Genomic DNA, 144,179 nt, shown 5'->3' with positions numbered 1-144,179 from the left:
CATCCGAATAAATTTGCGGCAAATTTTTATTAGTCATGTATTTTAATAATGTGTTTAATAAAGTGTCTGTGTTTTACTTTTTTTCTAAATTTTTTAAATTTTTTAGGTAGTAGTACCTGTGCTAATAGACAGATCGCCCCGGGTGTCACTCCTGACACACGCTGCGATCGTCCTGTATAATGTATAGATGCGGGCGGCTTTCTCACACCGCTGCAATAGATAGGACGATCGTATCGGGTGTCAGGAGTGATCTGTCCTCAACTGTGGGTACTACTGCTCCCAACTTGGAGCACACTCTGCTCCATGCAGGGAGCTGTAGTACCTGCATTAATAGACAGATTGCAGCAGGTGTCACTTCTGACACCTGTTGCGATCTGTCTATTAATGCAGGTACTACAGCTCCTAGCATGGAGCAGATTGTGCTCCATGTTGGGGGCAGTAGTACCTGCAGGTAAGGAAAGATCACAGCGGGTGTCACTCCTGATAATCCTGTATAATGTATAGATGCGAATAGCCTGCCGCTCTTCTCTGGTCCCACTGTAGTATGAGTATATGCCGTATATATATATATATATATATATATATATATATATACACACACCTTTTATTCACATTTCCCGCAGAGAGCTGTGATTGGCTGGAACCATCTGGCCAATCACAGCTCTCTGCAAGAACTATGATTAAGTGATGTGAATACTTTTCACATCACTGGCCGGACCAAAGTAGCGAGCAGAGATGCGAGCGCAGGAGAAAGCTGCTCCATCTCTGCAATAGATAGGATGATCGCATCGGGTGTCAGGAGTGACACCCGGGGCGATCTGTCTTATAGTACAGGTACTACAGCTCCCATGATGGAACAATTTGTTCCATGCTGGGAGTAGTAGTGCTACCTAAAAAATGTAAAAATAAAGAAAAAATTTGAAACACACACACTTTATTAAATACAATATTAAAATACATTACTAATAAAACATAAAAAAAAATTATTATAAAAAAGATATAATTTTTACGTTTAAATGGCCCCTTTCTACATTTTTATTATTATCGGCTACATTTTTAGGTCCAATCCCGACCACATAAATGGATCCCTGTTTAAAAATTAACATTAACATTTTTTTTTTGTCTTTCAATTGTCGGGAGTAGGCAGCAACGAGAACATTCAGCGATCAATATTAAATATGAATGAGGAGTGCATTTCATAATTTTTTTCTAGTTTTTGTTCTAAATCATATTTTTTTATTTATTTTTATCTTACTTTTTTAGCCCCATGTATAAAATTTTTTTTCAGGCATTTAGATGTGTTGCCATGAATAATTGTGGGGGTCAGAGACAAGCCGAGGACAGGGACATCAGTAATATGTATGATACAGTAGGCAAAAAAACACTAAGATAACACATCCTAGATCTGAATGAATGAACTAATCATATGAAATACTTTCATGTTTACATCAAACAAAATCACACAAAAATGATCAATGAAAGTCATATTTATCAACCCATGGAGGTCTGGATATGGAGTCACACTCAAAATCAATGTGGAAAACCACACTACAGGCTGATCCAACTTTATGTAATGTCCTTAAAACAAGTCAAAATGGGTCTCAGTAGTGTGTGTGGCCTCCACGTGCTAGTATGACCTCCCTACAATGCCTGGATATGCTCCTGATGAGGTGGCGGATGGTCTCCTGAGGGATGTCCTCCCAGACCTAGACTAAAGCATCCACCAACTCCTGGACAGTCTGTGGTGCAACGTGGCATTAGTGGATGGAGCGAGACATGATGTCCCAGATGTGCTTAATATGATTCAGGTCTGGGGAACGGGCGGGCCAGTCCATAGCATCAATGCTCTTGCAGGAACTGCTGACACACTCCAGGCACATGAGGTCTAGCATTGTATTGCATTAGGAGGAACCCAGGGCCAACCACACCAGCATATGGTCTCACAAGGGGTCTGAGGATGTCATCTCGGTACCTAATGGCAGTCAGGCTACCTCTGGCAAGCACATAGAGGGCTGTGCGGCCCCCCAAAGAAATGCCACTCCACACCATTAATGACCCACCGCCAAACCGGTCATGCTGGAGAATGGTGCAGGCAGCAGAACATTCTCCACGGTGTCTCCAGACCCTGTCACGTTTGTCACATGAGCTCAGAGTGAACCTGCTTTCATCTGTGAAGAGCACAGGGAGCCAGTGGCAAATTTGCCAATCTTGGTGTTCTCTGGCAAATGTCAAACGTCCTGCACGGTGTTGGGCTGTAAGCACAACTCCCACTTGTGGACGTCGGGTCCTCATGCCACCCTCATGGAGTCTGTTGCTGACCGTTTGAGTGAACAAATGCACATTTGTGGCCTGCTGGAGGTCATTTTGCAGGGCTCTGGCAGTGCTCCGCCTGCTCATCCTTGCACAAAGGCGGAGGTAGCGGTCCTGCTGCTGGGTTCTTGTCCTCCTACGGCCTCCTCCACGTCTCCTGGTAGCGCCTCCATGCTCTGGACACTACGCTGACAGACACAGCAAACCTTCTTGCCACAGCTCACATTGATGTGCCATCCTGGATGAGCTGCACTACCTGAGCCACTTGTGTGGGTTATAGACTCTGTCTCATGCTACCACTAGACTGAAAGCACTTTTGACCTGGATAACCTCTTTAATTTTTAAATAGGGATCAATTTATGTGGGTGGGCAAGGACCTAAAAATGTAGCCAACAATTATAAAAATGTAGAAAAGGGCCATTTAAATGTAAAAATAATAAATTTTTTATAATAATCTTGTTTTATTTTTATTAGTAATGTATTTTAATATTGTATTTAATAAAGTGTGTGTGTTTCACTTTTTTTCTCTATTTTTTTTATTTTTATTTAGGTAGTACTACTACTGCCAGCATGGAACAGACTGTTCCATGATGGGAGCTGTAGTACCTGTACTAATAGACTGATCGCCCCCGGTGTCACTCCTGACACCTGATGCGCTCATCCTATCTATTGCAGAGATGGAGCGGCTTTCTCCTGCGCTCGCATCACTGCACTATATTCCGGCTGGCCAGTGATGTGAAAACAATTTACATCACTTATTCATATTTCCCACAGAGAGCTGTGATTGGTCAGATGGTTCCAGCCAATCACACCTCTCTGCAGGAAATAGGAATAATAGGTATATATACAGCATATAATCATAGTAAAGTGTGACCAGAGAAGAGCGTCCACCGGCCCGCATCTATACATTATAGAGGATGATTGCAGCGGGTGTAAGGAGTGACACACGTTGTGATCTGTCCTTACCTGCAGGTTCTACTGCTCCCAACATGGAGCACACTCTGCTCCATTCTGGGAGCTGTAGTACCTGCATTAATAGACAATTTGCTACAGGTGTCAGAAGTAACACCTGCATCTGTCTATTAACTCCTTCAGGATGAAGGGCGTACACCGTGACCCCGTGTCACACCGGGTCGGTCCCGGCTGCTAACGATAGCCGGGACCCTGGGCTAATGGCGTGCAGCACTGATCGCCGTGTCTAAAAATGAAAGTAAATGCTTCCCGGCAGTTCAGTTGGGCTGATCGGGACATTGCGATAAATTTGCGATGTCCCGATCAGCTAGGACCCAAGCGGAGACCCCCTTACCTTGCTCCGTCGCATCCGATCGGCTTTTGATTGCTCCAAGCCTGAGCTTTAGTCTTGAGCAACTCGAGCCCCTATCTCGCTGATCCATGCAAAGCTATGGCTTTGCAGGGATCAGGGTAAGAGATCAATGTGTGCAGTGTTATAGCCCCCTATGGGAGCTATAACACTGCAAAAAAAAGTGGAAAAAAAAATTAACAAAGGTCATTTAACCCCCCTTTTCCCATTAAAAAAAAACCTGTGTAAATAAAAATAAACATATGTGGTATCGCAGAGTGCGGAAATGTCCGAACTATAAAAATATATAATTAATTAAACCCCACGGTCAATGGCGTACGCGCAAAAAAATTCCAAAGTCCAACATAGCGTCACTTTTTATATCATGATAAAATGAATAAAAAGCGATCAAAAAGTCAGATCAATACGAAAATTAAAAACTTCAGAACACGGCACAAAAAATGAGTCCTCATACAAGCCCGTACGCGGAAAAATAAAAAAGTAATAGGGGTTCATTTTCCTGCATGTAGTTATTTTTTTCCGAAGTACGACAATATCCAACCTATATAAGTAGGATATTATTTTAACCATATGGACCTACAGAATAAAGATAAGGTGTCATTTTTACTGAAAAAGCACTGCGTAGATACGGAAGCCCCCAAAATTTACAAAATTACATTTTGTCTTCAATTTTTTCACGCAATGGATTTTTTTTCCATTTCACTGTGGATTTTTTGGTAAAATGACTAATATCACTGCAAAGTAGAGTTGGTGGTGCAAAAAATAAGCCATCATATGGAATTTTATGTGCAAAATTGAAAGCGTTATGATTTTTAGAAGGTGAGGAGGAAAAAATGAAAATGCAAAAACGGAAAAACCCTGCGTCCTTAAGGGGTTAATCCAGAGTGTGCTCCATGTTGGGAGCAGTAGTACCTGCAGTTAAGGACACTCGCTGCGATCGTCCTATCTATTGCAGAGATGCGAGCGCAGAAGAAAGCTGCTTGCATCTATAAAGGACAATCGCAGCGAGTGTCGCTAATGAAGAAATTTGTTATTTCAAATAGAGTCGAAGTTCGGATTCGGTCTGAATCTAATTTTTCATTAAATTCTGAATGAATTCGATTTTGTCCGATTCGCTCATCTCTAATTTCCAACTTTGGCGATATTACAAGTCCGGATGTAGCCTCTGTCCTGCATTTACAAATCTCAATTCAGAGCTGAAATCACTCAACTTTATACCAGGTACTGTACAAGTAAAATGACATAGGAAAAACTAAATTACAGGAGTTTCAAGAGATCACCTAAGTTGTTTTATGTGTGTGTAGGGTTGGACTGGCCCATCAGAGTACCAGGGGATCTCACGGTGGGCCCTAGCTGACATACTGTAATGGGTTTTAATTATCCAGAAAAGGTCAATCCCATTTGCACCTGACTTTGGAGCCAACCACTTGCCACTAGGGTGGCAATGGTAGCAACAACTATTACATGTAATAAAAGGTAGACATGTTTTGTAAAGATAGAGGTGGGACCTCAAATTATCTTTTCTGATGGGCTCGAGGAACACCTGTCTGACACTGGCTGTGTCTGTTAGGCTGCACTCCACTTGGCAGTTTTTTGGAATACTTGGGGATTCATAAAGAACAGGGAATATAAAGGAATATAAAGGAAGGAATTATACTTCTCCTTCTTAATGGACCCACTTTTAGCTTTGGCTCAAAAACTGCAGTGGTAGTACCCAAAAACGTGAAAATCCATGTGAATATGTTTCTGAAGTGGAAATCCTGATTTGAGCATCCGCAGAAAGAATGGACAGGTCTATTCTTTCTGCGGATTTCATTGGGGAATGCACTGTGGTCATTATTAATGGTTGTAGTAGTAAGTTATAATCGAGTACTGTGATTCTGTCCATAACTTGGTTGGCATATATTTGTATTTTTTGAAACACTTTGTGTCTGAGTATAAAACAAGTTGTGTTGGCACTGCTAGCCCTGCTTTCCGTGACTCCCTCTCTCACTTTTTGCGTTTCCTTTTATTTGTGATTTTCCTAGCCAATTTTCCTTTCATTTTCTCTGTGAATTTGCTTCTGACTAGTATGTCTTTTAAGGTTTGGGTTCGTTTGAAGGTTACCAAATTTTTGGTTTCCTAGAACCAGATTCCTCTCTATTATTCCCCAATGGGAAAAAATAGATATTTTTATTACTTTATGCATTGGACAGTATTTAAGTATTTAAGTTTACATTACATGTTATTTTGCCTTTTATTTATGTATTTAGTGTGTTTTCTGCATCTTTTTTTTCAAAAGAGTATTCCGATCTATTCTTTTAACTCTTTCTAATCTTTGTTTTAATTTTTCATGGGGATACACTCTGGCTAGGAGGCGATTGATTAAGTCATTAGCTTGGATGTCAAATGTTTCCTCTGTACTATTAATACATCTGAGGCACAACAGTTGTCCATAAAGAATCGCTTCTCAAGTGTGAATAGGGTGATAGCTGGAATGGAGTATGAGTGTGTTGGTTGCAGTTTGTTTTCTAAACCCTTCAGTTACTATTTTATCTTTTTGGATTTTTACTTGTACATCCAGGAATTCTAATTTTGTTGTATTCCATTTAGAAGTGAATACCATATTCATATTATTATTTAGATATGTCAAAAAAATTGTAAAATCGGCTGGAGACCCACTCCAGAGGATGAAAATGTCCTCCACAAAAGGAAAGTAACATTCTACAAATCTCAGGAATGGGTTTTTGGCCAAAAAGACATATCTTTTTTCAAAACATGCGAGGAACAAATTAGCTAGCGTACATGCTACGGGCATCCCCATCGTGGTGCCACCCCTTTGGGCTTACCATTGATCCCCAAATTGAAATATGTTGTTATTCAAAATAAATTCTAAGGCTTCACAAACAAAATTAATGAATGCTGTACTTTTATCTGTCCATGTTAGGATTTTCCTAATGTCTTATGGACAACTGTTGCGCCTTTAAACAAAGATTAGAAAGAGTTAAAAGAATAGATCGGAATACTCTTTTGAAAAAAAGACAGAAAACACACTAAATACAAAAATAAAAGTCAAAATAACGAAAGGTTTACATTTACATTTAAATACAGTGCAATGCATATAATGCAATGCAAGTAATAAAAAAATCTATTTATTCCCATTGGGGAATAATAGAGAGGGATCCGGTTCTAGGAAACCATAAATGGCAGAAACCAATGGTAACCTTCAAACGAACTAAAAACCTAAAAAGACATACTAGTCAGAAGCAAATTCACAGAGAAAAGAAAACAAAACGAAAATCACAGATAAAAGGAAACGCTAAATGTGGCCATTGTAATTGGTGTGAACACTAACTAATAGGGAAAAGTGTAACACTAGGAGGAATAAAAAGAGATCTTACTGAGCTGATGTGCTGTCTATCAAAGAACTTAGTATACACAATAATTTGCAAATGTACAAGACTCTACATTGGAAGTACCATCAGACCCATGAATGTAAGATTCAGGGAACACGTACGATCCATCCATACAAAAAAGGCATCGCCCCGTTTGATCGAGCACATAAACACAGAAAACGGAGGTAATACTAGCCGAAGTAAATTCATGGGTTTACAATAAGTAGAAATAAGAGACGGGCTGAACGTAGTGAAAAAAACTAAGAGATATAGAAAGAAAAACAAAACAACGTTGTCTCAAGGTGATAACAGGTGCTCAACCCCAAGTGCAATTGTGCACTCATACAATGGGGTAGAGGACCCGCACCTATGGACAAAAGTGGGGTTTCAATCCTGTGGTAAATATATACAATGATATTAGCTAATCCTCAAAACTGATGTAAAAATGAGACATTAGCCAGTATATCCTTATATGAAGGACATACCTGAGCCCGCACACCACGCCAAGGTTTCTCATGTGATGCGGGACCTAACCACTAACCTTTTTTACCTGGCCAGATGCATAGAACCAGGAACCAGATATACAGCAGCCTAAGGTCCAACTTGCAGACTGCTCCCCAGTCGTCTCCAGTGTGAACTCAGCACACATACAATGGGAGGGGGGAGACAGTTTACAAGCCCCACCCTTGCTGGTCTAGATATAACAGGCCTCACAGGTGAAACCCCCAACGCTACCCAATAAGATAAAAGGGCGCATTGGTATAAGCCTTAAAAGACGCTTTCTGGCTTATATTTGCATGGACATTGCTATAGCAGGAAACTCAACCCCAAGTGCAATTGTGCACCTTCGCTGGGGTGGAGGCCCTGCACTTGTCAACCGTTGCTAAAGGCGATGTCCCCAGCAAAAATTGCATACAATGGAGAATGCCTGCAGACGGTCACAAGTACCACAATCACATCCTGACACCTGATAAACGTGTATATGGATGTGAACAACATGACTAACTTTAAACAGAAAAACAAAACAACGTAGTCTCAAGGTGATAACAGGTGCTCAACCCCACCTATGGACAAAAGTGGGGTTTCAATCCTGTGGTAAATATATACAATGATATTAGCTAATCCTCAAAACTGATGTATAAAAGAGATATAGAAACCAGATGGATTCTATGGACAGGGGCACAAGAAACAAAGGGGTTAAATGACCGAATAGATACGGCTGTGTTTCTCTAGCTTGGAGTAAGAGATAAGAAATATTCCTATGATTGCAACTATTCAATTTTAATTGTTTTAACCCTGTCTTATTAGATATTGCACTATTTGTTAGATCCTTTTTAGAGATGAGCGAAGTTACAGTGATTCAATTCGTCACGAACTTCTCGGCTCGGCTTTTACTGACTTTATCCTGTATAAATTAGTTCAGCTTTGAGGTGCTCCGGTGGGCTGGAGACTCTCTCCTAAGACTGTATCCACTTTTTACAGCCCACCGGAGCACCTGAAAGCTGAACTAATTTATGCAGGGTAAAGTCAGCAAAGCCGAGAAGTTCGTGACGAATCGAATCACTAACTTCGCTCATCTCTAATCCTTTTTCTACTCACCTATTCACGAGGTCACAAGAGGAGGAGTGCATTTAAGTCACGTGCACAGAACAGCAGAAATGAACGGAAAGAAACAGCTGTAATCAGTAACGCACTAGCGTCAAGCTAACCGGTGCGGTGTGGAGCCGCTTTACCTGCATGAACCTAAGAATAAAGATGAAGCATTGAAGAGCCAGTGAGTCGCCTGTGATTTTTCTTTGTTTTGACATTGTTTATGTATTTTTTGTATTGTTATTTTTGTAAAGTGATTAAAAAAAAAAAAGATGAGGACCCGAAACTGTAGGCCCCCTTTATTAATTCAAAATTTTGCAATAGGGTATGTGAAAATGTACTTTCTAAACTGGACTACTTCTTTTATATAGAACCCCTTTAAGGTCTACATCTTGGTTACACAGCATTTCCAATTTATAATTATTTTCAACCAAGTTAGTTACAGTAAATCTGGGTGACAACCATCATTTCTACCATTGCTGATTTTCCATGAGTTCCCCGTTATGTCTCCGAACAAGTTTGAATTTGCATGAAGCTGTCATTCAGCAAATACATGAGGCCTGAAGTATTTACCATTTTCATATTTGTTCATTCCAAGCAGAGATTGTTTTGGCACTGAACTTCAGGAGGCCCCATAAGTAGCCTTCTAACTTTTTCTGGGAATTAAAGTTTTCACAGCCCACACAGCACGTTCTGCCCCGTTCACACAGTTATCTGTAATCCTCTGGTATCAGTTTAGATCTTCCCCAATCAATACTACAGATTTCATTTTTAATAAGAAATATATTTACAATGGTGCAGTCAGAATAAATCTTCTGGAATCAATACGGCAGAAAATAATGAAATGAAACAATAATTATAGTGTTTGGTTTTATGGTTTTAAGCTAGACTATGTATGAACAAGTTGATGAAAGTTGAAGTTTTCATATTCAGTAGGTTAACTGCTTCAGGACTGACCAACACTTTGTTTTAGGATGGTTAAATTATAATATGCCCAAAATGTTTTAATTTTTTTATCAAAAACTTAAAGGTTTTTCTTTGTTTTGTTTTCTTAATCATCTGCTGCCAGAAAGATTTGTAAATTGCTCCCATATAAAAAACCTTAAAGGCGTATTCTGAATTTTTATTTTTATTTGACTTTGCTACAGGGGCTGTAAAGTTATTGTATTTCATAATATAGTGTCTGTACCTGTGTTTGATGGCTGGTCTCGCAATGCTAATGTAATCTTTGCCCCGATGTTCATTTTTAATAGCATAAAAAATGAGTGTCGTCTCTTTTTCTTTCCCCCTGCAGTACCCTTTTAACATAAAAAAAAATGCAAAGAATAAACCAGGAAAGAAAGTGCTGGTAGCAAGTGTGCTATGAAATTGCCAAAAATAGATCTCCAAGACCAACCATAGATTTCAGTAGTTTGTGTCACCCATACCTCAACAGCAGCCTGGCTAAAATCACATGACCAACAAACGTTAAAGATTAAAGGTGTTGTCATTATCGCTCCTGAAAAGTAAGTTGGAGCGTTGGTGCTGTTGCTGCAGGGGTGCCAGTTTGCCAGATGCCAATTTAGTTTTATTTTTTATTTTAAACCTCTCAGATTGTCCCATCAAATGGGTTATCTGGCCTTTTAAAATTGACGTCTTATCCTCTTTTAGGGGAATACATCAAACTGGCTACCCCGGTTTTCTTTATTAAGTCGCATAAATTGTCACATCCCGGTTCTGTAGGACTTTTCTGCCAGTTTTCATTTAGAGCATTACAGTATTACATCCACATTGTGGACTGCTTTAGAAGAGTTTTGGCAGTGGTTAGCAATTTATCAAGTGCAGCATTTTGGAAACAGTTGCATATTTGTTGCACAATACCTTTTAAATGCCAACTCAGACTAACTCCCACCAGCCCTACAAAAGCATCTAAAATGGCACCATGCTGAGGTGATGTGGCCATGCGACAAATTAATCAAGTGCCATGCGACATTGATGAATTTGTTCAGAGCACATCAAGATCTCTGCAAAATTTGTCTTTTAAATCTGCATGCAGAGTAGACCATAAATGATAAATTGTCCCCCATGTGTATATATTGATAATGACAATTTTGCAGAAATTTAGTTTATCTTGTAGAATATCTCAAATAACAACCTTATATGCAATTTATTTTATACTATGCAAAAACTGAATACCCCCTAAACATATATATATATATATATATATATATATATATATATATATATATATATATGTGTTTTTAAGGGACTCATTTACAAAGAAAATTGCCCTTAAAGGGGTACCCCAGTGCTCCATTGTTCTAAACATTTTGTTCAGAGCACTTGGAGCAGGAAGCCTTGATCGTCACGTCACGGCCATGCCCCCTCATGACATCACACCACGTCCCCTCCATTCATGTCAATGGGATGGGGCATGTTGGTCGACATGCCCCCTCCCATAAACATTAACTCCTTAATGACGAAGGCCGTATATTTACGACCTCCGACGGCTCCCCCGACATGCCGTGGGGTCACGCGGTGATCCCGCATCATATCGCGGCGGTCCCGGCTGCCATCAACGGCCGGGACCCGCGGCTAATACAGGACATCACCGATCGCGGTGATGCCCTGTATTAACCCTTCAGATGCGGCAATCAAAGCTGACCGCCGCGTCTGAAGCTAAAGTAAAACTATCCCGGCTGCCCAATCGGGCTGTTCGGGACCGCCGCGGGGAGGGACCCTACCTGCCTCCTTGGTGTCCGATCGGTGAATGACTGCTCCGTGCCTGAGATCCAGGCAGAAGCAGTCAAGCGTCGATAACACTGATCACAGGAGTGTTAATACATGCCAGTGATCTGTGTAAAAGATCAGTGTATGTAATGTCATAGGCCCCTATGGGGGCTATAACATTGCAAAAAAAATTGTAAAAAAAGTGTTAATAAACATCATTTAACCCCTTCCCTAATAAAAGTTTGAATTACCCCCCTTTTCCTATTAAAAAAATAAAACAGTGTAAATAAAAATAAACATATGTGATATCGCCGCATGCGTAAATGTCCGAACTATAAAAATATATCATTTATTAAACCATACATTCAATGGTGTACACATAAAAAATTCCAAAATCCAAAAAAGCTTATTTTTGGTCCCTTTTTATACCATTAAAAAAAGGAATAAAAAGTGATCAAAAAGTCTGATCAAAACAAAAATGGTACCGATAAAAACTTCAGATTTCCGTTTCGCCTTGGATTTTTGGGTAAAATGACTAATATCACTGCAAAGTTGAATTGGTGATGCAAAAAATAAGCCATAATATGGATTGTTAGGTGGAAAATTGAAAGGGTTATGATTTTTAAAAGGTAAGAAGGAAAAAACGAAAATGCAAAAACTGAAAAACTCTGCGTACTTAAGGGGTTAATGGAGGGGGCGTGGCATGAAATCATGAGGGGTGTTGCCGTGACGTAACGACCACTGCCGCAGGAACCCAATATTTGTTTAGGACGCCGGGTGTTGCAGGATTTCCCGGGGGACCCCAGCAGTGGGACCCAAGCGATCAGACATTTTATCCTTTGGATAATGGATAAGATGTCTAGCAGCGTAGTACCCCTTTAATAATCCTGTTTACAGGATAATTAAATAGACTCTGGCTGACTTCAAGGTATTCACTTTCTCCATTCTATTCATAAATTTACTATTCCTTATGCACCTTCTCAGATTTTATTACCTCTTTGCAGACCAATATATATTTCATTGTATATCAGAACTGCTGTAGCCTAACTCTTCTTTGGCAGCTTAATGCAGCAATTAGATAGAATGATAGCAATCTTTCTGTACTTCCTCAACCGGTCCAAGAATTTTTTTTAGGTAAACCTACGCTAGAATATGGTTGAAATATTTATCTTTAGAATGGAACTTCATAAATTTATCTTTGGTAAGGTAAAAGTTTTATTACTTTCAGAAACCTCCAGTTATTTTGGTCATATTTTTAAAAGCCTGATACATTGATGTACTCAGTGAATATAGAGATTTACTTTATATTCCTATAATTTAGCATTGATGGGTCAAATCTAGAGAGGTTATATTATCGAATAATCTGGACTTTGAAATGGTGATAAAATTGTGTTATTACCTTGTTTATTAATAATTTAAAACTCCTGCTTGGTAAGAAATGCAATGTATATACTATGTCTAGGTAGCATAGTATTACTGTATACAGTAAAGTAAAAAAGTATTTGATCCCCTGCTAATACTGTACATGTTCCCACTGACTAAGAAAGGATTAGTGATTGTTCAGTTCATTGACAAACATTGACAAACTTCACACGGGCCTGTACATGGGATTTCTTGAGCAGGGGGACCTTCCAGTCGTTGCAGTATTTCAAGGTAATATTCAAAATGTGTGACCCATAATCCGGGACACAGAAAATGGGGATTTGATTCCAAAGCGCTTCTCCTCCGGTTAGTAAATGGTAAATCCAGGCAGGAAGATTCCTTATTTACCTAAGAATCTTCCTGCCTGGACTTACCATTTACTAACCGGAGGAGAAGCGCTTTGGAATCAAATCCCCATTTTCTGTGTCCCGGATTATGGGTCACACATTTTGAATCTTACCTTGATACTGAGCGTTTAGGACACTCAGAGGGGATCCTGGAGCAGCTGACCTCACGTCCATTGAGTGATTCTACATGCCTGCATAGGTGTTGTGCCCTCAGCACAACGCCCTCCGGTAAGCCTTACACTTGGTTTCCTAAGGGGCTCACCTATTCTGACATATTACACTAGGAGCGCATCTCTTTCCTTTTTTTCATACACGTTGCAGTATTTCAGTCCTTCATGGCGTAGTCTGTTCTCAATTGTTTTCTTGGTGATTATGGTCCCAGTTGCCTTGAGATCATTGACAAGATCCACCAGTTTAGTTCTAAGCTGATTCTTCACCTTACCTCATGATCATTGAAACTCCACGAGATGAGATCTTACATGGAGCCCCCGACCGATAGAGATTGACAATTATTTTGTGTTTCTTCCATTTGCGCATAATCCCACCAACTGTTGTAAACTTCTAACCAGGCTCCTTGGCCAAGGTCATGTAGCCCATTCCAGCCTTGTGTCTGTCTACAATTTTGTTCCAGACATCCTTGGATAGCTCTTTGGTCTTGGCCATGATGGAGAGTTTGGAATCTGATGGCTTTGCTTCTGTGGACAGGTGTCTTTAATACAGGTAACAAGCTAATAATTAGGAGCACTGCCTTTAAGAGAGTTCTCTTAATCTCAGCTCATTATTTGTATAAAAGAAATTTGGGAGCCAGAAATCTTGGTGATTGATAGAGATCAAATGCTTATTTAAAATGTGTTTTACTTGATATTTTAGTTTTTATTCTGTATTTCACTGTTCATGTAAACCGACCATTAAATTATAGTCTGATGTCTGATCGTTTTCATAATAAAATGGCTAATAAGGGGTTGTGTGTTTTTTGTAATATATATTTTTTAAATAAGTATTTTTTTATTTTTATTTAATCTACACGCTTATGAGTGGAAATCATCTGATAGGCTGCATCCGTTAATAGGCCAGGGCTCCTGTAAAGTATGTTTGTTCTGTATTTCTGCCTCTAGTGACTATGATGTCATTAGAGACAGAGCTGGTGCTACAGAAACATGAAGACAGTGTACAGGAACCTGGGTGGGTAAGTATACAGGTCCTTATAATATACAATATGCAGTCATCTATATAGATGTTTGTATACTGTATAGCCCAGAAGGGGTTAACTAGTGAGGAGTGATATCACTCCTTTACCCTTTAGTGACTGGGCAGGAGGTATACAATGGCCTCGGGGTCATCACACTGCACACTCTGAGCCTCCAGAGCTGCGCAGGGCTTGCAAAGATGGGTTCTGAATGACAGATTGCGGGGGTCCCCAGCTGCGGGACCTCCACGATCAGACATCTTATCCCCTTTGGATAGGGGATAAGATAGATTAGGGTAGGAGTACCCCTTTTACTCTTGTGGGAAAAATTCTTTACAAATCAACTGGTGCCAGAAAGTTAAACAGATTTGTAAATGACACCTATTTAAAAAAAAATCTTAATCCTTCCAGTACTTAAAATCACAACAAAGTGGGTAAACGCTATCTGGCACCCTAAGCCAGTTTGATAGTTATGTCCCTTGGTGAGAAACATAAAATGTATAATAGCATTAAAACTGGATTTTACTCAAAAATGGTAGTGCACAAAACAGTGCTAAGATGGGGGAAAAGGGGTACAGGTGAGTGCCTACACTGGAGTCCTGACCTATCTAGGTGGGAATCTCCTGATTCTAAGTGTGGATGGGGTCGGGAGAAAAACATAAATAATACAATTATACACAGGTTAGCGGACCTCTCTTACCAACGCGTTTCACCCATAAATTATTAGGGCTCATCAGGGAGTGAGAGGAGACCACAATAGGGTACAAAAAACATTGATATTACAGAGATATTACAAAACATAAGTAATATAGGACCATAGAGAATGATAATGTTAATGATGTTAGTACAGCGTCAGTCAGTTAGTGGGTGTCAGCCGGTCTTTTGAGATAGAAGCAGTAATCACTGTCAGTATATGATGTGTCAGGAACCGGACTGGTATGCAGGTAGTGGATCCTCTGTGCTAGTGAAGCGATGATGTGGGCCGTACCAGGGGACCGGTTCTAAGAAGTTACTGGTTTTCACCAGAGCCCGCCGCAAAGCGGGATGGACTTGCTGCGGCGGTAACTCCCAGGTCGTATCCCCCGATAGCGACTCAACCTCACTAACAGCTGAGATAGGCGTAGTACACAAGGACAAGACGGAGGCAAGGTCGGACATAGCAAGAGGTCAAGGCAGGCGGCAAAGGTTCGTAGTCAGGGGCAACGGCAAGGGTCTGGATACACAGGCTATGGATACACAAAACGCTTTCTCAGGGCACTAGGGCAACAAGATCCGGCAAGGACAGGAAGGGGAAGTGGGTTTTTATGTTTTGAACTGATTGGACCAGGCACCAATTAGTGGTGCACTGGCCCTTTAAATTTCATAGAGCCGTCGCGCTCGCGCCCTAGAGAGCGGGGCCACGCGCGCCGGGAGGGCAGTGAAGGAGGACGTGGTGGGTAAGAGACCTGGGATGCGGTCCGTGAGCGGGCACATCCCATCCCACAGATCACATCCCCACCGGTGGGAGTGGAGCAGCGCCCGCGGTCAGCGGTGCTGACCGGAGCGCTGGAAGCAGGGAGACGCCGTGAGCGCTCCGGGGATGCAGCGGGACCCGGAGCGCTCAGCGTTACATGATGGAGGTATGTCATTGGAAGACAAGACTAGAGTATGGTTGTTTACATAGGGACATAAAGGTAAATGAGACGAGTAGGCAAATATCTAGACAAAGAATGCTAAAGTTGTTTCAATCAGTCCCTTGGGATGTATTCATGCTCACTGTTAAAAAAATAAATAAATGACTGTCACAAACTGAGCTGGTGAGTAAAGAACCAATGTGATAAGAGATAAGAGATACATTGCTTACCAATTAAGGTGAATTGTTACAGATATGCCAACCAAGACTCATTCCTTAAAGTGCCAACCGAGTGAAACTACAAAATCCAATATAAGGGACATGTAGTCCAAGGACCATCCACTGGCCAGATGGAAGTGGTCATAATTGATGAATAGGCAGCCAGACAGATGCTAAACACGTCAGTAGTGGAGACTAGAAACAAAGTCACCATAGTTACAAGGCTGCTGGCCAATAAGTGACGAAAAAAGTCACAATCAGGATAGAAATACAGCCTCAGATTACATACCGTGGGTCGTCAGAAGCAGGTGATGACTACCATTGAGCCCTGAGAAGCCGCTGCTCCGAGCCACATGGCTGGCGCTTAAGAAGCCCAGAGCGGTTGAGTCCTAATAACCTATGGGCGAAACGCGTTGGTAAGAGAGGTCCGCTAACCTGTGTATAATTGTATTATTTATGTTTTTCTCCCAACCCCATCCACACTTAGAATCAGGAGATTCCTACCTAGATAGGTAGGGACTCCAGTGCAGGCACTCACCTGTACCCCTATTCCCCCATCCTAGCACTGTTTTGTACACTACTATTTTTGTAAAATCCAGTTTTAATGCTATCTGAGCCTTATTGGTGATTTTCTATGATGATATCCTTTCAGTACTTATCAGCTGCTGTATACTACAGAGGAAGTTGTGAATTTCTTTTCAATCTGACCACAGTGCTCTCTGCTGACACCTCTACCCATGTCAGGAACTGTCCCGAGCAGGAGAGGTTTGCTATAGGGACTAGTTTGTACTCTGGACAGTTCCTGACATGAAATGAGGTGTCAGCAGAGAACAATGTGGCCAGACAGAAAAGAAAAATTCAACTTCCTCTGTTGCATACAGCAGCTGATAAGTACTGGAAGGATTGAGATTGTTTTAATAGAAGTAATTTACAACTCTGTTTAACTTTCTGGAGCCAGTTTATATGAAAAAAAGAATAAAAATAGTTTTCAACTGGTGTACCCCTTTAACTTTACCATGGTTGGCCACATGTCAACTGCTTACAAGGGGTATGATGGGAATCATTTTCATTCTATTGTTTGCACAAATGATGTAATGATAATGGGTGTTTTCTCATTTATCAGCCGAGGAATTGCTTTTTACATGACTCAATTAATGGGAATGCCCATTCAACCGACAGCTGTCACGCCCCCTCTCAGAGACTTGCATTGAGGGGGTGGGGCTATGACATCACAAGCTCCCGGCGCCGGCTCCATCATTCGGAACAGTTTGTTCCAAACGCTGAGCAGCGGAATGCCCCTTTAAGTATGAAACCACAGTGTTGATGGGATATGTTTACTTATGTTTACTCTACCTTCTCTTGATGTGTGCCTCTGAGAGGAGTTTTTGGAACTGTTGATATATGTGCTTTTGTAATTTTTTTTTATTATTGTCTGTATTTTTCAACAAAGTATTACATGTTGTGATTTTGATGGTTGAAACTGGTTGTAGTGTTATTACTTGGAGCTATTGATTTCAAATACACTACACAGATTTGTGTTGGTTTATGCTCTTATCAGTGTATCCATTGGGTAAAAAGAAAGCTAAAGAACTTGACCGGAGAAAAAGGAATTAGATTTAGAAATGCAGAAGGTGGCAGTAGACAATGTAAAAAAATGTAGTCACCAGCAGCTGATCCCCTGTTGGTGCCGTCCCAACGATGCCAGTCCTGCTGCTAAGAGCTTCCTATTTTCTATCCTGACATAAAGCAAATGACCACTCATCCAACCACTGGCTGAAGTAATCGCTGTGGCCAATGATTGGCCAATGCTTTGGAAAACAAAAAAGTCAGAGCAGTGTTACAAACACCAACAAAATGGCACAGACGGAATGGGTCACAGGTGAACATATGCTTTGTATGTTTTAGCGCCACCCTGAATACTTTGAAACGTAAACATTTTTCCTCAAATGAACTATTTTAATTGCAATAAGGAATGTTGTTAAAATCATCATGCACAAGACTTTTCTGAGCCGTTTCTAAACCAATAACGCATGATAATTGCAGAGATTTATAAAAGTTTCCAAATTTTAAATAACACCTTTAGAAAAAAACAAGTCTTGTTTTCTTGTATACACAGATGTTTTGCTAAGCAAGGATTGCTTCTTTTCAGGATAAACTGTTGTGTGGGACATGATTCTACTTTTATATGATATTTTTTCAGCAGATTTCTCCTCGAGCTTTTCTAGTTTCCAAAAGAGATAATCTCGCCGGATACCATAAGGGTCTACTTACATGGCAGAATTTCCGCTTGTTGAATTCCACCTCAAATTGAAGCCCATAGACTTTTATGGGATTCCGCACTCCCAATCACACTCCTGAATTTCCGCTTGCGGAATTCCGCAAGTGGAAATTCTGAAGCGTGAATGGGAATGCGGAATCCCATAGAAGTCTATGGGCTTTAATTTGTGGCGGAATTCTGGAAGCAGAAATTCTGCCATGTGAATAGACCCTAAGGCTGGATTCACACTGCGGAATCTATGAACAGAATTTCCACCATAGATTCCCGCAGGCGGCGCTAGGACCGCACGGACTGCATTGCCGTCCTCATAGATGGGAAATCATTTCCGAGTGGGTCTGCCGACAGATCTGCTCAGTAATGCATTGCCGTCTCTGGGGGTGGCCATTCAGTCTGTGGGGTCCTAATGCTGCCTGCAGGATTTCCAGTGGAAATCCATCCAGAGATTCCGCAGTGTGAACCCAGCATAAGTCTACAACATAACAGCCGCTCCTCAGATCTACTACAGGAAAATCTGCTACATGTAAATGGAGTGTAAAAACCTCGGCCACATTTTTTGTAGAATATTTCCTTGTGGGTTTTGGGTGTGGAATCTCTTTTTAGATATACTCTACCTAACTGGTTTTCAAAGTTTGAATATGGCCAAAATGATAGCAGAACCATTAGCCTACTTCTCTTGACTACCGATGATGTAATGCGGCTCCTGTGGAAACAATAAACCTTTGTGAGGTATACAGCACACCTGTGAACTGAGATAGCATTTTTTTCTTCTAGAGTTCTCCTTAAAACAACTCTATTCTCTTTAATAAAAAAGTAACACTATCATGCCAAACTGCTTATTATTCATATATCAGATCAGATCGGTGGCTTATCTCACTTGTTTTATTGTCAGCTTCCTACCCTTTAGATACAAAGCAGCATTGTAATCTTTTTCACTGTGAAAGGAAAGACATTTTTCATCTTTATTGATACCCAGGCAATAGTTAGAAAGTATTTTTTTCTCCCTTGTAATATTGCAGATACTGATAGTCATCTATGTCTATATATAATTAGGAACATTCCATCTCTGAGCAAGTACAATCCATTCATTGACTGTGTTTCGCTATCAAAGCCCGTAAAGTTTCTTTAAACTGTGTTGCTATATTACGGCGGCGTGCTTTCTAGATGGATACAGCGGTGGCTGCGAGAATTAATTTCATTTGTAATGTAGGAATGCGACGCAGATAAAGAACCATGATTGCTGATAATGGAAACCGCGGCACAGTAATTGCTCCAGACTCATATATGTCTTCCAGTGCCAATCCCTATACTTCCCTGGCAGAAATCAACATTCATTGGAAGGAAGCGGAAACATGAAACGTGTACTAAACAGTAAATATGCTGCGGAAATAATGCTGAATAATTAAATATTGCATTGTTGCCTCGGGCAACTTATCTCAGCATTTTATTTGGATTATCATGACCCGTTTGTGTGCCAAGGTGTCTTAAAAACTTCTCTTTACTGGCAGGGAACTGCAGGAATTTATTGGAATTTTTTTTTTCTCTTCTCCAAATGTTGTGCAAGTTGTTTCTGTAGTTTTATACAAGTATATATAATTTAACTAGAGTCGTTAAGGCAAAAATGAATAAGAAACCAGTTAAAATGCGCAGTCAACAGCATGTGAACTTCATCAACTTCAATGTAAGTAAAATGTTAGACGAAAAATATGAGGAAAGTTACAAAGTCTAAATGTTTCTTATAGTTTATATGAAAAAAAATTAAGATGGAAACATATCCACTGGTTTCTAAGTAGATTATGGATTTTACAAATAGCCTTGAGCGACAGACGAGCGCTATACTTGGCTATCTCCAGCAGCTACCATAGAGAATAAATGTAGAGGTGGCCCTCCATTAGAGTCACTGTTCTCAATATTGTGGGACCATCTACTCCTCCCCCCCCCTTTGATTAGATTCTCAATCATGTGGATTGTGGATAACTTTGCCAGTTGGGAAAACCTCTTTAAAGGGGTACTCCACTGCTAGGCATCTTATACCCTATTGAAAGGATAAGGGATAAGATGTCTGATCGCGGAGGCCTGCTGCTGGAGCTCCACACGATCTCCTGCAGCACCTGGCATTCTAAACAAATGCCAGGTTCCTGCGTCCCTAAACGTGACAACACAGCCACACCCCTTGTGACATCACGGCCCTATACATTCATGTCTATGGGAGGGGGCATGGCCATAATGTCACGATCACGGCCTTCAGCTCCAAGCATTCTGAACAAAATGTTCAGAATGCTGGAGCACCGGAGTACCCCTTTAATATCACTGCCTGAGTAGCTGAAAAATATGTTTGGATGGACATGGTAGATGATATTGTTTTTCTGTATTGCATGAAGGTGAAGTGGCTGCCTCCATCTTGGTCGTGCACTCCACCCATCCCCCAAGGTGGTTTTAAGCAGGGAATAGCTGAATTTTACATGCCCAGAATTTGTTGGCTTAGTGCTAGACCAAGATTCGTAAGGTCCCTCCCGTTGAAGTATCTTTCCCCTGGTGGGTTGGATATACCCACCAGGGTGATCTAATGTTATGTTAAGTACCTCTAATTTTCTTTAGCAGGAACACAATTTGAAATGATTTACAATATACAGTTTTGGTGCTGCAATTTCTATGTGTGCAGATTGTGTATTGTGACCGCGTGTTTTGATGTCACAATGGGGGACATTATGATGGCACAGTTGGGCACTTTGATGTGACATGCAGAATTTCGGATGTCACAGAGCATTGTGGGGGAGTGGCTGGCTTCCTCTTGGTTGTACACTCCTCCCATTCCCCCAGGTTCATTTTAACCAAAGAATCCAGGGGTCCATCCAAATTAGGTCACCTTACAGTGGTGGGATGCCACATGCTTTGATCAAATGTATACTGTGACGACTTGCTCTTGCAAATAGGTGCGGTTGCAGTATAGAGGCAAGGAAACAGTACTTTTCAAATCAAAGTTCAATATTTTATTCACACTTGGCACACAGCAAAATCAGTCTTTAAATGCAGAACCAAAGAAAACGTAACAAAAGTCCACCTGTATTCCTTCGGTGTTTGTTCACACCTGGTTCCATGCCATGCGGCATCAAGCAAGTCTTTTCCAGGCCTCCAGCCAGACTGTTCACCAGCTTCCAACCTTGGAGCAAACACAGGGAAGAACTCCACACACAGCTCTCTCTGGCAGTGTGAGCTGCAACTATCAAATCCCTCTCAGCTGGTGAAACAGGTTGCCTTTAAGGACAACAAAAGGCGGCCTGAATTTAGTCATTCCAAGTAAGAGCCGTCCCGGATTGGCCTTCCAGCCATACTACGGCCATAGTGCCAATCTGCATCGCAGCACTAAATACCGGCTCTTTCTTCACCAAGGCCAGGAGCCTTGGTGACACATATCGCCCATCCACCACGATGCCTTTCACCTTCTCACAATACTTAGAACCTCAGTTTTTTGTAATAAAATGCCACAGCGGGACATTGGGCTGTCATAGGTTGGCACAGTGATAATAATATGGGGAATTGTGATTTTCCTTAAGGGCATTTTGATGTCCCAGTAGAGCTTTATGATATCACATTTGGGCATTGTAATGTCTTAGTGGGACATTGTTATGTTCCAGTGGGGCACTCTGTTGTGTAATATGGGCATTGTTATGTCACAGTATGACATTTTGATGTAACAATGGATCATTGTTATGTCACAGCGAGGCATTGTGCTGTAACATTCGGATATTGTGATGCATAGTGGTTTTATTCAGTACAGTATGGCGGTATTATCCAGTTATTGTGTGGTGGTATATATTTTCTCCTTGTATACCAGTATTATTGGTCATGAAAATTTACCTATGTTAAAGAGTTTCTTACATATATAAATGTTAGTTTATTGTGTGTGGGATTTGGGTGGAATAGGAGCGTGCCAGAAGATTGACGAGCTGCAGAGCCTAGCAGGGGCCCTTGCCTTTTTTGGGTCCGGGGGCCCCGAGTGTTGTCAGTCCGCCCCTATTACTGTCTGGCTCCATCTGGCTAATTGAAATGAATGGTGTACGGCACGAGTAAGGCAGGAATATGGCAGTAGCTGGTTTTCAAATGTTCCCACTGGATCCAGCTGCCATAAGCCCAAAACATGATATAAGCTATGTTTACTATATACACAGCATAACATTTAAAGTACAAACAAAGAGTACTCACAGTCATATCACTTACTCAAAATGTATTTAAAAACAAAAACAAACAACATAAGAAGTATTTTGAAAGTCAGTGAATTGAAAACTTCCAGAATGGAGTCTTTCCAGATTCATAAAATTTGAGTGAAAAACGTCCTTCAGTTGTTTTGTTGTCTTCAAGAGTTCTAGAACCTTTGAAGGGAGATCTGATAGAAGATATTTCAAAAGGCACTCACAGCAGTAGTGTTTGTAGGTCAACATTCAGCTGGGTGCAAGAAACACATCCCTTGGCAAATCTCACTAATGACCACGTTCAAAGGGAAGCCATAACGGAAAAATGTTCAGAAACCCAGAGCTATTAAGGGTGGAGATATCTGTAATGTTTCACAGATCTTACGAAGTGTTCATTAGATAAGACATTAAATATGTTAGTACAACATTAAGATATCAAGGTTTATCTTTTTTAAATGTGATTCATTGTCTTATGGATTGGAGGGTCCCAAAAATGGAAAACTTCTGCCGTTTTTTCTTTATTTTGACTAGTCTTATGTTAGTAATAAAAATATACTTTCTAGCAGCATACTGTATGTAAAAGCACAAATAAATAAAAGTAAATCATAAACATAAGACCATTATACACAACAAACACAAAAACCTGAATCGGCTCTCCCCCTCTTTCTGGTAGGCGTCTGCACAAATGAACAGCAGAAATGGCCTGAAGTAGATCAATATCGTAGCAACAGAAAATTCAGCTAAGTGGTTACAGGTCAAACCATCTACTTTATTAGAAAAGTATAATCCACATGGCACGTAGACCTTAACGAAGAAGTCCCATGCCTGATAAGTACAGAAAAACTTATATAAGATAAGTTATATAAGATAGGTTTTAGATCGCGGGGGAGGGGTCTGAGCGCTGTGGCCCCCCTGCGATCGTCTGTACAAAGCCCCAGCTCTCCGACAGAGTGGCCCGTCATGCGCCCAAAGCGGGAACAGCCACGCCCCTTCCATATATCTCTATGGGAGAGCCGGAGATAGCAGAACGGCTCTCCAATAGAGATATATGGAGGGGGCGTGGTGCCCCCCGATTTGGCCAGGAGACATGACGTGCCACTCTGTGGGAGAGACGGGGTTACCTACAGGAGATTGCGGGGGCCCCCCGTGATCTAAAACTTTTCCCTGATCCTGCGGATAGGGGATACGTTTTTCTGTACTGATCGGGGATGGGACTTTTGTAGTTAGGCTTCCCATCACCTGGGCAAGGATTGTGTTCACTGCCCCAGCCTTTGGTTGTCTGGCATGCTGGGAGTGGTAGTTTTGCAACAGCTAGAGGCACCCTGGTTGGGAAACACTAATCTAGGCACGTTCCTTATAAGTACCTACTACATTGCTGTTAAATTTGTAAGCCTTGAGATGCAACAAGAATAGTTAGGGAGGGTTCACACTCCAGTTATGTCCCCATTTCACTACATTAATTTTATTTTTGCTGTATGCAAAAATGTAGTCAACTGCGCAATTGTTTACTTATAAATATAAAATATATACATTTGGAAACAAAAAAGTAACGTGAAGCCAGCCTAATAGACTATAGTAGTTACAATTCAAAGACTACAAATAAAAGTTTCTACCATTCAATCTCATGTTTTCAATTATTTCTAAATATCATATTTTAAATTATTTAGCATGATTATAATATTTATACAGAATTTTGACTCCATTTTAGTATACAGATTGTGTGTGATTTTGGCTTTGGATAAGGAGTAGGCTCAGATAATTGAGGAAAAAAAAATTATGAAAAGATCCTACAAAATAAATAATACTTGTGAAGGCTAAGGGAGTCCATGTTGCATTAAAGGGGTACTCCAGTGGAAAAAAATGTTTTAAATCAACTGGTGCCAGAAAGTTAAACAGATTTGTAAATTACTTCTATTTAAGAATCTTAATTCTTTCAGTACTTATTAGCAGCTGTATGCCACAGAGGAAATTCTTTTCTTTTTGAATTTCTTTTTTGTCTTGTCCACAGTGCTCTCTGTTGACACCTGATGCCCGTATCAGGAACTGTCCAGAGCAGGAGAAAATCCCCATAGCAAACCTATGCTGCTCTGGACAGTTTCTGACATGGACAGAGGTGTCAGTAGAGAGCACTGTGGACAAGACAAAAAAGAATTCAAAAATAATAGAATTTCCTCTGTAGCATACAGCTGCTAATAAGTACTGAAGGGATTAAGATTTTTAAACAGAAGCAATTTATAAATCTGTTTAACTTCCTGTTGATTTTTTAAAAAAAAGTTTTCCATCGGAGTACCCCTTTAATAAAAATGGAGAGTTTAAAATCTTTTTAGCTCTTTATAGCTTTGACAGGAGTCACAAAATATAATTTTTTTTACATAATATAATTCTCAGGTATTGATCCAAGGTAACTATGTGTGTAATTGTTACAGCAACCCTTAAAGGGGTACTCCACTGCCCCAGCGTTAGGAACAAAGGATAAGGAATAAGATGTTAGACCCCTGTGATCCCCGGGCTTGCAGCTTCCGCGTTTGTGACGTCACGTCACACCTCTTCCATTCATGTCTATGGGAGGGGCCGTGACAGCTAGTACATAGGCCATAGACGTAAATGGAGGGGGGGTGTCGGCCGGCATCGCCAGTCATCGGGCACAGAGCGAAGTTTGCTCCACGCACCAAATGAATGGAGTGCCACAGTGGAGATCGCAAGGGTCTATCGCTCGCTCTGACTCTCCGCTATCTAAAACTTATCCCCTATAAGTTTTTTTGTATGAGACTTCTTTAAACCATAAACTGCTAATACTTGTAGTAAATGATACACACCAAGCCTCTAAAACGTCTTCATAAAGTTCAAATAAAAAGTTTGAATCTTCAGTGAAGGCTTCTTTTGTCTCGCTTCTCTTAAATGGCGGTTCTTAAAGAGATTTAATTTACTTTTTTCCTCCCTGGTATTGTTTAGAAGTTACATAGCTTTGACAGGATAAGCCATGATTAATTCATTATTGACGTGTCTGACATTTACTACATAATAAAGCTGCATGTAACCTTTTTAGTGGTCAATTCTTTTCAAGCCATGCCGTAATGAAGAGATTAAAGTTACTTGAAACGTCTGAAAATGTATGGAATTCCATACAATAGTACTCTGATTTTCTTAATGTATAAGATAAAGAACCCCCTGTTGGATGCAAGGCTTTAGGAAAGATTTTTTTTCTTTGCTCGCGCAGTGTGGTACTATAAAACAGCTTTTCTTAAAATAAAGTATTGTCACCTGGCCTTGTTAAAAGTATTCCGCTTTCTACTGCAATATTTTAACTTTGGAGCCAAGAAAGAGAACATTTCTGAATAGTTTTTTTTTTTTAAGAAGTTGACGAAGTTTTGTAAAAATTTAGATAAATATTGTCATCATAATTCAATTGTATTCTGATTGGATGATGATAAAAATAAAGGATAGGAAAGGCAGACCTTCCCACAAAACTTCAGCAGATTTGACACATGGCAAAAACTACTATGACTGAGAACAGGCTTCCTGCTGCCTTATCTAATAAGTCATAAATCAAATGAGCAGTAAAATCAGCTCCCCCCTTCAAATCACTGGTCTCTGCATGTAGTGCCTGTGATGTGACGTCACAGCTTACAAGGGAAAGAGCACAACTGATATGGAGATTTTTGTGCCCTATAGGACATTGTATAAGTAAGTTTCTTTGTTCTACTTTTTGTCAACATGCACAGACTTTTTCTTGTGCTGGACAATAGATATTGATAGCCCAAATGTGAGACTCGGTGAAGTTGACTGGAACTTGGGAGGTAGTAGATTTGCTGTACCACAGTAGTCTGGAGCAAGAGACGTAGTAGATCTGTTGGACCTGTGTGGCAGATGACGTGGACTGTGCCAGGGAGCGGAGTCTAAGGTGCCGCTGGTTTTCACCAGTGCACACCGCAAAGCGGGATGGACGTGCTGCGGCATGCAGCACCCAGGTCGCTACCCCTGGCATGACTCAACCACACAGGCAGCTGAGGTGAAGCTAGGCACAGAAGGGATGAGACAGGACGTAGTCAGGATAGCACGAGGTCAGGGCAGGCGGCACAGGAGCCTAGTCAGGAAGGTAGCAGAAGGTCAACAGACAGGTGGCAAGGAGCACGGTCAAGTCACGGAATACAAGGTCTGGTACACTGCAAGGATTTCTCTAAGGCACTGGGGCAACAAAGATCCGGCAGGGCTGTGAGGGAGGTGCTAGATTTTATAACAGAGGTGCAGGTGTGGAGACTAATTACGGGTGCACTGACCCTATAAATTTCAGAGCTCCGCCGCACATGCGTCCTAGGAAGCAGGGGCACACACACCGGAGCTGAGGAACAGAGGCAGAGGACAGAGGTGAGTGACAGGCTGGGACTTGCATGCGGGCAGGTCCGGTGACGTGAATCCCAGCCCTATCAGCTGGTGATATGAAGGAGGAGATGCGCTCACGGCCGGCGTGTCCGACTGGAGCGCACTGTATAACACCATATACACAACATTGTACTGTAACTCTATAGTGCTCAATTTGTTCTTTTGAAACACATTACTTTATCAAGAGTGCAAATACACCCGTAAAGCTCTGCATGGACTCCCCATAGGGTGGTTTAAAGACATGTAGACATTTTGTGTGCTACCAAAAGGAGTCTCTGTGAGGCACAAACTTTTTTTTTTTAATCAACTGGTGCCAGAAAGTTAAACAGATTTGTAAATTACTTCTATTAAAAAAATCTTAATCCTTCCAGTACTTATTAGCTGCTGAATACTACAGAGGAAATTATTTTCTTTTTGGAACACAGAGCTCTCTGCTGACATCATGACCACAGTGATCTGCTGACATCTCTGTCCATTTTAACAACTGTCCAGAGTAGGAGAAAACACGTCACAGAGTGACGTCACACGCCGCCCGCTCTGTGATCGCCCGTAATCAGACCCGGAGCGAACACGCTCCGGGGACTGATTACAAACGGGGTGCCGCGTGCAAGATCACAGGGGTCCCCAGCGGCGAGACTCCCGCGGCCAGGCATCTTATCCCCTATCCTTTGTATAGGGGATAAGATGTCTAAGCACCGGAGAACCCCTTTAAGGCAGCCCTTAGCAATCGAGCGCCTAAAACATAGATCAATATTAAAGACATACAATCGAGTACCAGAAGCATACATCAATACAACCCCCCCCCCCCCCCCTAAAAAAAAGCGAAAAACTTTTTGGTCACATCTTACTGCATTTTTTTCTGGGACATAATTGGACACATCACCAAACATCAACATCAACATGACCAAAAAGTCATAGACATGCAAAAGTGGTATTGTTAAAAACTTTAAACTGATGGCACAAAAAATAAACCCTAACACAGCTCTGCAGTTGGAAGAATAAAAAGTTATAGGGGACAGAACATGGCATTGAAAAGATTTTTTTACTTTTCTTTTTTAAGTTTTCTATTTTTTTTTTACCTTAAAATGAAACAAAAAATATCAAAGTTTGAAATAATTGGAATCGTACTGATTTTTTTTTTTTTGAGGAAGGGGGGAGGGGCAGCATTTCACCCTTGGACCCAGGCAGCACAATATCTTGGGCCGGCCCTGCTTACCACACAGTGTACAGGAGCAGGGACCTACTGCACAGGAATCCCTTCTCCTGTACAACTATTGGTGTGGTCACATTAGTGTGGTGTGCCAAGGAAAGTACATGCAGAGGCAGGGACTCCTGTCAGAGGCAGGAGTCCCTGCCCCTGTATACTGTGTACAAAAGCAGGGACTTCTGTATTCAATTTGCCCTAAAATTAATCCCCCCCCCCCCAAAAAAAAAAATAGTTTTCAAACAAATTCAAACTTTTGGGAAAATTCAGAGTAGAATTCTATATAAATGCTCCCCTGATTCTAAATAAAATGTGTTCACTCTTCTCTAGTAGGAACACAAGCATAAAAAGGGACCCCATCAAATTATGGGGGCTGCATTACAGCTCTGCACCACATATATGCATTACATTACATTACATTATATATGCATTACAGCTCTGCACCACATATATCCACAATAAGATCATGTAGATGAGGCCTAATTTTGATGAATTATTCTGGATTCTTTCGTTTTTAGCCGACAATTATATTTAACATACAATGCCGAGAGTCTGGTGCTTGTCCATGGATGCCGTGTTGGTTGAGTTATTTTTAGCACCTAAATCCCTGCAGACCTCTCCCTGCTGAACATCCCAGGAGCTCTGCTTTCCACCGACACCATGTGAAGCGCGGCAGGTGTGAGCACTTATGCAAATGCCTAATTGTCCTGTGTGACACCGGTTAATCTATATACCGTGCATTATTTACATCACCACATATTTAGGTGCACGAGAAGATCTTGGCTTTTGAATAGTTGAAAGACAACACTAAGTCATAAAACTACAGGGATCCTGAGAAGTCAATACTCCAAATGGCTGATTTAAATATTGTGTTTTTTAACTCGACTAGTAGAACTGAATGCGAAATCCAGATGAATATTTACAGCATCTAAGAATAAAACCTGATTATCTTCCGAGTGCCTCTAAAATAAATTGTACTAGCTGTTGTTGCCGAGCAACTGGCCTACTGTTTTTGTCCTATGTCTGTGGAATTGTAAAAAAAAGATAAAAAAAAAAAAAAAAAAAGTGTACCAATTATAGATAAGAGGCAATTTTTAATCCTCTCTCCTTACTTGTTTGCTCATCCTAGGCAGTACTTTCCTTTTTTTCATGTTTTGAAGCTTGTCAACCATTTATGGGCCCCTTATATGGAGTGACTTTTCTCGGCCCAATTGGCTATCACAGAATTAAGGATATTGCTAAACGATGTTCGCACCGACTGTTAGACTGTTAGTTAGTTACTTAGATAGTTTTTGACATTATTTTACTGCAGTCTCCAAATGTCTTTGTGACCTGGATTTTCCGTCATTTTAAGGGGGTAAGGCAGTGGTCTGAAACTGTGGCCCTCCCAGATGTTGCAAAACTTGCATGCATGCTGGGAGTTGAAGTTTTGCAACATCTGGTGGGCCACAATTTGAGACAACTGGTGTAAGGGGTGGTAGGATGTAGCAAAAGTCAAGGGGCATGCAGATTACTACCCCCAAGGAGGATATGGCACAACAAAGGACGCACACTCAACCTCCAATATGACTTGGGGCTCAGGAATATTTAAGTTCTCAGCAAAATATACAGTGGACAAAAGCAAGATTCTCAGTTACACAGTTGAACAGATGGGCGGTTATAACAATGAGGTACACTCACACATCCTGTTCATCCAGCTCTGTCTATAGGCAAAATAGGTAGCAGCCTAGAGCGCCCTCTTGATGGGGGTGTGGTGTCCTGGTACCGTATCCTATCCGATACCTTCTATTGTGGGTCCCCATAGCCAGAGTCCCTAGGACGTCGGGGTCCCAATTGTGTAGTTCACCCCTATTCACCTCTCATCCAGTTGGTAACTGTCCAGTAACCACTTAACATTTGGACGTATCAGATTGTATAAATGTAAATAAATAGTTAATTACCTGGCCATAGCGTAGCAGGACCTGCGGGTCACATGGTTAGGGGAACTCTATGGTATTTCTGCTTGAGGACCTTTGGAGGTCCCTGTGACGTAGTCAATCCCATCACACTGTATAACAGTGAGTGACAGGTGTTCGGATCAATCAGATTAGCCCTGCCCCCTGCCCATATAAGGGAGCGGCAGCCATGTTCTCACTCTCTTGTTCCTGCGCAGCCAAGCAGTAAGCATCTCTCTTGTTCCTGTGCAAGCAAGCAAGAAGCATATGCGCCGCTGAGATCAGTGAGTCTAGGCCTGAACCTTGCGGCGACGGCCGATAACTTCTCATTTCTGAGTGTATCAATCCCCACGCACTCTGCAGGATTACCGGACCTTATCTATCCCCTAAATCCGGACGAATCTGCAATAACTACCCTAAATTCAGAGACTTTTAATATCATTCAATTGTCAGTCATTGAGATATATAAAGACTGTTTGCCTGAGACTGTCATTGTTCATTGGATGTATCGCAAGCACTTAAGCAAAGTTTGTTCAAGTTCAAGTACCTTGTGGACCTTCAGTCATTTTATTACATGCACCTATCGTTTCTGGGAAGGGCGGCGATAGGCCGGAGAATTACCTCAGCATACTAGCTCTCTGCCTGGCGTCACGAACTCTAGGGTTAACATTAACCCCTTATCTACTACAACATCCCAACTACCCTACACCCCCCAGGGCTACCACTCTGCATGCTGCAATAAAGTTAGCTAGCATCCAAAGCACCAGCTTATTCGAAGCACCTGCCCATCAAACAAAACCCAGCCACGCTACCCCCACTCGTATTATAATAATCAGCATTTTTCAGCCTGCTGGAGGAGCACAGCGCCACCTCCAAGGCAAACAGGGGCAATCCCTAAGGTCAGGTCCGTCAAACATCGTGACATCGTGCGCGGCTCCAGACATCAGGAAGAGCCAATGGGCGGGGTCAAGGGAAGGAAAAATTTACTTTCGACCAGGGTGGCAAAAATCATTTCACCAGGCCTGCCTGTCTTTACCTTGTTTTTCTGCCTTTTACTTACATCCCGACCTGTCAATTGGTTCATGGAAAGGCTCCACTCTACTCGCTTCAGTCACTATCCATCTGCCACAGGTCCACAAGTTTAAAACACTGTCAACCAGTCTTTTTTGTTCAGAGGTGGCCCTGGCCCAGGTAGAGGCTCCTGCCTTGGGAACACATTGTGCCCTACTTGCATTCATGGCCCAGCAGGAATAGAGGTCCCAGCACCTCAGCAGCCCTGAGCTCCCAATAATAATAAATACATAGTTGCACAAGCTTTCCGAAAGTTTGGATTACCAGGCTTTGGAAAGACCGGTAATGTGATGTAACGGATCACGGCAGGTGGTGGATCCTCTGGGCCTGTGTGGATGATGACGTGAGCCTTGCCAGGGAGCTGAGTCTAAGGTGCCGCTGATTTTCACCAGATCCTGCCACAAAGCGGAATGGTCTTGCTGCAGCAGGTGGCACCCAGGTTGCTAACCCTGGCATGACTCGTCCACATAGGTAGCTGGGAGGTGGCGTGGCACAGAAGGAGACTGGCAGAACATGGCAAGATGGCAGAAGGTCAGGGCAGGTAACACAGGTGCAGGGTAGGTAAGGTAGCAAGGAACAGGTACACGGTAACAGGGACACAGGACTTTCACTATGGCACTAGGCAACCAAAGATCCACCAGGGAAACAAGGGAGGAGCTGATATTTAAGGACAGGGGACAGGTGCAGACACTTGATTAATATAGCACTGTCCCTTTAAGTGAAAGAGCTCCAGCGCGTGCGTGCCCTAGAAGGCGGGGGTGCGCTCGCCTCGGCTGCGAGGACATGGAAAGGTGGAAGATGAGGGAGGTGAGTGATGGGCTGGTATTCGCATGCGAGCTCGTCTCGCGATGTGAATCATAGCCCCGCCGGCAGCGGGGACATAAGCAGAGAACGCTCAAGGCCGGCGTGTCCAGCCGGAGCACAGGTGTTACATGCAATAACCCTTAATACCTGTATAACACTGCCTAAGGGCTCTAAATCTCTGTCTAACACTGCCAGGAATGTATTCAAGAAGTATGACAAATGGTTATAGGGCTTAGTTAATGTCAACATTGCAGCGTTAATGCGGTAACCCATGGTGACTAACAGCTTGTATAAAACACACTGTGCTTGCTGATTTTGTATACTTTTTAGCACTAAAAAAAGTGGTGGTCAGTAGATGCCTGTGGGTGTTTGGTTGTCAGTAGATGCCTGTGGGTGTTTAAATGCACACGGTGGTATCAGGAGATATATTTTTTTTTTCCAAGTATTTAAATTTTTTTTCCTTTTGGTGTCCCAAAACAGTAAAGAAATAATAATAGCTTTTGTATGAAAAGCCAAACAATGATATCTTTTTTGGGGATCATGGATTGTGTATCTGAAGGTCTGACTAGTAGTATCAGCAGCAAGGGTGGTGGACTGCTGGGAGTTCTAGTCAGTTGACAGCAGGCAGTTGTGGGTGGACTAGTTGTAGCCAGCGTAAAGCAGGCAATGATGGACTAGTGATAGTTGCAGTGGACAGCAGGCAGAAGTGGACTTGTAGTTGTTGTAACCTGTGGACAGGACAGCAAGCAGTGGTAGACTATTGGTAGTCGTAGTAGCCAGCACACAGCAAGCAGTGGGGAATGGTCTAGTGACAGTCGTATACAGCGGACATTCAGCAGTGTTGGGTTGGCTAGTGATACTTGTAGTAGCCACCGGACAGCAGGCAGAGGTGGACTGGTGGTATATGTAGTTAGCAGCAGACAGCAGGCAGTGGTGAATGGACTAGTGATGGTTGTGGTAGCTGGCAGACAGCAGGCAGCAATGCTTGAAATGTGCATTTATTAGAGAGGAGGGAATCGAAGTTGACGAACCCGAATTCCTTACGAATTTCATGAAAAATTTGATTTGCAACAAATACGAATATCGCCGCGATTCTATTGCGCAAATCGCTTCATTAAACTCAATTTTACAGCGTTCCAGGCTATTGGAGACCTAAGATGGCGAATCCACATGTGATTACATGGGGCAGGGGATTATGGGAGGGCAGGAAACAGCGGCGGGAATGAAGGTAGGCGGGCTGACCCTGAATCACATGTGAGATGCAGCCTATCAGTGTTCACTGACCCCTGTGATGTGACAGCCCCTATATAATCGGCGGCCATCTTGCCTCTCTTCATTTCATCTATGCACTCAGATAGAGAGGACGAGACTGCGTGTGTGTGAATAGCTCATGCCACAGCGTTACACTGCAACTGCTAGTCACATCAGCATTAGGGAAAGGCAGGAGTGCAGAGTGCTCTGCTGTTACACTGAGAAGGATCATTGATTGCTAAACCTCCTATTCACGTTATTGAGCATTGCAGCAGAGAGGGGCAGATAGCTGTCAGCTGCCTCATACAGATCTTCAAGCTGCCTGAACTTTCTGAAGCATCTTATCTCCTCATTTTTCAGCCCAACTGAGTTTTTTTTTTTGCTCCACAAATCTTCTGCTGCTCAGAATTGTGTGACAGAGTGCAATTTAGGGTTTAATCCCTGGATTTTTTTTTTCGTGGTTCTGTACTGTTGAGTCCTGCTGCTGTTCAGAAAAGAGTGATTGTCCAGTGGACTGTAGTGCATTTGTACCATTTTGTACCTGTTAATCTGTCAAGGGGCTACATACTGTGCAAGTCCAAACAATAGTATTCACTGGCTGTTTTTTTTTTAAATAGAGTTTTTTCTGCACATAGTTGCGCATATTACTGCCCTCCTCCAAGTATTGTACCATTTAGTACCTGTTAAGCTGTCAAGGTGCTCCATACCGCCAAAGTCCAAACAATAGCATTCACGGGCTGGTGTTTTACAAAAATACAGATTTTTTTCTGCGTATAGATAGGCATGTTACTGCCCTCACCAGTGCATACTGCATAGGTACATCAAAGTATTGTACCATATAGTACCTGTTAAGCTGTCAAGGTGCTCCAAACCGTCAAAGTCCAAACAATAGTATCCACCGGCTGGTGTTTTACAAAAATACAGAGTTTTTTCTGCGTATAGTTCGGCATATTACTGCCCTCATCAGTGCATACCGCATAGGTAAATCCAAGTATTGTACCATTTAGTACCTGTTAAGCTGTCAAGGTGCTCCATACCGTCAAAGTCCAAACAATAGTATCCACCGGCTGGTGTTTTACAAAAATACAGATTTTTTTCTGCGTATAGTTAGGCATATTACTGCCCTCATCAGTGCATACCACATAGTTACATCCAAGTATTGTACCATTTAGTACCTGTTACTCTGTCAGGGCCTACATACTGTGAAAGGACAGCTGTAAGTAATCACCTGCTGTTCTAGACAAATATTGTTTAAAGAGTAGTGTAGCGTATTGTAATACCCTCATAAATGAACTAAGTATGTAAGGCAGAGAAGAGCCAGGACGTGCACAGAGGAGTGGCAGAGGCCTAAATAGTTCAGGCAGAGTTGGCAGCAGACTTGGGGCGAGTGGCAGCAGGAGTTGCAGCAAGAGGCCTGAGCTCCCATTATCAGCCAGCGGTCGTGTCTCGACCAGCAACCCATCTGCCGTCGTCGATTGGTTAACAATCTCATCCACATCATCACAAGTGACATCTGACACCCCCAGTCAACAGTCGGTGGGTTCTTCAGACACAACCCTCAGTTGGCATGGCCCGGGAGCAGTCCCTGTCCTCCTATGCTGTTCCCTCTCCTAAAGAAGTATCTTATGCTGTGGGTTCAGCTCCACTATTTACTGAGGACGATCTAATAGAGGACAGTCAGCAGCTACTGGACAGCCAAGAAGGGGAGGAGACATGCGTCGCTTGCTCGGCTAGGCGGCCAAGTAGTGATGCGGAGAGTGACGTGGGTGGCAGTGTTGCAAGGGTTCAGAGTCCTGAAGCAGACACTGTTGGGGAACCTGAGGAGCACATCAGTGATGTGCACACACCTGTTGATGATGATGAAGCTGATCGCAATTGGACACCGGGTGCAGAAGGGGCTTCATCATCATCAGGAGAAGAGAGTTGCAGGTTTCCCTTGAGACAGCAAGGCGGTAGCACGGTTGGCAGTCAGCGTGGTGGCAGTACTGGAAATTTAGGAGTCAAAGGTGCCCGGTGGAGACCACCTGCTTCGCGGCAGCCTACCTTTCCGGGAGGTAGTGGAACAGGGGTTCCTGGAGACGGCGCCAGTAGCAGTCAATTAGTGCGGACTGCGGGTGGGAAAATCAGCTACTCGGCGGTGTGGAAGTTTTTCATAAGGCATCCGGAGGAGGTTCACGTAGCCACATGCAAGATCTGTCGGCAGAAGGTGAAGCATGGCCAGGGTCCCAATGTCGGCGCCATGGCCCTGCATCAACACATGCTTCGCCACCAAAAAGCACATTTCCCCCAGGTGAACTAGCATCTCCACCTTCCTCTGCTGGGGCTTTCAAGTCACACAGCTTGCCCCTTGCATCACCATCCTCCCTTCCTTTTAAAGCTGCAGCCCTGGCATGCTGCTGACGCGTTACCACTGCCACCATTGGTATGCCTCCCTCGGGTTTACCTTCCTCCCCCTCAGTTCCAGACATAACAATACAGGCATCATACACAGGGCTATCACTCCTTCCCTCCTCCTCCTTAGGCTCACAGGATTGGGACATATCACTCACTGCTGGTCCCTCATCCTTACATGTCACCAGGGGCACACTAACCCCTCCCCCTAGTCCATCTCCACTAGGTTTTGGCACTGGCAATGCATTGTCACCACATTTTACAATACACCCCATTCCACTTTTGGAAAACATTACTGGTTCAGTCACAGGTAAACAATTATCAATCCCCTGCACTCCCTCCCAGTTACCACAGTTCACAGTGTCTCCCAAAGTCTCGCACAGTACCTCAGAATGAACAGGGCTCTCTCCTAGCCCATCCCGTGTGCAGGTAGTGTCCTCTGGAGCATAATGACCCGACCCAAATCATTCCCCAGCAGAACATTAACAGGGATGTCCTCAGAGATCCCCACCTCCCGCAAACCTTTGCCTGTACCCCAATCCAGGTGCACACGGGCCATGGGCACAGCAGGCCGCACACCTCCAATTCATTTTAAAGCCATGGTTCTTCCAGGGATGATGTCCTCTGTATCCACCACTTTAGGCCGCACCAAGGTAAAGGAGGCTCCAGATTCTCGCAAACCCACTGTCACCTGGTCACCCACAGTTACACTCTGCAGGTTATCCGCTCTTTTCTCCACCGCTCCGGACATCAGAAGAACGGCTGTGTGTCCTCCAGCTACTGGTGGAGAATTCTTTTTGTTGGGGCAAGTGGCACTCAGGTGCCCAATATTGTTGCATCTGTTACATCGGTGGGTGTCCCCCTGACCCAATGTGGCTCGTGTTGCTTTTGGTGCTGATGGCAAGAATTTTCTGGCTGGCTTGGTGCTGCTGGTGGTGCTCTGTGGGTGTGTGGCTCCCCTCCAGGTACTTGCTCCGGCTTGTGCAGATCCACGCTTTGCTGTTGGTGCCCGGTTGTTGGCAAAGTCATCTCTAAGTTCTGCTGCTTCCGTTGCTGTCTTGGGCTTGCGGTCCAATATCCACTCTCTGGCTTCAAAGCTCCGTGTTTGGAGAAACTGATCCAGGACCATCAAGTCCTCCAGGGCCTCATAGGTAGTGACTTGTAGGCCCCCAGTCCATAGCCTGAATGCAGTCCTTAGCTGACCTGCATGTTGAGTGCAGCTTTCTGTGGCGCTTTGTTGCAAAGTCCGAAACTTTTTCCGTCTTTTTAAGTCTCTGGAGTCAGATTAAAACTTTTTAGCAGGGCAGATTTTATTGCCTCATAGTCCTGGTCACTCTCAGAGGAAAGAGAAGCAAACACCTCCAGAGCTTTCCCTCGCAACCGTGGGGTTAGATATCGTCCTCACTGTTCCTTAGGTAGATGGAACTGCCGGCAAACCTTTTCAAATCTCCTCAGGAACACATCCAGATCACCATCTTTCTCCAACATGGGGAAATGTTCCAAGCAGGGTTTGTGGTCTCCTTGATCCTGCACATCACTCCGTGTGGATGAAGCATCCCCTCTCAGCCTCAGAATCTCCAGTTCATGCCTTCGCTGGGCCTCTCTGTATGCGGCTCGTGCCTGGCCCTCTCTCTCTGCCGCTCGTGCCTCTCTCTCAGCAGTCTGGTACTGGAGAAACAGTTGGAGTTTCATATTGGCATCCACATTCCCAAGGTGTTGTAAGGCAGAGTCCAAGGCATCATGTGGAGTATGGTCCTGATCGGGAGTAATGTTGTATTCCCCAGGAGATATCAGTCCTTGGATGGCAGTTCCAGCTGTAGGACTTTGTCTCATGTCACTCAGCTCTTCTGCACGGGCATCATACGCCACAAGATCAGCAAGTCGTTCCTTGTTCTTTCGTGCAGTAGGGATGTCCTTTTCTTGGCATATTAGCTCCTGTGCAGGCTTGGACTGCTTGCGATATACCTCCGTATTTTTGAGATAAGACAGAGGAGGTAAAACAGGAGATGGGGAGGACAGAACTGTCTTGCACTCTTTTTGTATGTCTTTTAAACCAGCACTGAGCTCTGTCTTTGGAATTTACACACAAGAAGATGTATGCAATTTTTTTTTTTGTGCTAAGATTTCCTTACAGGTAAAATCCAGCAAACACTAAAAATCTCTAAATATATCCCGACGCTGCCACCAGTTGTCACGATCACACCCTATCGGTCCAGGCAAGAGATTAGAGAGAGTGTGATGGTGCAAGGGTTAAGGCCACCAGACCTCTGGGTATCCACTACTAGTCCCAGCAAGTCACCAAATTAACCCTGAGATAAACGTGTTTCCACCAGAGCTGCCTTCAGAAAGGTGAGCTCATATATTTAGAGATCAAAGACCAGAGCTGATTAATTAAACATTTAATCTGATAAAAGGTATCACAGTGCTATATATGTAAAAATAAACAAATGACATACAGGTACAAAAATATATAAAAGAGTTTAGCAAGGCAAGTTCAGAAAACAAAAGATGAAGTTCTTACAGCATGATGGTATAGTAGTCCTTCAGTGAGAGTGCTGTTCTTAGGATGGTCTTGTCAGCTTGTTGCACAGCATTGAACACCCTGAGTCTAGCATTGTTAAATATTATATATCTGCCTTTTTGGAGGGAGACTCCATTCCCCATCCCCTCTGATCCCACCAGGGGAGCATCTCTGTTGCTTCAAAGGGCCTCTGACTTCAAAGGAGATACAAACAAACAGCCAGGCCCCCAATAAAATGCAATACACAAAAGGACACACCGTCCGAATGACCTCTCATCCATGTCCTGGACAATCCATCACACACAGTCATAACTTATAATACACATATAGGATTTTAATAATCAGGCCTTGGGCCTGACACCGTCCCAAAATGGTGTCCTTTTTTACACCCACTGAAAGGGAGGACAAACTGACCTACTACAGAGAGATTCTATGTAGTCAGTTGGCTGATGCCTATCGGCCACATGGTCCATCCACACGCAGGTCTGACTCTGGGGGCCCTCTGCACTCACCTTCCACTGCCATGGCTGCTGGGGAGGGGAGGGGTGGCAGGAGCAGTACCAGCTCAATCAGCAGCAGCCTGAGTCTACAGTCGCTGATGAGTAGCTTTCTTCACCTGCATAGTGAAGCAACTCATCAGCAGCATGTAGACATGGAGCAGGACCTGAACCAGCAGGTGGTGGCATACCTTGACATGGCCATGCCAACAACCATTGAAGATCCGCTGGACTTCTGGGCATCCAAACTTGATTTATGGCCGCAACTAGCAGAGTTTGCCCTGGAAAAGCTGTCCTGCCCAGTCAGTAATGTGCCATCAGAGCGGGTGTTTAGTGCGGCCGGGGCCATAGTCACCCCAAGGCGAACTCGTCTGTCCACTAAAAATGTGGAGAGACTGACGTTTGTGAAGATTAATCAGGGATGTTTCAGCCAGGATTTCCAGCCACCAATGCCAGATGCCTCAGAGTAGATTGACCATGCTGCTACACCAACATTTCCCAATTATGGTTGATAATAAAACCCTCTTGTGTTATCAATTACGGTTATGAAACCCTCTTTGGTACTGCCATTGCCTGCTGATGGCTCATCCTGTGTCTTTCAGGAACTACTTGCCTCACTGATGCTTCTTGCATTGGGCCTTTAATTTTTGGATGTTTAGTAGTAGCTAAATATATGCTTAATGCAAATGTCAACATTGATCTTTAAATGTAAGGGGTTATGAAACCCTCTTGGGTACTGCGAATGCCTGCTCCTGACTCATTCTGTGTCTTTCAGGAACTACTTGCCTCACGGGTGCTTCTGGCCTTGGGCCTTTAATTCTTGGATGTTTAGCCGTAGATAAATACATGCTTAATGCAAATTTCAACATTGATCTTTAAATGTAAGGGGTTGATTATGAAACCCTCTTGGGTACTGCAAATGCCTGCTCCTGACTCATTCTGTGTCTTTCAGGAACTACTTGCCTCCCTGATGCCTCAGGCCTTGGGCCTTCAATTTTTGGATGTTTAGCAGTAGCTAAATACATGCTTAATGCAAATTTCAACATTGATCTTTAAATGTAAGGGGTTGGTTATGAAACCCTCTTGGGTACTGCGAATGACTGCTCCTGAATCATTCTGTGTCTTTCAGGAAATAATTGCCTCCCTGATGCCTCAGACCTTGGGCCTTCAATTTTTGGAAGCTTAGCAGTAGTTAATAAATGCTTAATGCAAATTTCAACAATGATCTTTAAATTCTCGGCGCTCTGCCAGGGCCTTCTCCTACCCCGCCGGGGCTGATCCGAGGACCTCACTAAACCATCCAATCGGTAGTAGAGACATGCATGCGGTGTGTACAAAGGGCAGGGACTTAATGAACCCGAGCTTATGACCTGCACTTAGTTGTGATTCTTCTTTCCTGGCAAATAAGTGCAATCCCTGATCCCTATCGCGAACGGGGTTCAGCGGGTTACCCGCACCTGCCGGTGAAAGATAGACACACGCTGGTCCGTTTAGTGTAGCGCGCGTGCAGCCCCGGACATCTGAGGGCATAACACACCTGTTATTGCTCGATCTAGCGAGTGATCGTGCAATGTAAGGGGTTATTAAAGCTATATGGAAAAAATGCCCTAGGGTAGTAAGGGGCCAAAATCAGACTCAATAACTAAACCCCAAGGCCGAAGCCCGGGGTGTAAACCCCTATTGCTTACCCCTTAAAAATTAACTTTTATTGATATTTATTAAAATATAATTCCCACAACAAAAACGATTAAAACTGACAACCATGTGATCCAAATATGTCAGTGGGTGCATCCATAGGATCAATGTCCTCTCAGGTACTAGGTAGCCCTGCAGTGGCTGCCTGTTAAGGGGATCACTCTGGTGTCGCTTAAAACATAAACACAATTGCCGCCTCTACATGTTTCGCCGCCTCCGCGGCTTTCTCAAGAGGCAATGGTGGCAATGGCAGGTGCCAAAATGGCGGAGGGGGTATATATAACCCATCCCTCTGATGTCATCAATATGGGCCCAGTCATGTTCTCCAATGTAGTCCATTGTAACACACATTGCCGCTCGGGCAACCAATAAAATGTAACTTGTAATCAACGCCATCTGTGTGCGAAAATAATTCACCAATGCGGGACCTGAATTACCTGATCCGACGGTCCCACGTCATACTCCGTCATCAATTGATGTCAGCACTTACTACCGACATCATCAGGATGCGCGGCGCATGTCAGAAGCCGTCTACGGAGAACTTCAAACATCCGCCGGTCTGCTGGGATCAGCTGCGCCTGCGCTAATGTCTCCCCAGATATTCGCCGCGCATGCGCTAAAACTTAGAAAAGAACAGTGACTTGATGCTCTCTCATAGTTAGCAAAAACATGATTCTAAGTGCCCTAAATCAGACCCCTGCCTAGTATATAAGATACATACGACCAGCTCTTAAAAGTACCAATATATAGCTGTCAAGAGGGCAAAAGGAGAGAAGGGGGAGGAGGGGGAACATATAATCATTTATCTCATCGTTTAGTCACCTTGTTACAATATAGTCATTTGTCTCATCATTTAGTAACCTTGTTACAATGTTCCCATTCAAGAGGTGAATTAACAGAATACAGCGGGGTTGGTGAAAAGAAGGGAGAAATAGAGGAGTGGGGTATATAGTCATTTCACATTAGGCATATAACCTCCTTCTAATGTGCCAACTTGGAACACAATAAGTAGCGCAATCAGAATTACAACTATTCCTCAAAGAATATGGACTGACATTAACCCCTTAAGGACGCAGGACGTAAATGTACGTCCTGGTGAGGTGGTACTTAACGCACCAGGACGAACATTTACGTCCTAAGCATAACCGCGGGCATCGGAGCGATGCCCGTGTCATGCGCGGCTGATCCCGGCTGCTGTTCGCAGCCAGGGACCCGCCGGCAATGGCCGACGCCCGCGATCTCGCGGGCGTCCGCCATTAACCCCTCAGGTGCCGGGATCAATACAGATCCCAGCATCTGCGGCAGTTCGCGATTAAAATGAACGATCGGATCGCCCGCAGCGCTGCTGCGGGGATCCGATCATTCATAACGCCGCACGGAGGTCCCCTCACCTTCCTCCGTGCGGCTCCCGGCGTCTCCTGCTCTGGTCTGTGATCGAGCAGACCAGAGCAGGAGATGACCGATAATACTGATCTGTTCTATGTCCTATACATAGAACAGATCAGTATTAGCAATCATGGTATTGCTATGAATAGTCCCCTATGGGGACTATTCAAATGTAAAAAAAAATGTAAAAAAATTTAAAAGTAAAAGTAAAAAAAAAGTGAAAAATCCCCTCCCCCAATAAAAAAGTAAAACGTCCGTTTTTTCCTATTTTACCCCCAAAAAGCGTAAAAAACATTTTTTATAGACATATTTGGTATCGCCGCGTGCGTAAATGTCCGAACTATTAAAATCAAATGTTAATGATCCCGTACGGTGAACGGCGTGAACGAAAAAAAATTAAAAAAGTCCAAAATTCCTACTTTTTAAATACATTTTATTAAAAAAAATTATAAAAAATGTATTAAAAGTTTTTTATATACAAATGTGGTATCAAAAAAAAGTACAGATCATGGCGCAAAAAATGAGCCCCCATACCGCCGCTTATACGGAAAAATAAAAAAGTTATAGGTCATCAAAATAAAGGGATTATAAACGTACTAATTTGGTTAAAAAGTTTGTGATTTTTTTTAAGCGCAACAATAATATAAAAGTATATAATAATTTGTATCATTTTAATCGTATTGACCCTCAGAATAAAGAACACATGTCATTTTTACCAGAAATTGTACGGCGTGAAAACAAAACCTTCCAAAATTAGCAAAATTGCGTTTTTCGTTTTAATTTCCCCACAAAAATAGTGTTTTTTGGTTGCGCCATACATTTTATGATATAATGAGTGATGTCATTACAAAGGACAACTGGTCGCGCAAAAAACAAGCCCTCATACTAGTCTGTGGATGAAAATATAAAAGAGTTATGATTTTTAGAAGGCGAGGAGGAAAAAATGAAAACGTAAAAATTAAATTGTCTGAGTCCTTAAGGCCAAAATGGGCTGAGTCCTTAAGGGGTTAAACAAGAAGGGGAGGGTTTATGACGGGACTACCGATGCGAAATAAAATAGAATTATTTTTATTTTTATTAGGTCAGTTGCCAGCCGGCTGCTACCAAAAATTAGTAAATATAATTTGGGGAAATTGATAATATGCACTTGTTTGAAAAAAAAAAAAAAAAAAAATTTTATAAAAAAGCTGCGAAAGAAAAACCTTCATTCAGGCCCAACGGTGACTGACTACGTAGTCGCCAAATCCATCTCGCCTCTTCTTGTAAGAGGCGAGTGTCTATGTTACCTTTCCGGGGTCCTAATTTTAATTGGCAAAGACCAGCAAATTTAAGATCCTCCAATCTCCCATTATGTGTTGCGAGCATGTGCCTCGCCAAGGGGGTATCCTTACCCGTTCTAATATTGCTTAAGTGTTGTGAGATCCTCTTCCTTAGTTCTTGGGTTGTTTTTCCCACATAGATTTTGGGACATGTGCATTTGGCCACATAGATGACATTATGTGAGCTACAGTTGATGAACTGCCTAATTTGATAGGTTCGCTCATCTACCGGATTAATTATTTCTTTAGTCTTATGAACATGACGACATAGGTTACAGTGGCCACAGGTATACATACCCACTGTCCTAGTTTGTAGCCAACTTTCCTTATTGGCTGTAGTTCTGAGATGACTATGTACCAATTGATCTTTGAGGTTAGGGCCTTTGCGGAATGTCACGCTCGGAGTCTTGCTCGGAGATCCATGTCTCTTGCCAGTAAATGCCAATGTCGTTTAAGGACAGCCATAACTTGATCTGTATGGCCATCGTAAGTGCCAATGCATCTGACTTTTTTAGAGGTATCGACTACCCTTGTTTCTGTTAGTAGTCGATTCCTTTCTGAGTGACAAGCTCTGTAATAGGCTCTCTTCAGATGCTTACGGGGATAACCCCTCTGTCTGAATCGTTTAAACAGGTTCGAGCTCTCCTGTTGGAAACTGGTTTCTTCAGAACAGTTCCTCCTTGCTCTGAGATACTGACCAACCGGGATACTCTTTTTAAGAGACCCCGGGTGCCAGCTATCCCAGTGCAGGAGAGAATTAGTAGAGGTGGGCTTGCGATAGATATCCGTCTGGATATGGTTCTCCTCATCGATGTAGATTCTCAAATCCAAGAAATTGATGCTTCTACCTCCGATCTCCGAAGTGAAGGTCATGCCAATATCATTGATATTTAATTTGTTGGTGAACTCCTGAAAGAGCTCAATCGGTCCGTCCCACAGTATCAGGACGTCATCTATATATCGTCCAAAAAATAAAATGTGCTCTGTGTATAAACTCAACTCATCAGAAAAAACAAACGTGCTCTCCCACCACCCTAAAAAAAGATTTGCATAATTTGGTGCATAATTTTCAAACAAGTGCATATTATCAATTTCCCCAAATTATATTTACTAATTTTTGGTAGCAGCCGGCTGGCAACTGACCTAATAAAAATAAAAATAATTCTATTTTATTTCGCATCGGTAGTCCCGTCATAAACCCTCCCCTTCTTGTTTAATGTCAGTCCATATTCTTTGAGGAATAGTTGTAATTCTGATTGCGCTACTTATTGTGTTCCAAGTTGGCACATTAGAAGGAGGTTATATGCCTAATGTGAAATGACTATATACCCCACTCCTCTATTTCTCCCTTCTTTTCACCAACCCCGCTGTATTCTGTTAATTCACCTCTTGAATGGGAACATTGTAACAAGGTTACTAAATGATGAGACAAATGACTATATTGTAACAAGGTGACTAAACGATGAGATAAATGATTATATGTTCCCCCTCCTCCCCCTTCTCTCCTTTTGCCCTCTTGACAGCTATATATTAGAACTTTTAAGAGCTGGTCGTATGTATCTTATATACTAGGCAGGGGTCTGATTTAGGGCACTTAGAATCATGTTTTTGCTAACTATGAGAGAGCATCAAGTCACTGTTCTTTTCTAAGTTTTAGCGCATGCGCGGCGAATATCTGGGGAGACATTAGCGCAGGCGCAGCTGATCCCAGCAGACCGGCGGATGTTTGAAGTTCTCCGTAGTCGGCTTCTGACATGCGCCGCGCATCCTGATGATGTCGGTAGTAAGTGCTGACATCAATTGATGACGGAGTATGACGTGGGACCGTCGGATCAGGTAATTCAGGTCCCGCATTGGTGAATTATTTTTCGCACACAGATAGCGTTGATTACAAGTTACATTTTATTGGTTGCCCGAGCGGCAATGTGTGTTACAATGGACTACATTGGAGAACATGACTGGGCCCATATTGATGACATCAGAGGGATGGGTTATATATACCCCCTCCGCCATTTTGGCAGCTGCCATTGCCACCATTGCCTCTTGAGAAAGCCGCGGAGGCGGCGAAACATGTAGAGGCAGCAATTGTGTTTATGTTTTAAGCGACACCAGAGTGATCCCCTTAACAGGCAGCCACTGCAGGGCTACCTAGTACCTGAGAGGACATTGATCCTATGGATGCACCCACTGACATATTTGGATCACATGGTTGTCAGTTTTAATCGTTTTTGTTGTGGGAATTATATTTTAATAAATATCAATAAAAGTTAATTTTTAAGGGGTAAGCAATAGGGGTTTACACCCCGGGCTTCGGCCTTGGGGTTTAGTTATTGAGTCTGATTTTGGCCCCTTACTACCCTAGGGCATTTTTTCCATATAGTTGTTAGTCGGAGATTTAATTCTCATCTTTTTGCCCATTTATCCTTTACTGGAATGGCAGGTTTTCTGTCACAACAAATTAATGTAGACAGTTTAGCTGCGGAAGCCCAACAAGTATTTTCAACGGGCAATCTACCACCAGAGCAAAATAATATCCAGCAAGCTTTTAGGAATCTTTCTAAAACCTATAAGAACTATATCAGGTCCTGGTGGGAAGTTAGAAGCTTGGACACCTACTTCCAACAAAGGATTGTTTATAGGGGATTACGTATCCGTATTACACCTAGCTCCCACCGAGAGGATCAGGACTTTATTAAAGGCTGGGAACAGGTCCTCACAGAGAACTCGCTCCGTATGATTAATTATCTGTTGGAGTATGAAAAAGTACATCTAAACAAAGTTGGTCAGGATCTTGATACCCAGCTGAAGGCAATTCAGGGATTCAGTGCTCACCCTGAGTACAGTGCATTAGAATCCAAGTTACAAAATCATCTTGAACAGTTTAAGAACGAAATTAAAGATAAGAAACATAAGAAGTATATTAGAGACTATACTGACTTTGCTCAGGATCAAGTCTATACCTATCGTGGTTATAAGACTTCTTTTCCACAGTCTAGAAACCAACAACAAACACAACTGTACAATAGAGGGACTGACGTCTCAGAATCTGAGACGTCAGGTACAGAAGGTCCTTTATCGGACACTAATAGCACACAACGTCCCTATCAGAAAAGAAAGACCAAATATCATAGATCTAAACAATCTCAAGCCAAACGTACTCCTCCTTCGTACACCACCATACAATCTAGAGGAACTTTCCAAAACAGTTCAAGATGTCCCACGACTGGTATGCAGATGACAAATGCACCAAGCGGACCATCTGGTCCGCAAGTGACAAATGCACCCAACTCGGGCTTCTCCTCTGCCTCTGTGCCCTCATTTATGGGGGGCACATCCGGGCAAGGCAATATAATGACATCTGGGACAGAACAGGTGGGCAACATCCCGCAGGGTGCACGAGGCGGCCCGATACATACAGTGGGCAATCCAATTACATCTATTTCCCAGGGGCTATCATCCCAGATAAACACTGTACCAAATACTTCTTTTTTAGGGACACTCCCTTCACTTTTTCCACCTCCGACACTTTTCTAATCAATGCAGGTGAAAACAAAGAAACATCCCACCCTAAAGATACACTTCAAATCTTTAATATCTCCAAATACGCCCTAAATGAGGCGGAGAAATCTCTATTGGGTAAGGGGCTGTCCTTCACTCCAGTACCGAGATTCGATCATTTCACTTGGGTGAAGGACGTCAACCTGTTTGCACGCAAATTGGCGTTGCATAAATGGCATACACAAAGAGAACGAGACTCTAGATCACAGCTGCAACAAGATGAAATGGTTAGACATACTTTACACGAATTATTGTTGGAAAGTGAAGGGAATGACCCAGGTTTTGAAGCACCCATAACGGGACTCAAACCCAAATCCAAATTGACTCCTTGCTTCTCCCAGTATCCAAACATTGACATTTTTGTTGACATTGTCACTCAAGAGATAAGTAAGATCCGACCAGAAGGGAGAAGAATTAACTCCAATTTGGAGAAGGAGGAACAACTAGCCCTAACCACATTGAGAAACAATGAGGACATTGTGATTAAGCCCAGTGACAAGGGCGGCAATGTGGTTGTTATGGACAGACCAAAATACATTGAGATGGTAACGGACTTACTGTCGGACCACACCAAGTATGAGAAACTGAGATCAGATCCCACTACAGCCTATCTGCAAGAATATAAGGCCCTTCTGGTTACTGCTAGAGATGATGGATTTATCTCCGAAGACGAATTTAGATTTATTTTCAATTCCCGTCCCACTATAGCCACGTTTTACGCACTACCTAAAATGCACAAGTCCACAATTCCCATTAGAGGTAGACCTATAGTTTCGGGGAATGACTGTCTTACACATGGGGGTAGTCTTTATTTGGATCACATACTTTCACCTTTTGTCACCACACTTCCTTCCTATCTGCGGGACACTAAGGACACGGTCCTCAAACTGACAGACATTACTGTCACAGACACTACCATACTCACAAGTCTGGACGTTGAGAGTCTCTATAGCAATATACGGCATCAGCTAGGACTTGCAGCAGTCTCCAGATATTTAAGCACCAAGAGCACTCGCTTTCACGGGCACAATAAATTTATTCTAGCACTTTTGGAATTTATTCTTACACATAATTATTTCTTATTTAATGGCACCTTTTTTCACCAAACACAAGGCACAGCTATGGGGGCTTCATGTGCACCAAATTATGCAAATCTTTTTTTAGGGTGGTGGGAGAGCACGTTTGTTTTTTCTGATGAGTTGAGTTTATACACAGAGCACATTTTATTTTTTGGACGATATATAGATGACGTCCTGATACTGTGGGACGGACCGATTGAGCTCTTTCAGGAGTTCACCAACAAATTAAATATCAATGATATTGGCATGACCTTCACTTCGGAGATCGGAGGTAGAAGCATCAATTTCTTGGATTTGAGAATCTACATCGATGAGGAGAACCATATCCAGACGGATATCTATCGCAAGCCCACCTCTACTAATTCTCTCCTGCACTGGGATAGCTGGCACCCGGGGTCTCTTAAAAAGAGTATCCCGGTTGGTCAGTATCTCAGAGCAAGGAGGAACTGTTCTGAAGAAACCAGTTTCCAACAGGAGAGCTCGAACCTGTTTAAACGATTCAGACAGAGGGGTTATCCCCGTAAGCATCTGAAGAGAGCCTATTACAGAGCTTGTCACTCAGAAAGGAATCGACTACTAACAGAAACAAGGGTAGTCGATACCTCTAAAAAAGTCAGATGCATTGGCACTTACGATGGCCATACAGATCAAGTTATGGCTGTCCTTAAACGACATTGGCATTTACTGGCAAGAGACATGGATCTCTTGCCAGTCATAGGCAAGACTCCGAGCGTGACATTCCGCAAAGGCCCTAACCTCAAAGATCAATTGGTACATAGTCATCTCAGAACTACAGCCAATAAGGAAAGTTGGCTACAAACTAGGACAGTGGGTATGTATACCTGTGGCCACTGTAACCTATGTCGTCATGTTCATAAGACTAAAGAAATAATTAATCCGGTAGATGAGCGAACCTATCAAATTAGGCAGTTCATCAACTGTAGCTCACATAATGTCATCTATGTGGCCAAATGCACATGTCCCAAAATCTATGTGGGAAAAACAACCCAAGAACTAAGGAAGAGGATCTCACAACACTTAAGCAATATTAGAACGGGTAAGGATACCCCCTTGGCGAGGCACATGCTCGCAACACATAATGGGAGATTGGAGGATCTTAAATTTGCTGGTCTTTGCCAATTAAAATTAGGACCCCGGAAAGGTAACATAGACACTCGCCTCTTACAAGAAGAGGCGAGATGGATTTGGCGACTACGTAGTCAGTCACCGTTGGGCCTGAATGAAGGTTTTTCTTTCGCAGCTTTTTTATAAAAATTTTTTTTTTTTTTTTTTTTTCAAACAAGTGCATATTATCAATTTCCCCAAATTATATTTACTAATTTTTGGTAGCAGCCGGCTGGCAACTGACCTAATAAAAATAAAAATAATTCTATTTTATTTCGCATCGGTAGTCCCGTCATAAACCCTCCCCTTCTTGTTTAATGTCAGTCCATATTCTTTGAGGAATAGTTGTAATTCTGATTGCGCTACTTATTGTGTTCCAAGTTGGCACATTAGAAGGAGGTTATATGCCTAATGTGAAATGACTATATACCCCACTCCTCTATTTCTCCCTTCTTTTCACCAACCCCGCTGTATTCTGTTAATTCACCTCTTGAATGGGAACATTGTAACAAGGTTACTAAATGATGAGACAAATGACTATATTGTAACAAGGTGACTAAACGATGAGATAAATGATTATATGTTCCCCCTCCTCCCCCTTCTCTCCTTTTGCCCTCTTGACAGCTATATATTGGTACTTTTAAGAGCTGGTCGTATGTATCTTATATACTAGGCAGGGGTCTGATTTAGGGCACTTAGAATCATGTTTTTGCTAACTATGAGAGAGCATCAAGTCACTGTTCTTTTCTAAGTTTTAGCGCATGCGCGGCGAATATCTGGGGAGACATTAGCGCAGGCGCAGCTGATCCCAGCAGACCGGCGGATGTTTGAAGTTCTCCGTAGACGGCTTCTGACATGCGCCGCGCATCCTGATGATGTCGGTAGTAAGTGCTGACATCAATTGATGACGGAGTATGACGTGGGACCGTCGGATCAGGTAATTCAGGTCCCGCATTGGTGAATTATTTTCGCACACAGATGGTGTTGATTACAAGTTACATTTTATTGGTTGCCCGAGCGGCAATGTGTGTTACAATGGACTACATTGGAGAACATGACTGGGCCCATATTGATGACATCAGAGGGATGGGTTATATATACCCCCTCCGCCATTTTGGCAGCTGCCATTGCCACCATTGCCTCTTGAGAAAGCCGCGGAGGCGGCGAAACATGTAGAGGCGGCAATTGTGTTTATGTTTTAAGCGACACCAGAGTGATCCCCTTAACAGGCAGCCACTGCAGGGCTACCTAGTACCTGAGAGGACATTGATCCTATGGATGCACCCACTGACATATTTGGATCACATGGTTGTCAGTTTTAATCGTTTTTGTTGTGGGAATTATATTTTAATAAATATCAATAAAAGTTAATTTTTAAGGGGTAAGCAATAGGGGTTTACACCCCGGGCTTCGGCCTTGGGGTTTAGTTATTGGGTTATTAAAGCCTCTTGGGTACTGCTGATGCCTACTCCTGACTGCTCCTGTGTCTTTCAGGAACTACTTGACTTCATGATGCTTCTGGGCTTGGGCCTTTAATTTTAGGATTTTTGAAATACATACATACATACTTAATTTAAATTTCAACATTTATCACAATGTATGGGGTTATTAAAAACTCTTGGGTAGTGTTTTTTCCAATTTTCTGATAATTATCACAGTAAAAAACTTGAATTTTCCACAATAAGAATCATTACACCATTGAACGCTTCTTGCGTGTGATTTTTTTAAGTAAAATTTTCAAAAAAAAATACGAGGGATGAACTCTGCTTCTTTATTTCATAAAAAAATATTTTATAGAAGAATGTCTTTTGGTGGTCCACCGTCCTGAATTATAGAGTCTTCTGGACTCTTGGATATGCGCTTGTTCTTAAATAAAGGTACAAAAATAAAAAATGGCTGGTCAGGGCTATGGAGAAGTTGCGCCTACATCTTACGGCCACGTAAGCCCTGTGGGTGCTTATGAGATTAGGTCCTTTGTACCCACACGGTGGGGTCCGGAACACAATTTTTGATTTAAATTTCAAATAAAAAAATCACACATTTCAATGGTCTCCTCATGCTGCAGCAAACTCCAGGCTGCGTCATTCTCGTAATATATAGAGAGCACTCGCTGTCCTAAATTTTTGTTAAAATTTTTGTCAAAAATGTTTGTCTTTTTTTATTAGGGATTGTGAAGCTTTGGTGCGTACTCATGCATCAGCCAACTCCAGCCTGTGCCATTCAGGCAATATATGGTTTACTGATGCTGCTGCTGGGCCTGGGTATGGGAATTTCAAATTTTCTCATAGGTAGCACACGCTATCCAAAATATTTTTCAAAAATTTCTAAAATTGTGTTGTTTTTTGGGGGGATTGTGAAGCTCTGCTGTGTACTCGCGCATCAGCCAACTTCAGGCTGTGTCATTCAGGCAATATATGGTTTACTGATGTCGCTGTGGGGCCTGGGTCTGGGAATTTCAAATTTTCTCATAGGTAGCACCCACTATCCAAAAGTCTTCTTCATAAATTTCTACAATTGTGTTTTTTGGGGGGGATTGTGAAGCCCTGGTGTGTACTCGTGCATCAGCCAACTCCAGGCTGTGTCATTCAGGCAATATATGGGTTACTGATGCCGCTGTGGGGCCTGGGTCTGGGAATTTCAAATTTTCTCATAGCAGCACCCACTATCCAAAATCTTTGGTTTAAATTTCTTAATTCATCTTTTAATCTTAGGGATTGTGAATGCCTAGTGCCTACTCATACTGATGGCAACTCCAGGCTGTGCCATTCATCCACTAAATGGTCTCCTCATGCTGCCAACACCTCCATGCTGTGCCATTCAGCCACTATATGGTGTCCTCATGCTTCAGCCTCATCCAAGCTGTGTCATTCAGCCACTATATGGTGTCCTCATGCTGCCAACACCTCCACACTGTGCCATTCAGCCACTAAATGGTCTCCTCATGCTGCCAACACCTCCACGCTATGTCCTTCAGTCACTATATGGTCTCCTCATGCTGCCAACACCTCCACACTGTGCCATTCAGCCACTAAATGGTCTCCTCATGCTGCCAACACCTCCACGCTATGTCATTCAGTCACTATATGGTCTCCTGACACTGATGCCACCACCAGGCTCTGTCATTGTGCTGCTGTGCGGCAGTGATTCTAAAAGCGATGCCGGTAATCTGCATGTTATTCTGAATAACAGTATTATTTCACTAACCCAGCACACTCCATATGCGTTTTAGAACACAGCAAAGTGTTCTATACCCCTATAGAGGCAGTATGTAGGCTAGAAATAGCCTTTTTTAATATAGATTCGCCGCAAAAAAATTCGGATGGAAACAAACTTTTTCGGAAAATTCGGTGAATCGTCCGAATCAAATTTTTGAAAAGTTCGCTGATCTCTAGTATTTATGTTGAAATAAAGATCAGTCCACTGTAAAATGCTTTACTCAGTTTTCTTTGTATTGTATTTGTGAAGACTTTTTGGGATCAGTAGTTTCACAGAGAGTTCTTTTGTGCACTGATCACTGGTCAGCTTTCTCTCCAAGATAGCGTGTAGTGTTTTATCAATCTCTTAAATCACCCTATGCTGTTTCCTGATTTGCCTTGGAGCTGTATGCAACATATTGCAAGTAATGATTGACTAAGCTGAGGTCCTTATCCTTTCCGCTATAATGGCACCATTGCCAGGCAATCTTCTAATGTTTGACAAATGCTTTCCCCCCCCAAAGTTCTGAGTGACACTGGGTTCACCTTACTCAACTCTTATTTTAATGTGGGCAAGACAGATGACAAAAAACCCATATACCAAGAATTACTAAACATAAACAACTGTGTGCAAAATGGCACCTGTAATATTATATAGGAAGTAACATAATGGTGCTAATAAATATACATATAAATAACAAAAAAGTGCTTGTGCCTTAAATTTAAGCCTATCTGGGGATGACAAGTCCCAAAGGACAAAGAAATCAGAAACTACCTATATAGCCAAAGAGCAAAAAACGAAATGACTTAATAACTCAGCAGGGACTCAATAGGTTGAACTTGATGGACTCTGGTCTTTATTCAACCTTATAAACTATGTAACTATGTAACCCTGGACGCCAAGCATACCCAAATACTCCAGTGTGAAAAAAATATATGAACCAGAGGATGTTATGCAAGCCATAGGGGACTGATCCCAATGTGTAAATCTACTAAAATCAAGAACGTACAGTGCAAGTTGGAATCTGCACTGAATTTACAAGAGGAAATTCTGTATGGATTCTCTGTAGTGTGAACAGGGTCATACTATGTGCACACCGTTTGATCTGGCCAAAGCCAACATGATGCAATGGTCTTATAATATGGATATCTACAAGAAGTCTATGAACTATAAAGTATATGGTATGTTGGAAAACAATATACATGTGGGAAAATAGACTAGAATCGATTTATTACAATAGAAGGTTGACAAAAATACGTTATCTTGCTGTCTTGTGAACCTCAAAAACAGATTTGTCCCTAGGAAAAGAAATATCTGGTAACTCTAAACTAACATTCATATCCTGGCTCAGGCTCAATTTACCTGACTCCCAAGCGCTACATGAAAACCTATATTATTCTAGTCCACGTCTGTCTCCATTACCAGTCACTGAGCCATCAAGTCATGTTCCAATAATTGCTAATTGTTTTGGAATGCTTGATGTTATCTCGACCCAAAAAGCTGCAGGGAGATTAACATTTATTTTTCTATGGTTATGTATATATACAGCTCACATCTGTATATGGAATATGGAATAGACCGAGGCTTGTAATAGTTACAGCTATTTTGTCGAAATTACATCAATTACCGCTATTATGTATTATTATATTTTGTATCCCTTTTACAAGAAATATGATAGATATTATGGAAGCCGTATCAACATGTTATAATTGCAGGGACTGCTGGCTTTTTCAAATCAATGGAGATAGTAATAATACTCAAGCCATTTTACTTCTCACGTGAGATTTGGATAGTCTCCACCTCTGACCTGAGGGTGTAACTTACGAGAACTTCAAAATTTTGTCTTTCATATAAAAACATCCATTCATGAAAAAAAATAAAAATAACACACCAAGCAGAAATTGTAGGATTCCATTGAAACTTTACATGTGGGAATGTAATGGTGGTCTATGTTATTGACTACAATATTAGAGCGAAAGGATACATTTATTAGGGGAAAACTACAATTGATAAGAGGCTCTATAGCCCTGTTGAGCCATCTGTAGCCTGGATCCAGGAGGAGATACCATTGGGCATGGAACCATACAGGTGCGTATGTGCATATATTATGCAGCTTATTTGTTATAGCTGGGCATTTAGATCCTGCACACTTGTACGTTGCCAAAGCTGGTTTAGCATAAATGCGCGGTTGGTGATACAGGTGCAGGCAAAGGGAGTGTTGCAATTTGAAGACATTTCTGGGAAATCCTTGTTGTGTAGGGGAGCATCATTCTGTGCCAGTTGGAAGCCGTGAGAGGAAACACGTGTGGTCACAGGATGTCCTGCACATTTCTCTGAAATGTTAGTGTCCTTGATATCACTATAAGGGGTATATGACTGTCATATGCGATGGCTCCCCAGATCATCCCACCAGCAGTTAGCATAGTGTGTTTCTCCACAGCAAAGGCAGGATTGAAGCTCTCATCACGAGGCCTCCATGCTCCAACCCAACCATCATGGGATCCCAAATAGAATCTGAATGCATCGTAAAGGACAATACAATTCCAGTCTGCAACAGACCAGACAGGCTGTCTGTCAATGGCAGGTCACAGAATGTGTGCTTTAAAATTAAATTTCCTTCATTGAAGTGCGGTGTCTCGGGGTGCCAAGGTGAGGTGTATGGGTCAGATGTTATTAAGCCCTAAATGTTCGTGACGCCAGCGTGTGGTTTTCCCGGTAACCACCTGAATGGTAGTACCCCTATCCCAAGGTTAGGTTGGTCAATAATAGTCCAAGACCAGGTTAGGGTTAAGATAGCTTTACTGAGGTAGACAGATGGAAATAGTCTTTACAGCTAAGTCAGGATCCCAGAGAGGTGTCCAGTAACCCAGAAGGACCTTGCAGCATGCTGGGACTTATAGTGACTTTGACAGACTTTAGGACAGCCACGCTGACTATAATAGACTTGACTATAGACTTGACTGTAGGTAGTCACAGCAGACATAGACGACTTGACTTGCTGCCATGTGGCTGTAGGTTAGGCTTGAGGCCTCCAGATGTGCTGGACACTAGCTCTGAGATGTCTGGTCTTCACTGTGCCTCAGGATCTAAGAGAGAGATTGTAAGGGCTGTCCTTCTTATAAGGGGGGCTGAGCCAGAAGCCCATAGGTCAAGCTGCAGGTCACCTGGTTAGCTGGTGCTCTCTGGGTAACAAACACATCATGTGAACACATTATCATGTGACTAACTCAAAGGTCCTTAAAGGGTAGCTCCCACCATCCTATTTTTTTTTCTGTCCCTGCCTATTGCCAATCTATCCCTAACCCCCTTCCTGCTTTTAATTTTTATTTTTACTGTATTAAAAATGCCTTTGGTCTGCCTGGCAGTGTGCTCACTACCAGGCAGACTTCCCCAGCAGGCACCACGTCACTGATGCCTGCTGGGGGGGACTTCCGCCCTTAGTTCATCTACACAGGGTGCCTCCAGCTTTTTCACCACTACAACTCCCAGCTTGCCCTGACATCTATTGGCTGTCAGGGCATGCTGGGAGTTGTAGTATTGAAACAGCTGGAGGCACCCTGTGTAGATAAACTATTAGTTAGTTACATGCGGCCCTACGGCGCTAGCCCGTCCCCTCCATCTCCCCCCCCCGCGCCATACCCCGTTCCCTCCATCACAAACCCCCCTCCCGCATACCCCGTTCCCTCATTACACTTACTGCAGAGTCTGGCAGCGGGCGTGCAGGGACAGCGGCGGCGGCGATGGGCGGGAGGAGTGGCCTCCCAGCCAGTTGCCGGGGAGCCAATGCGCTCGCTCCCTGCCTGTCTGATTGACAGGCAGGGAGCGAATGCAGCCTAACTGAAAAATGACTGATTGCCAGGCCAAAATCAGTCCTTTTTCAGGAGTGACGTCACGCCAGGCTGCAGCCAGCCACTAGGAGGGAGACCCCTAGTGGCCGGTTTTCAAATGTAAATTAAACCATTTTAATAAAAAAAAAAAAAAAAAAGTATATAAGAGATATGTTGTAGCACATAAGTACTACAACATATCAAAAAATAAAGTTGGTGACAGTGCCCATTTAAAGGTCCTTTATCCATAACACACATAACACTATACATAATATATATTACTATGTTGGGAGACACTGCAGGAGAGCCCCTAGGACACAGAGGGACTCAACCTAGGTAGTGTACGGGACTATATCCTGTACTGGGACATCACAGAAGGACACCTGGAAATGGTTTGGGCAGAGACAGGGATGTGTAATGAAAGTGCCATCTTTGTCTGGATGGTGGACCCGTAAACTATAGGAGCTGCTCATTATTTCCAGAAGATCAAATTATCCTCTCTACTGGTGGTCTTTCTGGGTTACCTGTTTCTGTGTGAGTGTTCCCTCATGTAACAACTGCTCCCAACACCTGGCAACAGCTCTGTCAGAACGGCCTAGAGGGCGGGCAGTTTATTAAAGGGGTACTCCGGGGGCTGGATATCCTCTAACACTTTCATTATTAGTGTTAGTATGAACACCCTAAAGGGGTTTTCCCAACCTGAGGTTTACCTAATATTCCCCCACCACATGATAGGGGATAACTTTTTGATTGCAAGTGTTACAGTCAGCACTGCGGTCAGGCTTGCTGACTGCAAGCGCATCCCTGTCTCTGCTGCCGGCGCCGCTGCAGTTCACATTCCGCGATGGGAATGCATGTGACCACTGGGTATCTCCTCAACTTCTCGACGCTCTGCTTCCTCCACTCTCCGTGTCTGCCGGCATGCGTGTCCCAGCCTCCTAAGGCGCTCGCCCCAACTCTTTAAAATTTAAAGGGCCAGGGCACCATTAACTGGAGCGAGTCTCTTTTGACCCTATATAACCCCTCACTTCCTTTAACCCTTGCCGGATCTTTGTGCCTTTATTGCATAAGAGAAAGCGTTTCTTTGTGTCTTGCCTTGCCATGTATCTGACCCCTTGCTATTTATCTTGACCTTTCTCCTGTGCTGCCTGCCTTCTGACCTCTTGCTACGTGACCTGACCTTGCATCATTTCCACAAGCCCAGATCTCCTGCCTGTCCTGACTTCGTCTGTGCCTCATCTTCCTGTGCCACATTATACCTCGGCTGTCTTTGGGGATGAGTCGTTTCTATCTTTGCAGATGACACCAAGCTTTGTAGCACGGTACAGTCTATAGAGGAGGTGTATGGATTACAAGATGACTTGGATAGACTAAGTGTCTGGGCATCCACTTGGCAAATGAGGTTCAATGTGGATAAATGTAAAGTTATGCATCTGGGTCACTGGTAGAGAAGGATCTGGGTGTACTTGTAGATCACAGACTACAGAATAGCATGCAATGTCAGGCTGCTGCTTCCAAGGCCGGCAGGATATTGTCATGTATAAAAAGAGGCATGGACTCGAGGGACAGGGACATAATACTCCCCCTTTATAAAGCATTGGTACGGCCTCACCTGGAATATGCTGTTCAGTTTTGGGCACCAGTCCATAAAAGGGACACTGTGGAGCTGGAAAGGGTGCAGAGACGCGCGACTAAACTAATATGGGGCATGGAACATCTTAGCTATGAGGAGCGATTATAGGAGTTACAATTGTTTAGTCTTGAGAAGAGACGTTTAAGGGGGGATATGATAAATGTATATAAGTATATTAATGGCCCATACAAAAAATATGGAGAAAAACTGTTCCAGGTTAAACCGCCCCAAAGGACGAGGGGGCACTCCCTCCGTCTGGAGAAGAAAAAGTTTAGTCTCAAGGGGCGACACGCCTTCTTTACCATGAGAACTGTGAACTTATGGAACAGTCTACCTCAGTAACTGGTCACAGCAGGAAAAATTAACAGCTTTAAAACAGGATTAGATACATTCCTGGAACAAAATAACATTAATGCTTATGAAGAAATATAAAATCCCATCCCTTCCCCAATATCGCGCCACACCCCTACCCTTCAATTCCCTGGTTGAACTTGATGGACATATGTCTTTTTTCAACCATACTAACTATGTAACTATGTATCGGGGGTAGCAACCTGTGTGCCGCCTGCCACAGCAAGTCCATCCCACTTTGCAGCGGGCTCTGGAGAAAACCTTTAAGACCTAGGATCTAAGTCTGCCGCTTCATTCATTCTCTATATTAGGAGCATAGAGAGCCAAACCCTTTACTGGGCTATCTCCAGGTAGGGGACAACTGTGCCGTTTGGATAAACCCCCGTTGTGTATCTTTGGAGTTTTAAAAAAGTACATCTATTTCGGGTGACACCTATCTTTTTTATTTGGTTTTGTGGCAAAAGTCCAAGTAACCTAGTTAACCTAGTTAAACAGAATTGTAAATTACTTCGATTTAAAAATCTTAATCCTTCCAGTACCTATCAACTGCTGTATACTCCATAGGAAGTTCTTTTCTTTTTGAATTTCCTTTCTGTCTGAACACAGTGCTCTCTGCTGACTCCTCTTTCCATTTTAGGAACTGTCCAGAGTAGGAGAAAATCCCCATAGCAAAGCTATCCAGCTCTGGACAGTTCCAAAAATGGACAGATGTGTCAGCAGAGAGCATTTTGGTCAGACAGAAAGGAAATTCAAAAAGAAAAGAATTTCCACTTGAGCATACAGCAGCTGCTAAGTACTGGAAGGATTAAGATTTTTAAATAGAAGTGATTTACAAATCTGTTTAAAGGGTTACTCCACTACCCAGCGTCCGGAACATTGAGTTCCTAACGCTGTGTGCAGGCTTCCGTGTTCACGCCTGCCCCCTCATGACGTCATGCCCACTCTTGTGACGTCACGTCCCACCCCCTCAATGCAAGTCTATGGGAGGGGGCAAGCCATGACGGGAAGCCCGCACACAGAGTTAGGAACTCAATGTTCTGGACGGAGGGAAGCAGAGTTACCCTTTAACTTTCTGGAACCAGTTGATTTAAAAAAAATGTTTTCCAGTGGAGTACCCCTTTAACCTTATCCACAGCTACTGACTTGGAGATAGGGATTTAGAAACCTGAGAATATCTAAAAACCAGAAGAGCATGACTTCTGCTGCTCCATCTTGGTTTTACCATAAGGTTCCATCTCATATTTTATGTGAATGTCTTAGTATTTCTTGTTTTGGATTGTTTTTTAAGATGCAGTAATACTTGGACGCCTCCTTGGTGTCCTCAGAATATGATTTCCATTAAAAGCTTGTATTCTAGTTAAATAAAACAAACATGGTCTATCATTCCAGTAATATGAGATCTGATGCTGAATGAGTAACATTTCACTTAACTGACTTAGAGCTTCTCCATCACATTCAACAAGTGGTCTACGGCAGACGAGTGATCCGCGTTACTGTTTCTCTAGAAATGAAGACATTTGGTGTTTTCTCCGTTTTTTTTTTTTTTGTTTTTTTTTGCTCAACATTCCCTGTGATTAATGTATGTTTATCATATTGGAAAGAAAAGTTGGCAAGAGTCGCTGAAACCATAATTGGTTTTAATTATGTTACAAAAATAAGAATTATACATAAAGCAACACAGTCACAAACATTGACCAGGATTGCAGCCAGTATTAGAGATGTTTCAGTATGATTTTTATGGCTCTTAATGTTATGTTAAGTAAGAAAATCAATGATTTTACAATGGATTATGATTTTACATAATCCAAAAGGGTTTCTTGGCACCATTGGCACACAAAGTTGTATGGTGGTATCATAGAATACTTATATACGAACACATATATGACTGCTAAGAGAGTGGATATTATCTATGCAGCACCTTATTGGCTGTGACTTACTTGTGTCTATAGAAGGTCTCTGTGAATAAGGTACATGTTATGATAAGCCTATAGAGAACAATAGTAGTATCTTGTTCAGCTCCATTTTATGGCAGTAGCATGTAAATAAGCAACCATTGCTGGAGTCTTGTTCCCCAGGTTCTATTATGAAAGGGATATTCCAGCCAAAGACAACTTATCCCCTATCCAAAGGATAGGGGATAAAATGTCTGATCGTGGGAGACCCCCCGCGATCTCCGTGCCACACCCGCATACTATGCAGGGCTGCTGCTCCAGTCTCGGAAACCTCTGTGTTTCAGGGATTGGAGAAGTGACATCACTCCATGCCCGTCGTGACATCACGCCCCCTCCATTCATGTCTATGAGAGGGGGTGTGACAGCCGTTATGCCCCCTCCCATAGACATGAATGGAGGGGGTGTGACATCACAATGGGGCATGGAGTGATGTCATGTCTCGAGTCCTGGAAACACAGAGGATCCCCCACGATCAGACATCTTATTCCCTATCCTTTGTATAGGGGATAAGATGTCTTTGGCCAGAATACATCTTTAAAGACTACGGCCCAGATTTATCAAACTCTGTGAGAGAAAAAGTAGAGTCACTTTCTCACAGCAACCAATCACAGCTCAGCTAACAAGCTGAGGTAAAGTGAAAGCTGAGCTGTGATTGGTTGCTATGGAAAAATCTCTCCACTTTTTCTCTCACACAGTTTGATAAATCTAGGCCTACATTCTACCATTATACAGTTGGCTGTCCCATAATGATTTTAGTTTTTTTGCTACGGTAATCTTTTTTGTAGTTATGGGTGCTTTTATAATAATAATAATAATAATAATAATAATTCTTTTAAGGTTACAATAGATGTTTTCTGACAGATTCAGACAATTTTGGTCAAATCTCCTACAAGAAATCTAATACAAGAAATGTTGTAAAAGTTTCTGTCCTTTTTTGAACTGCATTTCAAAAAAATTACATAAAAAACCAGGGACATGACAGAACTGTTCATGTGACACGCTAAGACACGACCAATTGCTACTCCCACACCATCACCTTTTCCAACAACAATATGAAAGTGCAGAAAACTTTTTGAACGTCCCTTGTATGTATGGTGGTCCAATCTATAGTTGGCCATACATGTTGAATATCTGTTGGCCAAACACAACAATTTTTGTTGGAACAGTTGACATCTAATGTGTATGGGGGCCTACTGAATCTCCCCAAATAGTAAATGTAAAGAAGGATCAGGCATGTTTCATTTTAATTACCCCATCCTTCCATTCTTAAAGGGATAGGTAAGTTCCAGAGGTGACTAAAAGCAACTTTCTGCAATCTCTTCTATGAGAACACATACAAAGGTGAGCCAAGCAGGAAGGTGTGTGGGGGACTGAGAATGCCGTATGGCAATTTAATCAACACTTATTTTATGTATATGACATTTTTATGAACTGTGGCTAAGTCTATAGTAACCTTATCTGTGGCCAGTGGTTTTGTCTGTCTTGTCTATCCTGAGGGTGCATTAAAAGTCTTGACCACTATTTGTTAATTAGATTAAAACATAATGTAATATAGATGATAATCATTTTTAAGAAGGGTGGGAAAACTTTTGTCAGCTGATGTCTCTTACCCAGTAACCAGGGACCTTTAAAGGTATTGTTTTTTAGGAAGTATTCAGTGTTATTCAAGTATTCCGATTTATTTATTTTTTTTAAATAATTGTGCTTTTTCAAAATCCTATACTTACCTTCCTTGTTTCCCAGCTGCCCTTCCCATGGAGCCCTGAGGCTGCAGATGGAACCGCCTGCTCAGCCAATCAGTGACTGCAATGGTGTTGCACCTTAGCCACTCATTGGCTGAGCAGGCAATTTGTCTCCCCAAACCCAAAAGTGCTTTACATTAAGTTCCGAGCTCCATTAGATTGGTGGTGATGGTGGTGGTGGTGTGCTTGGTGGGAAGCCGGTTTAGGGGATGGAAAGAAAGGAAGTACAGGATATACGTATACAGGGCCGGCTCTGCCTATAGGCAAAATAGGCAGCCACCTAGAGTGCCCTCTTTATAGAGGGTTCCACTCTTCCTGCCGCAAGAAAGTTATACAACTAGCATCTGAACCACTCGCTCAGCTTGCAGCATGAGGTATGTTACAGTGTTTCACCCAAGTAATAAGCAATTTTCATGTGGAGGGGGCTTATTACAGTGTGTCATCCTAGTATTAAGGTGGGGCGTGTCAAAGGGTGAGCCAATGGGCGGAGTCAAGGGTTCAGCAAAATAAGCTTTTGCCTAGGGTGGCAAAAATCCTTGCACCAGCCCTGTAAGTGTAGAATGTTTTTCTTTTTACCACCTGTCTGAGCAGAATAACAATAAATAAATAAATAACTCCCTGGAATACCCCATGACTCTGCTACAAGGGCTGTAGAGTTAGTATAGTTCATAATATAGTGTCTGTACCTGTGTTTGATGACTGGTCTCTCAATTCTTATGTGATCTTTGTCCTGATGTTAATTTTTAGCAGCATACAAAATGAATGTTGTCTCAGCTTTTCCTACGTTGCGAAATGAGACATTACATTAGGTGTTGAAAGAGAGCCTGTCTGTTCTTTAATGGGAGGAACATCCACTGGGTGGAAAGGAGATCATTCTCCACGGGCTGCAGAGAATTGCAGTTTCAATCACAGCATAGCATGGAAGGGAGCTCGCCTGTGCTGCAATGGATGGGTTGACTGATGTGTGGGAGGGGGAAAGTGTCCTTACATTTACAAACAAGGGATCCTGGGACTTGTAGTTAGAGAGAAGGAACTCCAACAAGAAATTTCACAAAAGTAAAGCAGCAGCGTTAGGATTGGCTCACAACACAGCAGCCATTTAGCACCAAGACAAGCAGGGATCCTGCCTAAGCATGTCAATTATGGTCTGGCAGAAAAGTATTAAAGTCACCTTATGGTACATAACTGCTTTAACTCTCCCAGGAAAAAAAAATCTAAATAAATAATAAAAAAATATTTGACTATTTGATTATCACCAGGGTTGGAATCTTATCATTCTTTAGAGAAAGAAAAAAAAAATTACTGCTATACTGTAGCCAGGGAAAAAAAATTCTTAATTTAAATTCTAAGGTTTTTCCATATTGAAGTAGAATCCCTAGTCCATTGTATTCATTCATAGTGATGTTTTGTCTGTCACGACTGGGAGTACATAGGCTGCTGGTTCAGTGAAGAGAATGCGCTTATCTTATCTACATTTCTAAAAAGTTAAACATTTATTCTGCGCAAGCAGCTTTTCCCATTGTAACGGATCTTGGCAGGCAGACAGCATATGCTTTTGGTTTACCGCATGTGAACAGCTGAAGACAAAATCGGATTGTAAGGAATATTTTTGACTCAATACTGTGGGCCAGTAAGTGACATTTATCGTCATATGATTATACATAAATCATAGGTCTCCAAATTGTCAACCTCCAGCTGTTGCAAAACTACAAATTCCAGCATGCTGGGAGTTGTAGTTTTGCAACAATTGGAGGTCCACAGTTTGGAGACCATTAGCCCTAAATGTTTGCATTAATATACTCTAGCTTTTATTAAAGTCTAGCTTGGCCTTAAAAAAAAAATTGCTTATAAGTAGCTGATCACGGGGGGTCCAAGTGCTGCGGATCCCCAGGACAGGCCAAGGTGCTCAGTAAGGAGCGCGTGCTGCAGTGGCACACGCTCCATTCATTCCTATGGGAGTGCCGGAAAGACCATAGTACACCACTCGGGCATCATTGATGCTCCTATAGAAATGAATGAAGTGCATGCCAGTCTAGCGGCAATCCCATCTCGGTGAACAAGGGGGACACACAGGGCCGGACTGGGGATAAAAACCAGCCCTGGAAATAACGGCATACCAGCCCCACTTGTAAACTGGCACAGCCACAATGTAAATGACAGAAGCCTAGTAAATCAAAAACCAAGCTTTTACTACACCCCTTAGGAACGGACCCATTTTTTGTACTCCGGTGGGAAAATTATTTTTATTATTATTATTTAATTTTTTTTCAAATCAACAGGCTCTCTCCAGAAAGTAAAAAAAATTAGTAAATTACTTCTATTAAAAAATCTTAATCCTTCCAGTACTTATCAGCTGCTGTATGCTCCAAAGGAAGTTGTGTAGGTCTTTCCAGTCTGACCACAGTGCTCTCTGCTGACACCTATGTCAGGAACTGTCCGGAGCAGGAGAAGTTTGCTATGGGAACTACACAACTTCCTCTGTAGCATACAGCAGCTGATAAGTACTAGAAGGATTAAGATTTTTAAATAGAAGTATATATATTTGAAAAAAAAAAGATATATATTTTCCACCTGAGTAACCCTTTAATGACCAGGCACTTTTTTTTTTATAATTTGACATGTGTCTCCTTAAATGGTAATAACTTTAGAACACTTCTGAGCGGAGCTTTTTCTGAGATTGTTTTTCGTGAAATATTGTACTTTATATAAGTGGTGCAGCATTTTTTGTGAAAAACTCCAAAATATTGCGAAATATGACCCAAACGGGTAGACAGTAGGTAATGCCCCAGTAGGTAGTGCCCCAAGGAAGTAGTGCTCCCAGGTAGGTAATGTGCCCAGTAGATAGTGCCCCCCAAGTAGATAATGCTCTTAGTAGGTAGGTCCCTCAATAGCTAGTTCCCTAGGTATGTAATGCCCCAAGTAGAAAGAGTCGATAGGTAGATCATGCCTCCAGATAGATCAGTTCCCGAAATGCCTGGACAGCCAAAGTCATGCTGGGAGTTGTAGTTTTACAACAGCTGGAGGCCCCCTGGCCGGGAAACACTGAGATCTAACATAGATATAGATAGATATGAGATAGATAGATATGAGAGATAGAAAGATAGATAGATATGAGATAGATAGATAGATATGAGATAGATAGATATGAGATAGATAGATAGATAGATAGATAGATATGAGATAAATAGATCAGTGTTTCCCAACCAAGGAGCCTCCAACTGTTACACAACAATAATTCTCAGCATGCCCGGACAACCAAAGGCATGTTGGGAGTTGTAGTTTTACAACAGCTGGAGTCCACCTGGTCGGGAAACACTGAGATATAACATAGATATAGATAGATGGACATTAGAGATATATAAGCTATAAAGGAGAGATAGATAGATAGAGAGATATGAGATAGATATGAGATAGATAGATAGATAGATATGAGATAGATAGATAGATATGAGATAGATAGATATGAGATAGATAAATGTGAGAGAGATAGATAGAGATAGGAGATAGATAGAGAGAAAGATCAGTGTTTCTCAACCAAGGTGCCTCCAGCTGTTGCAAAATTACAGCTCCCAGCATGCATGGATGCATGCTGGGAGTTGTAGTTTTGAAACAGCTGGGGGCACCCTGTTCAGGAAACATTGAGAAATCCCCCACTGACCCCTAAACAGCAATTTGTGTTCTTTCCTCTTTCCCACCAGAAAGTTACCTTATTGATGGGTGGCCTCAGCGCGGGCGGGTGTGGGAATCCTCGGTGGAGCAGGAAGCAAAGCATGGCCCTGCTCCTATTGGACTGCAGCCTGCACGCAGAGGAGTGTGGAGGGAAGGGGAGGAGCCTCCCTCTGCTCTCCTCCCATAGAGTCAGTGCGGCCGCAGCCCTGGCCCCTGCACTGACATTAAAGGGCTGCAGGCTGAATATTTTAAAAGAAAATGGTGCTACAGCAGCGGGGCCCCCTCTCAGGATGGAGGTCCCACCATCAGTCCAGCCCTTATATGCTACGGCCGCTGCAGAGGGGTACAGCAGGGCCCGGTGCCCTTACAGGAGTACTGGCTGTACCCCCCTGATGGCGGCCCTGCGGCCCCACATCATACATTACATACATACATCCTACATACACAAGCAATAATACATACACACAATACATATACGCACACATTAAACCTACATATATACATCTAGCTTATACACATCTATCATTTATTACATACATAAACACACATCATACACACAAACATCATACATACACACATTATACATACAATCATCAAACATACACACAAATCAGACAAACACATGATACATTAACACCTGGCCTCCTCACCTGCATCCACCCATGCCACCGCAGCACGGCCCGTGCAGCCCAGGAGGGGGGGGATCGGAGGGTGAAATGGTTAGGGGCCCCGTCAGCGCCAGTCACCCGGCCAGCCCCACACTCACTAACTGCTGTGCCCCCACGCCGCTCTGTGAGTAAGGGATTACGGCACAGCATACAGCACCCCAGCGTGGCAAGTGATTTTCTGCCCTCCTCGGTGCTGGGCCTACGTAGTGTCGCCGGCCCTGTCATTACGCGGCCGCTGTATCTGTAAAGAAGCCGCACTGCTTGTCATCTGAGGGAGGGGCCTCTGGCCGGCAGCCAGAGGTGTGTAAGCGAGCAAGGTCAGCGCAATGGATCAGAGGCAGAGCAGCTTTAGCCTTGGCCTCTGGCTCCTACACAGGCCCAATATTACTTACACAGCCCTGCCGGCCCATGGGGGGGAGCGGCCTACCGGGATTTTTCCCGGTATCCCGGTAGGCCAGTCCGGCCCTGGGGACACAGAGGTCGGACCCCCCACGATCAGCTACTTACCCCTATCCTGTGGATAGGAGATAAGTTATTTTTTGCTGGAGTCCTCCTTTTGCCGGAGCCCCGTACAGAGAGATCGCAGGGGGCCCCAGCGGTTGGACCCCCGCGATCTGAAACTTATCCCCTATCCTTAGGATATGAGGTAAGTTTTTGACCACTGGAGTACCCCTTTAAAGGGCTACTCCAGTGGAATTTTTTTTTTAAACAACTGGCTCCAGAAAGTTAAACAGATTTGTTAATTACTTCTATTTAACCCCTTAGGGACCCAGCCCATTTTCACCTTAAGGACCCGGCCATTTTTTGCTCATCTGACCACTGTCACTTTAAGCATTAATAACTCTGGGATGCTTTTACTTTCATTCTGATTCTGAGATTGTTTTTCGTGACATATTCTACTTTATGTTAGTGGTAAAAATTTTGTTGATACTTGCATCATTTCTTGGTGAAAAATTACAAAATTTGATAAATTAGAAAATTTTGCATTTTTTTGACTTTGAAACTCTCTGCTTATAAGGAAAATGGACATCCCAAATAAATTATATTTTGATTCACATATACCATATGTCTACTTTATGTTTGCATCATAAAGTTGACATGTTTTTACTTTTGGAAGACATCAAAGGGCTTCAAAGTTCAGTGGCAATTTTCAAATTTTTCACAAAATTTTCTAAATCTGAATTTTTCAGGGACCAGTTTAGTTTTGAAGTGGATTTGAAGGGCCTTCATATTACAAATACCCCATTATAAAAACTGCACCCCTCAAAGTACTCAAAATGACATTCAGTAAGTGTGTTAACCCTTTAGGTGTTTCGCAGGAATAGCAACAAAGTGAAGGAGAAAATTCTAAATCTTAACTTTTTACACTCACATGTTCTTGTAGACCCAGTGTTTGAATTTTTACAAGGGGTAAAAGGAGAAAAAGCCCCCCAAAATTTGTAACCCAATTTTTCTCGAGTAAGGAAATACCTCATATGTGTATGTCAAGTGTTCGGCGGGTGCAGTAGAGGGCTCAGAAGGGAAGGAGCAACAATGGGATTTTGGGGGGCATGTTGCATTTAGGAAGCCCCTATGGTGCCAGAACAGCAGAAAAAACCCCACATGGCATACAATTTTGGAAACTACACCCCTCAAGGCACGTAACAAGGGGTCCAGTGAGCTTTAACACCCCACAGGTGTTTGACGACTTTTCGTTAAAGCCAGATGTGTGAATGAAAAAAAAAGATTTTTCACTAAAGTGATGTTTTTTTTTCCCCAAATTAACTATTTTTACAAGAGGTAATAGGAGAAAATGCCCCCATAAATTTGTAACTCCATTTCTTGGGAGTATGGAAATACCACATGTTAGGACGTAAAATGCTCTACGGGCGAACTGCAATGCTCAGAAGAGAAGGAGTCACATTTGGCTTTTGGGAAGCAAATTTTGATGAAATGGTTTTTGGAGGAATGTCACATTTAGGGAGCCCCTATGGTGCCAGAACAGCAAAAAAAATAAATAAATAAATAAATACACATGGCATACTATTTTGGAAACTACACCCCTCAGGGAACGTAACAAAGGGTACAGTGAGCCTTAACACCTCACAGGTGTTTGATGACTTTTTGTTAAAATTGGATGTGTAAATGAAAAAAAAAATGTTTTCACTAAAATGCTGGTTTTCCCCCAAATTTTTCATTTTTTACAAGGGGTAATAGGAGAAAATGACCCATCAAATTTGTAACCCCATTTCTTCTGAGTATGGAAATATCTCCATGTGTGGACATCAAGTGCTCTGCTGGCGCACTACAATGCTAAGAAGAGGAGGAGTGCCACTGAACTTTCGTAGAGAGAATTTGTTTGGAATGGAAGTCAGAGGCCATGTGCGTTTACAAAGCCCCCCCCCCCCCCCCCCCCGGTGGTGCCAGAACAGTGGGATTTTTCATTTTTACGGACCACTGTTCCAAACATCTGTCAGACACCTGTGTGGCGTAAATGCTCACTGTACCCCTTATTACATTACATGAGGGGTGTAGTTTCCAAAATGGGTTCATATGTGGGGGGGGGTCTATTGTTCTGGCACTATGGGGGCTTTGTAAACACAAGTGGCCTTCAATTCTGGACAAATTTTCACTTCAAAAGCCCAATGGCGCTCCTTCTCTTCTGAGCATCCAACTAATGAAAATTCTTCAAACACCTGTGGGGTGTTAAACCTCACTATACCCCTTGTTAAATTCCGTGAGGGGTGTAGTTTCCAAATTGGGGTCACATGTGGGTATTTATTTTTTGTGTTTATGTCAGAACCGCTGTAAAATCAGCCATCCCTGTGCAAATCACCAATTTAGGCCTCAAATGCTCATAGTGCGCTCTCACTCCTGAGCCTTGTTGTGCGTCCGCAGAGCATTTTACGCCCACATATGGGGTATTTCCGTGCTCAGGAGAAATTGCGTTACAAATTTTGGGGGTCTTTTTTTCCTTTTACCGCTTGTGAAAATAAAAAGTATGAGGCAACACCAGCCTGTTAGTGTAAATTTTTTTATTTTTTTACACTAACAGGCTGGTGTAGCCCCCAACTTTTCCTTTTCATAAGGGTTAAAAAATTTGTAATGCAATTTTTCACGATTACGGAAATACCCTAAACTGTAAGGAAATATCCTAAAATGTAGCCCTAAACTGTTTCCTTGAAATGCGACAGGGCTCCGAAGTGAGAGAGCGCCATGCGCATTTGAGGACTAAATTAGGGATTGCATAGTGGTGGACATAGGGGTATTCTATGCCAGTGATTCCCAAACAGGGTGCCTCCAGCTATTGCTAAACTCCCAGCATGCCTGGACAGTCAGTGGTTTTCCGGAAATGCTGGGAGTTGTTGTTTTGCAACAGCTGGAGGCTCCATTTTGGATACACTGCCAGATTATTTTCATTTTTATTGGGGGGAGGGGGGGGGGCAGTGTAAGGGGTGTATATGTAGTGTTTTACTCTTTATTATGTGTTAGTGTAGTGTAGTGTTTTTAGGGTAAATTCGCACAGGCAGGGTTTACGGAGAGTTTCCCGCTAGGAGTTTGTGCTGCGGCAAAAAATTTGCCGCTGCTCAAACTTGAAGCAGGAAACTCACTGTAGACCCGCCCGTGTGAATGTACCCTGACAGACCGTGCATGCTGGGAGTTGTACTTTTGCAACAGCTGGAGGCACACTGGTTGGAAAACCTTCAGTTAGGTTCTGTTCCCTAACTCAGTATTTTCCAACCAGTGGGCCTCCAGCATGCTGGGAGATGTAGTTATGCAACAGTTGGAGGTACGCAACTACAACTCCCAGCATGCCGAGACAGCTATTTGCTGTTTGGGAATGCTGGGATCTGCAGTTATGCAACATCTGGAGGGCTGCAGTTTAGAGACGACTGCACAGTGATTTCCAAACTGTGGCCCTCCAGATGTTGCAAAACTACAAATCCCAGCATTCCCAGACAGCAAACTGCTGTGTGGGCATGCTAGGAGTTGTAGTTTTGCAAGATCTAGAGGGCCACAGTTTAGAGACCACTGAAAAGTGATATCCAAACTGCAGCCCTCCAACTGTTGCAAAACTGCCAATCCCAGCATTCCCACACAGAAAACAGCTGTCTGGGCATGCTGGAAGTTGTAGATTGGCAACATCTGGAGGGCTACAGTTTAGAGATGACTGTATAGTGGTCTCCAAACTGTAGCCCTCCAGATGTTGCTAGGCAACTCACCGGCTTTTGTAGGATCCAGGGAGCCGCATCTCCGTCCTCTGCTGCCGTCGATAGCCACCCGCTGCCACCACTGATGGTAAGTGGACCTTCGGTGCCAGTCATCGTTGGTTCCCCAGTGGGTGGGCAGAGCGGGGGTACTGAACGTTAACCCCCCCCTGCCCCCGATCTGGTCATCGCTTCTGAACGACCAATAGCAGGGATAGGATGGGTGGCACCCATGCCACCTCACTCCTATCCCTATAGGAGGATTACGGGTTTCTTGGACAACCCCGATCCCCCTTATTTTCCGGGTCACCGGAGACCCGTATGACCCGGCATCGCCGCAAATCGCCGGTGTGAATTCACCGGTGATTTGCGGTGATCGCCGACATGGGGGGGGTCTCAGGACCCTTTGGGCATTTGCACAAGGTGCCTGCTGATAGGGGTACACCGTGGGTCCTTAAGTACCAGGGAGCGAAGACATATCTGTATGCCCTGGGTCCTTAAGTGGTTTATAATCTTAGTCCTTCCAGTATTTATCAGCTGCTGGATGATCCACAGGAAGTTTTTTCTTCCTTTTCTGACCACCTATAGCTTAACACATATTTTCATATACAGGTCTCTGTAAGGGCTAATTTTTTGCATTGTGATCTGTAGTTTTTATTTGTATCACTTTTGCCTATTTGTGACTTTTTGATTACTTGTTTTTTCTTTTTCTGGGATGGAATATCAGTTATTATGGTATTTGGTATTTTCTTTATGTTTATGCCGTTCACTGTATGGGACATTAACATTTTATTTTGATAGTTTGGACATTTACGCATACGTTGATACCAAATATGTTGATTTTTTATTTAATTTTTTTTACATTTTCTTTGGTAAAATGGGAAAGGAGTGGAATTTTATTTTTATTGGGGAAGGGGCTTATTCACTTTTATCAAAACTTTTTTTTTACGTTTTTCCCCCAAAGGACTATTTATTGCAGATAATTCTTAAATATTTCTATAACATTACAGATAATACTGATCAGTGCTATGCATATGCATAGCACTGATCAGTATTTGCTATCTACTTCTCTGGTCTGCTAGAAGACAGACCAGAAAAGAAGATTGCAGCAGCTGGACATACAGGTGAGTGAAGCTCCGCTGGCCATCTTAACACATTGGACCCCCACAATTTCACCGCGGGTGGTCCGATGTGTTTGTACACCCCCGCAATACTTCAGATGCCATTATCAGTATTGCTCACAGCATCAGAAGAGTTAATGGTAGACAATAGTGGGTCACTGATGTCTGCCATTATCCGTAAGGTCCTGGCTGCTGATAAGATCAGCTGGCTGGTTCTGATCACCTTGTCAGGTAACCCTGTGACCTAAGTACCAGGGCACAGTGACATACATGTACATCACATATCTCCATGGAGATAAGCTTTAAGTAAAATTTTATAAATGAACAAAATAAATAAAAAAATAACATTGGCATTTTTACAACATCAGTAGGTTTTTGGAATAGCTTCAACGTATTGTTATTTATCAGAGCAAAGAAAATGATGCTGTGTTTAGGCGTTCTGGCTGAAAAGCTGGAGAGAAGCCTGACCAAGAAACAGAACGGTGTTTATCAAAGTCAGATCCTATAAAGAAAGCTAAAACAGTTCAGTGCCCCTCGCTTTATTATTTTAGGCTTAATCATAAGCATTCGGCTGCATTAATAACCTAATTCTACCCGTAACATGGAATGTCAGGCTTTACTGAACATCAACATTGAAATCAGAATTGTTTGAGTAACATTGTCTCTCAATATTTAGTATGTATTTGCCTGTAATAGAACAGAATCTAGGAATACAGTATTTAGTAACACAGAAATCTGCGTAAGAGACCAAAGGGTGTGTTTTCACCTTCTGTTTTTTTGTTTTTTTAATGTGATCTTCAAAACTGAAGCAGGAGTGGATTTTAGGATAGGAGAAATCTCAGTCTTTCCTTTGCGTTTTTCTATACTTATCTTAAAACTGCACCAACATACCTGAATGTGAGAAAATACCTTAACGCGTACCTGTCATATCACATAAAAACATAGGGGGAGATTTATCAAAACCTGTGCAGAGGAAAACTTGCCCAGTTGCCCATAGCAACCAATCAGATTGCTTCATTCATTTTTCACAGGCCTTCATAAAAATGAAAGAAGCAAGCTGATTGGTTGCTATGGGCAACTGGGCGAGTTTTCCTCTGCACAGGTTTTGATAAATCTCCCCCATAATGCTTAAATATGGGACTCACTTAATCATGCAGATGCTTTACATGTCTTTTTTTATGCGTCTAGCTTCTGTATTTGGCTCACAAATCCCTCTGTTCTGCTGCTCACTCATTCTGACATCCACTGCTCAGGAAAGGGCATGTCTGAGGCAAGCACTGAGCCCGCCCTCACTCATCATGCATTTACTTCCACCCTGAATCTGCTGTTCTGTGCTGGGTCTCTTCACCCAATCATGGCTGCTCTATAACCCCATCCTCTCTGTTTTCATGCTGCAGTCTGATAGGACAGGAGTGAGCACAGAGGAGTGCTAGTCCCGCCCTCCCTTACTGAACTTTGTCACAGCCTATGCTTCAGCTGGGACAAAGATGATGCTGCAGCCAGACAGGATTATATTCTGGATGGTATGGGGACCCCTTGTTAATGTCCCTATGGGTATGAACCCACTGTGCTACTTACCGGTTTGGCTTTGGGCCAAACTTGCGAGTGGTGTCTAAGTATCTTCCTGGTATTCACCCTTTATCCCACTCGGGTGCGGAAGCTGGTCTTTGCTGCAACGAGATACCAGGTTGCTACACAAGAGTGGTCCCGGTGAAGTGGCAGCTGGCCTAGCAGGCCAGAAGATCCTTAATGAAAAGGACCTGTGTTTGCAGTGGGTGGGGCTGGCTGGGGCTGGGTGGAGTAGCACAGCAGCAGAGTCTGTAGAGGCTGGCCAGGCAGATGGTGTAGCAGAGCTGGAGCAGGGAGTAGCAGAGCTGAGTAGGACAGATACTTGTGGTGTTTTTAGCTCAATAGCAGGCAAAGGCGTGGTCTAGCAGTCCGAGGTCTGTACCAGAAGAGACAGGAATGTACCATGGGTCAGGCGAGAGATGGCGTCACAAAACAGGCAGGAGTCAGGAGCACGGAATCAGCAGATTAACAGCAGAACCTTTGCTATGGAAAACCACAATATTGCTCAGGCAGGGAAGACAGGGCGAGGTGTCCTTAAATAGGCAAGGCTGATCAGGGATTGGAGAGGGAGTGGAATCTGAGACAGGCACGAACCCTTAAAGAGACAGGCATCGTGCGACCCCTACTAGATGCACCAGAAACAGATGCAGAATGAGTCCGTGCGGGAGTCACATTCCGGAGCCTGCAACGAGGAGGGGGAGCTGTTCGGCCAAGGTAGGCAGAAGTAGATGGTACAAGATGGCGGTCGCTAACCGCCTTTGTTACACCCTTAGTGGTCTTTTTGTTTTATAAGCCATGATTTCTATAAAAAGGAGAAAACATTTGTTCATAAAAAATATTAGAAAGGTTAATGTTTTGCCAAGATGTACAACATCTAAAAAGTTTTTGATTCTGACCGTGACCATTTAAAGGGCATTTATGAGCATTTAACATTAATTGCCTATCCGCAGGATAGGACAGCAATTTCTGATTAGCGGGTTGCTGATACCTCACACCCCAGCCACCCCAGCATCGGCGCATATACAGCGACCATCCAGAAGCAGTTGTATCTGTTCATCGTGTAGTGGTGGCTCTCATTTACTTCAGTGGGAGTTTTACTGCAGTAACACGTCTTTACGTGTACACAGTGACTGGAGACAACTGTTTCCGGCAATAAGTTTCTGTTTGTGTATGCGCCAGAACTGCTGTTCTACCAAACAGATTCAGAGGATAGTCCATCAATGTAAAATTTCCAAAAACTCCTTCAAAGGTAGCAAAACCCTTGCCCATGTTTAGCACTGCACCTCAGTTGTCTCCAAGCTGTGGTCTGCCAGGATCCTCTCATTTAGCTCCCATTGGTTTTATTGAGAGTTTTAAAGCAGGAAATGTGAAAATAGTGATGTCGCTTGAATTCAAAGGGAGTTTTTTGTTGTTGTTCTTTTGTGTTTTTTTTTTTTTTTTTAAATCAGTGCAGTTTCTGCATCCAAACCCACATTGCTTTGCTTGTGTGAACATACTCTGGGACTTGAACTATATGCCAAGTGTTTTTACACTTATCTAACATTAGTCACATTTAAATACATTTTAATTACAGTTATTTTCCTTAAATTTTTCCCAAATTCATTACCTTTCAGTTCACTCTCCCTAAGGAAACTGGTATCACAAAATCTTGTAGTTATAAATTCAAATCAGGTTAATCTGGTCTGCCTCCAGGACCTGGACTATGTCCCTCATTTACAAAGACTGTTGTGTAGGTTTCTTTATGAGTTTTAATTCCCTACAATTTTTTTTTCCACGGTATTTACTAAGGTTTCCCTACATTTTCCACTTTCCCTACACTTTGCTTTTTTTTACACCTGCTCTGATCTGTCTGGTTTTCCTCAGTTCATATCCACCATATTTTCTGTGGAAACCTTAGTAAATATGTGGTGTTTTTGTGAAAATGTCGGGAACACGCCCCTTTTATGCGGCCCCCTTTCACCGACGGCTGCTCCTTTTTTGGGGGTTTTCTCAGTAAAATGGAGAGTTAGTCAGGTTTTTCTAAATTCTGGTGCAAAGCGCCAGAATCTAGCACACAATCCCACAAAACATGTCGGGTTTGCAATAGTAAATGAGGGCCAATGTGTATGGGCCCATTCCTTGATAAGAGCGTGGATCTTGTTTCCCAACTACAGAGATTTACAAACTAACTAGGAGTCTATGCCAAGAAGGAAAGAGTACCCATCTGCTGACAGGTATTTCAGATTGTTGTTCTTCATCAGTATAAGCAGGGTTTTCTGGCTTAGCTGGGAGAGGGGTAAGATTTCTCCTTGAGGAGAACAGCATAATGATGTTGAAGATTCATAAGCCATTAGCACCCTACTGGGAATTCTGAGAAGAATGAATAATCAAAGCAGCTCAGTCACACCACCTTTTCAGGTAGTTTCTCCTAAACATCAGAAACCAGGAGAAAAAAATCCTGTTCTATACTGGCAAGGGGCAACACCCCGAAACAGATGTCTACAGATGGATACTATGGCTTGACATATATTCCAAATCAGTTTCTAAAACTCTATAGTTTGAGTGGAGACGAATGTTTACGTTAAGCTACCTGAAAAGGGGGTGTGATTGATCTGCTTTACATATTCTATTTTGTACAGGACTGATTGGAATAAAATGTAATAAAGTCCCCTATTAATGTCACCATAGGCAACTGCCTACTATATATACCCCTGACATGACATTCAAACTATGGCGTATCTGAGAACTTTAGCACTGGCTTATTGTACAATAATAACCAAACCCCTAAATCAGACTAGATGATAAAACATTTTTACACTAAGGGGTTACCAAATTCCTTCATCCGAATTACAAGACAAATGACCCTCTCAGGCATTTTAAAAGTCATAGATCAGTCATTAAGTTAGTTATTCTATGTCTCAAGTGTAACAGCTGATGTCTGCATTTTTTAGATAAGTGGTCTCCAAACTGTGGACCTCTAGCTGTTGCAAAACTACAGTTCTCAGCATGCCCAGGCAGACTGGAAGTTTTGCAACAGCTGGAGGTCCACAGTTTGAAGACCAGTGTTTTAGATAATAAGTGGTGCAAGTGCAACAATTGCTATTAGAAATTGTTACAAACTTTCAAACATTTCCAGGTTTGGCACATGCGAACCTGACAGCTTGCAGCTGATAGCCCTGAGTACATTTCAGCCCAGCAAGGAAGAAGTTGATTAGCGCTGCTGAACTTTGCTTGTTAACTCCTTGGGAGAGGGAGGGGGTGTATACATTATACAGTCATTTATATGGCAGGTATACAGTGAAGAGAGTGATACTTACCATCTGTTCGCTGGTCTGGGCTTCTTCTTGTGGAGCTCTGCCCCTCATGACATCATTAATAGAGGCGGGGCTACACAAGAAGAGGCCCGCACCAGCGACGAGATATAGTGGTCCCTCAAGTTACAATATTAATCGGTTCCAGGATGGCTATTGTATGTTAAAACCATTGTATGTTGAGGCAATGACTCTATGGAAACCTGATAATTGGTTCTGAAGCCACCAAAATGTCATCCAAAAATAGGAAAAAGAGAGGATAAAACAAAATTTAGTAGATAACTAATATACATAAAGACATATAAAAGTAAGAAAGAACTGCTGGAAGCTGTAAATCACTGTCTATGTAGAGGACAGGAGCTTCTTCAGGGTCCTGTACGGTACACACAATTTCCTAAAAAGTAAAATTGAGCCATCCTCACCTGGTGTCCAAAGGTGCAGCTAACTGTGGCACAGATAAAGAGTAGTACAGAACATGTAATACCTCCCTGTACCTGTAGGGAGGTGCTATCAGACAAGAATTCAGTGCATGCGCTTCAGTAATACAGGAGTTTTACCAGTGAATGCCCATTCTAATTGGTCAGATCTTCTAGCCATTAACTCGTTTTGTAGATCTGGACAGTCCATAGCATTGTATGCTGAGTGTGGTCCAGAAAAGACCATTGTATGTTGAAACTATTGTATGTTGTGACCATTGTACGTTGAGGGATCACTGTAGTAAGTATCAATCTCATAACTGTATAAATTATGCAGCCATATTGATGGCTGCATAATTTATACACCAATTCACCAGAAGTTAACTAGTGACACTAATCAGAGCTAATTAACTCCTTCCATGCTAGGCTGATTCATAGCGCTCAGCCCAGAAAGGTGTTACAATAAACCAGTAAATTTGCTGGTTTGCTGTGAAGAGTAAAGTTGAACTGCCAGATCAGAACAAGTTTGCTGCGAACCGAAGACTTTCCTAAAGTTCTGCAAGTCTTTTTCAGAAAGCTCGATCAACTCTAATCATCAATGATGGGTTAACATGAACTTTCTCTTGCACCGATATCAAACCATACAGTCACATACTATACAGATTTAAAGTTCTAAAAGTTTGGACATTGAATTTTTGTGACTGTAAAGACATTTTGTACTGAACAAAAAATAAAAATAATGGGATAGAACCGCAGCCCATAAATTATTTGTGAACTTTTAACTATAACTCAGAAGCTCGGGAACGTCTGACTTTCACAAAGAACAAATATCCAGGGGAAGCCCAGCTAATAATTCACTTCTCATGGCCTCCCTTACTGATAAACGACTATTTGCAGAGAAAATGCTTTTGTTTTTCCAGCTTTGCGGAGCAGTAATACCTGAACTGAGCTGTCATTATATGAGCAGCTGGAGTGAAAAGGAAAAAAATACAAAGAGAAAATGACTTGGAGTTTGTTTTTCTCGCCATTAAATATTTCTGGGTTTAAGGTGCATTTGAACAGTTTCTAATCCCATAATATCCTTTAAGATGTACCGCAATTTCCATGTCTCTCCTTGAAGTACCCAAATGGAAGCGAACACTTGGTGCCCTCCTGTGCAGAGCTATTTTTCTCCTGGGTAAAACCAACTATTATGTGGAGGAGTTGACGCATAGAAAGAGATTTACTGATAATCCATATTATTACTAAACAGTGGGTCATGTTTATGAAATAGTTGCAAATGGAGGAGACTTTTCTCTTTTTTTTTTTTTACATGTTTTCTATGGCGTCTGTTTGAAGTTTAGTTAAAATATTTTTTTTTGTTAACATCTTAAAGAGAAACTATGTTACTTATTGTGTGTAATGTTTAGTAAACAAAGGCCCAGATATATTCAGTTTGAAAGGCACAACCAGCATGTGATGCTATTAGATCATGGTCTTATATGGTCTATAGAGCAGTGGTCTCCAAAATGTGGACCTCCAGATATTGCACAACTACAACTCCCAGGATGCCCAGAAAGCCAAACGCTGTTCAGGCATGCTGGGAGTCATAGTTTTGCAACAACTGGATGTCCCATCTGGGCCGGGAAGGAGTGCACACTATTCTCGCCCACTCCCCCTATCCCTGCCTACTTATGTACACGCCCTAGGAAGCTGGTCCGTAACCACGGTGATGGTCCCTACTTACAATAAGTGAGGGCAATCCAGTCAAATAATAAACTATAAAGTAGACAGAGGTTGGGACACAGAATGGAATCACTCAGACTAACAGAAATAATAACTTAACATACATACAATAATTTGCTGTCACCAGTCCAAGTCCATACCAAGAGGTTACAGATAAGCCAATATGCAAAGCCAGGAGAAGAGTCAGATGTAATATAAATGCTAGCTAGGAGTACACAGAGCTCTATAGCAGGCAAGGTGATAGAGCAGATTGACAGCTTATATTTAGGAGCCAGAACAGGTGTTCTGATCAAGGTAAGCTGACCGGCCTCAGCAGACAGGCGTAAACCATAGCAACAAGACCAAACAAAAGCACTCAGTGCAGATTAACCCTTACGCTGGAGGTACACAGTTTAGAAACCACTGTTCTATTGAGATATACTGCAGCATATCGCCTATGCTGTCTTGACTGGCAAATAGCTGGCAACTTTTGTTTATAGTACAGGAGTTAAAGGGGTACTCCGGTGGAAAACTATATATTTTTTCAAATCAACTGGTGCCAGAAAGTTAAACAGATTTATAAATTACTTCTATTTAAACTCTTAATCCTTCCAGTACTTATCAGCTGCTGTATACTACAGAGGAAGTTCTTTTCTTTTTGAATTTCTTTTCTATCTTACCGCAGTGCTCTCTGCTGACACCTCTGTACATGCCAGGAACTGTCCAGAGCAAGAGAGGTTTGCTATGGGGATTTGCTCCTGCTCTGGACAGTTCCTGACATGGACAGAAGTGTCATCAGAGAGCACGGTGGTCATACTGAAAATAAATTAAAAAACAAAATAACTTCCTCGGGAGCAGACAGCAGCTAGTGATGAGCTGCATGGGCCAAATTTAAATTCACAATATTTTGCGAATATATGGATGAATATTTGTCCTATATTCGCGATTTTCGCATATTTGTTCACTTTTTTTTCATGCGAAATTCGTAATGCAAGATTATGCTGTATCTTTCAACTAACTACTTTCCTATTGGTTGCAAGGGATATTGCTAACCTCTAACAACTGTATGTGCACAGAATGGAATCACTCAGACTAACAGAAATAATAACTAAACATACACACAATAAGTCGCTGTCACCAGTCCGAGTTGATACCAAGAGGTTACAGATAAGCCAATATGCAAAGCCAGGAGAAGAGTCAGATGCAATATAAATGCTAGCTAGGAGTACATAGAGCTCTATAGCAGGCAAGGTGATAGAGCAGATTGCCAGCTCATATATAGGAGCAAGAACAGGTGTTCTGATCAAGGTAAGCTGACCGGCCTCAGCAGACAGGCGTAAACCATTTCGCATATTTGTTCACTCTTTATTCATGCGAAATTCGTAATGCAAGATCATGCTGTATCTTTCAACTAAACTACTTTCCTATTGGTTGCTAGGGATGTTGCTAACCTCTAACAACTGTATTTGCATCTTTCTCTTTGGCCCACAAGCTAAAAGAAGGGAGAGATCAATGTTCTCAGGATGCTCACGAATTTTGGCATATTCGCCTTCTTTGGACCATAAGCTGGAAGCAGGGATGATAATTTTTTATTTACACAGTATGCATCACTGTGAAAAAAAAGAAAAAGAATATTCATCATAGCGAATATATTTTTCTATATTCTAAATATTCGTGCCGATATTCGCGATAAAAATTTGCTATTCGAATACTAACACTATACTCAACACTAACAACAGCTTAAAAGTACTGTAAGGATTAATTTTTAAATAGAAGTAATTTACAATTCTGTTTAACTTTCTGGCACCAGTTGATTTAAAAAAAATTGTTTTCCACTGGAGTACCCATTTAAGCAGAATAATAATTATCAGTGTCTGGCTGCAGAAACATGATAAGGGAAAGACTAGGGGGCTACCACTGGTGAAAAGATTAGAGGGCTAACATGCCTCTTGTCATCGCATGGTATTATGTCCATTCAAGACCTGATAGGTCCAGAAAGATATTGTTACGCCGAGCGCTCCGGGTCCCCGCTCCTCCCCGGAGCGCTCACAGCGTTCTCCTATTCACAGCGCCCCGGTCAGACCTGCCGATCGGGTGCGCTGCGATAATGTTCCCAGCCGGGATGCGATTCGCGATGCGGGACGCGCCCGCTCGCGATGCGCATCCCGATTCCCTTACCAGACCCGTTCCCCGTCTGTGCTGTCCCGGCGCGCGCGGCCCCGCTCCTTAGGGCGCGCGCGCGCCGGGTCTTTGCGATTTAAAGGGCCTGTGCGCCACTGATTGGCGCATGAAGTTTTAATCAGTACCTTCACCTGTGCACTTCCCTACTTATACCTCACTTCCCCTGCACTCCCTCGCCGGATCTTGTTGCCATTGTGCCAGTGAAAGCGTTTCCTTGTGTGTTCCTAGCCTGTGTTCCAGACCTCCTGCCGTTGCCCCTGACTACGATCCTTGCTGCCTGCCCTGACCTTCTGCTACGTCCGACCTTGCTCTTGTCTACTCCCTTGTACCGCGCTTATCTCAGCAGTCAGAGAGGTTGAGCCGTTGCCGGTGGATACGACCTGGTTGCTACCGCCGCTGCAAGACCATCCCGCTTTGCGGCGGGCTCTGGTGAATACCAGTAGCAACTTAGAACCGGTCCACCGACACGGTCCACGCCAATCCCTCTCTGGCACAGAGGATCCACCTCCAGCCAGCCGAATCGTGACAGATATGCATATTTTCCTTATAGTAAGCCCCTTCAATATCATCTGGAATATCTTAGCAACTTGTACTCACCTGTACAACTGAGTTATTGTCCTATGTTTCAGAGTTTCTTTGTATATAAATTATCTTTTTCTCCTCACTACCTGTTTTATTCACTTATTTTCTCAACCCTCCATCCTTGCTGTTTTCTCATGTACAGTCTTTGTTATGTTTTTCACCAAAATCATGGTATATTGTACCCTGATAGAGGCTTTAAATTGGACCTGTGACCAATCCCCAAAAATTATGATAATATACTGTCAATAAATAGCTTGGGGTATTCTGATTGCACACCTTTTTACCGATTCTTTGTATGCCCTTCTGTTCCTGAGATATGTTGATTAATAATTTGTCTGACACTTCAGTTTATAGTCAGATGGGAGGGGCTATCAGGTGATGGGCAGGACTATACAGTCAGGGGCGTATTAGTCACACGTGCCCCTCAATGTACAAAATTCACATACCCTGACTGAAGGATTCTGCCCATCGCTTGATTTCTCCCATTATTAAAATTAAGTTCTCATCCATCTTACAATTCCTGAATTGTCAAACTTGACAAACTAGAAACCTTCATACCTCAGGAATGGAAAAGTTTATCAAGAAACTGTGGAAAGGTGTGGGATCAGGTTGCCCCAATCTATTTAATGATAATCCAGTCAAATTTTCTGGAGGTTGGTCACAGATACTCTTTAAGTTTTTTTCTATTAGTAGTCTATATTTTTTATGCAAAAAGTTAAAGGGGGTTATCCACAATAAGGTCATTTTAGTACTTACCTGCCAGACAGTAATATACCTGCTAAGTAAAGATCTGTGCTTGCCTTGGAACTAGCTGCCTATGTTGTGAGTCCACTATAATGTCGCTGCATTCTTTTTGTGAGATGGCTATTTCCTGTTGGAGTCCCCTCTCTCAAACTACAAGTCCCAGGATCCCTTGTTTGTAAGTGTGAGGTCACTTTTCTCCCTCCCACACATCGGTCACCCCACCCATTGAAGCACACCTGTGCTGCCTTCCATGCTATGTGGTAAAGAATAGATAATTTTTTTTTCTAACCAGGGTGCCTTCCGCCGTTGTAAAACTTAAATTCCCTACAGAATAATCTTCCCTCCCACTAATCCCATTGTCTCCATCAATTGAAGCAGACAGGCTTCCGTTCATCCCCTTACTAGTGATGTAATGTCTCGGGCCACACTGCAACCTTAGAAATACTTAGACGACACATTATATATGCTGTTGATAATAAACATTGGGGCAAATACTAAGTGAGAATTGGGAGACCAGCCATCCAACACAGGTACAGAAACTACATTATGAACTACACTAACTTTACAACCCTTGTAGCATAGTCAAATAAAAAATATATACATAGAATACCCTTTCGAATAAAAAATAAATAAATAAAAATAAATAAAAAACATGCATAGAAGCCAAAACATAAATGGTCAAAGCTAGGGGTAAGAATTGGCTCCATGGTGACTTTCTTCATGGATGATAGCCTGCTGTGGCTTGTTGCGAATGACCACAGTAATGTAGGCTAAAAGCTTTGATCAATAACTCTGTTACTCTTTGCTATTGTGTAACACATGAAGCAAGGTAGATGAACTCAGGTGTAACAAGCAAATTAGCAAATGGATACAGTCTATAAACAAACAGGAACGGAGCTGAAGTCTGAATGTATAATAGCGTTTCATTCAATAAAACCTTCACTTACAGAATTCTCTCCGCATGTCTGGGAGCTATATTAATCCTAGGATAAAGATCTAGGCTGGTATCAGGTTGTTTGCACAAGAAAAATCACATAAATAATTACTGTCTTTACAGAAAGCAATGTTGGAGGCTAAATCAAGTTTCAGTAAGACTTTGTATAACTTGAAATGGTATTGACACAACGAAACTAGGCCAATGCAAATCCTACATCAACTCGCTTGTAATTTTTCTAACGAAGTAATATGAGGCCCGGATTTGGCGATTTGTCAAGTAAATGTCTATTGGTTTCATATGCGATCAGCATACGCCAGCTATTCTACAGTCATACCATACTGCAGTGTTTCCCAACCAGTGTGCATACAGCTGTCCGGGCATACTGGATGTTGTAGTTTTGCAACAGCTGGAGGCACACTGGTTGGGAAACACAGTCTTACTCTGTGACTAGAAGGGCTCAGCTATAGGGGATTCTTTCTTTCGCATAAAAAGAGAATTAATGTATGTTTGTTTGACGGAGGGGGCACTATTAAAGAGTTTGCATCGGAGCCTTAAAGGGGTACTCTGCCCCAAGACATGTTATCCCCTATCCAAATGAAGGGGTTGGGGCATGACATCATGAACACAGAAGCCCCAGTGCCGGACAGGGATCACAGGGGGGGGGGGGCAACCTCGGGACCCCCCAAAATCAGACATGTTATCCACTATCCTTCGGATAGGTGATAACATGTCTAGGGGCGGAGTACCCCTTTAAGCCTAAAGTTATATCTTGGTTGTCCCTGAGTTGGTGAGTAGAGACTAACAGCACCCATACACTGCACATGTGTAGAAGAGGGGATCCTGCCTTTCTGTTTGTCTTTAGTACACCCACAAAAATAGCAGCAGCAGCATGAAGGACATTACAGAGCAGTACTGAGAAGCGTAAGCTGTGAATCATGCATTGGAAGATAGAGATAATATTCGCAAGAGCTTTTAGCGGGCCTTATGTGTGTCTTTCTCTGCTGCTGTCTCACCCTGCAGCTCCTAGACGACACATGCTCCTCATTGTGAGAGCCAGGGGTCCCACTCTGGAGATCAGCTCCTGTGGATAGGGAATAAGTGAATTTGGGCTGGAATTATCATTATCATTTTTCCTATTCTATTGAGGTTTCCATTCCATCCAGTGCTTTTGACAGCGAGAATGTTGTATTCTGAAGTAGTGGCCTTGTCATGAAGAACATTGGAACCATGACTAAAAAAATATCTGGCAGGAGCCCTTATAAGTCAAATTGATCTATCAGAATTATTTGAAATCTCTTTGAAAACAGACAATTCATATCGGTAGTGGCTCTTTTAAAAATGTAACCCATGATAAAAGTGTGAACAGAGCCTTAAAAACCAGTGTTTTTTAAAGGTTATGTCTATATTAGGTTCTTTATGACCTTAGGGTTGTTGGCACTTCCATTAAAATTGCTGATATACACAGAAATGAGATGATAACCATCAACATAAGAATTCCTTAGCCGTATTCCCACAGATGGAATATATTTCAGTTGGCCAGATACCTTCATCTAGTTACAAAACACACAGATTGGCAGGGGTTGTGGTTTCCAAGTGGTCTGTGTTCATGTCCAACTAATAGTAGCCCTGGGGGGGGGGGGGTCACTGATTTTTAGAGATCCAGCTGGAGACATGGAGGGCGGTAGGGAAAAAAATATGCAAATGAGTCGCCCTCTATAATTAAGAACATGCCTTCCTAGTTTTAAATATATTAATAAGTGTGTGTATTCCTTAAAGGGGTTCTCCACTGCTCAGCGTGTGGAACAAACTGTTCCAAACGCTGGAGCCGGTGTCGGGAGCTCGGGACATCATAGCCCCGCCCCCTCATGACATCACGCCCCACCCCCTCAATGCAAGTCTATGGGAGGGGGCTTGACAGCCGTCAAGCCCCCTCCCATAGACTTGCATTGAGGGGGCGGGGCGTGACATCATGAGGTTTGCTTTAAACGCTGAACAGCAGAGCACCCCTTTAAACCGATTACTCATACCATTAAAACAGCTGACAGGTGAAGTAAATAACATTGAATATATCATTAAAATAGCATCTGTCAATAGTTAGTTAAGATGAGCAAGGCTTTGAGTGACTTTGGCAATGGTCGATCTGTGATGGCTTGAAGGCTGGGTCAGAACAATTCAACATCAGTAGGTCAGCTGGGTATTGCCAGTATGAACTGGTTCCTAGCTACCAACAGTGATCCAAGGGAGGACAACCAGTGAACTGGTTACAGGGAGATGGATGTCCTAAGTTCATTGATTTAGTTGTATAATGAAGACTATCTTGTTGGTCCTATCCTACAGAGAAACCACCGTGGCACAAATTGCTGAAATTCTGGCTATGATATAAAGAACATACATTGATACACAGCTTGCTGCATTCGGGGCTGTGCAGCTGCAAATGAGGCCTAAAGCACCTACAACAGGCTATTGCATAGAACATAACCTGACTCCTCCAGACGGTATCATAGGAGCAGCAATGCAGTGGTAGGAAGCTGGTCAAACGAACCTCGCTATTGTCCGATTAGCACAAGGAAAGACCCGGCCCCTTTCATATATTCATTTAGACACTGTGATTGGCTTTGATCATGGCGTGTAAAGGGTTAATGATATGATAGTAAGACAAGTCAGAAAAGAGAGAGTATTCTGTGGGAGTGCCAGCGGCCATTCCCCGACAATCACTTTTATATAACGAGAGATGCACTCGAAAACACCTTTACCAAACATAACTGTGCTGGAGGAATTTATAGTCTTTCTAGTTTAATTTTAATGTATTTTTGGACATAGATAAGTCTTGGGTTTTCTCCAACCAGAACTAGTTAAAAGGTTCGATTTATTATGTTCCACTATATGTTGAGTGAGGTTGATCTCAGCTTTCGATCAAGAAACCATTTCATTTTCCATGGCTTGTTTGAACAGTAAAATTTTGTGCCTCAAAGTGTTACAACATAATAAATTCCCAGAGAGTCGGATCTTAAAAATAATCATAATTCATGAGTTTCCTCAGATACAAAATGTGGTTTCTACAGTCTTCTTCTGAATTTTAAACTCTAACCATGTCTAAAATATTCATGGCAACACGGTCAGAGGAGGAAACTCCACATCCAGGAACCAAAACTTTTCATTTCTTTCAGTTTTAGATGAAACTTTCTTTTTTAGAATTACACTTTTAGAAAGAATTAGATTTTATTGTTTGAACAAATATGGAAAATATTTTGTGAATATCCCAAAGTTTGACGCAGTTGTGACGTGTTTGCCGTATTTTTTTTTCTGGAAAAGAGTCTGATTTACATTTACAGGGTCAATAATTTTGAAAGAATGGAAAATAAACATATTCAAAGTCAAGAGGGGAATATTCAAAACTCTTTTTTTTTGTGTAGACTGCAAAAAGTTTTATGAAAAAGTAGTATAGTCAATGGGAAAGGGGGTGGTTTAAATTGTGCCAATTTTTGTGCCACTATAAAACCCCTCCAAAAAATTGCCTTTAACTAAAATACCTTAAATAACTAAAATGGCCTGAACACACAGTATATGCTCCAGATTTTCAAACAGCCAGAGTCACTTTAAAGGGGTACACCACTGCCCCAGCATTCAGAATTTTGTTCCAAACACTGAGTGCGGGCTGCGGGGGTGGTGACGTCACGCCACACCCCCTCAAAGCATGTATATGGAAGGGGGCGTGGCAGCTGCCACACCTCCTCCCATAGTCTTGCATGGATGGGGTGTGGCATGACATCACGATCCCTGCAGCCCCCACACAGTGTTTGGAACAAAATGTTTCGGATGCTGGGGCAGTGGAGTACCCCCTTAAAGAAAATTGCACAATCTAAGACCATTTAGTCTTAGTAGAACTAAGAAGGTTTTTGAATATGTGCCCCAAAGAATAATAGGAGGAATGTTCAAAAATTTCCGTACTTTTACATTTTTTTAAAAACAGTGAACGCTAGTAGCTTGTTATGTCTTAGCACGTTATGTGACTTGAATCGCAGAGGGAAGGGATATTTATAGAAAAGTGATGTTATTTGTTTTTGATTAAATTTGTTTTGAAATCAATAGAACTAAAAAAACTTGTGGAAACTTTTTGACATATTGCAGTTTATATTACTGGTAAATTTTTGTTGATATATGCAGTGTTTTTTGTGAAAAACTCCCAAATATTATGAAAAATTAAACAATTTCTGGCTTTTATAAATAACATTTTTTACGACATTTACTGTGCGGTTAAAATGATATTACAGTTTTGATGATACGCAATTTATATAGATTTTTATATTTTTTTTTATCTTTTCTTAACAAAATTCCTTCTCTTCCCTTTTTTTGTGTTGCCAAGTTCCAACAGCCATAACTTTTATATTTTTTGTCCCACCCCATTGTGTCTAGGCTTATTTTTGGGCTATGGCTGGACATCACAGGCTTCCTACTCAGCATACAGGAGCCCATCAGCTAACTTCCTGTTGCTATGACAACCATTGGGATTAGTCTTATAGATGTTGTGGTCAGTACTGACCATGGCACCTATGGGGTTTAACACTTCTTAAACCCACCAGATCTTGGTCTCAGCAACTGCTGTGGAATATTGACTGTGATTGACAGCCTTGGGTGCCGCCAATCTCCTGCAGAGCAGGATATTAGCAGCACAAATGTACCTGCAAATAGGAGGTATGCATACATCCTGCATACATAAAGCAATCAATAAACAATCAATGTCACATCAAATATACCATAAATAACTACTATTTATACAAATTTTTGACATGTTGTCCAGATAAGTCAAAATCTTAGACTGCAGTCCTGACATTGGGAAAAGAGTGATTTAGTGTGTAATGTATTTCCCCTTGGGGAGATCATCAAACTGGTGTATTAAATCTTATAGGCTCCCTAACCCAGTCCAGTTACTACATTGAAACTGAACAGGTGAAATCCTGGACTATTGGTGGGGACTTGAGGAAAAAAATATGTAAAGTAGCTATCTCCCAGAAGGGAAAAGAGTCTGTTCTCTGGTGCCACCTATTGGAGGTAGCATATCTGAAGGTCACTGCTGAACCCTATTTGCACATTATTGAAGAAACAAATAAACAAATACCTAGTCCTGGGTGTCAATGATGTGTAGGATAATGGGGGTCTACATTAAAGAGTACCTCTCATGATCTTGTAAAAGTTTATAATCCTCCCAGTTCACTGCCCTCATCATGTTAAACCACCCTTGGTCTTTATTTTTATCATTTGTATTTTCTGCTCAGTCTCAGTCAGATTCACAGACTGGGAAGGGGCGTTCCCCAGCCGGTGTGACATCATCTGAAGCCATACAGGGGAGAACTTCCTCCCTCACACACAACCCAGAGCAGTTCAGTGTTTGAGATGAGCTATTATTGGCTAAGGCTGCACACACATCCCTCAGCATTTCCTGATTTTGGACATCTGCCAGGCCAGCAGGAGTCCAAAGTCTGTGCAAGAAATAGGGGGAAATGTGCTCTGAACAAGTAGGGAGACACCTAGTGGCAGCTTTTTTAAACACAAATAAAACATAGAAAACTTCAGATTTTTTATGTACCATAAGGAGTGCAATAGCAAAAATTAGTTTTAATGATAGTGCCCATTTAACAATTCCTGCAGGGACCCTCTCTTCTATGTCACTGGAGAGGGCCAAATCACAAGAAGATGTTCCTGGATGTTCCTGGATATCCATACATTGCACAGTTTCCTACATTCCAATTCCTACAATATCATTGTTACGAGTAGCGCCGCTGGCCGTGGGCTCTCTCCCTGCCCGACTCCCGCACAGATGGCTCTGCACTTCAAATGATGCTATGCGAAAGCATGTGGTCCGCTGCTCCTCACCTGCCCCACCGTCTTCCTGCTTCCTCCCTCCTCCTTGCTTGCCGGCATGTGCATACCCACCTCCTAGGGCGCGCATGCCGACCAGTTTTCAGAGATTTAAAGGGCCAGTGCACCATTGATTGGTGCTTGTCTGGAACTGACTATTTAACCTCGCACTTCTACCTGTTCCCTGCCGGATCTTTGTGCCCTGTTGCCTTAGAGAAAGTGTTTCCTGTGTTATCTGCTATTTCTGTGTACCAGTTCTCTTTCCAGTTCCTTGCCGCCAGTTCTGACCCACCTGTTTGTCCTTGACTCTGAGTCCGTCTCTTCCTTCTGTGCCTCGCATTACCTCGGCTGCCATTGTGGAGAGTCATGCCAGGGGTAGCGCCCTTGGGACCACCTGCCGCAGCAAGTCCATCCCACTTTGCGGCGGGCTCTGGTAAAAACCAGTGGCTCCCTAGAGCTCATGCCATCGTCCACACAGGTACAGCAGATCCACACCACAAGCCATTATAGTAAGATCCGGCCATGGATCCCGCCAAGGTGACTCCTCCGAATGTTGCTGATCTATCTGCCATAGTGGCACAACAATCTCTGCAGATTGAGCAACAAGTGCAACAGCTGAATCAGCTATTCGCAATGATGCAGCAGCTCCTCTCCGTTGAACAGCCTCAGAAGCCTCCACCTGCTCAAGTGGCTCCTCCGGTGTCTGCAGCTTCTGTGGCTTTCGTCGGCTCCAAGTTAAGTCTGTATCTGCCGACGAAGTTCGAACGGGACCCTAAAATGTGCGGGGGTTTTCTGACCCGATTTTTGTGACAAAAGAATCAGTATCAAGAATCGGTACCCCTTACCTTTGATTTCTGAGCTCTTTGATCGCCTGCGGGGTGCCAAGGTCTTCTCCAAACTTAATCTGCGAGGAGCGTACAACCTCCTCTGAATACTGGAAGGAGATGAATGTAAGATGGCCTTTAATACCTGTGATGGGCACTTTGAGTACCTTAAGATGCCATTTGGTCTCTGTAATGCCCCGGTTGTTTTTCAAGAATTCATCAATGACATCTTCCGAGATCTTCTCTACACTTATGTCGTGGTGTATTTGGATGATACTTGCTGCAGCAGGCGGCACCCAGGTCGCTACCCCTGGCACGACTCGACCACACAGGCGGCTGAGGAGATTCAAGGTACAGAAGGAAAACAGCAACTCGTAGTCAGGATAGCAGAAGGTCTGGGCAGGTGGCACTAATGCGTGGTCAGGAATGAAGCAGGAGGTCAGTAGGCAGGCGGCACAGGAGCAAGGTCAGAAACGTAGCAGGAGGTCAGTAACAAGGCAAGGCAAAACACAGTAATGCTTTCTCAATGGCACAAGGCAACAAAGATCCGGCAGGGGTGTGGGGGAGGAGCAGGAACTTATAGAGGAGACACAGGTGAACACATAATTAAAAGCGTACTGGTCCGTTAAATCTTAAAGCTCCAGCGAGCACATCCTAGGAGTCGGGGACACACACGCCGGAGCTGAGAGGCAGGAGAGAAGGTGGCAGATGACCGGGGGGTGAGTGACAGGCTGGGATTTGCATGCGGGCGCATCCCGCGATGTGAACCCCAGCCCCGCCGGCAGCAGTAGATTACAGGAAAATGTGCTCATGGCCAGCACAGGTGGCCAGAGCGCAGACCGTAATAACTTCCAGGGGTAAAACCGTGAGTTGTGGGTTTTTCTCCAAGACCTTTTCACCTACCGAGAGGAATTATTCAATTGGAGACTGTGAACTTTTGGCCATTAAGCTTGCCCTGGAAGAATGGCGTCATCTACTAAAAGGATCTACTCATCCAGTCAGTTACTACATGGATCATAAGAATCTTTTGTATCTTCAGTCCGCTCAGAGTCTGAATCCCCGGCAGGCCGGGTGGTCTCTTTTCTTCTCCAGATTCAATTTTCTTATTTATTTTTCGGTCCGTGGATAAGAACATTAAAGGGGCACTCTTGTGGAAAACTTTTTTGTTTAAATCAACTGGTGCAAGAAAGTTAAACAGATTTGTAAATTACAAATCTTGAAGCAAAGAGGAATAGTAGAAAAAGTCGGCAGACTCACCATAAACTTCTTTTCCAGGGTAATTTCTTTATTGCATACTCACATATAAAAAAAGCTGATACAAAAGGTGGGAGAGAGGGATCACAGTGGGGGGCATTCACTGTCTGGCGACAGACTCTGTTTCGCTCGGTGCTCGAGCTTCTTCTGGCCTGGACAACTAGGGATAGTGGGCTGGTTCTTATACAGGTGGGTTCCCAGGTCTAATTTCTTAGTACCTCCCAACTGTAGTGACGTCTGGTGTGAAGGCGTTAGCTTAAAGACAAGCATCGATTACGCCTTCATTATACCTTATGTCATAAGAAAACAGCTTATCATAAAAACAATCAAAGGAAAAGAAGTGTAATTTAAAAGCATGGGGCATAATCCACTTTATCATTCAGGCCTAAAGGACCTGTTGCTGCGGTATGAATAATCCAATATGTTTCTCGCTGCAACAGGAGGCGATCTAGATCAATACCTGGTCTATATTTAACTCTCTCCACTCCGGAAAAAGTAAGTACTTCTGGTTTTCCCCCGTGGACCTCTACTACATGGGATATTAAACGTGGGGCTCCTTTAAGTGTGCGCAGTGAGTACATATGCTCACGTATTCTTGCGCATAACTGGCGTAGTTTTTCCAATGTAGTAGAAGCCACACGGGCAGTATATAACATATACTACATGTTTGGTACGAGATGTTATTAAATCTGTAACTGTGTGGGTTACTGAGCCCATACGCATAGTTTTCAATTGTGCATTGAATTTACAGAAATTACAAGACTTACAAGCATAATTCCCCTTTGGTATAGAACTCTCTAACCATGTTATCTCTTTCTTAGGAAGTGATTTTCGACTTTTTTGCAGAATATCACCTAAGGATTCTTGCTAAGTAACAGTACATTTAAATTTGCTGACCAGTGGTATAGACAGGACACCGGGACCCCGATGGGTACCCCGGTGTCCTGTACATACGCAAATTTGTTCCTAGCAGTCCTAGAAAGTCAAATTATTTTCTCATCTCAGAACCCATACATCTCACAAGTGAAATTGTACATGCGTTATGTAGATGATATCCTCCTAGCATGGTCAGGTTCCGAATCCCAGTTCAATGATTTTGTCACCCACCTTAATTTAACAAATACAGTTAATATGTCTTTTACCTCCCACTACGGCGGTACCTCACTTGAATTTCTGGACCTGAGATTATTAGTAACAGGCAACAGACTTACAAGTGAAGGATACAGAAAACCCGTATCCAAGAACACCCTTCTTCACTACAACAGTTCTCACCCTAGCTCAGTGAAGAAGGGATTTCCATACGGACAGTTCGTAAGATTACGGAGAAACAATGAATCTGATGAGTCTTATCACGCACAAGCAGAAGATTTAACTAAACGCCTGCTAGAACGCTCCTACCCTAGTAAGTTGATAAAAGAAGGAAGAGAGCGAGCAGATAGTTTAAATAGAAAAAATCTTTTAGTGGGTAAAAAGTGGAAAAAATCTGAACCAACTAAAAAACGATTCTCTTTCACTTTCCAGAATTCACCTATAAATTACATAATTGAACAGGCGGTCAGAAGGAACTGGCACATTATTGAGGGGGATCCCGACATAAAAGAAGTAGCCAGCCGTAAGCCACTTATTTCATATAGAAAAAATAAATCCTTAAGTGATATTTTGCAAAAAAGTCGAAAATCACTTCCTATGAAAGAGATAACATGGTTAGAGAGTTCTATACCAAAGGGGAATTATGCTTGTAAGTCTTGTAATTTCTGTAAATTCAATGCACAATTGAAAACTATGCGTATGGGCTCAGTAACCCACACAGTTACAGATTTAATAACATCTCGTACCAAACATGTAGTATATGTTATATACTGCCCGTGTGGCTTCTACTACATTGGAAAAACTATACGCCAGTTATGCGCAAGAATACGTGAGCATATGTACTCACTGCGCACACTTAAAGGAGCCCCACGTTTAATATCCCATGTAGTAGAGGTCCACGGGGGAAAACCAGAAGTACTTACTTTTTCCGGAGTGGAGAGAGTTAAATATAGACCAGGTATTGATCTAGATCGCCTCCTGTTGCAGCGAGAAACATATTGGATTATTCATACCGCAGCAACAGGTCCTTTAGGCCTGAATGATAAAGTGGATTATGCCCCATGCTTTTAAATTACACTTCTTTTCCTTTGATTGTTTTTATGATAAGCTGTTTTCTTATGACATAAGGTATAATGAAGGCGTAATCGATGCTTGTCTTTAAGCTAACGCCTTCACACCAGACGTCACTACAGTTGGGAGGTACTAAGAAATTAGACCTGGGAACCCACCTGTATAAGAACCAGCCCACTATCCCTAGTTGTCCAGGCCAGAAGAAGCTCGAGCACCGAGCGAAACAGAGTCTGTCGCCAGACAGTGAATGCCCCCCACTGTGATCCCTCTCTCCCACCTTTTGTATCAGCTTTTTTATATGTGAGTATGCAATAAAGAAATTACCCTGGAAAAGAAGTTTATGGTGAGTCTGCCGACTTTTTCTACTATTCCTCTTTGCTTCAAGATTTGTGATTCACTATCAGCAGTCAGAGCACCACCAATACTTCGGGGAACACTCCTACACGTCCCATAGTCCAGTAACGTGGGAATATCAGCAGCAGTGCCGGACGTTACACTCTTCTTTTGAGATTTGTAAATTACTTCTATTAAAAAAAATCTTAATCCTTCCAGTACTTATTAGCTGCTTAATACTACAGAGGAAATGGTTTTCTTTTTGGGACACAGAGCTCTCTGCTGACATCATGACCACAGTGCTCTCTGTTTACATCTCTGTCCATTTTAAGAACTGTCCAGAGTAGGAGAAAATCCCCATAGAAAATATATGCTGCTCTGGACAGTTCCTAAAATGGACAGAGTTATCAGCAGAGAGTACTGTGGTCATGATGTCAGCAGAGAGCACTGTGTTCAAAAAAGAAAACCATTTCCTCTGTAGTATACAGACCCTAAAAAGTACTGGAAATATTAAGATTTTTTAATATAAGTAATTTACAAATTTGTTGAATTTTCTGGCACCAGTTGATTTAAAAAAAAAGTTTTCCATGGGAGTACCCCTTTAAGGTCGATGCTCTCTCCATGGCTTATGATGTGTTGGGTCTGGACTCCTCCCCTCGGCACATCGTGCCTCCTGAAAGTTTGATCTCACTCGCTCCTCTCCACCTACAGCAAGTTCCACCAGGAAGTTATTTTGTGCCATCCCACCTTAGAATTAAGGTATTGAATTTGGGACACTCTTCTTTACTGGCTGGGCATCCAGGAAAGTCCACTCAGCTCATCTCCCAACATTATTGGTGGCCAAATTTGGAGCGAGATATTTCAGATTTTGTCCATTCTTGTGTTACCTGTGCCAGTGGCAAGACGCCTTGACTTAGACCTGTGGGTCTACTACAACCTCTGCCCATTCCGGAGTGTCCTTGGACACAAATTGCCATGGACTTCATCACTGATCTACCACCCTCCTCTAACAACACGGTCATCTGGGTGGTCACAAATCGTTTCTCGAAAATGTCCCATTTTGTTCCTTTGCCTGGACTTCCTCTGTTCACACCACAGCTGTTGGATCAATTCTTACAGCATATTTTCCGTTTACATGGTTTACCGTTATATATTGTCTCTGACTGAGGGGTCCAATTTGTTTCCAAGTTTTGGCAGGCTCTTTGTTCTCGTTTCAAAGTCAAGTTGGACTTTTCCTCTGCATATCATCCGCAGACCATTGGCCAGGTAGAAGGGTGAATCAAATTCTGGGTGACTACCTCCGTCATATTGTTTCTGCATTAAAGGACAATTGGGCCAACCTACTTCCTTGGGCGGAGTTTTAATATAATCGAGATTCTGATGCTACTAGAAAATCACCATTCTATATTTTCTACGGCCGCCATCCTCGCCCTCCTCTTCCCCTACCTACTTTTTCTGGGGTATTTGCCGTGGATGTTCAGGTCCAGGATTTTATGTCTATTTTGCAGGAAACCTGGCGATCCTTGGAACACACCTCTACCCTCATGAAGACTCAGGCTGATAAGAGAAGAAGACCAACCCCAATCTCTCCTGGAGATAAAGTCTGGCTGTCTGCCAAAAATGTTCGTTTAAAGATCCCTAGTTACAAACTAGGTCCTCGGTTCCTTGGTCCCTACAAAATCCTGCGCCGTATTAACCCGGTGTCTTACAAACTCTGCCTGCCTTCTTCCCTTCTCATCCCAAACTCCTTCCATGTTTCCCTCCTTAAGCGAGGTGAAGGAGATTCTGGCCACCAAGACTGTCAGAGAGAGACGGTTCTTTCTGGTTGATTGGAAGTGGTTCAGGCTGGAAGAGAGATCTTGGGAACCCAATGAAAACGTTTTGGACCGGGATCTTGTACGTAGGTTCCTGCGGCCATAAAAAGGGGGAGATCTAAGGGGGGGGGGGGGGTTACTGTTATGAGAAGCGCCTCTGGCCGTGGGCACTCACTCTGCCCAACTCCCCATACGAGCTGTTCTGCACAGTTCTTTGCCGCCAGCCCTGACCTACCTGCCTGTCCCTGACTCTGAGTACATGTCTTCCTTCTGTGCCTCGCATCACCTCGGTTGCTTTTCTGGACGAGTCGTGCCAGGGGTAACGACCTGGGAGCCGCCTGCTGCAGCAAGTCCATCCTCCTTTTGGCGGGCATTGGTGAAAACCAGCGGCTCCTTAGACTCCCCTCCCTGGTTTCAGCTCATGCCATCGTCCACACAGGTACAGTGGATCCACACCACCAGCTGTTACAGGTATCTGTGCTTGCGTCGGCTTAAATAGTGATGTCAAGTACGTAATTAACTGGTGCGTAATCTAATTCACGACTCTGAGGTCTATAATCTACTTGAATAGACTTGCATGACTAACATGATATAAAAGTAGAAGCTAGTTTGTACTTTGAGATCGCTGAGGACTAGAATTCCCTCTCCATTCCCCTCATTATATAGGGCATGCCTGCGCTTCAGAAAACTCTCCACAAACCCAGAGGATAGCAAGTTCTCATTAGTAATGTCTCAGTGAGCACGGCTAATGGGAGTTAGTGCTGCGGCAGGATGTGCACCACACTGGAGAACTTGTAAGGAGATATATCAAGGTTTTAGAACTATAAAGTGGCTGCTGGATTGCTCTCTGCTCTAAAGTAATAAGTGGCGTATAAAAAAGTACTATATATCTGTGTGACTGTTGGCAATGACTATTTCTCCGTGATGAAGCATAGTGATCAGCTGTGGTGCTCAAACAGATCTATCTTCTATCACATATCTATTCATTAATTCATTCATTTATATCTATCTATGCATATTTATCTACCTATTCATTCATATCTATGTAAAAAGACTATTCTATGTTATTTTATGCTACCAGCATATTTTGCTATGAGTCTGTATGGTCCTACATGACCTCAATTGCCCTGATTGTCCAGTGTTAACTGGTCACTGTCTCCTCCATAGTGAACACACTCTTCTCTGCTGCTGTAACTACTCCCAACATCGAAAAACATAAAATGTGCAAAAAACAACACGTTGTCAATAAAGAATAAAAAAGACTCACATATTGTAAACCTGATAGAGGAATTTATACATTATACATAATATTCAGCTGAGATCAGATTTCTAATGAGATTCCTGTTCTAATTAAAACCCCTCATTTTGATAATAATGTGCTTAAAATTCAGATTTTCCTGAATCGGGCCAATCCAGATCCACCCTTTCTTTGTTGCGGCGTGCGCTTCCCCGAGCGTAGAGACCCTCGCCTGCATTCCCTGGCAGCGTTCATTAACTTTGCGATGTTTTGATGTAGTGTTTTTGTTAATGTATTCTAGTGTGTCAGAGAATATGAAAGTAACACCTGGTATTCTTTGAGCAAACGCTGTCTAGCTTTAGGAGCAAAATACAAAAACACGCAGCTGAACCTCCAGCATGACTATAAATGAGCTTAGGGGAATTAGGAGGTTTTCTAGCCACGAGAAATAAGAGCAGTGCCGTTGCTGCTCCTGCTTGGAAATATAGCTTGCAGGAAAATAATTCTCGCTGTATTCCAGTCAAGAATATGATGCAATATGTTGTGGGTCCCAGTTGCGAAATGCAAGGAGACGTTTTTATCCTCAGAAAATGCGCTGCCAAGTCTGTCCTGGTATATTATCATCTCTTAATGTAACCATGGGAGTTTTCTATTCAATGTAATGGCATTAAATCAAATTCAACCCTTGGAACTCAATAACATACTTTAGTCTGTACAATTGGAAAGTCAAAAGAGGTCATTTATTCCAAAAAAGGTAATTTGAGTATGAAAATGAGGTTTATCTTGATTTAGATCAGAGGTTCCTTATCTTCTTTTTGTTTATCATATGATCAGTGGAAGATAATCCAGTGGAAGATAAACTGGTACAAGCAGTTTTTTACATGTGCTACGCTTCCCAAGATCTTATCTTCTTAAAGGGAACCTGTCACCAAGTTTTACCCTATATAACTAGTGACCACACCTTATACATCATACAAAAAGTTTGTTTGTTTCTATGTCTTTCTGCCCGATCTCAAGAGTGAAGTAAACAAATTTCACAAGTGTCTGCTAAAAAGATTCAAGTAGGCATATGGGCATCCAGAAGTAGTCACTGTGAATGGCTGATATCATCGATTCCAACACTGAAATCTTGTGCAGGATTAGAAGCAATATCCCTGGGCATGACACAGCTCCCGGACTAGCGCAAGACTTCAGGGAGCAGAGCGGTGATATTCAGTCCCATGTCCAGACTGTCAATCCAGCCTAACCATGCCTGATTAGGTATGACTAGAGCCTGAATTGGTATGAGTACTGCCCGGGCGCTATGAATACTAAGGGATGCTATGCGCTCATATAACTACTTGAGCAGGTTGGACAGGAAGACATCTGGGAATGGTAAAAAACCTTACTGTATAATGTAATGCCAATAGTTATATATGGTAAAACCTGGTAACAGATTTCCTCTAAATACTCAACTGTGAACTGCACGAGTCCTCAGGAAAGCCCAGGTGCAGTCTCCATAGTGTTGCGGAGTGGTGTTCCAGAAGAAGAGTCAGATCTAGAGGTTCAAGGTGGAGGAGCAAAGTAATGGTCAGTGAAAAGTTTCTGTGTCACTAGATCAGTAAGTCATTGCTTGTTGTATCATTATCTTGTGATCTCCACAGGAACCTTGTGGGTGCACTATGAATCTAAAAATGTAGAATGTACAGCACTGTTCACATAGAAAATCCTCTAACTAAAAAAACCTGTAAATAAAAAAAGAAAATACAAACATATATATATATATATATATATATATATATATATATTAGGGATGAGCTAATCGAATCTGATGAATCCAAATTCGTTATGAATTTCAGGAAAAATGTGTATCTAAAATGGCGAATCCACATGAGATGACATCCGGTAATGGATACTGGGAAGGCAGAAACAAGGGTCGGCGGGATGACCCTCAATCACATGCAGCATGCAGCCTATCAGCAGCCAGCAACCCCTGTGATGTCACAGCCCTATATAATCGGTAGCCATCTTGCGGCCAGTCACATCAGCGTTCTGTTACAGAGAGAGAGGGATAGACAGCAGTGTGTGTGGCACAGAAACGCATTTTTACAGCAGCGATTCACCTCCCAGTCACATCAGCGTTCTATTGCAGAGAAAGAGGGACAGAGAGCAGTGTGTGTTGCACAGAAAAGCATTTTTACAGCAGCAATTCATCTCAAGCCCAAAGCCAGCCTAGAAGCACTGATAGGGAAGGGAGTGAGATTGAGAGAGAAAGTGCAATTTTGGGTGTAGTACACAGCGTGTGCTGCAGCACTAGTGTGTACAACAACTGAAAAGCTAATAGTAGCCAGCTAGTTAGGGTGAGCAGAGCACTAAAAGCGTATTGTCCTCTATTAAGTGTAACCTGTGTGTACATATAAGTGGTGTACCATTTTGTTCCTGTTAAAGTCTTAAGGGCCTAGATACCGTGAAAGGCAAGCCAAAAGTACACACCTGCTAGTGTTGTAGACAAATACTGTTTTAAGTGTACTGAAGCACATTGTCCTTCCCTCATACGTGCAGGCCACATATGTACATCTAATTGGTGTACCATTTTGTTCCTGTTAAAGTCTTAAAGGAATACTCCCATGGAAAACTTTTTTTTTTTTAATCAACTGGTGCCAGAAAGTTAAACAGATTTGTAAATTACTTCTATTAAAAAATCTTAATCTTTCCAGTACTTTTTAGGGTCTGTATGCTACAGAGGAAATGGTTTTCTTTTTTGAACACAGAGCTCTCTGCTGACATCATGACCACAGTGCTCTCTGCTCTCTGCTGACATCTCTGTCCATTTTAGGAACTGTCCAGAGCAGCATATGTTTGCTATGGGGATTTTCTCCTCCTCTGGACAGTTCTATAAATGGACAGATATGTCAGCAGAGAGCACTGTGGTCATGATGTTAGCAGAGAGCTCTGTGTTCCAAAAAGAAAACCATTAAGATATTTTAATAGAAGTAATTTACAAATCTGTTTAACTTTCTGGCACCAGTTCATTTAAAAAAAAAGTTTTCCACAGAAGTACCCCTTTAAGGGTCTAGATACTGTGAAAGGCCAGGCAAAAGTTCACACCTGCTCGTATTGTAGACAAATACTGTTTTAAGCTTACTGAAGCACATTGTCCTTCCCTCATAAGTGCAAATCACAAACGTACATCTAAGTGGTGTACCCTTTTGTTGCTGTTAAAGTCTTAAGGGCCTAGATACCGTGAAAGGCCAGGCAAAAGTACACAAATGAAGTGATTTCCCCACAACAACCAATCACAGCTCAGTTTTCACTTTACCAGAGTTTGTTAGCTGAGCTGTGATTGGTCGCTGTGGGAAAATCTCTCCACTTTTTCTCTCACACAGTTTGATAAATCTGGGCCATACTGTTTTAAGCGTAGCGTAGTACAATAGTACTCCCCTCATATACGCACTAAGTATTTCAGGCAGAGAAGTGCCAGGACGTGCACAGAGGTGTGGCAGAGGCCTAAATACTTTAGGCAGAGTTGGCAGCAGACTAGGGGTGAGTGGCAGCAGAAGTCGCAGCGAGAGGCCTGAGCTCCCGGTATCAGCTAGCGGTCGTGTCTCGACCAGCAACCCATCTGCTGTCATAGATTGGTTAACACGGTCATCCACATAATCACAAGTGACATCTGACACCCCCAGTCAACAGTTGATTGGTTACTCAGACACAATCTTTAGTTGGCGTGGGCTGAGAACAGTCCCTGTTCTCCCATTGCCTCTGTCCTTTGTGTTCCCTCCCCCACAGAAGTATTTTATGCTGTGGGTTCAGCTCCACTATTTAGTGAAGAACGATCTAGAGGACAGTCACGAGCTACTTCCCAGCCAAGAAGTTGAGGAGACATCCGCTGCTTCCTCCGCTAGGTGGGCAAGTAGTGATGAGGAGAGTGACATGGGAGGTGGTGTTGCAAGCATTCAGGCTCCTGAAGCAGACACTGTTGAGGAACCTGAGGAGGACATCAGTGATGTGCAGACACAACTTGATGATGAGGAAGCCGATTTGGAGCTCAGAGAAGAAGAGGCTTCATCATCATAAGGAGAAGAGGATTGCAGGTTGCCAGTGAGGCAGCAGCTGAGCCAGCAAAGTGGTAGCATGGTTGGCAGTCAGCATGGTGGCCAAAGTGGAAAGTTTGGAGCCAAACGTGCCCGGGGTAAACCACCTGCTTCGCGGCAGCCTATATTCCCGGGAGGTGGTGGAACAGGGGTTCCTGGAGTCGGTGGTAGTAGCAGTCAATCAGTGCAGACTGTTGGTGGGAAAATCAGCTACTCAGCGGTGTGGCAGTTCTTCATCAAGCATCCAGAGGATGTTAACCAGGCCACATGCAAGATGTGTCAGTAAAAGGTGAAGCGTAGTCAGGGTCCCAATGTTGGCACCACGGCCCTGCATCAACATATGCAGCCTCACCATAAAGTGACCTGGGAGAACCATGGCTCCGATGTGGTGGTCCAGCCTGCTGCATCACCCAGTGGCACGCCACTCCCTCTTTCAGCCAACCATTTTCTGTTGCTCCAGATGCTCCTGCTTCTCCTACTTCGAATCAGTCATTCCGCCAGAAAGCTGAAGAAGCTGAATGTGCTCCTGTCCAAGTTGCTGGTGCTGCAGTCCCTCCCTTTTCAAGTGGTGGACTCTGGACTGATGGCTTGTGAGAACTGATGGCTTGTGCCGAGCTGAAGTGGAGAGCCCCAAGCCATTTGTTTGCAAAGAAGGCAGTACCAGCCCTGCACAATTTTGTGGAACAGAAGGTGGGCCAGTCCTTGAACCTGTCGTGTGTACCAAAGTGCACAGTGTAACGTGTTGAGATGTAACTACGGTCAGGGACAATACATGTCCTTTATGGCCCACTGGGTAAATGTGGTTTCTGCACAGCCACAACAGCAACTTGGACAGATCACGCCACTTCAGCCTTCACGCTCTCAGGCCATTGGTCCTGTGACAGTGTGGACTCCACCTCCTCATCCTTCACCGTGTCCTCAGCCTCCACTGCACGGACAAATCGCAGTTCCCCGCAGCATACCATGTGTGCAGGGCACAGAGGTGTCACTTTGTACTTCACATGGTTTGCCTTCGCGAATGGAGTCACACAAGGGGAGGAACTGCTAAAAGTCATTCATCAAGAAATTGAATCATGGCATACTTCACGAAAACTGGAAATGGTAACCATGGTGACCGACAACGGGAAGAACATCTTGTCAGCGCTGCGACAAGGAAGCCTGAGATATGCGCCCCGCATAGCACACGTGTTAAATCTGTTGTCAAGTGGTTCCTGAAGTGTTCCACCCATCTGCAAGACATCCTAACAATGGGAAGGTAACTTTGCATGCTCTACAGCCACTCATACACCACAGTCTCCTTGAGCTGCAGCGTCAGAATGGTATGCCCTAACATAGTCTGATTTACAATGTTTCAACACGTTGGAATTCCACCCTCCATATGTTGGACCAACTATACGAACAGAGAAAAGCAATCACCGATTTCTTGATGATCCAAGCGGATAGGGGGACTCCCCTCTGTATCTTCAATGTCAACCAGTGGCAGCTCAGGCCCTTTGAGGAAGCCACATTAATAGTCAGTCGCCAGAATTACGGGATGAACAACGTCATTCCACTGCTTTATTTACTACAACAAGTGTTGGAAACGATGGCTGGTCAGGGCACTGGAGATGTGGCGCCTACATCTCATGGCCACATCAGCTCTGTGGGGGCTTAACTGGAGGAGGAGGGGCAGGGGCACAGTGGAGCACAGTTTAGGTTTCACGAGATGGGCGTATTTTCTAGTATTCTGACAGGAGAGGAGGAGCAGGAACAGCTAGTGGGTTATGAGGAAGGCGAGACAGAGGAACCAGACACATTGTGGCAGTATGCAGGGAAGATGAAGGCAGGGAGTCCCTCCTAGTAACTTGCTTGCGTAGTGACCGCCGAATTGTCACCATTCACCTCTGTGCTCACCCTCCACTGCCATGGCTGCTGGGGAGGGGTGGGCTGGCAGGAGCAGTACCAACTCCATGAGCAGCAGCCTGAGTCTACAGTTGCCGATGAATAGCTTTCTTCACCTGCATAGGGAAGCAACTCATCAGCAGCAGGTACACCTGGAGCAGGACCTGGTGGCATACCTTGACATGACCATGCCAACACACCTTGAAGATCCGCTGGACTTCTGGGCAGCCAAACTTGATTTGTGGCTGCAACTAGCAGAGTTTGTCCTGGAAAAACTGTCCCAGCAAGTAGTGTGCCATCAGAGTGGGTGTTTAGTGCGGAAGCCATAGTAACCCCAAGGAGAACTCGTCTGTCCATGAAAAATGGACAGAGACTGACCTTTGTGAAGATGAATCAGGCATGGATCAGCCAGGATTTCCACCGACCAATGCCTGATGCATCAGAGTAGATTGACCATGATGCCACACCAGTACTTCACAAATATGGATAGTGCAAAACATATTTAAGGTGCTGCTCCCCAGTTACAGACATTCCTCAGCATCAGACAACAAGTAAGTATTGAGGATATGCATTAGCTAAAACTTAACTTTTCTTAGGATATAATATATGTACCCAAATTTTGTTTTAAATCAAACAAAAGGAATGGTGTGCAAAAAATCAGGAGTCCTGAAAGTGACCCAGTGACATAGTGGGGTGGTGGGTGGCAATAAAAATACCCAATGACGAAAGTGGGTGAAAAAAGGAGAACTTGGCATCAGATGTGTGGCATTAGGCGGGTGGCAGGATCAGAATAGTAGCTGAGGCTGGTAGGCAGAAGAAAACAGTCTCTTTTGTAAAAGTGTTAGTGTGCACAAGTAAGTATTGAGGATATGCATTACGTAAATGTCACGATGCCGGCTGGCAGGAGGTGGATCCTCTGTGCCAGAGAGGGATGGCGAGGACCGCGCTAGTGGACCGGTTCTAAGCCACTACAGGTTTTCACCAGAGCCCGCCGCAAAGCGGGATGGTCTTGCTGCGGCGGTAGTGACCAGGTCGTATCCACTAGCAACGGCTCACCTCTCTGGCTGCTGAAGATGCTGAAGATAGGCGAGGTACAAGGGAGTAGGCAGAAGCAAGGTCGGACGTAGCAGAAGGTCGAGGCAGGCAGCAAGGATCGTAGTCAGGGGCAACGGCAGGAGTTCAGGAACACGGGCTAGGAACAGACAAGGGAACGCTTTCACTAGGCACTAAGGCAACAAGATCCGGCCAGGGAGTGCAGGGGAAGTGAGGTGATATAGGGAAGTGCACAGGTGAACACACTAATTGGAACCACTGCGCCAATCAGCGGCGCAGTGGCCCTTTAAATCGCAGAGACCCGGCGCGCGCGCGCCCTAGGGAGCGGGGCCGCGCGCGCCGGGACAGAACAGACGGAGAGCGAGTCAGGTAGGGGAGCCGGGGTGCGCATCGCGAGCGGGCGCTACCCGCATCGCGAATCGCATCCCGGCTGGCAGCGGAATCGCAGCGCCCCGGGTCAGAGGACGTGACCGGAGCGCTGCCGCGGGGAGAGTGAAGCGAGCGCTCCGGGGAGGAGCGGGGACCCGGAGCGCTCGGCGTAACAGTACCCCCCCCCTTGGGTCTCCCCCTCTTCTTGGGGCCAAAGAACCTGAGAAAAAAAAAGTCAATTTTTCCGTGATGAGGTCCGATGCACATTAGGAGGGGTTCTGTGCGGAAACGCATGAGACAGTCCAATCTTTTATTGTTAATACAATAGATGTAGAGGGGTCTGGCGAGACTGGTCACAGGGACGTAGAACCTGTTGATAAGAGAGGCCAGAAAAAATTTTCCTGCAGATCCGGAATCCAAGGAGACCATAGTAGAGAAGGAGAAGGTAGAGGCAGATATCCGCACAGGCACAGTAAGGCGTGGAGAAGCAGAGTTGACATCAAGAACTGTGTCACCTTTGTGCGGAGTCAGCGTACGTCTTTCCAGGCGGGGAGGACGGATAGGACAATCCTTCAGGAAGTGTTCGGTACCGGCATAGTACAGGCAAAGATTCTCCATGCGGCGTCGTGTCCTCTCTTGAGGTGTCAAGCGAGACCGGTCAACTTGCATAGCCTCCGCGGCGGGAAGCACAGGAACGGATTGCAGAGGACCAGAGGAGAGAGGAGCCGGGGAGAAAAAACGCTTCGTGCGAACAAAGTCCATATCCAGGCGGAGCTCCAGACGCCATCCGGAAGAACGCATGTCAATGCGAGTGGCAAGATGAATGAGTTCATGTAGGTCAGCAGGAGTCTCTCGTGCGGCCAGAACATCTTTAATGTTGCTGGATAGGCCTTTTTTAAAGGTCGCGCAGAGAACCTCACTATTCCAGGACAACTCGTAAGCAAGAGCACGGAACTGAATGGCGTACTCGCCAATGGAAGAAACACCCTGTTCCAGGTTCAGCAGGGCAATCTCGGCAGAAGAAGCTCGGGCAGGCTCCTCGAAGACACCACGGACCTCAGCGAAGAAGGACTGGACTGTGGCTGTGGCAGAATCATTGCGGTCCCCATCAAACTTGTCCGGCAGGGACAAGCAGGGGTTAGGAACGGCCGGTTGCTGCGGAGGAGTTGCAGGAGCCGGCGGAGGAGATGGTTGTTGCAGCTGTAGCTGTGACTGAAGTTGCTGTATCTGCGGCAGCAGCTGCTGTGACTGAAGTTGCTGTATCTGCGGCAGCAGCTGCTGTAACTGTGACTGAAGACGCTGTGTCTCGGAGATCAAGTATGCCAGCTGTTGATCTCGTTGGGCGATCTTTACGCCAAATTTGTCCGGCAGGGACAAGCAGGGGTTAGGAACGGCCGGTTGCTGCGGAGGAGTTGCAGGAGCCGGCGGAGGAGATGGAAGTTGCAGCTGTAGCTGTTGCTGTATCTGCAGCTGCTGTATCTGTGACAGAATACGCAGTGCCTCGGAGGTCAAGTATGCCAGCTGTTGATCTCGTTGGGCGATCTTTAGGGCTAGCTGGGCGACCAGTGTAGGATCTTCAGCGGGATCCATGGCCGGATCTACTGTCACGATGCCGGCTGGCAGGAGGTGGATCCTCTGTGCCAGAGAGGGATGGCGAGGACCGCGCTAGTGGACCGGTTCTAAGCCACTACAGGTTTTCACCAGAGCCCGCCGCAAAGCGGGATGGTCTTGCTGCGGCGGTAGTGACCAGGTCGTATCCACTAGCAACGGCTCACCTCTCTGGCTGCTGAAGATGCTGAAGATAGGCGAGGTACAAGGGAGTAGGCAGAAGCAAGGTCGGACGTAGCAGAAGGTCGAGGCAGGCAGCAAGGATCGTAGTCAGGGGCAACGGCAGGAGTTCAGGAACACGGGCTAGGAACAGACAAGGGAACGCTTTCACTAGGCACTAAGGCAACAAGATCCGGCCAGGGAGTGCAGGGGAAGTGAGGTGATATAGGGAAGTGCACAGGTGAACACACTAATTGGAACCACTGCGCCAATCAGCGGCGCAGTGGCCCTTTAAATCGCAGAGACCCGGCGCGCGCGCGCCCTAGGGAGCGGGGCCGCGCGCGCCGGGACAGAACAGACGGAGAGCGAGTCAGGTAGGGGAGCCGGGGTGCGCATCGCGAGCGGGCGCTACCCGCATCGCGAATCGCATCCCGGCTGGCAGCGGAATCGCAGCGCCCCGGGTCAGAGGACGTGACCGGAGCGCTGCCGCGGGGAGAGTGAAGCGAGCGCTCCGGGGAGGAGCGGGGACCCGGAGCGCTCGGCGTAACAGTAAATCTTAACTTTAGCAATATTGTTAGGATAAAATATACAGTATGTACCCAAAATTTTTTTTTAAATCAAACAAAAGGACAGGTGTGCAAAAAAACACCGTGTGCCACCTACACCACCAAGTATTGATGTGATGCAAAGACCTCTTAAAGTTTCCACCTACAAACACTGCTAAGAAGGGAATAAATAAAGCGAGAGTAGGGCCTTACAGGGGAATATTTTTACCCCTACCTGCTACAATGGACAATTTGTTGTTCCCTTCTACCTTATCGAGAAAAGTGTTAGTTTAAAAGGGTGGCCCCACACAGGAACCTCTCCCTATTTCCACCTAAAAACCCTGGGAAATGGCAGTGTTTGTAGAGGGAAATAGGGAGAGGTTCCTGTGTGGGGCCGCCCTTTTTAGGGCGAGTAATACTTGCCAAGAAAGGAATTGATAATGTGAGAGTAGGGCCTTACAGGGGAAGTTTTTATCCCTACCGGTTACAATGAACCATTTGTTGTTCCCTTTCACCTTTTAGAGGTCTTTGCATCACATGAATACTTGGTGGAAAGGTTTTTGGCACACCTTTCCTATTGTTTGATTTAAAAAAAAAATTGGGGTACATACTGTATATTTTTTCCTAAGAATATTAGTTATGTTTTACGTAATGCATATCCTCAATACTCACTTGTGCACAAAAGAGACCGTTTTCTTCTGCTTACCTGCCTCAGCTACTATTCTGATCCTGCCACCGGCCTGATGCCACACATCTGATGCCAAGTTCTCCTTTTTTTCACCCACCTTCATCACCGGGTACTGGTATTGCCACCCACCGCACCACTATGTCACCGGGTCACTTTTAGGACTCCTGATGCTTCTGATGCCACCTCCAGGTCTCGTACTGCCTCCATGTGTTCTCCTCATGCTGCTGCCCCCTCCAGGCTGTGTCATTCAGCCACTATATGGTCTCCTCATGCTGCCGTCAACACCAGGCTGTGTCATTCAGCCACTATGTGGTCTCCTCATGCTTCCACCACCTCCAGGCTTTGTCACTGTACCACCATGTGGTCTCCTCATGCTGCTGGCACATTTAATAAAACTTTTTAGGTTCATCTATTTGAAATCTTCAATTTAAATTTTAAAAAATATCTTAAATCTTTTCAATTGTGAGGCCCTATGGTCTCGTCAGGCTGTTACCACCTTCAGGCTGGGTCATTCAGCCACTATATGGTCTCCTCATGCTTCCGCCACCTGCAGGCTCTGTCATTGAGCCATTCTGTGACAGTGATTATAATAGCAACGCCTCTAATCCGTATGTCATACTGAATAACAGAATTATTTCACTAACCCAGCACACACCTTATGCGTGTTACAGCAAGCCAAATGTTCAACACCCCTATATAGGCTCTATGTAGGCCATAAATAGCCATTTTTAATACAGATTTGCCACAAGTAAATTTGCCACAAATAATACAGATTTGCCACAAATACATTTCGGAAAAGTCGGCGATTCGCCAGAATCCAATTTTTCCAAAATTCGCTCATCTCTAATAAATATATATATATATATATATATATATATATATATATATATATATACAGCAACAGAAGAATGCAGCAGCACACTGCCACCACAAGGATATAGGTGAAACATGAAAATGCAGTTAAAACATGGAGAGCTATACAGCTATGGTGTAATAGATGCAAATGTGAAACTATGAGATAGTGAGGCACTTAGCTCGCAAATTTGTCTCCGCCGGCGGTCAAATACATATATATGTGTGTGTGTGTGTGTATCAGCTTTCCTAGGAGCTGCCATATTAAAGGGATTATCCAGGATTATAAAAACATAGCTGCTTTCTTTCAAAAACAGTGACACACCTGTCCTCAGGTTGCGTGTGGTATTACAACAAAGCTCCATTCACTTTAATAGAACGGAGCTGCAATACCACATCCAAACTGGGGACAAGTGGCAGTCATGTTTTTCTAATCCTGGATAACAGCTTTATATATATATATATATATATATATATAAATTTTCAAGAAGCAGCTGCACACAGGCGAAAATCGTGTCAAAAAGGTAAAGGTTTATTCCATCAAACCAGTGAACAGAGTTGCTCGCAACTCTGTTCACTGGTTTGATGGAATAAACCTTCACCTTTTTGACACGATTTTCGCCTGTGTGCTGCTGCTTCTTGAAAATTTATGTGAAGTGGATCCTCTAACCCGGGCTCCCATACAGCTTGCACCTTATCTCCATACTTCTAGTTTTTGGAGTGCTGCTCTACTTGGTGTGTATCTATCTATCTATCTATCTATCTATCTATCTATCTATCTATCTATCTATCTATATATATATATATATATATATATATATATATATTAGATAGGTAGGGAGTCATAAGATGATTGGTGGGGATCTGACTGCTGCGACCACCACCCATCCTGAGAACAATGGTAAAATGCACCCTGGAAGGTGTGCATTTCACATGTTCAGTCAGAGGTCCATTGATTCTCAATGGGGCTTCTGAACATAGCCAAGCTCGGTGTACTGGTCAATATGTTATCCTCTATCCTGTGCATATGTGATACCTATTTGAGATGCGAATGCCCCTTTAAGCCTTCTTTTGGGACCTTTTGTACAGTCATGGTCATGCACATGTAGTGCAAGTGAGGTGAACAGTTAAGATCCTTTTTTATCATACTGTGTATTTCCTCTACTAGGATCTTGTGTAAAACAATGCACTTATCTACTGTATAGTTTGGTTTTCTTCCAGAAGCACACACCCCCATAGTTAACATATGGCAGTTTCCGCATCCTGTACGTAATCAGCTACTCCGTATTCTTAAAGGGGTACTCCGGTGGAAATTTTTTTTTTTTTTTATTCAACTGGTGGCAGATTTGTAAATTACTGCTATTTAACAATCTTAATCTTTCCAGTACTTATTAACTGCTGTATGCTCCAGAGGAAGTTGTGTAGTTCTTTCCAGTCTGACCACAGTGCTCTCTGCTGCCACCTCTGTCCTTGTCAGGAACTGTCCAGAGTAGAAGCAAAGCCCTATAGAAAACTTCTCCTGCTCTGAACCGTTCCTGACACAGACAGAAGTTTCAGCAGAGAGCACTGTGGTCAGACTGGAAAGAACTACAAAACTTCCTTTGGAGTATACAACAGCTGATAACTGCTGGAAGGATTAAGATTTTTTTTATAGAAGTAATTGACGAATCTGTATAACTTTCTGGCACTAGCTGATTTGAAAGCATTTTTTCCCACCAGAGTACCCCTTTAGGGCAGTAGTTTCTAAACTGTGGCCCTCCAGATTTTTCAAAACTTAAACTCCCAGCATGCCCAGATAGCCAAGACCACTGTCTTAAGGCCTTCAGAATGCTTTTCCATCTCAACCATTGAGACTTGAGACTTAAAGGGGTACTCCGGTGCTAAGACATCTTATCCCCTTCCAAAGGATAGGGGATAAGATGCCTGATCGCAGGGGTCCCGCCGCTGGGGACCCCCGTGATCTTGCATGCAGCACCCCGTTAGAATCAGTCCCCGGAACGTGTTTGGATAGGGGATAAGATGTCTTAGCGCCGGAGTACCCCTTTAAAGGGGTTATCCACCATTAGGTGATTTTAGTATGTACCTGGCAGACAGTAATGGGCATGCTTAGGAAGGATCTGCGCTTGTCTTGGGGCTAAATGGCTATGTTATGAGATTACGATAACACTGTGGCTAGCTTTTTGTGAACTGTTATTTCCTGTTTGACGTTTCTTTTTTTGACTACAAATTCCACAATTCCATTTTCCTCCCTCCGACACATCAGCCACCCCACCCATTGAAACATAAATGAGCTGCATCCATTGATAGACCTGTGGTTTTCAATCAGGGTGCCTACAGCTGTTGCATTAGTTGCAGATTGATCCCTTCCACCAAGCGATCCCTCCACCCACTGAAGCAGACAGGCTCCCTGTCATCAGCTGACTAGTGAGTCAGGTCTCGGCCGCATTTCAACCTGGGAAAAATCTGAGACAACAGTCATTTTGTATGCTGTTAAAAATAAATAGTGGGGTGAAAATCACAGAAGAATTGTGAGAAAACCGTCACACACAGGTACAGACACTATATTATGAACTACACCAACTTTACAGCCCCTGTAGCATAGTCAAATAAAAAAAAATTCCTGGAATACCCCTTTAATCCAGTGGAGAAGAAGAACAATGTAATGGTCGTCTGAGTTCAGGCTATTGCCGATTAATACAAGACTAACTGCTCTTCCAAGCTCCGCGGGGAAGAATACAAGAGGTGACTGGGAATGATGCTCAATGTTAAGATAGCAGGACATGGCTATGATTGCATTAATATTGATTTGCAGTCAGCTCTTCAGAGTCAATTGGAAATAAAATGAAACATTGGGAACAAGTGCAGAAAGATATTGCACATTCCTTTTAGCTGCCGTTGCTATATTTTGGCTTTAATATAAATTTGGATGAGACCCGACTCCAAATAAACTAACAGGGAATAAAAATGTAGATCATTTCATCCAGAGACGTGATGTGTATTACTTCAGGTGAGTATCCAAATAACAATGCCAAGCTCCATCTCTACAGACAATATTTTTCATTATAATCCTATGAATATATTGGAATATGAGAAAGGTGAAATAATGGAGGTAGAAAGTGATTTTAGAAATCCTTTAAGCAGCGCTTTCCTTGACACCGGGCACAAAGAAAACAAAACATTTATGTTGGGTTCACACAATTTTTTTTTCTCTTTTAGCATTTTTGCTATTGTACAGTGTTGATGATGGCAAATTATGAACTTCTATTTTTGAAGCTTTTTAGTTAAGGTTGCCATAGATTATTGTACATAGAATCTATTCAGATGTTACTGAAATAATAAGGTAAGGGACTTCTGTGGTTCATTGGGACATGACACAAGACACCAGCGTAGGATTGTTGGGGAAATAAGGTAGGGGACTGGAATGGCACCCTTATGACCCATGTCCTGGTTAAGGCCTAGCACCATCTCATATTTTTGTTCTTGAAACATGTCTCATCTATTCCTTACCCTTGTCAAATCTTCTCAGGCTTTATAGGTAGGTTCTTTCAAAAAGATCCAAGGAAACTCAATACAAGAAAGACAAGAGTCCATCAAGTTCAATATAAAACCCTACTGTGTCCATACTGTGTTGATCCAGAGGAAGGCAAAAACCCTTGGCTGATGCCAATTGTCTAATACCAAGGGGGAAAATTCCAGACTCCAAATATGACAAAATCAATCCCTGGATCAGGTTTACATATAAGGACAGGATATGAGGATGGGACATGAGGTTAGGGTATTAGGTCAGGATAGGAGAACAGCATATGAGGACTGGATATGAGGTCGGTATATGAAGATGGGATATGAGGATGAGATATGAGGTTGTGATATGAGGACGGGATATGAGGTTGGGATTTAAGGACGGAATATGGGGATGGGATATAAGGACGGGATATGAGGATGTGATATGAGGTCTGGATATGAGATCGGGACTTGAGGACGGGATATAAGGATGGGATATGAGAACAGCATATAAGGTTGGGATATGAGGACGGGATAAGAGGTCGGGATATGAGGACGGGATAAGAGGCCGGGATATGAGGACGGGATATGAGGTCGGGATATGAGGACGGGATATGAGGTTGGGATATGAGGATGGGATGTGAGGATGGGATATTAGGTAAGGATATGTGGACAAGCGTGTCAATTTGTTGCATTTCTTCTACAGGCAGCGCTAAGTGCTCTGTTAGTCTATTAATAAAGTGCACATGATCAGGTCTAATTATTATCAATACCAAAACATTACAGAGTAAAAATTAGATGTAATTATAGCATCAATAGTATATTAAGGTCTAAATGACCTCAGTCAATTTATATAAACCCAACAAACCATCTAAAGATCATAAATAAGAATAACCCTAATATCACAACACTCCAAAATAAAGAATGTATAGAACACAGCAGCTAATAATAAGACAGTATATAAAAACCGCAGCAATGTCTGAACAGAGGCCCGACATATGTTTCACCTGATAGGCTTCATCTTGGAGTGTTCTTTAGTGTTACGATCTTGGTGTTATTCTTATAAATAATTATAATTTTCATAGAAGCCTTTTCTGTGGTGATTTTAATTTTATTAGGTTGATTTCACACACATACACACAATATTTTGGAAAACAATTTTGTGTTTTTCCTGATACTTTTTTCCTTCATTTATTTTGCCCAACCAGAATCTTCTTTTTCTTTTATTAGTCAAGGATCGTGCTCATTGCAAATGTGTCATACAAGGATGCATTCTATCACAAGCTCTTCACTAACAGGAGAGAGACTCCCTTACAAGCCTACTCTTTGCCTTTGGGCCAAAAGGTACCTGCAAGGTTCCAGGTTTGAAGCCCCTTTTCGCCAAAGCTACTAAGGATCCACAAATGCCCCTGGCACCCACCTAGGCGTAAACTCGAATATTAACCGAGCAGCCGTAAAACTGGTTGACGTCCCAGAACCCGGTTTGCAAGTGGGTAAGGAACCTGATGGCCACACACACCTCCTATAGACTGGCAGAAGGGACCTAGAAGGGCTACCACACTGATCAATCCTAGTGAGCAAAGAAAAGACACAATGTGGCACAGTGACACAAACAGACAAAATAAATAAGTGGATGTGCACTGTGTAGAACAGCCCAGATTTCTGGACAGATTTATTAAAATTCCTCTGTAGATCAACAGCCAGAAGGCCGGAACGCAAGAGGTGAGTACCTAAATACAGTGAGATTAAAATGAATGCTGTGTACTTTCACTCATGCGGGGTCTCTACTCCCAGGGCACTTTTGCACCTTGGCTCTTACTCAGACCTTAGGGCCAGAACCAAAGAGAACTGGTTGCTTCCGGGTGACTGCCAGGCCTACTGTCAATGCTTGCACATACACCTGCCACGCTCAGTGCAGTTCTCCATTCTGCTTTGTCACATAAAAGTCTATTGTAAAATATCATAGTGTACCTGTAAGTGGTTGTCTTCTACTTTCCTTTGCCAAGATTTATTGTGGAGAGATGCAAATTAACGCTGGGGGGGGGGGGGGGGGGTCGGGTTGCTAAAGCCATGCGTGCACAAAACCCACTGGGCATTATACGGTTCCCTCGTCAACTGCTCCGTCCAGGGCAGATATGCCTCTCTCATCACTTCGGCCTAAAAATACCCATTAAAAAAAGCATTTTTATTTTGCATTATTAAGGCCACCAAAACCCTTAAACAGCACAAAAAGTCTGTGTGGGAAGTAGGCCTTTTGAAGTTTTCTTGGCATAAGCGCCCTATACCTTATTATACAGAGCGGAGCCAGTTGTGTATGCAGATCATCACTAACCCTGATTGCAAGTGAAACATCCACTTGTTCCAGGCGAGGTGTGAATTAGGAGCGAGCAGCAATCACTGAAGTGAGCTTTTCCTCCTAAGCCTTCATTATCATATTCAGGGGTCATTATCATTCTCTTACCTTTTAATCACTGGCTTTGCATTTATTTTGCTCTTTAGGCATAGTGCAGCCAGTGAAAATGAAAACAAGATTCCCCTGTTACCGCTGTTCTCCCGACACATTATGGATATATATATTTACCCTGATGGATCTGTACAGCGCGGCACTGGGGAGCTTCCATTATAATGTTAAAGATAAATATGTATGATTCCAATTTCAGCTTTTCATACTCTTTATTATAATTTAAATGTTTGTCAGTCTATTGAATCTGAAATATATAAATTCACCTTCACACTATCGCTCCAGCTTCTGAGTGTATTTATGCAGATGTGTAAATCCTTCAAGTGTTATTTATTACAGAGTATTTTTATGGTGAAACTTATTTTACTAGAGAGTCCCCTCACATCAGTTCCTGTTCCCGTTGGGGCTTGCCATCTAATTTACCTATCTTAGTTTCCACAGTTTATTTATTTTATTTTTTTTGCATTTTTTTGACCTGAAAAAAAAATTATTCTCTACCCCTAAAATGCCCTGCCATTTTTCATCCCATGATCCAGTATTTGTGATGTTATTTTATTTTATTTAAATAGTCAATTTTTAGTTTCGTTGCTGTTTTCTGGGTTCTTAGTCTTTTTCTGCATTTATCTCATGATGTCATGTGATTCTTTTGTCATGTGACTAATGGATTACTATTAAAGAATAGGTGGGAAAAAAAACAACAACACCAGAAGAACCGCCAATGCTAAACTCATATTGTGTTTTTGAGGCGTTTTTTTCCCCCCTCCCATAGATTTCTATGGGAGAAAAATATTTGTTCCCAAAAAATGCCAAGTGATCCATGTACAGGGATTTCTTTACATTGCCATATCCAATATCAGTATAGGGGCTAGGGCCATTGGTGTCTACCTTAAGAATATCTGACAACATTTTCACCTGCACTAAACCCAATATACTGGGTTATAGTGCAAGTGATCAACTTTAAAAAGAGGGGTCACTTACTGAAATCTGTTAAGTATTTTCTGAGTTATGGCACTGTAATCTTTTTGCTGCATCGTGCTTCAGCATGCAATGGAGTCAGCGAGTCGGCTCACCCAGCTTCTCTGCCTCTCCACATTCTCTGTCCAACCTGCCCTCGTCATTAATATGTTAATGAATGCCACGGGTAAGCACTCTGCTCTCTGTGTTGTCACTGGTGGCATTCATTGTTATATCATTGACAGGGGTGGGGCGGACAGAAAATATATAGGAGGAGGCAGGGGAGCTGGGTCAGCAGGCTTCCTGCCTCCATTGCGTGCTGGAGTGTAATGCATCAGAAAGATTACAGTGCCATAAGTCAGGAAATACTTGAACGGATTTAAGTAAGTGACCCCTCTTTGTAAAGCTGTTTACTAGCACTATAAACCAGTATATTGAGTTAAGTGCGGGTAAACAGAATGTCAGATTCTCTTTAAAAGGTTTTATCCCCTTCTTCTGGATCAACACAGAAAGAATATTGGTTGAACTTGATGGAATCTCATTTTTTCCAAGTTTATCAACTATATATATATATATATATATATATATATATATATATATATATATATATATATATAATATATTATTATTTTTATTCCTAAAATACCTTTCCACCATGTGACTTTCTTCATACATTGATTATAATTACATACTACACTGCGCACACTTATACCACACATTGAACTCATACTTTTCTACACTTTGTTAAATAGAATTTATTTATGGTTGAACTGGTAACCAGATGATCATAAGATGGTAAGAGAAAACCTTATGGGGCCTATTCTAGACCCTTTGTAATTGAGCAGAAGTGAAGCTACAAAGAGAGGAGTAGAAGAGCCACACCGGCCATATTTGTTTACACAACGTGCATAGTTGTGAGACAATTAGGGCTTCCCAGGAGGATACAGATCTAAACATGGTTTTAGATGATGATAAATTACATCCTGGTGACGCATTAAAATTAAAGGCAGCACATGGAGTATATGAATTTCATTCTCCAACAGTTTATAAATCCACGCGTATATGAGGCTTACTTACAGATGTGACCTCCTGCCTTATTGATTTGGAGGATGGCTCTTTAAATAACTTTCAAACTTTCATCACTTCCTTTACTTAGGGACATTAAAGCGTGTAGGACATAATAATGCTCACACATTGCAATATGCACTGAAAGCAAAGATTCCACAGCAGTCTGTGTACATTATTACCTAACAGGAAAGGTGCTTTAGGCATGTCATATGAATAAAATAAGACGCACAAAGGTGCAGTAAAATAACATATGTGAAAAGTATTGAGCAGAAAAATGCAAGACAGCTTTTCGGAAAGCTTATATAATGCTCTGGAGGGGCAATGCTTATCTTTATAGAATCACAGAGCTCTGCTTTTAACTCTGTTCCTCTGTGACAACCAAATAAGGTGGACCGCCAGAAATGTACAGCTGTGCAGCCGGAGAGGTGAAAGAATTGTCTGGTGTTTATTTTTTATTTTTTTTTATAATAAGCCAGTTTGGAATAGAAAAAAAAAAAAAAAAAAAAAAAACAAACAAAAAAAAAAAAAAAAATAATCACCTGTCTGATCCTTTTGCTAATGCCGTTCCAATAGTGCCATGGTCCAGGCTCACTGCTTCCTGGTCCCTATCTCGGCACATATGAAATGCCTGCTCAGCCAATCACTGGCAGCAGTAACCCACCTCATCCAGTGATTGCCATTTTCTACATCTCAAGATTGGGGACCAGGGAGCGGTACAAGCACATCCTACTATTAAGACCTAAAAAAATGTATGTATATGTTTGGAAAATGGACCGAACGTTGTCACTAGTTTATTAAAGGGGTACTCCACTGGAAAACATTTTCTTTTAAATCAACTTGTGCCAGAAAGTTAAACAGATTTGTAAATTACTTCTATTAAAAAATCTTAATCCTTCCAGTACTTATCAGCTGCTGTTGTTATCCACAGGAAATTCTTTTCTTTTTGGATTTCCTTTCTGCCTGACCACAGTTGTTACGCCGAGCGCTCCGGGTCCCCGCTCCTCCCCGGAGCGCTCGCTACACTCTCCTCACTGCAGCGCTCCGGTCAGATCCACTGACCCGGGGCGCTGCGATACCGCCTCCAGCCGGGATGCGATTCGCGATGCGGGTAGCGCCCGCTCGCGATGCGCACCCCGGCTCCCGTACCTGACTCGCTCTCCGTCAGTCCTGTCCCGGCGCGCGCGGCCCCGCTCCCTAGGGCGCGCGCGCGCCGGGTCTTTGCGATTTAAAGGGCCACTGCGCCGCTGATTGGCGCAGTGGTTCCAATTAGTGTTATCACCTGTGCACTTCCCTATATCACCTCACTTCCCCTGCACTCCCTCGCCGGATCTTGTTGCCATCGTGCCAGTGAAAGCGTTTCCTTGTGTGTTCCTAGCCTGTGTTCCAGACCTCCTGCCGTTGCCCCTGACTACGATCCTTGCTGCCTGCCCCGACCTTCTGCTACGTCCGACCTTGCTTCTGTCTACTCCCTTGTACCGCGCCTATCTTCAGCAGCCAGAGAGGTTGAGCCGTTGCTAGTGGATACGACCTGGTCACTACCGCCGCAGCAAGACCATCCCGCTTTGCGGCGGGCTCTGGTGAATACCAGTAGTGACTTAGAACCGATCCACTAGCACGGTCCACGCCAATCCCTCTCTGGCACAGAGGATCCACTACCTGCCAGCCGGCATCGTGACAGTAGATCCGGCCATGGATCCCGCTGAAGTTCCTCTGCCAGTTGTCGCTGACCTCACCACGGTGGTCGCCCAGCAGTCACAACAGATAGCGCAACAAGGCCAACAGCTGTCTCAACTGACCGTTATGCTACAGCAGTTACTACCACAGCTTCAGCAATCATCTCCTCCGCCAGCTCCTGCACCTCCTCCGCAGCGAGTGGCCGCTTCTGGACTACGACTATCCTTGCCGGATAAGTTTGATGGGGACTCTAAGTTTTGCCGTGGCTTTCTTTCCCAATGTTCATTACACTTGGAGATGATGTCGGACCAGTTTCCCACTGAAAGGTCTAAGGTGGCTTTCGTAGTCAGCCTTCTGTCTGGAAAAGCCCTGTCTTGGGCCACACCGCTCTGGGACCGCAATGACCCCGTCACTGCCTCTGTACACTCCTTCTTCTCGGAAATTCGAAGTGTCTTTGAGGAACCTGCCCGAGCCTCTTCTGCTGAGACTGCCCTCTTGAACCTGGTCCAGGGTAATTCTTCCGTTGGCGAGTATGCCGTACAATTCCGTACTCTTGCTTCAGAATTATCCTGGAATAATGAGGCCCTCTGCGCGACCTTTAAAAAAGGCCTATCCAGCAACATTAAAGATGTTCTGGCCGCACGAGAAATCCCTGCTAATCTACATGAACTCATTCACCTAGCCACTCGCATTGACATGCGTTTTTCCGAAAGGCGTCAGGAGCTCCGCCAGGATATGGACTCTGTTCGCACGAGGCGTTTCTTCTCCCCGGCTCCTCTCTCCTCTGGTCCCCTGCAATCTGTTCCTGTGCCTTCCGCCGTGGAGGCTATGCAGGTCGACCGGTCTCGCCTGACACCTCAAGAGAGGACACGACGCCGCATGGAGAATCTCTGCCTGTACTGTGCTAGTACCGAACACTTCCTGAAGGATTGTCCTATCCGTCCTCCCCGCCTGGAAAGACGTACGCTGACTCCGCACAAAGGTGAGACAGTCCTTGATGTCTACTCTGCTTCTCCACGTCTTACTGTGCCTGTGCGGATATCTGCCTCTGCCTTCTCCTTCTCTACTGTGGCCTTCTTGGACTCCGGATCTGCAGGAAATTTTATTTTGGCCTCTCTCGTCAACAGGTTCAACATCCCGGTGACCAGTCTCGCCAGACCCCTCTACATCAATTGTGTAAACAATGAAAGATTGGACTGTACCATACGTTTCCGTACGGAGCCCCTTCTAATGTGCATCGGATCTCATCACGAGAGGATTGAACTTTTGGTCCTCCCCAATTGCACTTCTGAAATTCTCCTTGGACTTCCCTGGCTTCAACTTCATTCCCCAACCCTGGATTGGTCCACTGGGGAGATCAAGAGTTGGGGGCCCTCTTGTTCCAAGGACTGCCTAAAACCGGTTCCCAGTAACCCTTGCCGTGACTCTGTGGTTCCTCCTGTAACCGGTCTCCCTAAGGCCTATATAGACTTTGCGGATGTTTTTTGCAAAAAACAAGCTGAGACTCTACCTCCTCACAGGCCTTATGATTGTCCTATCGACCTCCTCCCGGGCACTACTCCACCCCGGGGCAGAATCTATCCTCTGTCCGTCCCAGAGACTCTTGCCATGTCTGAATACGTCCAGGAAAATTTAAAAAAGGGCTTTATCCGTAAATCCTCCTCTCCTGCCGGAGCCGGATTTTTCTTTGTGTCCAAAAAAGATGGCTCTCTACGTCCTTGCATTGACTACCGCGGTCTTAATAAAATCACGGTTAAGAACCGCTACCCCCTACCCCTCATCTCTGAACTCTTTGATCGCCTCCAAGGTGCCCACATTTTTACCAAACTGGACTTAAGAGGTGCTTATAATCTCATCCGCATCAGAGAGGGGGATGAATGGAAAACGGCATTTAACACCAGAGATGGACACTTTGAGTATCTGGTCATGCCCTTTGGCCTGTGCAACGCCCCTGCCGTCTTCCAAGACTTTGTTAATGAAATTTTTCGTGATCTCCTATACTCCTGTGTTGTTGTATATCTGGACGATATCCTGATTTTTTCTGCCAATCTAGAAGAACACCGCCAGCATGTCCGTATGGTTCTTCAGAGACTTCGTGACAATCAACTCTATGCCAAAATAGAGAAATGTCTGTTTGAATGCCAATCTCTTCCTTTCCTAGGATACTTGGTCTCTGGCCAGGGACTACAAATGGATCCAGACAAACTCTCTGCCGTCTTAGATTGGCCACGCCCCTCCGGACTCCGTGCCATCCAACGTTTTTTGGGGTTCGCCAATTATTACAGGCAATTTATTCCACATTTTTCTACCGTTGTGGCTCCTATTGTGGCTTTAACCAAAAAAAATGCCGATCCCAAGTCTTGGCCTCCTCAAGCGGAAGACGCCTTTAAACGGTTCAAGTCTCCCTTTTCTTCGGCTCCCGTGCTCTCCAGACCTGACCCATCTAAACCCTTCCTATTGGAGGTTGATGCCTCCTCAGTGGGAGCTGGAGCTGTCCTTCTACAAAAAAATTCTTCCGGGCATGCTGTTACTTGTGGTTTTTTTTCTAGGACCTTCTCTCCGGCGGAGAGGAACTACTCCATCGGGGATCGAGAGCTTCTAGCCATTAAATTAGCACTTGAGGAATGGAGGCATCTGCTGGAGGGATCAAGATTTCCAGTTATTATTTACACCGATCACAAGAACCTCTCCTACCTCCAGTCTGCCCAACGGCTGAATCCTCGCCAGGCCAGGTGGTCTCTGTTCTTTGCCCGATTTAATTTTGAAATTCACTTTCGGCCTGCCGATAAGAACATTAGGGCCGATGCTCTCTCTCGTTCCTCAGATGCTTCTGAAGTTGAACTCTCTCCTCAACACATCATTCCTCCTGACTGCCTGATTTCCACTTCTCCAGCCTCCATCAGGCAAACTCCTCCAGGAAAGACCTTTGTTTCTCCACGCCAACGCCTCGGAATCCTCAAATGGGGTCACTCCTCCCATCTCGCAGGTCATGCGGGCATCAAGAAATCTGTGCAACTCATCTCTCGCTTCTATTGGTGGCCGACTCTAGAGACAGATGTGGTGGACTTTGTGCGAGCCTGCACTATCTGTGCCCGGGATAAGACTCCTCGCCAGAAGCCTGCTGGTTTTCTTCATCCTCTGCCTGTCCCCGAACAGCCTTGGTCTCTGATTGGTATGGATTTTATTACTGACTTACCCCCATCCCATGGCAACACTGTTATTTGGGTGGTCGTTGATCGATTCTCCAAAATGGCACATTTCATCCCTCTTCCTGGTCTTCCTTCAGTGCCTCAGTTGGCTAAACAATTTTTTGTACACATTTTTCGTCTTCACGGGTTGCCTACGCAGATCGTCTCGGATAGAGGCGTCCAATTCGTGTCTAAATTCTGGAGGGCTCTCTGTAAACAACTCAAGATTAAATTAAATTTTTCTTCTGCATATCATCCTCAATCCAATGGACAAGTAGAAAGAATTAACCAGGTCTTGGGTGATTATTTACGACATTTTGTTTCCTCCCGCCAGGATGACTGGGCAGATCTTCTACCTTGGGCCGAATTCTCGTATAATTTCAGAGTCTCTGAATCTTCCTCCAAATCCCCATTTTTCGTGGTGTACGGCCGTCACCCTCTTCCCCCCCTCCCTACCCCCTTGCCCTCTGGTCTGCCCGCTGTGGATGAAATTTCTCGTGATCTTTCCATCATATGGAGAGAGACCCAAAATTCTCTCTTACAGGCTTCATCACGCATGAAGAAATTCGCAGATAAGAAAAGAAGAGCTCCTCCCATTTTTTCCCCTGGAGACAAGGTATGGCTCTCCGCTAAATATGTCCGCTTCCGTGTCCCTAGCTATAAGTTGGGACCACGCTATCTTGGTCCTTTCAAAATTTTGTGCCAGATTAATCCTGTCTCTTACAAACTTCTTCCTCCTTCTCTTCGTATTCCTAATGCCTTTCACGTTTCTCTTCTTAAACCACTTATCATTAACCGTTTCTCTCCCAAATCTGTTCCTCCCACTCCTGTTTCCGGCTCCTCGGACATCTTCTCCGTCAAAGAGATTTTGGCATCAAAAAAGGTCAGAGGGAAAACCTTTTTTTTAGTGGATTGGGAGGGTTGTGGTCCAGAAGAGAGGTCCTGGGAACCTGAGGACAATATCCTAGACAAAAGTCTGCTCCTCAGGTTCTCAGGCTCTAAGAAGAGGGGGAGACCCAAGGGGGGGGGTACTGTTACGCCGAGCGCTCCGGGTCCCCGCTCCTCCCCGGAGCGCTCGCTACACTCTCCTCACTGCAGCGCTCCGGTCAGATCCACTGACCCGGGGCGCTGCGATACCGCCTCCAGCCGGGATGCGATTCGCGATGCGGGTAGCGCCCGCTCGCGATGCGCACCCCGGCTCCCGTACCTGACTCGCTCTCCGTCAGTCCTGTCCCGGCGCGCGCGGCCCCGCTCCCTAGGGCGCGCGCGCGCCGGGTCTTTGCGATTTAAAGGGCCACTGCGCCGCTGATTGGCGCAGTGGTTCCAATTAGTGTTATCACCTGTGCACTTCCCTATATCACCTCACTTCCCCTGCACTCCCTCGCCGGATCTTGTTGCCATCGTGCCAGTGAAAGCGTTTCCTTGTGTGTTCCTAGCCTGTGTTCCAGACCTCCTGCCGTTGCCCCTGACTACGATCCTTGCTGCCTGCCCCGACCTTCTGCTACGTCCGACCTTGCTTCTGTCTACTCCCTTGTACCGCGCCTATCTTCAGCAGCCAGAGAGGTTGAGCCGTTGCTAGTGGATACGACCTGGTCACTACCGCCGCAGCAAGACCATCCCGCTTTGCGGCGGGCTCTGGTGAATACTAGTAGTGACTTAGAACCGATCCACTAGCACGGTCCACGCCAATCCCTCTCTGGCACAGAGGATCCACTACCTGCCAGCCGGCATCGTGACAACAGTGCTCTCTGCTGACACCTCTGTCCATTTTAGGAACTGGCCAGAGCATGAGTGGTTGCTATGGGGATTTGCTCCTACTTTGGACAGTTCCTAAAATGGACAGCGGTGTCAGCAGAGAGCACTGTGGTCAGACAGAAAGGAAATTCAAAAGAAAAGAACTTCCCGTGGATCATACAGCAGCTGATAAGTAATGGAAGGATTAAGATTTTTTAATAGAAGTAATTTACAAATCTGTTTAACTTTCTGACACCAGTTGATTTTTAAAAATAAAAAGTTTTTCTAGTGGAATACCCATTTAAGTTGGTTCATTACACTTGTTGGCAACCTTTTATAATGCAATTACCAATGTATAACGCAAGCATAAGTGGAAATTTTTAAGAGAATTTTGCTTATTACAGGTGTTTTACTTGTAAAGTGTCCATTCAGATTGGCTGGATCGTCCAGTCAATCACATGTGACACAGATTGCTAGTGTCTATGGCACTGCCATTGGCTGTCCGGGCATGCTGGGAGTTATAGTTTTGCAACAGCTGGAGGCACCCTGGTTGGGAAACACTGGTCTATTGTATGCTAAAGGTGCTTTTAAAGTGTAACTGTTGTTTCAAAACTATTTTAAAAATCTGCCTGGCTTTGTTGGTTAAGCCAGGGTTGAAGTCAATGGAGTATATTCAGAGCAAGGTCTTGTTACCAGTGGGGACCTTAGGGATCTGTACTGGGACCAATTTTGCTTAAAGGGGTACTCCGGCCCTGAGAAATCTTATCTTCTATCCAAAGGATAGGGGATAAGATGTCTCACCGCGGGGGTCCCGCCGCTAGGGACCCCCGCAATCTTGTATTCGCCACCCACCTGTTTGAGCTACATGCCGCGGTGCCAGCTCACAAACAGCCGGGTGGCGACCAGGGGGCCGGAGTATCGTGACGTCACGACTCCACCCCCATGTGATGTCACCTCCGCCCCCGCTGTGCAAGTCTATGGGAGGGGGCGTAACAGTGGATTAAAAAAAACGTTTTCCACCGGAGTACCCCTTTAAGCATGCATATCCTTCATATAAGATAGGGCCAGGGACTATTGACAGTATTCAGGTAATTGTGCAGACTAGATGGGCCAAATGGTTCTTATCTGCTACATCCTATGTTTCTAAGTTGAATTAACCCCACAGTGAAAAGGTTGCTTTGGTGCTCTCATTGCTGTTAGATCCCTCTATGGTGCACAGCGATTTGCCACTAGTACACACAGTTTCTGCCTCCATTACATATCTGGCCAATGACAGCATGGCGCTTACTCCTCACTGCTAAACCATGACATAACGCTTGTTAAAAGGCACTAGACTTAACAGGCTGGCACTGTACTGGGGATGATTTATAGTAGACTACTATAGATGACATGTGGAGGGAGGAGGTTTTGCTGATTAACTGCCTTTGTAAGGTGCTATGTAAGCCTTGATTTTACTTTTTATGGACAGTGCAGACCCTTTGGAGGACAGAGAAATTCTCAGCTTGCATGCACATAGCCAAGGATACTCTTTTTCTTCTTCTCTTGTACATAGCACAAGCTAAGCCCTGTCCCCACTGCCTTTTTCCATCTTACTGCCTGTGTTAAAGGAGACGGAATTCTCCTAATAACGGGCAGTAAACAACAGATAACAGAGAAAGGAGACACATTGTGGCCAAGACTTCAGAGCTTTTTTTCTGGGGGTAAGGAGTCATTTTTGGTAAATTAAGTGGGGGGAAGTTGTTTGAAACAAAGTGACCATTTGGGTTATAATGGAATGGGAAAGACCATTGTATACTGAAAATATGGTGACCTGCAACCACTGTAACTTTAAGGACCACTGAATAGTGCCATGGTCAAATTATATTTACATAGACCGATGAATATAGAGGTAGAGTATGTAAAGGCTTTTCCACCACATTGACAATACAACAAGCTATGTCTTCAGGTAATGAGAGAATCAAATACTTCAGTCCATCGAGATTTGAGCAATGATGAGACATGGTTTGTGCTAAGTGGTACTGGCGTTATCTTATTGAAATATATTGATATATAGCATTCTCATTAAAAGTAACTGTAGAATGATCATGAAAGGCAGATTAAACCATTATCTTAAAAAGGGGGGTAATAGACTGGCACTACTACTAATCTGATGCGGTAGCGTCTGAACTTTGAAGCTAGGATGGATCAAACCCACTGCAGGGAGCAGTCTGGTTGTGCTCTAGAGTCAATACAGTTCCGTATCAGGTAAGAAAAAGAGTACACAAAAACTCGGCGACTCACCACTACTGCTGGAAGACTTTATTGCAAGAAGTCACTGCATATCACCGGTCAATGGCAGGGAAGGGTGGAAGGAGAGGCAGGGCGGTACCCGGCGTGGGACAGCGTGGTTTCGTGCCAGACTGGCACTTCTTCAAACCACTCAGGTGTGTATTCAAGTAAGTACTGCTCTTAAGTAACTCAGGTGAGCAGAACTACCGGGGCGTGGATGTGGCGGGTTCATATGGGCCGGTATGAAGACAATACAAACTAAACAATAGATGAATGAATTATGTATACAACCAAATACATAGAAACATGGAAATATACATCTGGAAAAAAAATCAGTATTTATAAAAAGACACTTAAATCTTGTCTGTCGTTGAGACCAGCCGGTCCCCAGGCATTGAGCTTAATGATCCATCTGGATACCTTTTGAAGTAATGTACGGTGTCTGTCTCCTCCTCGTTTAGGGATTTTCACTGCTTCTAGTCCGGCAAATTTGATACACCGGCCATTGCCTCCATGGATATCTTTCATATGGGCAATAAATCTGGGTGCTCCCTTTCCAGTAGTTATGGAGCGTATATGCTCATGTATTCTTGTAAAGAGGCATCTCTTAGTTTTTCCAATATAAAAGAATCCACAGGGGCATAGAAGCGCATACACTACATAGGTGGTCCGGCAGGTTATAAGATATGGAATAACCTGTTCGTGAGCACCGATGTATGTGACTCTGCTATTGATGTATAACACACAATATGAACAATGTCCACAAGGTTTATTGCCTTTAGGGGCCGCCTGAGTCAACCAATTTTCTTGAATTTGATTTGCATTATAGGTGGTTGGTTTAAATTTATCTTCTAATGCTACATTTTTTCTATATGCGAAAAGGGGTTTAAATTTTGCTATGTCTTACAAATCGGCGTCGGATTAAAAAATAAACCAATTGCTTAGAATGGCATTACGTACTGTGTGATTTAAATCAGAATTGGAGAAGGAGAACATAAATTGTTTTTTTCTGGGAAGTTTTCTTTTAAGAAGATGGATTTTGAAAGGAGATGGATATTTTCTGAAGTCAATCCCTTCGTACAACATTTCAAAATTTTTCTTTGTTATGTCGACGATATATTGGTTGTTTGGGAAGATCCAGAAGATACCTTTATCAACTTCCTTCGATATTTAAATAATTCGAACAAAGAGAACATGTTTTTTACATGCAAGTACGGAAGTAACTCCCTGGAATTCTTAGACATCCAGATTACCATCTCCAAAAATAAAATAATTACCTCTAACTATCGCAAAGAAATAGCTAAAAATGCCCTCTTACATTACTCTAGTTCGGACACACCCCAATGTAAAAATGCCATTCCCTACTCCCAGTTCCTAAGACTAAAACGCAATAATTTTGAAGAATCTACATATCATTCCCAAGCCATTTATTTAAAACAGAGATTCAAAAATAGAGGTTAACCCGACAAAATTATTAATGAAGCATATGATAAAGCCATCAAAATTAATCGCAGTTCTCTTCTTACAAATACAAATTCTAAAAAGATATCTTGCCAGAAAAATAAACGATTTATGTTCTCCTTCTCCAATTCTAATTTAAATCACACAGTACGTAATGCCATTCTAAGCAATTGGTTTATTTTAGAATTCGACCCTGATTTGAAAGACATAGCAAAATGAATACCCATTATCGCATGTAGAAAAATTTTTGCATTAGGAGATAAATTTAAATCAACCACTTATAATGCAAATCAAATTCAAGAAAAATGGTTGACTCAGGCGGCCCCTAAAGGCAATAAAACTTGTGGACATTGATCATATTGTGCGTTATACATCAATAGCAGAGTCACACACATCGGTGGTCATGAACAGGTTATTCCATATCTTATAACCTGCCGGACCACCTATGTAGTGTATGCGCTTCTATGCCCCTGTGGATTCTTTTATATTGGAAAAACTAAGAGATGCCTCTTTACAAGAATGCATGAGCATATACGCTCCATAACTACTGGAAAGGGAGCACCCAGATTTATTGCCCATGTGAAAGAAATCCATGGAGGCAATGGCCGGTGTATCAAATTTGCCAGACTAGAAGCAGTGAAAATCCCTAAACGAGGAGGAGACAGACACCGTACATTACTTCAAAAGGAATCCAGATGGATCATGAAGCTCAATACCTTAGGACTGGCTGGTCTCAACGACAGACATGATTTAAGTGTCTTTTTATAAATACTGATTTTTTCAGATGTATTTTTCCATGTTTGTATGTATTTGGTTGTATACATAATTCATTCATCTATTGTTCATTTTTTATTGTATTCGTACCGGCCCCTATGAACCTGCCCCATCCACGCCCCGGTAGTTCTGCTCACCTGAGTTTCTTAAGAGCAGTACTTACTCGAATACACACCTGAGTGGCTTGAAGAAGTGCCAGTCCGGCACGAAACCACGCTGTCCCATACTGGGTACCCCCCGCCCCTCCTTCCACCCTTCCCTGCCATCGACCGGGGATATGCAGTGACTTCTTGCAATAAAGTCTTCCAGCAGCAGTGGTGAGTCGCTGAGTTTTTGTATACTCTTTTTCTTACCCTAAGCCATTATCTATTGCCAGCTGTCACAGCAATAGTCCCTTAATTTCCACTGAAAACATGAAGAAAGTACATCATTTGACTTCATTACCTTTCCATGGGGTTTATAATGGGGTTTTATAATCATTTAGGCAGGTATGAACAGCAAGATACAGTAATTTATTTGAGCCATTCCATTCCATAACATAGCCATTCCATTCCATAACATAGATACTTATTCTCTATCTTTTTTCCTTCTACAAACCATATAATATTATTTTATATATTGTCCTAACACAATAATGTCTTAGGGTCTATTAGTGGTCAGTATAGAACATTGCTCTCCCCTGCTCTCCCGGACAGGAGTGGAGCAGTGGTCTGTTTAAAGATTGCTTGTACAAGTCTGATAGAAACTAAAATATTAATAACATTTTCCAATTTAAATCACCCCTTTTTCCAAATGTTTTAATAAAAGAAAAAAAAATCTTAAAAATATAATTGGTATTGACACATGCAGAAATGTCTGATCTATTAAAATATCAAATTATTTAAACCATATGGTGAGCATTGTCAAAGAAAAAATATCCAATGTCAGAACTATGTTTAATTTGGTCACTTAATACATTACAAAAAATGGAATAAAGCGTGACCAAAAAGTCACAATTATCCCAAAATAGTATAAATATTGCACCCTCATATAGATGGAAAAATAAAAAAGTTATAGGGGCCAAACTCTGGTGGTGTAAATTGTTTTTTTAAATCTACGTTTTGTTTTTAAAGGAGACATGCAGTGTCAGACACTTATTCCCTATCCGCAGGATAGGGGATGAGTGTTTGATTGCAGGGGGCTAAACGCTGGGACCCCCTCGATCTCCTGTATCGGGCCCCGGCTCTGCCACGGCTCTCCAGTGCAGGAGGCGTGTCAGCCGCAGCATGATTCCCGCAGCCAACACGCCCCCTCCATGTATCTCAATGGGAGATGGGGTGATGCAGCATTTGTGCAGCCCCGCCTTTCCTATAGAGTAATATGGAGGGGGTATGTCCTTGGCAATTCTGGGTCCCTGTACAGAAGATCACGGGAGGTCAGTGCGTTCGGACCCCCTGCATTCCGACACTAATCTCCTATCCAGTGTTAGACACTGCAGTACTCCTTTAAGTAGTAAAACAAAACAAAAACTATATGAATTTTGTATTATTGTAAATACGCAGACTTGCAGAAAGGTAACACCTGTGCAGTGGCATAGCTATAAAGGTTGCAGAAGTCACCATGCAGGGCCCCTGCGCCTGGGGGGCCCGCAGGTCACCCTTGCCATATTTGCATGATGGCCGGCTGTCGCCATTATTACTAAGGGGTCAGCGCTGCTGCCAGACATTCCCGTCCGGCAGCAGCAGAGACAAGATAGGGGCAGGGTAAGGATAGCACAGCGCATAATGCCCTGACTGTCCACCCCTGCCTTGCCCTGTTTTGTTAAAAAATGGCCCTGGCAGTTCTGCTCCCCACAAGGCCCCCTTCTCTGGTGGCACTGAAGGAATGTTAAAGGAATATGGAGGAGGACAGAGGGGAGAGGGTTGTAAAAAGAATATAGAGGAGGACAGAGGGGGGTTGTAAAAGTAACATGGAGGAGGATGGGGGGTGTAAAAGGAATATGGAGGAGGACAGGGGGGGTTGTAAAAGTAACATGGAAGAGGATGGGGGGGTTGTAAAAGGAATATGGAGGAGGACAGAGGGGGGGGGGGTTGTAAAAGGAACATGGAGGAGGAAAGAGGGAGGGGGGTTAGGAAAGGAACATGGAGAAGGACAGAGTGGTCTGAAAACGAATAGGTCTGGAGGAGGAGTAAGGAGTATGGGGGACTTAGCACTTCTGCTGTGGAAATCCGCTTGCAGCAGAGTCCTATTGTTTTCATATTGTGGAGTCACTGCAGCGGAATTCTGCCGACAGAAATCTGCCCAAAGAATGAACATGTTTATTCTGCCAGATTGTGTTGCTGTCTAAGAGACGGTGCACATCCTGTGTTCCTGATGCTGATACTTTTGCATAGTCTAATATGCCCAAGCCTATTTTTGGTCCCAGTCTGGCCTTGCTTGCCACATTAAATGAGTGGCCTGCACTTGAGAAGACAACTGGCATGCCGCTATGTCCAGAGCATTATCCTGGCCAGCCCACCGCAGCCGGTATGGCAGCTTTATCCCTTAAAAGGAACCAATCAGCACATTTTAACATATATAACGCTTGTCAATGTGTTATATATGCTAAAATCATTATCCTCACCGACAGCTTAAATGACAGTTCGCATCATCGCTCTGCTCCCTAAGCAGACGGAGCAGAGTGGTGACACGAGCCGTCATTCAAGCCGTCGGGGTGGGGCCATGGCCATAGCCAACAGAGCTGGTAAGTGAAATTACCTGCCCAGGGGACTACTTGCCAGGTGGCACGAGGGAACTTTTTAACTCAATATCTTCACCATCCCTGGGGTCCCCTGGGGATAGTGAGGATAATGATTTTAGTGGTGCCGGGATTTTTTAACGGTGACTGGGGTGTTGCAGTGGTATTGTAGGGTATGCTGTTATTGACCCTTGAATGTCGTGATGCCAGGGCGCGGTTTCCTCAATAGTAATGTTCCTACCGCCAACCGTCCCACAAACGGCAAGGAAAAATAACAGAATGTCCACAGCAGATTTCAGGAATAAACTGAAGAAACTTTACTTGCGGAATTTATGAAACAGTCTTTAACATAACAGTCTTTTCAGGAGCAAACCGGGATACGGGTTCCTCACAGGTTTGATGGGACTTGGAAGCAATGAGCTTTTATGCAGGCCACTGTGCTACTAATTTAGAAGATTTGAGCTTGTAGTAGTCACACAGGATTTGATAGATGGAGCTTTGAGTAACTCACATTTTGTGGCTGTAGGTTCTTAGGCTTTGGGCCTAGTTGAATTGAATTGATGCTGATGAGATGCTTGTGCTGCTTGATAGTCTGGCAGGAAGAGAGAGCAAGAGTGTTGCTTTGTAGCCAGGAAATAAGAGAGAGAATTGATTGACTACAGCCCTTTATATAATAAGGGGCTGGACTAAGCTCATTGGTCAGCAAACCTGCAAGTTATGAACCCAGTGAACTCTGGGTACATCACATGACCTCAAAGGTCCTTGAAAATTTTATACATCACAACCGTACATCATGTGACCACTAAGGTCCTGTACATATATTTTCTATACATTAAATAAATATAAACACACTTTACATGAGGCGACCAAGGGGAAGCCCTGCAGGAGAGCCCTATATGAATGGAGGGACTCTAGCTGAGGGGACTTTAGACAAGGGAAAGGACAAGGTCCTGTACCGGGACACCACAATTTTAGCATATGTAACGTATTGCCAAGCATGATATATGCTAAAATGTGCTGATTGGTTCCCTTTAAGGACACGGCATGCTGTAAATATACAGCACTGCAGCATGTCACTTCACGCTCAGCGCCGTGCATTTAAGGCTCGGCTATAAAGGGAGCGCAGGAGCTTTAGGGTTAGTAGGGGGGTCCAGGGCAATTTTTTGCATCAGGGCCCTGTGGTTTCTGGCTACGCCCCTGCACCGGTGCTTTTTTCTTTTTTTCAATTTCACCCCATAAAACCATGAGTGTTTGACTTGTACCATCATGTGATGGGGAACCTATGTAAAGGGACCTTTAGAAAGAACTGGATGTGTACCCCGCTCTACAGGATATGTGTCTATGTCTCATGCATAATTATATAGAGTTTGTATTATGTATTAAGTTGTGAATGATTTGTGAATTTTTACTAGAATTCCGTATGCAAAAATTTCCTACTTATTCAACAAGATAACTTGCAAATTCTGATATTTGCATGCATGAATATGTTTGGCAAATATAGCACCGGTTCATACATTTATTCAAACGGAATATAAATAAGAGCTTAGGCATAGCCACAAATGAAGGATTAGATTGCCAAAAGCAGCATCTGGTTGCCAAGATGTGGATTGACAGTACATTATGTGAGGTATGGGCTAAGATCAAACTGAAATTAACAAATAATATACTTGAAAATACAAAACCAAAGTTATTGCTGGCTTAGATCAGTCATTATATTTAGAGCTGGATTGGGAAATTAACAGGGTTCAGCATATTGCGTGTTTACCTTTAAATCACAAATATTAAGGATTAGTCATAGATCTGTATATATATATATAAAGATGTATCATGAAATTGTTATTTTATACACCTACTTTTAGGCAGCTGGAAAATAAAGTAGAAATAAGAATTTTAGAAATAAGTTAATTAAAGGGGAACTCCACTGCTAGACATCTTATCCCCTATCCAAATAATAGGGGGATAAGATGTCTAATAGCTGGGACCTCCACAATCTCTGAACGAATGCTGGGTGGCGGTGACAGTGGCTGTGATGTCAAGCCACACCTCCTCCAGGCATGTTTATGGGAAGGGGTGTGATGTCCGTCACACCCCCTTCCATAGACATGCATGGATGGAGCGTGGTGTGATGTCACGAGGGGGCATGGCCTGACGTCAAAACCCCTGCTGCCGGAGCCCAGCATTTCGAAACGCTGGGTGCTGCGCGAAGATGGACCCCTGCGTTCAGACATCTTATCCCCTATCATTTGGATAGGGGATAAGGTGTCAAGCAGCGGAGTATACCTTTAAAAGCTTTTTTGAGAATTGTCAATAACTCTCCAAACAATTACCAGTTCACTTGCATTTTTTTGTGACTTTTCTGTGAATTTGGACCTTGTTTATAAGCCAATGGTAGTAAATGTTGTTCATGATCAGGCTAGAGGTAGGAGATAGGATGCACAACACACTCTGAACAAATCAAGATAGAGTAACCATTGATAAGCATGTTCACTCAGTTGTTACCACTGGGTCTAGGACCACACCAAGAAATCTGCTATGAGTTTATATGTTCTCCTGGTGTTTGGGTGAGTTTATATGGGTACCAGAATTAGCTTCCAAACTCTAAAAAAACCTGCCTGTATTTCCTGTAGCATGTACTGTATGTATGCTTATGAAAGAATGATCGTATTGTGAGTCACATTGAGGCAAGTACTGATGTGATTACAATCTGAGTATGTTGGTGCCATGTACCGTATTTTTCGCCGTATAAGACGCACTTTTTCTTCCCCAAAACTGGGGGGAAAAAATTGGTGCGTCTTATACGGCAAATACACCCCTATCGCGGCGGTCCCTGCGGCCATCAATGGCCGGGACCCGCGGCTAATACAGGACATCACCGATCGCGGTGATGCCCTGTATTAACCCTTCAGACGCGGCGATCAAAGCAGACCGCCGCGTCTGAAGGGAAAATGACACTAACCCGGCTGTTCAGTCGGACTGTTCGGGATCGCCGCGATTTCACCGCGGCGGTCCCGAACAGCCCGACTGAATAGGCTAATGCCAGATTTCATTTATGGAAAAATTGTGGCAAAAATTGCGCTGTTTTACCGCGCTTTACGAAAAATCACGGTAAAAGCGTGCCATTTTTGCCGCGATTTTTCCCAAAAATTGTTGTGATAATGTGACCTGTTGGTGACCTGTGGACACTAGAGGAGGGAAAGTGACCCCTCTGGACTGCTACCATACACATTACTCAGCCCCGGGATATACTGCTGATCAGGGGGTAGAGAGGGAGGACACGGGACATCACTCACCTCACATGAAGCGGCCGCTCTGCTGTGTGACCTGTCAGCTCTCCGCCCGTCCTCTCCTGTGCTGGGGGCGGAGCCATCAATGTATCGGGACATCCCTATTTATTTTAAATTGGGGGGGCCCAAGGGGGAGCACGGCCTGATCTAGGGGGGGCCATGGCCCCCTCTGGCCCCCCCCCCCCCCTAGCAACGCCACTGCTTCAGAACTCTCCAGCGCTTTGTTGCCATCCATTTCTGGGGGCTTTTTGATGTATGTTTGGGGTCATTGTCTTGCTGGAAGACCCAAGATCTCGGACACAAACCCAGCTTTCTGACACTGGGCTATAAAGTGCAACCCAAAATCCATTGGTAACCCTCAGATTTCATGATTCCTTGCACACATTCAAGGCACCCAGTGCCAGAGGCAGCAAAACAACCCCAAAACATCATTGAACCTCCTCCATATTTCACTGTAGGTACTGTGTTCTTTTCTTTGTAGGCCTCATTCTGTTTTCAGTAAACAGTAGAATGATGTGCTTTACCAAAAATCTCTACCTTGGTCTCATCTGTCCACAATACATTTTCCCAGAAGGATTTCGGCTTACTCATGTTCAGTTTGACAAAATGTGTTCTTGCTTTTTTATGTCTCTGTGTCAGCAGTGGGGTCCTCCTGGGTCTCCTGCCATAGCGTTTCATTTCATTTAAATGTTGACAGATAGTTCACGCTGACACTGATGCTCCCTGAGCCTTCAGGACAGCTTGAATATTTTAGGAACTTGTTTGGGGCTGCTTATCCACCATCCAGACTACCCTGCGTTGACACCTTTCATCAATTTTTCTCTTCCATCCAAGCCCAGGGAGATTAGCTACAGTGCCATGGGTTGCAAACTTCTTGATAATGTTGCGCATTATGGACAAAGGCAAATCTAGATCTCTGGAGATGGACTTGTAACCTTGAGATTGTTAATATTTTTCCACAATTTTGGTTCTCAAGTCCTCAGACAGTTCTCTTCTCCTCTATCTGTTGTTCATGCTTAGTGTGGCACACACAGACACACAATGCAAAGACTAAGTGAACTTCTCTCCTTTTTGTCTGCTTTCAGGTGTGATTTTTATGTTTACCCAAAAAAAGTAGGTTAAACCAATACTTCAAAAAGTAACAATGTTTGACCTATAACCATAAATATCCCATATCATATAAGCCAACAAAATTAATTTTTATTGAAACATAAATCTATACCCAACAATTACCCATAACAAACATGTACACATAGGACAATAAAAAATAAATTTGGGATCGGGGAGCACAGTGCATGATGGAAATGAGAGCAATTCGCATAATAAAAATTAAATAGTAGAAAAATAAGACAATATTGTGTCACATCTGTTACAGGGTAAGTATAAAAAATATACATTATTTGTCTATCAGCATGTATACAATGTAAACATATATATTGTATTGCACCATACAAAAATTGCACTTCAAACTGTACACACTATAAACAGTACGCCAAAGCTGTATTGCACTATTATGGACATGCACTATTTTGCACTGATAATAAACTGCAGTTCAAAAAGGTGCTCTAAAGTAGTGTTGCTCGCGAATATTTGCAATTCGAATATTATTCGCGAATATCGCATATTCGCGAATTCGCGAATTTCGCGAATATAGCGCTATATATTCGTAATTACGAATATTCGTTTATTTATTTATTTTTTCTTCACAGTACACATCACAGTGATCACCCCTCTCTGCTTCCAGCTTGTGTGGTGTAAAGAAGGCTCTAATACTACTGTATGAGACTGCCGGACGGAAATTCGCGTATGCGGAAATTCGCATATGCGAAACTTTAGCATGTGCTACTTTTCGCATATGCGAATTTCGCGCATGCTAATTTTGCATATGTTAATTTCCGCATATGTTAATTTTCGCATACGCGAATGTTCGCATATGCGAAAATAAAACGAGAATATTACGAATATGCGAATATTCGCGAATATATGACGAATATTCGTCCATATATTCGCGAATATTCGCGAATTCGAATATGGCCTATGCCGCTCAACACTACTCTAAAGATTGTAGACAGCAGTAATATTGCACTGGTCTGAATATAGACTGTATATAGGCATATAGAATCATGCATACACTATTTTACACTATATAATAGGGTGCACTACATAATTGGGTGCACATAAAGAGGGTACTTAAAGGATTTGTGAACATCAATTATGAAGCACTGATATAAATATAGATTATTTTATAAAAATGATTATAGTACAAAGTGCAAACAAGTATCACACCATGACTAAATGGGCGAACATATATATCTCAAAGTGCTGTTGATAAAAGTAGCCAGACAATAGCAATAAATATCATACAATGAAAGTGACACACATGCACTGGACCCCCCCCCCCCCACCTCCCCCTCCAACTCGTTTCGCTGCTGCTTTGTCCAGGAGCCGTCAAAGCAGCAGCGAAACGCGTTGGAGGGTGAGGTGGGGGTCCGGTGCATGTGTGATATATAAGTCACTCCCCCTCCCATAGGCTTGCATTGAGGGGGACGGAGCGTGACGTCACTACGCTCCGGCCCCGTGATCGACATTAATCAGACCCAGAGCGAACACGCTCCGGGGACTGATTATAAACGGGGTGCAGCATGCAAGATCACGGGGGTCCCCAGCGGCGGGATCCCTGCGATCAGGCATCTTATCCCCTATCCTTTGTATAGGGGATAAGATGTCTAAGCGCCGTAGTACCCCTTTAACCCCTTAAGGACCGGGGGTTTTTCAGTTTTTGCATTTTCGTTTTTTGCTCCTTGCCTTTAAAAAAATCGTAACTCTTTCAATTTTGCACCTAAAAATCCATATTATGGCTTATTTTTTGCGCCACCAATTATACTTTGTAATGACATCAGTAATTTTGCCCAAAAATCTACGGTAAAACGAAAAAAAAATCATTGTGCGACAAAATTGAAAAAAAAAAAACGCCGTTTTGTAACTTTTGGGGGCTTCCGTTTCTACGTAGTACATTTTTCGGTAAAAATGACACCTTATATTTATTCTGTAGGTCCATACGATTAAAATGATACCCTACATATATAGGTTTGATTTTGTCGGACTTCTGGAAAAAATCATAACTACATGCAGGAAAATGTATACGTTTAAAATTGTCATCTTCTGACCCCTATAACTTTTTTATTTTTCCGTGTATGGGGCGGTATGAGGGCTCATTTTTTGCGCCGTGATCTGAAGTTTTTAACGTTACCATTTTTGCATTGATGGGACTTTTTATTCATTTTTAAATGATATAAAAAGTGACCAAAAATGCACTATTTTGGACTTTGGAATTTTTTTGCGCGCACGCCATTGACCGAGCGGTTTAATTAATGATATATTTTTATAATTCGGACATATATGTTTATTTTTATTTACACTGTGTTATTTTTTTATTGGAAAAGGGGGGTGCTTCAAACTTTTAATAGAGGAGGAGTTAAATGATATTCATTCACTTTTTTTTTTCACTTTTTTTTGCAGTGTTATAGGTCCCATAGGGACCTATAACACTGCACACACTGATCTTCATCATTGATCACTGGTTTCTCATAGGAAACCAGTGATCAACGATCCTGCCGCATGACTGCTCATGCCTGGATCTCAGGCACTGAGCAGTCATTCGGCGATCGGACAGCGAGGAGGCAGGTAGGGGCCCTCCCGCTGTCCTGTCAGCTGTTCGGAATGCCGCGATTAGCCGCGGCTATCCCGAACAGCCCGACTGAGCTAGCCGGCAACTTTCACTTTGAGGTTCATATGAGGTTGAGATAAGAGGACAATATTTGAGGACAGGATATGAGGTCAGAATATGAGGATGGGATTTGGGGTCGGGGTATGAGGAGAGGATATCAGGTCAAGATTTAAGGATGGGATATGAGGACAAAAGCTTCCTCCTTTGTTGCTTTTCCTCCCCCACAACGATTAGGTAGGAAAAAACCGAGCAGCAATGGGTACTCAGCTAGTTAGCTATAAAGTACTATAAAATCCAAAGAATGTTTAATGTCTTAGGAGTGGGAGCTGGAATTTAATCGGTTAAATATCCGACATTAGAAGTAGCTTCAGATATACACTTTCATAATCATATTCCACAAGGCCCCTGAAAATAGTGGCACCTTTCCCTTTGATACTAACTTAAAACTTCTCTGACCTTTCAGAAAGCAATCCAGATCTACTCCGTTCCCCTTAGATTTTCAATTCACAGGTGTGCATCAAAATATAAGAAACTAAAATACGAGTAGATTCCAAGTGAAGAAACAAAAAAACAGAATTAACCCTTATCTCCCCATATGTATGCATGCTTGGCCAGCATGTTTTAAATAGGGAAAATATGTTTTAAATAGGGAAATCTGCTGCCAGACTCCCCTTTGGTGGATTTTTTTCCCCCAAGAACAAAAGATTTAGGAAGTCAGAATCCAACTTTTGCCTTTGGGAAAGAATTGGAAGGCCATTATACACACTAGATGGTTGGCAGGTTTGGTCAACACATATCTATTGTCTACAGCCAGCTCAAGATTCATTTCTTGTTTCGAACTCCCCACCTCGGATCCTATGGATTCTGATCTCTGGTTTTGAAGCAGGTTCTTGCTGTCCTTTAGAGTAACATGAACTCAAGATGCTCATACCTACAATAAAGCATTTCAATATGTCAGGCAACAATTCCAGGTAAATACCCCTTTGGCATTGAGTTGCCAGGTAGGAACAAGGAATAAAGTATCCAAAAGTAAATTTCTAATGAATAATTTCTAGATAGTAAGTCTATAAATCTTACTAGGTAGTTAAATTATATTTCATGAATAGAGGTAATCCAGGAAAAACATAAATAAAATAACATAAAAAAATATAAAATAATAAAATAACATTACAAAAATGTATAAAATAAAGGTGCTCAGAGGAAAGAAATAATAAGAAAAGCCGCTATGACAGTTCTCAGCTGTATGTCAATACTGGGAGCCTCTAAATCTTTCTTCAGAGAAGCATAACAAATAAAGGTATTCTCAGTGACATTTAGCAGCAGAGTGAATCATACCTCTTATTTCTATATCGATCCCTATAATTGAGTATTTAATGCATTTATAGTACATGGGTGTAAAATGCAACTTTTGTGTATAATTTACAGCATGATTCAGTGTTTTCTGTTTAAATGACAGCAATTTCGCATCTTTAAAGAAAAAGGCTGTATGAAAAAGAATATGAAGATGATCTACGAGCACACGCAGAAAATTAGAAACACAAAAGAGCTGTAGACCTACACAGAGGCATGGCTTCAATGGCTTGGGCAAACTGTTTGTGGGCTTTCTTGTGCTTTATTTTTCGAAAAAGCTTCCTTCTTAAACGACAGCCATGCAGACCAATTTGATGCAGTGGGTGGCCTATGGTCTGGACACTGACAGGCTGATCCCCCACCCCTTCAACCTCTGCAGAAATGCTCGTAGCACTATATGTCTATTTCCCAAAGACAATCCCTGAATATGACACTAAGCACGTGCACTCAACTTCCTTGGTTGACCATGGTGAGGTCTGACATGAGTGGAACCTGTCCTGTGAAACAGCTGTATGGCCCTGCCCACTGTATTGAAGCTCAGGTTCAGGGTCTTGGCAATCTTCCTATATCCTAGGCCATCTTTATTTTGGGAAACAATCTATTTTTTAAGATCCTCAGAGAGTTTTTTTGCCACAAGGTGCCATGCTGAACTTCCATTGATCACTATTAGAGAGTGGGAGAGCGATAACACCAGATTTAAGATACCTGCTCCCCATTCACACCTAAGAACTTGTAACAATAACAAGTTACATGATATATGGAAGGCAAAATGGCTCATTTGGCCCAATTTGGTAATTTACACTTAAGTGAGATACTGTACATAATGTGAGGAGTAGACTCACTGATGGGATATACTATATATATATATAATGTGAGGGATGGACTCACTTATGGGAGATACTGTATATATAATGTGAGGGGTGGACTCACTTATGGGATATACTGTATATATAATGTGAAGGGTGGACTCACTTATGGGAGATACTGTATATATATAATGTGAGGGGTGGACTCACTTATGGGATATACTGTATATATAATGTGAGGGGTGGACTCACTTATGGGAGATACTGTATATATAATGTGAGGGGAGGACTCACTTATGGGAGATACTGTATATATAATGTGAGGGGTGGACTCACTTATGGGAGATACTCTATATATAATGTGAGGGGTGGACTCACTTATGGGAGATACTCTATATAAAATGTGAGGGGTGGATTCACTTATGGGAGATACTGTATATCCCCACTGTGTTTATCCAGAGAAAGGCAAAAAAGATGAATCTGCCAATTGCAGATCCAGTATTTATGAGAGTAGAAGCTCAAGTCAATAACTACATCATTTTGACATTATTTATCCATGTCAGATGCTTTGTAAAATATTCCAGTAAGAGAACATGTAATAAATAATAGTAATAACCTCCATTGTGTGTTACAGGGATAACAGAACTGACAGCATCTTTGATCTTATAAAAAAAATTTGTAATGTAAATAATGACTTGACCATGGAAGTCATTGGACATTGGAATTCTCACGTAGGAATGAGAAGAAGACATGTACAATGTCACTGAGAAAGGCAGGAAAACATTAATTTTCCAATAATAACAGTGTGTTTCACAAAAGAAAAGTATGCATGTCCTTGAGGAAAGCTTTATAGCTACAGTCTAATGAGTTCAAACAACTGATCTGAACAAATACCATTTATTTTCTATTCTTTTCCAACAAACATGACAACTAATTTCCAAGGCCAAATCTGTTCACTATAAGTTCTAACATTTTGTAAAGGGATGGTAGTATAGTATCTATTCTGATTCACATTCTAAAGTCAAGGCTGTGAGTTTGGGAATTTTAGTTGTAGAACCAAACCCATCCATATGGCTGTATAATGTATACCGTGAAGAGAGTGATGCCTACCATATAGTCGCTGGTTCGGGCCTCTTCACGTGTAGCCCCACCCACTTGTGACATCATTGCTAGAGACAGAGCTACACAAGAAGAGACCCCGATCAGAGACGAGATAGTCAGTATCACTCTCTTTACTGTATACATTATACAGCCATATAGATGGTATATACCCCCCTTTCCAAAGGAGGTAAATAGCACTCCATAGCAGCACTAATTTACTTCTTCCTTGCTGGGATGACCTGTACTGGTGGCTGTCAGCTGCGAGCACAGCTCAGCCCTGACATGGCCAGGTTTGTATGAGCCAAACCTTGCAATTTTCAAAATTTCGTTGAGCTGAACTTCTGGAAAGCTCGCTCAACTCTATTCAGATATTGCTGAATCTTGTCTCTTAACTCTTACCCTGCCACCTGAGTGATGTCATCACATCTGTCCAGCCCCTCCAGCCTACATCACTATTTCCCTGTCATATACATATATCATATATTTCTTTATTGGGATATTTAAATAGAATTAGGTGTGTTTACAGCATGCTAAATTGTGCTAAACAATGCTACAGGCAGAGGAGCAATCAGGAAATGAAGGCAGCAGGTGCTACAACCTTACCGATTATGTGATAGTCGGCTGTTGGAGTGCTCCTTTAAGGTGAAATACAGACACAGAGTCCTATCTACACATCTCAATAATAGAGGCACTGCTTTTAAGCATGTAGCATGGTCCATATAGCAACATTTCCTGAAATTTCTCTGTATCCAATTACTACTCGCTATTTATTACAAACTACAAGCACGTACAGGGCTCACATAAAATATTTATATTCGAGAGCCTGCAACATGGGTTTATAAGGTATATTTCCATAATGAAACTCTATTTCTTTACTATTCATTATGCCAATTTCAGTTTCTAATTTAATCACATAATATTTAGAAACTTTTGTATTATAGCAAAATATAAGTTTTGTCTTTTTATGACAGCAGTAAGTGGCTGAACGTAAATAAATGTGCTTTTGTATCACTAAACAATAGGACATCTGCCTACTTTTTTTCTGAAAAAATAAATAAATAAATCCCAAAGATTATAAACTGCTACATTTTTTTTGCCATTTACTAAACAATAAATAAACAGAGACATCCTTGACTCTTTTTTTATTGCTTTCATAAAAAGCCTAAAAACTTGCAGTTATGAGATGTCTTATATTTCCATTTTATAACGTGGTTTGTTTTGCTCTTGTTATTTTCGTGACAACAAATAACAAACAATTCATTCTGTTCTACAAAGGTGAAATTCATAATCTGCATATTTTTCCACCATGACTTTTTAATTATATCACGGCCGTACACAAGTGTATTACTGCTATCTACAGTCTCTGAGGTGCACAGAGTTATTATAAAGCACCTACAGTGCTTTGTATCTTTGATACACATTAGATTGTCAGCTTATATAGTGAAAAAGTCAAGTCCAAGCTGAGCATTGTCTTAAAGGGGTACTCCACTGAAAAACATTTTTTTTTTTATCAACTGGTGCCAGAAAGTTAAACAGATTTGCAAATGATTTGTATATACAAATCTGAATCCTTCCAGTACTTATAAGCTGCTGTATGTTCCACATGAAGTTTTTTTTCTTTTTGAATTTCCTTTCTGTCTGACCACAGTGCTCTCTGCTAACACCTCTGTCCATTTTAGGAATGGTCCAGATTCAAATCCCCATAGCAAACCTCTCTTGCTGTGGACAGTTCCTGACATGGACAGAGGTGTCAGCAAAGAGCACTGTGGTCAGACAGAAAATAACTTCAAAAAGAAAAAAACTTCCTCTGTAGTAAACAGCAGCTTATAAATACTGGAAGGATTAAGATTTTAGAAGTAAATTACAAATCTGTTTAGCTTTCTGGCACCAGTTGATTTAAAAAAAAAAAAAAATGGTTTCCAGCGGAGTACCCCTGTAAGTATATGCCCATTTAGTCATAAATAGAGGTAGCTTGGTAGGTGTACAGCGCCTGGACAAAGTTATGGAATCTACAATCTTAGGGTCTATTTACATGTCAGAATTTGGCCTCAAATTAAAGCCCATAAACTTCTATGGGATTCCGCACTCCCATTCATGGCACCAGTTGATTTAAAAAAAAAAAAGTTTTCCACCGGAGTACCCCTTTAATCTGTCAAGAGCCTACATACTGTGAAAGGACAGCCAAAAGTAATCACCGGCTGGTGTTTTACTCAACAGCAACTGTGTGCTGTAGCACTGTTGTGTACTGCTGGTGTTGTGCAAAAATAAGTTTTTTAAGCATACTGTAGTGCATTTTTTCTGCCCTCATAGGTGCATACCACATACATACATCTAAGTAGTGTACTATTTTGTACCTGTCAATCTGTTAAGGGCCTAGATGTTGTGAAAGTCCAGGCAAAACTACTCACCGGCTGGTGTTGTACTCAGATACTTTTTTAAGTGTGCTGTAGGCCATTTTTCTTCCCTCATAAGTACATACCACATACGTACATCTAAGTAGTGTACTATTTTGTACCTGTTAATCTGTCAAGGGCCTAGATACTATGAAAGTCCAGGCAAAATTAATCACCGGCTGGTGTTTTACCCTAGTGCTTTTTTAAGGGTACTATAGATCATTTTTCTGCCCTCATAAGTGCATACCACATACCTACATCTAAGTAGTGTACTATTTTGCACCTGTTAATCTGTCAAGGCCCTAGATACTGTGAAAGTCCAGGCAAAAGTACTCAACAGCTGGTGTTGTACTCAGCTACTTTTTTAAGTGTACTGTGGCGCATTTTTATGCCCTCATAAGTGAATACCACAAACGTACATCTAAGTAGTGTACTATTTTTTTCCAGTTAATCTGTCAAGGGCCTAGATACTGTGAAAGGACAGCCAAAAGTAATCACCGGCTGACGTTTTACCCCACTGCTTTTTTAAGCGTACTGTAGAGCATTTTTCTGCCCTCATAAGTGCATACCACATACCTACATCTAACTAGTGTACTATTTTGTACCTGTTAATCTGTCAAGGGCCCAGATACTGTGAAAGGACAGCCAATAGTACACACCTGCTGCTGTTCTAGACAAATACTGTTTTAGGGATAGTGAAGTGTATTGTACTCCCCTCATATACGCAATAAGTATGTCAGGCAGAGTAGTGCCAGGAAGTGCACAGAGGAGTGGCAGAGGCCTAAATTCATCAGGCGCAGGCAGAGGTTGCAGCAGAGTAGGGGTGTGTGCCAGCCGGAGTTGCAGCGGGAGGTCTGAGCTCCCGGTGTCAGCTAGCAGTCATGTCGCAACCTCGAAGCCGTGATTCATTGGTTCACACGGTCATCCACCTCATCCCAAGTGACATCCAACAGCCCCAGTCAGCAGTGAGTGGGTTCCTCAGACTCAACCCTCAGTTGGCATGGCCCTCATGCTGCTGCTGCCACCTCTGGGCTCTGTCATTGTGCTGCTCTATGGTCTCCTCATGCTAAGGCTACCACCTCCAGGCTCTGTCATTGTGCTGCTCTATGGTCTCTTAATGCTAATGCTACCCCCCCAGGCTCTGTCATTGCGCCGCCATATGGTCTCCTCATGTTGATGCTGCCACCTCAAGGCTCTCTGATTCTGCTGCTCGATGGTCTCCTCATGCTAATGCTACCACCTTCATGCTCTGTCATTATGCCACCATTTGGTCTCCTCATGCTGATGCTACCACCTCCAGGCACTGTCATTGTGCTGCCATATGGTCTCCCCATGCTGATACTCCGACCTCAAGGCTCTCTCATTCTGCTGCTCTATGGTTTCCTCATGCTGATGCTACTGCCTCTACGCTCTGTCATTGTGCCACCATATGGTCTCCTCGTGCTGATGCTACCACCTCCAGGCACTGTCATTGTGCCACCATATGGTCTCCTCATGCTGATGCTGCCACCTCCAGGCTCTGTCATTTTGCTGCTCTATGATCTCCTCATGCTGATGCTACCGCCTCCACGCTCTGTCACTGTGCCACCATATGGTCTCCTCATGCTGATGCTACCACCTCCAGGCAATGTCATTGTGCCACCATATAGTCTCATCATGCTGATGCTACCACCTCCAGGCTTTGTCATTGTGCCGCCATATGGTCTTCTCATGCTGATGATGCCACCTCCAGGCTCTCTAACTGTGCTGCTCTATGGTCTCCTCATGCTGATCCTGCCACCTTCAGGCTCTTTAATTGTGCTACTCTATGGTCTCCTCATGCTGATGCTACCACCTCCAGGCTCTCTCATTGTGCTGCCATGGATTCTGCAAAACATAATTTTCAGAAATTCCTCTGCATTAGGGTCACTTTCAGGACTCCTAATGCTGCTGCTGCCACCTCCAGGCTGTCTCATTCAGCCACTATATGGTCTCCTCATGCTGCCACAAACTCCAGGCTGTGCCATTTAGCCACTATATGGTATCCTCATGCTTCAGCCAACTCCAGGCTGTGCCATTCAGCCACTATATGGTTTACTGATGCAGCTGGGCATAGGACATTACCTAAAAATATTTTATGCTAGCACTAGCTACCATAAATCTTCAATTTCAATTTTAAAATTCATCTTTTATTCTTAGGGATGGTGAAGCCCTATTGTCTACTCATGATTCAGCCACCTCCAGGCTGTGCCATTCCGACACTAAATGGTCTCCTCATGCTGCCACAAACTCCAGGCAGTAATTCAGCCACTGTATGGTCTCCTCATACTGATGGCACCTTCAGGCTCTGTTATTGTACCGCCATGTGACATGTGACTCCTTGTTAAATTTGGTCCTTTGTACCAACACGCCGGGTCCTGGGACACTAACACTTTGGAGTGTTAGCTAAAATTTTTATGTCAATATCCTAAATTTAAATTTCAAAATTTTAAAATC

Source organism: Hyla sarda, chromosome 5 (genome assembly GCF_029499605.1).
Source record: "Hyla sarda isolate aHylSar1 chromosome 5, aHylSar1.hap1, whole genome shotgun sequence".
Classification (NCBI taxonomy): domain Eukaryota; kingdom Metazoa; phylum Chordata; class Amphibia; order Anura; family Hylidae; genus Hyla; species Hyla sarda.
This window is presented reverse-complemented; position numbering follows the sequence as displayed.